Raw genomic sequence first — 144,179 nt, forward strand, 5'->3', positions numbered from 1 at the left:
ACACAGTGAACATGAACCAATAAGCAAGGTCAAACCCTAAATAACACTATTTACAACATCACAATACAACATTTCAATTACAAAACATAAGGCGCAAACCTGAACAATCTTAATAACATTTATTCCTTAATATAGTCCCTGACCCATGGCAAGAGATAGTCCTCCTTCCAATGGGGTCCCTTGTGGAGTGTCCAGAAAGCACCAGGGGCCCCTCCCCTTAGGGCCTTGACTAGGTGGGGTGCTTCTCACCCAGCCCCTTCTCTGGGTTTGCCCACTCCAAATGTCTATCCCTTGTGGGACACAAGGGCCCAATGACTCACGCTTCCTCAGGTGGCGGTGGTCAGGGCACAGCTCGATGGGGTCTCCTCTGCTGGAGTGCCTCTCCAGGCCTCTCCTGTGCTGCTGGGCTCCTCCCCACCCTGTGCCCCGCTCTGAGCACTGGGGGCTCAGCTCCTCTCAGCTGCTGCACTACTGTTGCTGGCTCCTGGGCCTCATGCTGCAGCATTACCATTTCCCCATGCCCTGGCTCAGCACTGAGGGCTCTCTTAGCACAGGCCAGGCCCTTCAGGCTCTGGCCAGCCGTCCTCACACTGGGTGGTTAACTCAAGCAGCCTCTGCTGCTCCCTGGCTCCCAAGGCTCGGGCCCGTGCACCACCCTTCACACTGTGGGACTTGGCTACTTGCCAGGAGATGGGGCCTGAAATTACTGCAGCGCATGTCCTTAGTCTCCAAGGTTGGGGAGACTGGTCCTCTTAAACAGATTTAACCTACTCCCTACTGGATGGATGATGCTATGTGTTTTTCAAGGTGGAGGGGTACCAGGTACAGGCAGGTCAGGATGCCTTGAGACTGGTCATAATATTTTTGGGGTACAGCCTTCATAACATGGTTGGGTGGTTATGGGCTTTCATTGGTAATTCTTGCAGAGGATGTCCTGTTAAAATTTTTTAAAAAATGACTGTTTAAAATGTTTAAAAGTGGCTGAACACCTCATGGGACCTTTCTTTTTCTCTTGTACACAGCAACCCCTACTACTGCAGCTGTGGTTCCTGGATCATCAAGAGCAGCTGTTAACATTCAATGCCAATGCAATTATAGAACAAATCAAAGAACAACTAAGAAAAATATTCTTCAGATAGTGGCAGAAGCATCCCAAAATGTAACTATGTTCACTAACCGAATGACATCTGAAATTCAGGATACCTTCAATAGGTTAATGGGGAGGGAGGAATCGAATTTCTATCTTATGAAAACCAGGACTAATAAAATGTTAGAATGTTTTAAGGAACTCAGTAAGAAGGTTGATCATAGTTTGTGGCTGGAGCAAAGGTTTAGACAGGAGCTTCTAATACAGTTGCACAATTGAAACAGTACTGAGAGAAGCACTGACAATAGGCCACCCCAAACAACTGTTCATTCTCTTCCAAAAGAGAGCCATGCCTCCTGTAGCCACAAGAGGAGAGGTCCAAGATAGTTCAGGAATGAAGGACAAGAGGATACTGAGCAGCCCCCGGGGGCAGTCCAAGAGGGGGGTATCTTGTGTGGCACCACGTTCTCATGCCTAAAACATGAGCGTACAAAAAGCTGGGTGACGTCCTACTAGAATTCCCATTCAACAGGTAGTCCTCAGTGATTAAGTTGTAACTAAGGAATGCATGTATTTTTTTCTCAATTTCAGTTAGGCTTTTAAGACACAAGAGGGGTGATGGGATGCTCTATTACCCTCTGTGGTGGTCTGCTTCTTAGGCAATGCCTCGTATCTGCCGATTGTGGGGGCACTCAGAGAAGGGCCGGCGGCACTTTGGGGTTTGCCACCGGCACTTCTGCTGGTGGCTGCGATTAGCCACTGGGGGGAAGCACTCCCAGTCAGCAATTGGCCGCTGGTGCCCCTGCAAATGCAGGAGTCACCAGGCGCCCATGAGGACAATTCCTTCGATCATTTGCTTTAATAAATGTGCTTTAACCAAAGCAGATGGGTTAAAGTAATTAAACAGCTGAGAAACACTCCCTAAATGGAGTACAGAGTAAATTCATTCCTAGTTGAACGCTGCTGAACTCAGTTTACTTAACTCAGAAAAAAGCAGTGTTAGCTAGGTTTCTCTAATCATTTGATAAAATCTTGAAATTAGAGTGCCCTTACGCCTGCAAACTTTAAAATGTTCATTTCAAGAATCTCAGTTTAAACAAAAATTGTAAACCATTAACTATAAGATAGTGAAATCTGGCAGCCCCGTTAGACTTTTGTACTTGCTTCAAAAGCACATCTTTAAAAGCTGAAAACAGATCTTTGTTTAGGATTGAAGTTCCAGCAGGAACATGGCACCTGTCCTTCTACTCCGCTCTCAGTATGCTGCACTGTTTCTCTTTATGATGGCTGGATTTTTAGAAGGTGGGAAGGTGCTGGTGGTGCCTGTGGATGGAAGCCACTGGCTCAGCATGAAGCAGCTAGTGGAAAATCTCAGCCAGAGAGGACACCAAGTGGTAGTTGTTATGCCAGAAGTAAGTTGGCAAATGGGAAAAGCATTGGGGTATACTGTGCAAATGTATCCAGTATCTTATACAAAGGAAGAGCTAGATGCTGCCTTTCAGGAATTTGTTGATAGTCATTTAATAGCACAACCTTTTCCATTGAATATAATATCCAAATATATAACTGGAGTATCCACTTTCAACTTGTTTTTTTCTCATTGCAAGAGTTTGTTCAGCAACAAGGAACTGATGCAGTATCTAAAACAGAGTGATTTTGATATTCTCCTCACGGATCCCGTAAGCGTGTGTGGAACAATAGTTGCTAATTATTTTTCAGTCCCGTTTGTGCTTTTCATGCGAGGATTGCCATGTAGTTTACACTACCGTGCATCTCAGTGTCCAAATCCCCAGTCTTATATTCCAAGACTTTTTACAGAGAACTCAGACTACATGTCATTTTCTCAGAAACTAAAAAATGTATGGGTTGACTTCTTAGAACTTTTTTACTGCGATAGTTTCTACGCAGAAGCTGTCAGCTTTGCCACTGAAATTCTTCAAAGAAAGGTGACAATATTGGACCTTCTGAATTCTGCATCCATTTTGCTACTGAGATTTGACTTTGTGTTAGAGTATCCTAGACCAGTGATGCCCAACATGGTCTTCATTGGAGGCATAAACTGTGCTGGAAGAAAAGCACTATCTGAGGTATGTTTTGTTTTTCTTTCTCCCCACATTAAACATTGAAATATGAAACCCTTAAGTCAAAATTCAATGGGTATAAATAGTTTATGACATTTAGTGTCATTGGGTGCTTTTTGAGTATTATTTAATTCAACTCATCTTGGGCACAATCTTTCCACAGACTGACATGGAATTCATATTTCTCTGGATGGCAGCATCTAACTGCCATTTCAATCAATGGGAATACTCTGTGTAGATTGGGGAGAAAGAAAACTCTGCCCATCTGCAAGCTCAAACACCAACTTACAGCCCTGATGTAAAAAGTTTATTAATTAACTGACAAAGCAAGATTAATAGCAAAGCATGATCTTACATGATGTGAATTGGCTACCACCCAGTGAAGCCTTTATAGGAGCACACCTGTACCCCACAACAATAACAGTTACCATATTTGAACAATCACTCTGTCCATGTTCCCCTGCCCCACTTCTATCAATAGTTGTCCATTCACTAGATCCACAATGGCATTTTATTCTTTAAGAGCACCCACTCCTAAAATCCCAGTTCCTCCTAGCTGGGTCAGGCCAAATGACAAATAGCAAACTGGAAATGCAGTAGACTTATGAACCCAAAATCTTAACTTCTTACTAGATGTACTCAACTTTCTTTTTTTATTAAAACCTTCTAAAATTGCACTCTTTTGGGAGTTTTCACTACTTAGTATTAAAAATGAAGTATCACTATCTATATGCATATTTTGTTGCTATGGTGTCCCTTTTACTGGTTCCTGAATGACAGTGGGTTTCTCAGCTGTCCCCATTTATCTTACATGATTGTTAGAGGGTGGATTGCTATTCTAAAGCACCCAACAGCACTGTTGGGGTGATAGTCCATTCTTATCTTCATGTTTAGCCAGTTGCCGCAATAACTCCACTGTGAGGAGACCACCTATCTCCTTTATCTTGTAGTTATGAATCTGTCTTTGGGACACAGCACATTTCGATCAGGCAAAGAAGGAACGTACCTTACTGACCAGTGGCGATGCGTACAAGATACACGGGGGTGCAGGTGCATCACCTGAGAGCGCCAGTGCCCCTCCTGCAAGCACCAGCTGATTGCTGCAGCTACTCCTGGAAGCAGCAGCAGCAGCGATTGGCTGCAGCAATCAGCCATTGTGTGATCAGCCACAGGGGGACACCCCTCCAGACAGCGAGATCGGCGGCAGAGGAATCCCCTGGTCAGTGGGACTGGTCTCAGGGGAGGGGGGGCATGTGCCCCCCCTGAGTGCCTCCCCTGACTAAGGCGGCACCAGTTGCCCATGCTTCTGACACTTTATCTTCTTAGATCTAAAAGCATGGATCTTTTGAAATTTTGGGTTTTTTGAAATTTTGGGGGTTTTTTTGTTGAATGACCCCAATCTGGACCTTTGAAAAGTTACAAATAAGCATTTTTAAGAAAGACTTCAACTTGACTCTCAGGGCACTTTTACATGTGCTCTTACGTGGTCCGATTAGAACATCCATGTTTTCTTGTGCAACACTCCATCACTGACTATTGTGCTTTACTCTAAAATCCCAATTCAAAGGATTTTTTACTCTGTTATATAAATACAACAGCAAACTAGAAAGCGCATTCTATTACAAACAACACTTAAATACCCTATACCTCTCTATCACCTTCTACTGCAACAATAATGTAGGTGATTCTGGGGCCTGATATCAGGGGCAGATACAGAGGGAGTGCAGCAGTGTGGCTGCACCCCCCTTTTGGGCAACTGTATGGGTACAGCAGCAGGGAACATTTATAAGTTCTGAATCAGGTAAGAACTTATCCCTGCCTTTCTCTTTCATGCACAGTGGCATGTCCCCTCCCCTCCCACATATATTTTTCATTATATTATTTTTGGAATCCTCTTCCAGAGTAAGAAATAGAGTACAGATTTCCTGATCTCTAACACATACCTGCATGGATTTTTGTCTTGGAGACATTCATTTATAAGATAGAGGACACATATTCTGTAGGCTCATGAACTTTGTAGGATCAGTTCAGTTAAGTTCATTAACTAACTATTTTAACTGAAATGAACTCTGCTGGATGTTTATGAATGACGAAAAGTTCAAAAACCAATTAACTTTACACAGCACGGGTTTGGCTTTAATCAAAGTTCTCTGCATTTTCAGTTTACAGAAAGTTAAAAAATAAACTTACAAAGATATTGCAAAATTTGGCCAGAGTAGACCATAAAACACCATTTTTCAGGAAGAATAAACGCCACATTTGCAAGGGGACAATACAGAAATCATATATTGCAAGTTAAGTAATACAAATTGGCTACATCCTCAGCTGGTACATTAGAATAGTTCCACTGAAGTCTACAGCAGTGGTTTCCAACCTTTATTATACTGTGGACTGGCAAACTCACTCAAAGAATTTTGGTGGATTGGGTATAGAAACAATCTAATTTACACATTTATGTGAGTGGTGCCTTAGGCAGAAGGCAAGAGAGCTACAGGAGGAGATGGCAAGGCTCTGAAGCATCCTCTGCCCTGAGGACTTCATTGATTCAGTGCTAAAGAAGACCTCGAGGACTGCAGAGGAAGGACTGCCAGAGGCAGTCTACTTTACTTGTCAGAACCAGTCATCTTAACTTTCTATGTTGGTAATGATCAGTATAATTAAACACTGAAGGATAACCACAAAAATTATTTTGAAGTTAAATATTTGTCAGAGAAGCCAATAAGATTCTTCCAAATAGCGGGGTCCAAAAAACAGAATTTTGTAAGACCCTCTAAAAATCGGAACTGGATTATTTCAGAGAAGATATTTTCATTGAAATGGCTCTACCTGTCCTGTATGTTATATCAATTCACCAGCATGTTTCTGTTCCTAGTAGCACTCTTAAATACTACTGAGGGAGGGAAGACAATAGTGATATCCCAGGTTGGAAGTCATTGGCTCAGTATGCACCCAGTAGTGGAGAAACTGAGTACTCTACATCAGGGAGGAATATACTTCCTCGTTAATTAGCCAGGGAGTAGAGGGGGGGCACTCTGAGGTGCTCTGGGTTAGAGTAAAAGGCAGTCCAGGGGAGAGAGACTTAACGGTGGGAGTCTACTATAGACCTCCCAACCAGGGAGAAGAGCTCGACCAGGAATTCTTAGGTCAGCTCACAGAGGCAGTGAGGGCTAAGGATGTGGTCATCATGGGGGACCTGAACTTCCCAGACATCTGCTGGGAGGAGCAGTCAGCCAAGTCTGATCGCTCACGTCGGTTCTTAGCCAGAGTGCAGGACCTCCATCTAACCCAGGAGGTGCACAGTCCCACCAGGGGAGACGCTTTGTTGGACCTGGTGCTGGCCACGGGTGATGACCTGGTGAGGGGGCTGCGGGTGATGGGACACCTGGGAGACAGTGATCATCGCTTGCTGGAATTCACCATCCAGCGTAAGGTGGCAAAGGGCTGCAGCAAGGCAACAGCCCTAGACTTTAGGAGGGCTGACTTCAACAAGCTAAGGAGGATCATTGGGGAAGCGCTGAGGACCCAGAGGGGAAGGGAATCAGATGTCGAAGGTGAGTGGTTGCTCCTTAAGGAGACGATCCTCCATGCCCAAAGGGAGGTAATCCCAACAAGGGTCAAAGGGAGCAGGAGGGCACATAAACCCCCATGGCTCACTAAGAGCATCCGGGAATGTCTCCTTGCTAAAAGGGAGGCATATACCCAATGGAGGGATGGGGTCATCACCAAGAAGGACTATGTTACAGTCGTCCGAGGATGTAGGGGGGCAGTCAGGAGGGCCAAGGCAGAGATGGAGATAGGACTAGCTTCCCGGATTAAGGACAATAAGAAGTCCTTCTTCAAATACATAGGGGGTAAAAAGAGGGTCCCGGGTAATGTGGGGCCCCTGCAGGACACGATGGGCAACTTAGTCATCACGCCAGATGACAAAGCTAACATATTTAACGATTTCTTTGCCTCTGTCTTCCTAAGTAGGGACCAGTTCAGCCACCTCCCTGCTGGGCCCCCCTCGGGCCCCGAGAGAGACACGCCTGGGCCAGGGGTTAGCGAGGAGTTAGTTAGGGTACTTCTGGAGAGGCTGGACGTGTTCAAGTCTGCTGGTCCGGACGATCTTCACCCTAGGGTTCTACAGGAACTGGCCGAGGTCATTGCGGGACCCCTGGCGCGGCTCTATGAGCACTCGTGGTGCTCTGGCGAGGTGCCGGAGGACTGGAAGAGGGCCAATGTGGTCCCTATCTTCAAAAAGGGAAAAAAAGAGGACCCGGGAAATTACAGGCCAGTTAGTCTTACCTCAATCCCGGGTAAGCTCTTTGAAAAAATTATCCTGGCACACATCCAGGAGGGCCTTGCGGGGGAATGCATGCTCAGGGGCAACCAACATGGGTTCATCAGTGGCAGGTCTTGTCAGACCAACCTGGTGGCCTTTTACGATCAGGTCACCAAATCATTAGACGCAGGGGTTGCTGTGGATGTAGTCTTTCTGGACTTCCGGAAGGCTTTCGACACTGTCTCTCACCCTGTCCTCATCAAAAAGCTGGGAGACTGCGGTGTCGATGCCCACACGGTCAAATGGGTCGCCAACTGGTTGGAGGGCCGCACCCAGAGGGTGGTAGTGGATGGGTTCTTCTCGACCTGGAAGGATGTGGGCAGTGGGGTTCCGCAGGGCTCGGTCCTCGGGCCCGCACTGTTCAACATCTTCATCAGTGACTTGGATGATGGGGTAGAAAGCACCCTGTTCAAGTTTGCTGATGACACTAAGATGTGGGAGGATGTGGGTGCACTAGAAGGGTGCAATAGGCTACAAGCTGACCTTGACAGGTTGCAACGGTGGGCGGATGAGAATAGGATGGGGTTTAACACTGATAAGTGCAAGGTGTTGCACATGGGGAGGAAGAACCGGCACCACACTTACAGGTTGGGGAACTCCCCTCTTGCCAGCACGGAGACGGAAAAGGATCTTGGAGTCGTCATTGACTTCACGATGAACATGGGCCGGCAGTGTGGGGAGGCAGTCAAGAAGGCCAACCGTACTCTGTCATGCATCCACAGATGCATCTCGAGCAGGTCCAGGGAGGTGATCCTCCCCCTCTATGCGGCACTGGTCAGGCCGCAGCTGGAGTACTGCGTCCAGTTCTGGGCGCCACACTTCAAGAGGGATGTGGACGATATGGAAAGAGTTCAGAGGAGGGCCACTCGTATGATCAAGGGTCAGCAGGGCAGGCCTTATGAGGAGAGGCTACGGGACCTGAACCTGTTTAGCCTCCACAAGAGAAGGTTAAGGGGGGGCCTTGTGGCCTGCTACAAACTGGTCAGGGGGGATCAGCAGGTAATGGGGGAGTCCCTGTTCCCCCGTGCGCTGCCAGGAGTGACCAGGAATAACGGTCACAAGCTGGCGGAGGGTAGGTTTAGATTAGATATTAGGAGGCGCTACTTCACAGTCAGGGCGGCTAGGGCCTGGAACCAGCTTCCAGGGGAAGTGGTGCAGGCTCCTAGTCTGGGGATTTTTAAAAGGAAGTTAGATGAGAACCTTGCCGGGGTCATCTGACCCCGGTGCTCTTTCCTGCTAAGGCAGGGGGTCGGACTAGATGATCTACCTAGGTCCCTTCCGACTCTAGCTACTATGAAACTATGAAACTATGAAACTGCAGCAGAATTGCACATGAAGCCCTCAGGGTCAGAGAATTATAGAATGAAAACGTATCCAATACCTTACAAGAATGAACATGTATTTTTATACCTTAAATCATTTGTAGGAGCTCACTTCATCGAACAATCTCTTTTTAATATTATCTCTAAGGATGCAAGAAATAGTGCACTTACATTTCGCCAGCTGTAAGAGCTTGTTGCACGAGACAGACATAATGAAATATTTTAAAGAGACAACGTTTGATATTGTCTTCACAGATTTAATAGATTTCACAGACATTAGGGCTGGAAGGACCTCGGAAGAGCTGGGGTAGCTGCTGGCAGCCACAGAGCCTGGGCTTTGGGTGGGGGGCAAGAGGCAGTGGGGGGCAAGGGGCAGTAGGGCTGGGGGGCAGGGGCTTTGGGTGGGGGCAAGGGGCAGTAGGGCTGTGGGGCAGGGGCTTTGGGTGGGGGCAAGGGGCAGTAGGGCTAGGGGGTAGGGGCTTTGGGTGGAGGCAGGGGGCACAAGCAGGGCATCCTGCCATGTACCCCTTGCCCTCATTTTGTTTTTCTGCTGTGCAGGCACTCTGGCACCTTCCGAGGTAGGCATTGTGGTGTTTTTTGGCACTCTGGCCAAAATACATTGCTTACCCCTGCTTTATAGGTTTTTCTTTTTAGACACAGGAGGCCCACAACTTCCCTGAAGAGCCAAGGGGGCTTCTGTGCTCTTTTGCTACTTTTCCTCCGAGATGGGATAAACATTGCTTGTGCTTCCAGGATTGCTCCCTTGAGGAGCAACCACTCATCCTTAACTCCCCTCCCCTTCAGGTCATGGTCCCTTAAGGCCATGCCAACAAGCTCCCTGAGCTTGTTAAAGTCAGCTTTCCTGAAGTTAAGGACTTCCGCGCTGCTGACTGACTTGTCAGCTTTACAGTGGATAGTGAAAGTGATCAGCTCATGGTCAGTCTCCCAGCTTCCCTTCAATCATTAGGTTGTTGACTAGATCATTCCCCTTTGCCAGTACCAAGTCGAGCAGCACTTTGCCTCTTGTCGGTCCAGAGAGTTCTTGAGTCAAGTAGAGCTTGTCCGCACATGTGAGGAAGCTTTGTGACCATTCAGATTTGGCTGAGTGCTCTTCCCATGAGATGCCTGGCTAGTTGAAGTCTCCCATGACAACCATGCATGGAGCGTGCAGCCTCAGGCACTGCCTTGGCAAATTCCTGGTTGAGTTCTTGACCCTGATTAGGAGGTCTCTAGTAGACTCCTACCATTGCATCTCCTGTGCCATATTCACCATGGATTTAACTCAGAGGGTCTCCAGTTGTGCACCTTGGGTGCCAATGTTGGCTTGCAGGGATGTGTAGCTTTCCTTGACATAGAGAGCTACATCCCTGCCCCTTTTATCTATACAGTCTCTCCTGTACAAGGAATAGCCATCTATACCTGTGGCCCAGTCATAGGTGGAGGCCCACCAGGTCTCAATTATCTCATGAGATCATAGTCATTCTTGTTTAGCAGGAGGACCAGGTCCTCCTGTTTGTTCGCCAAGCTCTTGGCATTGGTATACAGGCACGTAAGTGTCCCATTGGAGGCTCTAATCTTCAGTACACATCGTTCTGGGGCTGGGGTAGGGGTGGGTTCCCTTGAGTGCCTTAGCCTGCTGGATTTGCAAAAGTTGCGCAGTGGGCTTGCTGTGGCAGTAGTCCCCCTATCCTCCAGTGGGCTTAGTTTAAAGCCTGGTTGAGCAGGTCAGCCATTCTGGCTGAGAAGAGCTTTCTCCCCAGTGCAGTGAAGCAGAGGCCATCTTTTCCCAGCAGACCACTGCCTCTTTCACCAAAGAGCGTGGAAACTGAAGCCTTCACGATGACACCAGCGCCGTAATCTTTGGTTGACTACCTCAATCCTCCTCAGCCCATAACTCAAAACTGGGAGGATCGAAAAGCCACCCAGACCCCTAAGCCCTGCTCCCAAAGCCCTTTAGCCTCTCATGACCTAGCTGAGATTGTGCTGAGCTGTGTCATTCATGCCCACATGGATAAGGAGCATAGGGTAGTGGTTGGTGGGCTGGATGAGCTTTAGGATGCTTTCCACTACATCCTAGGTATGGGCTTCCGGGAGGCAGCAGACCTCCCAAGCTAAGGGGTCAGGGCAGCAGATTGTGCCCTCAGTCAGGGTCGACGCGTGTGCATCCCCTGCAAAAAGACACTGCCAACACTGTCGGTGGTGCCTGCAGGTGGTCGCCACTTGCCACGCCACTGCCAATACCACAGGCGGCATCTGCGGGTAGTCCATCCCTCTCCCGCCAACAGTGCTGGCAGCATCAGCAGGAGCTCACTGCTGCTGGGGTCCCACCAGTACAGTCATGCCCCCCCTGGCTACTGGGGGGACACGCCATTCATGCCCTCAGTCCCCCTCAGGAGGGATTCTTCCACAACGACCACTCTACATGTGGCCTTAGGGAGAGCAGGGATGGTAGCTGTGAGTGGTCCTCCCTTGCCTGCAGATCCAATTTTAGTTTTTGGAACAATACTTGCTGAGTACCTTTCACTTCCTTCTGTTTTCTTCCTGAGAGGATTTCCATATGGCATGCTGGGCCCCCCTCGGGCCCCGGGAGAGACACGCCTGGGCGAGGGGTTAGCGAGGAGTTAGTTAGGGTACTTCTGGAGAGGCTGGACGTGTTCAAGTCCGCTGGTCCGGACGATCTTCACCCTAGGGTTCTACAGGAACTGGCCGAGGTCATTGCGGGACCCCTGGCGCGGCTCTATGAGCACTCGTGGTGCTCTGGCGAGGTGCCGGAGGACTGGAAGAGGGCCAATGTGGTCCCTATCTTCAAAAAGGGAAAAAAAGAGGACCCGGGAAATTACAGGCCAGTTAGTCTTACCTCAATCCCGGGTAAGCTCTTTGAAAAAATTATCCTGGCACACATCCAGGAGGGCCTTGCGGGGGAATGCATGCTCAGGGGCAACCAACATGGGTTCATCAGTGGCAGGTCTTGTCAGACCAACCTGGTGGCCTTTTACGATCAGGTCACCAAATCATTAGACGCAGGGGTTGCTGTGGATGTAGTCTTTCTGGACTTCCGGAAGGCTTTCGACACTGTCTCTCACCCTGTCCTCATCAAAAAGCTGGGAGACTGTGGTATCGATGCCCACACAGTCAAATGGGTCGCTAACTGGTTGGAGGGCCGCACCCAGAGGGTGGTAGTGGATGGGTTCTTCTCGACCTGGAAGGACGTGGGCAGTGGGGTTCCGCAGGGCTCGGTCCTCGGGCCCGCACTGTTCAACATCTTCATCAGTGACTTGGATGAGGGGGTAGAAAGCACCCTGTTCAAGTTTGCTGATGACACTAAGATGTGGGGGGATGTGGGTGCACTAGAAGGGTGCAATAGGCTACAAGCTGACCTTGACAGGTTGCAACGGTGGGCGGATGAGAATAGGATGGAGTTTAACACTGATAAGTGCAAGGTGTTGCACATGGGGAGGAAGAACTGGCACCACACTTACAGGTTGGGGAACTCCCCTCTTGCCAGCACGGAGGCGGAAAAGGATCTTGGAGTCGTCATTGACTCCACGATGAACATGGGCCAGCAGTGTGGGGAGGCAGTCAAGAAGGCCAACCGTACCCTGTCATGCATCCACAGATGCATCTCGAGCAGGTCCAGGGAGGTGATCCTCCCCCTCTATGCGGCACTGGTCAGGCCGCAGCTGGAGTACTGCGTCCAGTTCTGGGCGCCACACTTCAAGAGGGACGTGGACGATATGGAAAGAGTCCAGAGGAGGGCCACTCGTATGATCAGGGGTCAGCAGGGCAGGCCTTATGAGGAGAGGCTACGGGACCTGAACCTGTTTAGCCTCCACAAGAGAAGGTTAAGGGGGGGCCTTGTGGCCTGCTACAAACTGGTCGGGGGGATCAGCAGGTATTGGGGGAGTCCCTGTTCCCCCGTGTGCTGCCAGGAGTGACCAGGAATAATGGTCACAAGCTGGCGGAGGGTAAGTTTAGATTAGATATTAGGAGGCGCTACTTCACAGTCAGGGCGGCTAGGGCCTGGAACCGGCTTCCAGGGGAGGTGGTGCAGGCTCCTAGCCTGGGGATTTTTAAAAGGAAGTTAGATGAGCACCTTGCCGGGGTCATCTGACCCCGGTGCTCTTTCCTGCCAAGGCAGGGGGTCGGACTAGATGATCTACCTAGGTCCCTTTCCACTCTAGCTACTATGAAACTATAAAACTATGGATTTTGGAGCTACTCAGTGTCCAAATCCTTCATCATATATTCCCAGACTGTTCACAGATAATTCAGACCAAATGACTTTACTCAGTGTGTGAAGAACCTATTGGTCAGTGCCTTGGAGCTCTTTTACTGTAAACTTTTACATTTTGAATATGACAAGCTTGCACAGGAGATTATTCCAAGAGATGTGACAGTTTCAGCACACCTAAGAGAAGGATCTGTCTGGCTGCTGAGATATGATTTTGTGTTTGAGTTTCCCAAGCCAGTTACGCCCAACATGTTTTTCATTGGAGGAATCAGCCGTAGGCAGAAGAAAAAGCTGTCTCATGTACAATATTTCATTTTATTTTTATTTAATAATATAAGTGCTAAAAGGACCTTACATAAAATCTTGTTACTTACATGCCAAAAGTATGGGAGACGCAAGAGATATTGGGTGATATCCTTTACTGGACCAAATGATAGCTCAGAGAAGTGCTAGTAAAGCTTTCAGGCAAAATAACAGATAAAACAATCGCTTATGTCACCGGGCAGGGACCCAGGAGCAGCCATGATCTCTCCTGGCGCCCCCTACCGTGCCAAGTTGTCTATCAAGCACCCTCTGTTATCTCACCCACCACGTCTTTGATGGTGAAAGTATTGTAAGGGAGGCTGCCTTTCCTTTACCCCTTGGCCATGGTGCTCTTATTTGTCCTGGCCATTGTCTCATGTAGGTCGATCGGGTGCACCCAGCCTTATGGGCTGTACGTGGCTCCTACCACCCCTTATACCACGCCCCAAGCCTCTCAGATGTACCAGATGTTGTTGCGTCTATTGTCTTCTCTTAGCGGCCCTCTCCGGGGCCTCTCCTCATACGCTTGCCCTCTTCGGGGCTTCTACCCATACACTCGCCCTCTCCGGGGCTCAACATGTTACTCTCGCCCTCCCTGGGGCTTTTATTCCTATATGCCCACACTGGGGTCTTGTTCGCGCTCACGCCTGCACTGGGGCCTTGCTCGCGACTCGTGCAATCAGGGCTCAGGTGGCCGTAGCCATGCCTGGCCCCCGGACCCCTTTCCGGATCCTACGCCCCACTGGGGCTTCCCACAATTGGGGCTCGGACGGCCTCGGCCTTACCTGGCCCCCAAGCCCCCTTTCCGGGTCCTACACCCCACTGGGGCTTCTTGCCTGCGCCCACACTGGGCCCCTCCCTATATTGCCCACACTGGGCTGGGGTTGAGACACACCAAAACACAGCACCACCTCCAGCACCAGGAACCCCCCCCACTACTGGGGAGCTCCCATGAGGCCTCCTCCAACCCCTACAGCCTCACTCGGTCCTCCAGTGTAATAACAAACAGGAAACTCCCACTCCTGGGCTACAACATAAACTCCATGCCAAACTGGCTAAAACACAATTTCTAAGCCCTCTGTCTAATCATCCTTCAAAACCCTACCAGGGCTTGCTCCTCCAGTCCTCAACCAAAGCTGGTCAGGCCATCTAGCTTCTACTACCACAGAGCTCTCTCTTTCTCAGCTGCCAGAGAGGAACTACCCACTTGGCCTCAGCCTAGGCTGTTTATATAGGCCAGGCCCTGCCCCCTTCCGGTCTGCTGACCCCTGTGGTTGCCCCAGCAACCCACACCTGTCCTTCTTTAGGAGCAGGCACTTCAGTGCCCTGCGACAGCTTGCTTTTAAGTCACATGTCAATTCAATCTGAATTAAATATCGGATTGACAATGGTGTGTGTTCAACTCAATATGCAAGAGAGAACAGGTACCCAGAGGAATGGAGAAGGGCTGAAACCAGAAGCAGAAGTTATCAGTGGTAGTGTCTAAGCAGGAAAAGTGTAGTAATAGATAACTTAATTACGTAAAAGAACAAGATGATTCAAATAGAAATGGATCATTATTTCCTATTGAGAGTACAAAAAGGTTAGAAGAGACACCTATTAGGTTATAATGAGCCATGAAATCATTGTCTACATTTAATCCCTGGTGCTTAGTGTTCAGTAAAGTTATGAATTTTTGTTCCCAAACCCATTTTGTGGAGGTGCTTTTTGTAGATGCCCCTTGAATGTATGGATTGTGAGATCAGAAATGGAGTGATTGTTCTGTGAAAAGTGTTCTCCCACAGGTGATTGGGTATCTTTGTCTTTTCTCTTTTTTTCCGTGAGAGTTCACTCTGGTGCCTAGTGGTTATTTAGTCTCACTCTCAGGATTTCCTTGAGGGTATTTATTACATTGGGTGAAGTATAACACATTCTGTGATAGACATGTGCATGGTGGTCAGTGGATTCAAATGGCCTCACTGCAGGGAGTGTTGATTGTGGTGGCAGTAGAGAGGTGTTGACAGGTTTTGCATTTATTCTTAGGGCAGCTTTGCCTACTGTTTACAACAGGGGCAGGCAATGACTTTGGACGGAGGGCCGCTTACTGAGTTTTGGCAAGCCATCAAGGGCCGCAGAACAGGCAGCCAGGGGCAGATAAATATTCTGCATTTTGTCCACCCCTGGTTTACAATGACAGGTTAAAACACACAAAACAAAGAATGAAATTGGCAAACAGCACACAGTTTCAAAAGCAAAACCAAATAACTTTTAAAACCTATCCTCCCCTTTGCCTGTTTGTTGCTGGGTTAGATTTTAGGTACATTGGGACTTTTAGCTTGTCTCTCATGTGCCTCACCCACCATTATATTGCCCTTTGTGTGACAAGGTAGTAATTCAGTATTAACTCAGATAATGAAGCAAGCCAAGATCCATTAATTTAAATTCACAATAAAACCACTGTATCCCTGGCTGGTTGTTGGCTCTAGTTCAAATAAGAGCTGCATGGGAATGCAGAAAACTGTGTAAAGGAAAGTATCACAACTGAAGCAGATTTTTGGGCATGTCTGCACATGCATTAACATGCTTTAGTTAATGTACATTAAATCTAGTACCACTGGGCATTTATACATATACATTTTCATGCCTGGAAGTGCCAGAAATTGAGCCAGATGCACCAGATTAATCAAGTCCGTTCCTCATGCGAGCTGACATGCACAGCTCTACATTGCTCATAGTTGTATAAGCAGCAAAAAGCACATCAGTGCACTTTTGAACTAAAACCACCTTCTATGTGTTTTAGTTCAAAAGTGGATGGTTGCTATTTTCTGTGCACTGACATGCATTTTGCCACTTATACAATTGTAAGTGATGCAATGCCGGGCACTTTGAAAAGCTCCTAGAGCTGTGGTGCTTGCATGTGTAAAAATGCCCTCCATTGTGAGGTACTAGGAAAATGCACATTAAAATCTGTCTTAATGCTCATTAACTAAAGAACATGGTTTTTAAAATGACACTTACTGGGCATTAGGCTATTCTAATGCACATTAATTAAACAGCACATTTTTAAGTTATGCTTTAATGCATATTAAAATAGGCTAATCTGCATTAAAGTGCATGTGTAGATATACCTTTTTTGTCCAGTGGAGGAGTAAACCATTTTGCTTTCTGTTACATCTGTTCAAGACTTTCATAAATAAATGACTCCACCCACAAGTGTGAGAAAGTGCTGCCAGACAGCATGCACAGAATACACCATAAACAAAATAAAACTATAAATGACTTGGCATTAGCAGATTCAACAGAAAGTAAATTTAGACTTATATGTGCAGATTCAACATATTAACATCCCGCACACTTCCCCTACCAGACATTCCTTAATTGGAGAATACCTCTGTCTGGAATACCTACTAGACTACCTACTTTGAATAGTTATTTAATCTCAAATAAGGATGTTCATAAAAAGCAAATGCTTCTCTGATTAAGTAGACTATATGCATTTTACAGGTTTTAATGATTTGGCCCACAAAGTTCATGAGCTGGAAATGTTCTGTTCATAATTATATCAGAGGTTCATTGAAGAACAATCACATGGTTCCTCTGTCTGTCCATGTAAAAGAAAACTATGAAAGGAATGTAGGGAGAAATTTTTTTTTAGGTAGAGCTGGCTGAAATTTTTTGCCCAAGTAGTTTTTTTATTATTTGTAAAAAAGCAGATTTGGCTTAACCAAAACATTTGATAAATTTGTGTGTGTATTTTGGAAAATGTATTTGGTTCTAGAAAACCCAAATAAAGTTCAGAAAAAAGAAAATATCTCATTTTGACATTTTAAAACCGCTTTAAAAAAAGTTATACATGTTTCATTTAGTGTGCTTTAGGGTATACTGGAGATTTGAATTTCTCTCTCAAGTGCCTAGCAAACTTTTAGGCAGTCAAGATTTTTTTGGTAAATGTGATATCTTTTATTAAGCCAAGGGCATGAGGGGGCAGATCAAAGTCCCCTACAGTGAGGGAGGGAGGGAGTGGGGCTGGGGTAGGGGCAGAGGCAGGTGCTGGCCAGCTGGGGCAGGGCGGGATGTGGGGCAGAGCCATGGCTCATCCAGGAGGATGTGGGTGGAGGTGGCTCCCGCCGCTGTTTGTATCCCAAGAGGTCACGGGGGAGGGGATGCAGGGTGGGGTGGGTGAGTTGCAGCTGCGGGCTGGAGCCGGGGCTACACCTGGCTCTTCTCGGAGGGGGCTGAGCTCAGGGTGGGTGGTGGAGGCACTGCAAGGGGGCGGGCTATGGCAAAATTTGAGGTGGCTGTAAGACACCCCACCCCGCATAGCTCCCTCCCAGGGCTGCCGCCACCCACCCTGAAGCCAGCCCCTGCTGAAAAGAGCCCGGTGCAGCCCCAGCTCCAGTTCACAGCTGCAGCCTGCCTGCCCCATCCCACACAGATCCAAGGCTGTATGCCCTCCGTGCCCTCGCAGGGTACGTGCAGCAGTGGGAGCTGCCCCCCCTACCCTGCAAGAGCCACGACTCCATCCTGCATCCCACCCCACCCCACCCCAGCTGGTCAGCATCTGTCCCTGCCCCTGCCCCACTCCCTCCATCCCTCCCTCCCTCCCTCCCTCCCTCTCTCCGTCACTGCAGGGGGCTTTAATTTGCCCCCCCAAACCGTTTCCCTACCTCCCCCGCTTCCACCACACCAGACTTACTAGCTGCACACAGCTTTTCAAGCTGCCAGGCTGCACTCCTTGCTGCCTGCATGCTGTGCTGAAGTTGCATGCATGCACGGGCATTTATCAGCCAAATTATCAGCTGCATTGGACCGATTTCCGATAAAGCCAATTTTCTTTATATTAGTGCCAATCTGATATAGGACCGATGTATCAGTGCACCTCTACCTATATTTAGTCCAGATAAGGTTCTTTGGGTAAATCCAATATCTTTCATTAGACCAACTCAAATAGTTGGAATATTTAGTCCATGATTTTTTATAATTGGTAGATTTATGAAGTGAAGTTTATAGGCTTATCTACGAAAGGTGTTTTGCAAATTCTCTTTGAGGATTAGAACTGAGAGATTGGAGAAAGAGTGGTTGTCTTGTAAGAAATGTGCATCCAATTTTTCCAACTATTTAGTTGGTTTAATAAAAGATATCACATTTACCCAAAGAACCTTGTCTGCCACAGGTAACTGGGTATTTTTGTCTTCGATTTTCCATGTGTTCATTCTCACACCAGTGGTCACCATCTAGTCAATCTTGATTGACTGGTCTATCATGAAGCCTCTGACAGTCAATCTCAGTAGATCCTGGGGTGTCCTTTACTTACAAAAAGTGATCTTCACCATACAAAGTTTGGAGACCACTGTGCTACACAGTTTTTGTTTGATTTCTCCTACATAATTTCCATCAAGGCATTCAGTGCTAGCAAACTTTTTGGGTGCTCTTCTAGTTCTCTGGATCAAAGACTATGTAAATAGATCTTTCTGAATGAGAGAATACTTGGAACAGATCTAACTATACTATCTCTGATCCAGAGACTTAAAAGAGCACCAGAGGTTTGCTAGGTACTTGAGAGACAAGTTAAAAATCCTGTTGTAACACAAAATATTTCTTTTGTCTCCAATTTTTTTTAAACATTTCAGTTTCCTAAAATTGTTTTTGGCTTTTTGGAACAGCTAGTCAGTTGAATAAATGATCTGCCCAGTTCTAGTTATATGAATGATCTTCCTAACTTTATTTATTAAATAAATTAGCAACTGACTGCATTGCAGATAAAAGATCATGTGGAAAAAAGATAGCTATTCATTACATTTATGAATACTTACATGAGATAAAAGTTCCTTCTTGCTGCCAATGAAAAAATAACATTGTTTGGAAAGACTTTCGTGAATGCTGTCATGCAATTAACAGGACAGTAAACACCAGCCTGACAAGCTACTGAAATTTAGAAGCAGTGACAGTAAATCAGACACAGAAACGGACTCTTCTTTTTACTTTTAATTCTTTGTCCTAAAGTTCTCCAGTGCAGAGTTTGTTGTTCTTGTTTTGCACATATTGCAGTGGATTTTAGGATTAGATCTTCTTTTCATCAGCCTGTGATGAAATTTCTTCCTCTGCTAATACTTTTGGGTTTTAGACAGTTTGGGTTTTGCTTACGGTGGGAAGCTATTGGTGATTCCCGCCAGTGGAAGTGCATGGCTGAGCATACATCTTGTACTGCAGAAGCTCCATCAGAATGGACATAAAATAGTGCTGGTTGCACCAGAAACAAGTTTGCTTTTGAAAATACCCAATAATTTCACAAAGAAACTATATCCAGTGGTCTACAATGAGGAATACTTGGAAGCATTAATGAAGCCTTTGGGACATGATTGCTTTCTTGACCAGGCTTTTTTAAATATTATCATTTCAACGTATGAAAGTCTAGCTGAAACCTTCCAAATGCTTTTCCAAGGGTGCAAGACTTTGTTCAACAACAAAGATCTAATACGGTACCTAAAAGAAAATCAATTTGATGCCATTTTCACAGATCCTACTTTTGTATGTGGGACCATAGTTGCTACATATCTGTTTCTCCCTTCTGTGTTTGTCGTGCGTGGATTTTTATCTGAATTGGTATTAAGGGCAACTCAGGGTCCAAGTCCATTTTCTTATGTCCCAAGAATGTTTACAAGATACACCGATCATATGACATTTTTCCAGCGAGTATACAACCTGTTACACAGTGTATTGCTACAGTTTGTTTGTTATACTTTCGTTTCACCATTTGAAAACCTGGCGTCTGAGGTTCTTCAGAAGGAAGTGACCGTTCAAAAGCTCTTAGATCAAGGCTCCATTCGGCTAATGAGAGATGACTTTGTATTTGATTATCCCAGGCCAGTTATGCCCAATGTTGTGTTTGTTGGAGGATAAAACTGTGCTGAGAAAAAGAAGCTGTCTCAGGTATGCATGTTTTTTGTCCTGTATCAATACTGAGCCAATCATGACATGGGCATGCAGGGGATGTGGGCTCCAGTCAAGCTTCCTGCACCCTGGGGTGGAAAGTTATTTCTTGTCAGCAGCTATGTACTGCAACAGTATCACCCAACATGCCTGGTTGAGCAGCAAGAACTTCCTGACTAAAAACCTTAAAAACGTAAGAAGTGCCATAGTGGGTCAGACCAAGGTCCATCTAGTGGAGCATCCTGTCTCTGACTGGCAGGAGTGGATACTTTAGAGCAGTAGTTCCCAACCTTTTCTTTCTGCACCCTGCTGCTGGGAGTGAATGCGGTGGTGGCGGTGGCCCGAGGGTGGGGGCAGTGGAGCTCCCAGCATGCAGCGCAGCTTGTCTTTCCTGTGTAGCACCACCAGCATTGCCCCCACGACCCTCATCTGGGTTGTGACCCAGGGTTGGGAACTGCTGCTTTACAGGGAAAGCATTGAACTGGACATATCTCAAGCAGGGGTGAGAAATGATTTTGGTTCGAGGGACACTTCAGGAATTTTGGTGAGCTGTTGTAGGCTGGTGTGGGGAGCAAGGTGCTGACCTGGTCCAGTACAGTGCAGTGTGTGTGGGGGGGGGTGCTGACCTGGCCCAGTGGGGTGAGGTGGGGTAGAGTGGGGGGAAGGGAACAATTGATCCTATCTGACCCAAGCTCATCCACCCCACACCCATCACCAGGGGTGCCAGTTGGAGGGGATGGCTAGGGTTTCTATGGAGACTGGCTGGGACCCCTGCAGGCAGGGCCCGCTTGGCTGGGCTGATGGGATTGGGCCGCAGGTGGGCGAAGAACAGTGTCTGGGAATGGGATGGGTGGGCAGGGCCAGGGCTGGGGCCAGGGTCTAAGGGAGGTGAGAGCATGGGGCTGGAGCCTGGGGCAGAGCTGCAATCCACTCCCCATACATCACTGCCCTGTGATCCCAGGTCCAGCCCCAGCCCTGGCCATCCCACTCCCAGACACCACTCCCTGCCCACCCATGGCCCCATCCCATCTGCCTGGCCAAGCGTGCCCTACCTGCGGAGGTTGCAGGCCAGTCTCCAGGAAGACCTGGCCTGCCCACTCACCTACTTTGTCTGGCACCCTTGGTGGTGGGTGCAGGGTGGACAGGCTGGGGTGCCCAGGCAGTGTGGCTGAGTCAAGTGGTGGTGGAGTCGCTGTTGGAGGGACTACCGGTAAGCAGAGTCCAGCCACGGTACCACCTGTGCCCCTCCGCGTGCCTTGGGGCAGACCCGGGTTGTCCCCCACACCTTGGCAGGTTGATTCTGGCCCGTGGGCCATATTTTTCCCAACCCTGATTTAGAGTGCCCTACATGTTACCCTGGCATCCATTGTTATTAGTTTAGAAATGCCAAAGGAAATATCTTCAGCTCTTCTGTCCAACAGTTAGTAATAGGTCTATCATCCATGAATTTTTCTAGTCCCTGTTTGAACCAGGCTATGCTATCTGCCTCGACCATCTCCTGTGGCAACAAATTCCCCAATTAACAAGGGAAAGTGCTTTCCTATGCATCATGTAGTTAATTTTAAACATATCTCTTTCTAATTGCATTGGTTGTCCCCTAGTTCAGTAATTCTGGGATTTGGTGAATAACAGTTCGTTTGCCATTTTTTTGCCCACTGTTGCAGGGCACTTCCACGTCCCGCTCCCAATAAGGCTCAAACTCGGGAGGGGGAGATGTGTAGCAGGCACTAGGGTGCTTGCTACTGGCAATGGTGATAGGGGCTTAGCTGCCAGTCAGCAGGGCAGCACAGGTAAGGGCAACCAATTTGGTCAGCTGGCCAGAAGGGGGCAGGGCCTGGCCTTTATAAGCAGTCAGACTGAGGCCAGAAGGCAGTTCCCCTCTGGCGGCCTGAGCAGTGGGAGCTCTGCTGCAGAGCAGCCTGACTGCCTGAGCATCTGCATGATGGTACAGGGTGGAGAGAACCCTGACAGGGAGGTATGAAGGAGAGCCATGGTGGTTTAGAGTTTACGTTATAGCCAGGAGGCTTATTTTGCATTGCAGCCAGTTGGCTCATGGCTTTGTATTTTCCGTTCGGTTGTGTGTGTAACACTGGAGGACCGGGAGAGGCTGTAGGGGTCGGAGGAGGCCTCAGGGGAGCTCCACAGTAGTGGTGGAGTTTCCTGGCACCGAAGAGAGTGCCGTGTTTTGGGGGTTGCATAGACCCTGGCCCCAGTGTGGGCGATGTCGGGATGTGCCCAGTGGGGCGTAGGCAGAAGCTCGAGTAGGGCGTAAGACCCATGAGGAAGGGGTCTGGGGCCAGGTAAGGCCGAGGCCACCTGAGCCCCGAGCATGAGAAGCGTGAGCAAGGCCCCAGTGCAGGTGGGGAGTGCGAGAAGCGTGAGCAAGGCCCCAGTGCAGGCGAGCGTGAGGCACGGGCCCCGGTTGTGGGGGCAAGAGAGTGAGATAGACCCCAGTGTGGACAGGAGCGCGAGTAGAGCCCTAGGGAGGGGCGTGCAAGTGAGAAGCCCAGTGAGGGTATAACATTCAGGGGAGCACTGCCCCCATTCCCACGAAAAGGGTCTTAAGGGCTAGGCCAGGCTGAGGCCGCCTAAGTCCAATCATGAGAAGCCCGAGTAGGGCGTAAGACCCATGAGGAGGGTCAGGGGGCCAGGCACGGCTATGGCCATCTGAGCCCCGACCGCGGGAAGCACGGGAGATGAAGCCCCAGTGTGGGTGACGTGAGCACAGGGAATACAAAACAGGCCCCTGTGTGGGTGGGAGCGCGGGACGGCCCTGATAGGGGCAAGTGCTCTGAAGTGAGCATATTAAGACACCCCAGTGAGGGCAAGCATAAGATTAGAGATGCCCGGTGAGGGCGAGCCTATCGAAGCCCCAGAAGGAGGTGAGCTTATTAAGGAGCCCCAGAAGGGGCGAGCCTATTGGGAAGCCCCTGGAGAGGGTGCGTACATCGAGAGGCCCCCGTGAGGGCAAGCACAGGAATTGGGAGCCCAGTGAGGGCAAGCGTATGAGTAGATGCCCGGTGAGGGTGAGCATGGGAGTAAGGAGCCTGGTGAGGGTGAACATACGAGTAGAGGCCTCGGACAGGGCCACTAAGGAAAGAGCGTAGACGAGATAATGTCCGGAACAACTGAGAGGCTTGGGGCGTGGTACTGGGGGTGGAAGGAGCCATGCAACGCCCATAGGGTTGGGTGCATCAGAATCTATCCATACAGAGCAGGGACCAGAAGGGTAAGAGCACCGGGTCCAAGGGGTCAAGTAAAGGCAGCCTCCCAGTAATATTATAGAACCATCAAAGTCATGGTGGGCGAGAACGAGGGTGCTAAACGGACAACTTGGCACGGTAGGGGCGCCGGGAGAGATCACAGCCGCTCCTGGGTCCCCGTCCCGTGACACCTGCTCACTTAGCTTGATGAGATTTACTTTGCAGCTCTTCTCCATCAGCTTGGGATCTCACTACCTGGAGAAATTTGGCATCATTTGAAAATTTGGAGATTTCACTGTGCACCTCCAGATCATGGTTGAAAATGTTGAACAAAATTAGGTGTAGCACAGATCTCTGCAAGACCCCACTTTTGATCTCCCTCAGTCCTGAGGAATGACCATTTAGCACGACAGGTTGCTTCCTATTTTGCAACCAGATCCCAGTCCCAGAAAAACCTTCCCTCCAATCCTATGACAACCCAGTTCTTTTAAAAGCCTTTGGTAAAAAACCTTGTTGAAAGCTTTTGGAAAGTCAAAATATATGATGTCAACTAGATTCCCCCTTGTCCATGTAGCACCCTCAATGAGCAGATTAATGAGGCAGAATTTCCATGCTGACCCTCCCCCGGCAGATCACGTTTGGGCATGTTACTTCTGATTTTATTCTTTATTAGAGATTCTACCAACTTGCCAGGGATGAAAGTGACTCGCATTGGTATGCAGTTCCTGAAACAGGGGTGGGCAATATATGGTCTGCAGGCTGGATCTGGCCTGACAACAGATTTTTTTCTGGTCCACGGCAGGTCCCTTGGCCCTGCCTGACCTAGGTGCAGGGGGCAGCCTGGGCCATGTCATGTGCAGCTGGTCCCACCATGCCTGGGCGTGCAGAGGGGCTAGGGCGTTGTGGCAGATGAACTTGCTTCCCAGCAGCCCCCACAGTGATGGCTCCTTCCAGCTGCTGCTGCTAGTCCCCCACTGCCAGCCCCAGCCTTGTTGCCTGGAAACCCTGACCCAACTGCCCCACACCCATTGCTGATCGGGATGCTGGACAGAGTGGTGGGCAGGGTTTCCATGGAGACTGGTCCAAGATCTGTACACAGCCAGGTGGATGGGATGGGGCCAGGGCTGGGGCTGGGATTGGGTTTGAGATTGCAGGGTGGTGACAGCATGGGGCCAGGCCCTAGGACAGAGCCACAATCTGCTGCCCACATGTCCTTGTGATGTGATAGGCACTGGTTCCAGCAATAGGCAGGGGCATGCCAGGAACAGGTCATGGCTTTGCCCCGGGCCCTAGCCCCATGCTCTTTTGGCCCCATGATCCCAAACCTTACCCACTCTCCTGCTCCCATATGCTACTCTGCACCACTCACGGCCATAGTCCACCTGCCTGGCCATATATGGGACAGAGCCACTCAGGGAGTTTTGGTGAACTGTTTTGTTTTGTTTTTTGAAGTGGGGGTGATAACCTGGCATAGTGGGGGGGGAGGGGGCTGCTGACCCCACCTGCAACAGCCCCCAAAATTCCTGAAGTGGAGCCCTTTTTGAAGATAGGCACAAAGGTCATCTATAACAATATGTTCTATTGTACTATTACCAACAGTTCTGAAAATTTAACTTTTGGGTTACTTCAGAACTCGTGGGTGAATGGCATCTGGCCCTGGTAACTTAGTAGTATTTAGTTAATTGATTTGTCCTAAAATGTCTTCTGTTGTCACTTAAATGAGGTCCATCTCATCAATTGAAGCATGCCAGGTATTGGCTGTGCTGGCTACAGCATGCACTGCTGGCTCATGTTCATACTGTGGTCAATTATTACCCCCAAGTCTTGGTGACAAGTGATGGGGGATCTTCAGTCCTGCTGCCTGATGAGAGGCAGCAGTTGCACAAGCACCCATGTCACAAGTTTTGCCTGTGAGCAGCTAGGTGTGCAGGGCTCCAGACCACCCCTGCACCTATCTCCTTAACAGCTGGCAGGCTTTGTGGCTACAGCAAGGCCTAGCAGCCTGCAGTGGTGTCCCCCTCCCCCCATTCTGCCCCAAGGCAGACACAGTTGCACAAGCACCCATAACACAAGTTTTGCCTGCCTGTGGCCACAGGTTCAGAAACCCAGAAGCCCTGCACCTATCTCCTTTACAGCTGGCAGGCTTCATGGCCTCAGCAGGGGCTAGTAGGCCTGTAGCTTTCACCCTGATGCGCCTTAACACGTACAGGTGACATGCATTTTGCTTTCATGATTTTGGGATACAGTTCCCCCAAGCCCCCTGCACCTATCTCCTTGAAACTTAACAGGTTTTGTGGCCTCCACAGGGGCTAGCATTCCTGCAGTTTTTACCCCGCTGTGGCTTAACACATACACATGACATAAGTTTTGCTTTCAGGATTTTGGGGTGCTGTTTCTCTGAACCCCCTATGCCTATCTCCTTGAAACTTGGCAGGTTTTGTGGTCTCAGCAGGGGCTACCACACCTGTAGTTTTGACCCCACTGTGGCTTAACACATACACATGACATGAGTTTTGCTCTCAAGACTTTGGGGTGCACGATCTCTGAACCCTCTGCACCTATCTTCTTGAAACATGGCGTGCCTCATGCCCTCAGAAGGGGCTATCATTACTGCATGTGTCATCCAAATCAGGCCAGAGATGACAAAGTTAAAGCCTGTTTCAACCTTCTCCATTATATCCTATGGGCAAAATGTTGAAACAGGGTCAAAACAGTAAAACGTTTCGACAGAATGGAACGGAACAGCCATTTCAGCTCGAAACAAAAGTCGATACAGAATGCTTCCGTTTCACACCTCCCTAATGGGTATTTCCCCATCTCTTCTGCAATAAGAACTGATGCAAAAAATTCATTCAGCTTTTCTTCTGTGGCCTTATCATCTCTATTTGCAACTTTTAGACTTTGGTCATCTCATGGACCCACTGATTCTGTCACTGGCTTCCTGCTTTTGATGTATTTAAAAAAGTTTTATTAGGTACTTTTCAAATTATTTTTTGGCCTGCCTTATTTCACTTTTGATCTTCCAGAGTTTTGAGCTTTCTTGTTTTCCGTATTTGGACATGCCTTCCATTTTCTGAAGGGCTTTTTGCCTTGAATGTCCTCCTTAACTCTGCTATTAAACTAGAAAGACTGAAGAGGAACCCAACATCTTCTTGCCACTCCTAGCGCTAAGTGAGGTGGTAGCTCTGATACAGAATTATCAGCTAGCAAAGCCGAGAATGCCGTGATTAAACTACCAGCATATGAAGGTAGACACTACGGTTCTAGGAGACTTAAACTGATCAGTGGACTCCACTCTTCCTCCAGGCAAACAGTTTTATTCGGCAACAACTTCCATATAATTCCACTGCGAGGATGAGAGGGAGCTGACTGGAGGTACAGAACCACAGGATCCCTGTACCAATGGGCTGACTTCCAATTGATCCCTTATGTCCTATCTGGATTCTTGGTGCTCTTTTAGGTGAGAAAGCTGGGCCTGTAGCTTATTTAAGGCCTATCACCCTGACTGACCTCTCAAAATAGCAGAGGTTATTCAGTGAGACTTCCTTCTCCTCAATTCTCCAAGAAAAAATATCAAATCACAGGTTCCAAGAACAGAGATGGAGCTAGGACAGTTTTAAAATCTGGGTTTCTTCTGGTCAAATTTGGACTGTTGCAAAGAATGATCATTTGAATGAATTTTTCAGCACTGGAAGCAGAATATAGGTAGGATGTGAGGAGAGGTACAGTAGGAAACATAAACAATGACCATATAAATAATTGTATTATTATTTAGGATATAGTCACAATCAATACTAGGGATCATTACTTGGGATCAAAATCAACATTCTCATTTTCCCTATTTATAAAGTAGTAGCAGAACCATTCTCACAGGGAGGTTTTAAGACTTGATCACTGCTTGTTAAACAATCTTTTGAGATTATCTGATTGTCAGAAACACTTAGATGAAGAGTACTGTCAGTTATTTTTTTAAATCAAAAGCTAGGATAGAGGAGAACACTTCTAGTATTATGATTTTTTGTGGGGGAGTTAAACATTATTTTTCTTTCAAATGCCTGTGGGATTCAAAGCAACTCTGACCTTCCTGGTTGCAAGGTGGAACAGAATGATGTAAATTGCATCTTCCTGTGCTCCAGGGGTGATTTGCCCTGAGAGTAAAACCCAGGCGGGGTTGCCTCTAAAATATCCTGCAAATTACAATGAATACATGTTTTGAACTTTCATTTTTTTTGCTTATAAGCCCTTGGAATTGCCAGCTCAGATCAAACCAATTGTTCTTCTAATCCAGTGGCAAGATGGGCCACAACAGACATCATTTTTGGTATTGTATCTCGTTGCCATGTTGTAGTGTTGGCCCAGGGTTGGAGGAACCTTTTGTTTGCGAGCAGATGCTTGTATTTTTGTGTTGAAGGGGGACCAGATTGTGGGTGTAGGGGTGGAGGAAGGTGCCAGAGGTACCCCAGGTCCTAAACCATTCTAGAAGGGGTGGCGGGAGCGCTGTGTCAGCAGAAGGACTGTGGTGTCAGACAGAAAACACTGGGGCTGAGGGCCTGGAAGCCTATGAAGGATGGGGCTGGGGCTGAGGAGCTCGGGAGCTGAGGGCCCTGGGACACTGGACCTTGAGTGGAGGAGCCCAGCCAAGTAAAGTGGGCCAAGGCTAGGTATCCTTAGTCCAGACAAGGACCAAAGACCTGAAGCAAGAACCTCCTGCCCTCTAGGGGCAGCCCCCCTGTCCAATTATAAAACCAAAGTGTGGCAAGTGAGACAACAGAGTGACTGTTGTCAAAAGTGTCTCCTTTAGTTTCCTTTCTGAAGTTTGCAGTTCTATCAGTCAAGCGTTCAGTTGGCAGCAGCACTTTTTCTGGTCGATGGATCTCTGTCTGTTCTGGAGAACGCTCTTTTCTCTTGTTTGTACTCCCTGATATCCAAAAGGAATGACCTTCGCTACTGTTTGCTCTTTTCCTCATCCTCCAGGTTGGAAAAGTTAGAGGGGTTATTTTTTTCTTTTTTTAAAACTGATTTTTCAGCTTCAAAGTCTTAAAATTTTTTCACAACTCTTGATGAAATCTTTCAATTACACTCCACATATGTACATAAAAGAAAGATGCCTCATCTTTCTGCTGCTTTCCTATGATGGAAATGGTGCTTTTCCCAAGGGGCATCATTACATAGGTGGCAATGTTGTAAACCCATTTGAAGGGCTTTGTTGAGCTGTTGACAGTCCTCTCTGTGCATGTACTCCAACCTAAGCATGTCCTGTCCCCTTCTAGAGTCTCTGGCAGTATAAGGATGTAAATTGTTCCTTGTATTAAGACTGAAACATAGGAGTTCTGCTCAGAAACTGGACTTGGATGTCCTGGCCTCAGCCATATGTTCTGGGTCATGGTAAAGATGAAGAATAATAACAGCTGTCAGGTGATGGGATGCAGTGTCTGCTGACTCGAGTAGTTATCATTTTATATATGGCATCTGTACAAGCTTGCCATATTGAAGCCATCCAGAAATTTCACCGGAAACAGCTCAGATTTGATGAATTTTTACTGAACCTAGTTTGTTGCAAGAAACCTTGTTTGAATAGCTGATGGGTCTTGTCCTGGAGTCAGGCCTCCAATAGCCAGCTGTGCATGCCATGCAGAACTGCCCCAGAATCAGGGCCAGATTAACATATAGGCAAACTTAGCACATGCCTGGGGCCCTGAGCTGTGGGGTGCCCAGTCGTTCCCCACTGTGGTGGTGGCGTGAATGGCCACATCTGCATCCCTTCTGTTCTCTTCCCCTCCCCTCCGCTGGCTTCACTGCTGAAGCAGCTGCTTCCTAGCAGTGGCTCTGAGCCCCACTCCCCACGGGTGGCAGTGCCAGGGTGGGGAGGGGCATCTTGCTCGACTGGCCTGGGGTCCACGAAGGAGTTAATCCAGCCCTGCCCAGAAATGGTAACACTGGGGCCTTTGGGACACCCTCTCTGATAAAGATGCCACTGGAAAATCTGCTTGGGGCCTGGGACTCTGGAAACTGTGAAGCGTTTTGTCCCACAAAGCTGCACGTTCCTTGGTACCAGAACAAGGCCCTGACAAATCTGCTCCAGAGCAAGAAGCACAGATTTCTCCCAACCCCACCAAACTGCCCAATGAAACCGACCCCTATGCGGCTATCCAGTAAAATAGACAAGGATGTCTGTTGTACCCTCCAGCTTCCCCTTCTCTGGAAAAATGTTCAAAATTTGATAATGGGTGCTGGGTGGGTCTGGACCAAAACCAAAAATAAAATTCCCTGAGAATGAAAATGTGGTTTCCAACCAGCTCTACTCTCAATCTTATCCTCATCATCTGCTCCACGCACTGGTGTACTGACCCAGGGTATTTACAGAAGCCAGGACACAATTTCTCCTTTGACCTCTGTGCTCAGTTTCTGTATCTGTAAAAGAGTGGTGTTCTTTCCCTGCTTTCTGAAGGTAGTGTGCAAAATAGTATTTGGATCTTAAAGAAGGGTTTGGATGTCAATTCAGTTCAGTTTCAGGGAATAGTTTGGGTCAATTCTCAGGTGCCACAAATTGATTTTTGTCTTTCCCTGCTATATATCTTCACCTTTACTTCTGTTAATGGTAAAAACAATTCCAAAAAGGTAAATCACTGCATGCTTTGCAAGTCTAATGATTAATTTATGTTGCAAGAACAGGAGGGTAATATTTTATGAAGTTCCACAAGTGCACCAATCAGCCCAACTGGTTGGTGGTGCTAACTACTTATAAAAGCTAGTTTCAAGCATTTGTACATTTAGCACAGTCTTATTCTATTCACTGCGATGGCTTTCCCAGTTCATCAACTTTACCTGTTTGGTGCTGGGCTTCTCCTTTTCTTACCTTTGCTCAAGCTTGCAGAAAGTGGGAAGCTGCTGGTGATACCTCAGGATGGAAGTCACTGGCTCAGCATGCGTGAAGTGGTCGTGAAGCTGAGTGAGAAGGGGCATGAGATAGTAGTCATTGCTCCAGAATCTAATTTGCTCTTGAAAGAATCAAAGCTATACACAAGGAAAACATATAAAGTGCCTTACAAACAAGAGGATCTTTTCCAGCGTTTCCATGGGTTTGCTAAAGGGATCTTTCGCGAAGTCCATTTTCCATATACGATTCTTCAAGAATACCAGAACAACATGTATATTATTAATATGTTTTTTTACAATTGTAACAGCCTCCTGAAGGACAGAGAACTCATACAGTATCTGAAAGAGAGTAAATTTGATGCACTCTTTACAGACCCAGCATTGCCTTGTGGGGTGATCCTTGCAGAGCATCTGTCCATTCCTTCTGTGTACTTCTTCCGTGGATTCCCGTGTAGCTTGGAGCATGCAATCTGTAAAAGTCCCAACCCTGTTTCTTACATCCCAAGGTGCTATACCAAGTACACAGACCACATGACTTTTCCCCAGCGAGTGCTGAATTTGCTTGTTACCTCCCTTGAGACACCACTTTTCCAAGATTTGTATACCAAATACCAAGACATTGCTTCCGAATTTCTCCAGAGAGATGTGCACTTACCAACGCTTTACAGAAATGGTTCAATCTGGCTACTGAGATATGACTTTGTGTTGGAGTATCCCAGGCCAGTGATGCCCAATATGGTCTTTATTGGTGGCATAAATTGTAACATGGGAAAAAAACTGCCTCAGGTATGTCAAATGAGTTTATTTCACATTTTCTTTCCAATCTAGACTTTTTCTTTCTCTGTGAAAAGGCTGCAAATGAGCACTGAGTGGTACAGCTTCATTGTGGTGTACTTCATTTATTCTACTTGGGGGACAACAGCCTAAGGTCCATGGGCCAATCTGGCTGATCCAGCACCAGGAGCTTCAGTGGCTTTTGGAAATGGCACTTTACACATGTTGCTGCGAGGTGATAAGGGCTTCACTTGTGCTGTATGGCCAGGTGGTGGTGGGAAATGGGGGCAGTGACAGGAGCTGGGTTGCAGTGCCAATCTACCTTTGACCTAAACTGGATCATTCTGGTCTGTCATTTGAAAAAGTTGCCAGCTGCTGCTCATCGCAGCTCCCTGCCTTTTCCTGCAGAATGCAAACTAAGAAATATTACCCAAAAACAAGAAGCAAAAGGAAGGCTTTACTTACAAGTAGGTGAGCCAAACATTGCTGTTTCACTAGTATAATTCTGGCACTAATCAAGAGTTAATTCAGATTTTCTCTGTTAAATTACACCCAAAGTTTGGCCAGTGTTTATAAGCTTCGGAAATAAATGAGCATGAAGACAACCAACTACCATAGCTCCATTCCCTGTTAATCCGTATAAAGGAGTGGTGCGACCTACACCTTTTCCCAGTGAGACTGTCTCTGTGGGAGGCACATCCCTTTTACTCCAGTTTTTATCCCTTTCACTTCCTTCTCAGTCCCTGACTTGGTTTGGATCAGCAGCTGATCCAGGATTTAAAAAAAATGAGTCAGAGCAGAGCTGGGGGTAGGGCACTGCTGCAAGAAGACACTTGCTTCCCAAAGCCAGGTTAACCCTTCCCTGGCTCTGCAGCCACTGCAGTTTTATGTGGTGACTGAAGATCAAAAGCTCTTCATTCAGCGGCTGCTGCAGAGCAGGAAAGTGACTCTTGGCAGTGACACGTTCTCTCACAACAGCAACTTGCCTGGGCTCCACTCTGCCCTGCGGTACCCCTCCTCCCTCCAGCCCATCCCTGGCTGCGGTTTCTTGTCTCACAATACAAGCTGCTTTGGCCTGTTCCATCAGAGTCTCTCACCATCAGAAATGTCACTCCCTGATGGACTCGTTAACCAAGCCACTTCCCCTTAGAAGCCAGGCCCACAGAAGCAGGACAGACAACAGGGGGGCTACAACAACCACCACCGTCTTCTTCCCAGGAACGTTCCTCATCATTAGATTAGGCAGTGACACCAATCCCCATTCTGAAGATCAATAACTTTAACGCTTCTTGTATCAAACTGCAGAAAAGCTGAACATTAAGACAGCAATCTTGAAAGAGAAAGCTCATACATTTCTGGATATTTTGAGTGTGAAAACTCCAGCCAAGATTGCTTAATGGACAGCCCCTGGAGAAAGCATTCTTCCTCCAATTTCAAAATGAGTAGGAAAAAAATGTCATGTGCTTCCAGTGTTGAGCAATTTTACATCCACTCAAACCCCTGGGGGGATTGGCTTCCTCATGAAGCCAACAAAAAGCAAGTCCACTGAAAGACAGAGATCCTGAAAAGTTAGACCTTTTCAGACATAAGGCCTATGTATATCTGACCTTTATGTATATCTGACCTGAAGTTTTATTTTCTTTCATTCCCCTGGTAAGAACTTTACCATCTCCTCTCTCTCTCAGGTCTGCAACCTGTCATTTCACATTAGCCCCTCTCATGCATCTAGGTCACATTCAAATCTTGCTGTTCTATGTTCAAAGTTACATAGAACTGTCTACACCTTGAAAAATCTCCTCTACCCCCTTAGGCTCTCTCCTCTACACTATTGTTACCTCCATCCTCCACTGTTCCTGATGCCAAACTCATGCTACCAGCCTACACAAGATACTCCTGCCCATCATTTTTTACATCATCCTACTCATCGAGTCCTTGCCCTGACGCTCTTTCTACCATATTAAATATCATATCCTCTAATAACACTACCTTTAAGGCCTTCATATTTTAGCCTTTTTCTTCCAATAATGCAAATCTCCACTGCTATATGTCCAATTCTTCTACAAGCACCTATATACTTTCTTCTATGACGTCCCTTGTGAATGAATCAGCAAACTAGTTAATAAATACTGATATTTGAGCTAATGACCTGGTTAATGAATCATGCAAGAAGGGGATGAGAAATGCTGGTTTGGCAAAATTTAAATAAATTTGGAACAGGAAAAAGTAAATGGGATTGACATGTAATTTAGGGTTAGGAAACGTAAGATAACGTAGATAGGAAAAAAGCATGAGAGGAGGGAAAATACAGGTAACACTCTAGGCTGCATAAGCAAGTACTGGGGGTATTTCAGGCACACAAAAGGGAACTTAAATCTTATGAGAAAAGTTAGTAGCCAGATATTATTATGAAAAACAAAGAAGACAGATGAACATCAAGATTACTATTGTTGGTTTCAAGCATCTGTTATGTAGAAAGAGAAAGGATGCAATATTGAGAAGGATGTATAGACAGTTTCAATCTTTCATTCTATTTGCCGAGAACAAGTGATGGTTTCTTCTATAGTTGCTCTGTGTATGAGTGACACTTCATAGTAGAAGTCGCTGGCCCAGAATGAACTCAGTCCTGGCAGGACTCAGTTGGAGTTAGCTCTTGTTATAGCAGGCTCCAGTTATCCCTGGGATAAATCTAAACGGTACACAAGGAAAATATGTCTACAGTGTTTTAAACAAAGGAATAATTTGTTCTGTATCCCTATGGCCTTGTTCCCTTCTCTTTGATGAAATGTCTTTTCCTATAGTAATGATACAAGCAGAGAAGATATCAGGATTATACTTGATGAGCCCAATTATCAGATGATATCCGATGCCCTCCCCGCCCCGCCCCTTCCCACCTTATGCCACTTAGTACAAAGGGATCAGGCTTTGCTGTAGCAGAACTTCCTGCTGGTAAAAAGTTGCTTTCATGGTCCTGCAGAAAGATGGTGGCAGGAGGGATATGCCATCTCTGCTTTACTCAGCCTCCACCTGAAAAATCAAGTTAAGTAGCAAAGTAAATTAGCCAGAGAAATAGTATCATACCTTGGAGACGGTAAATGTGAAGGGGTTTACAAATGCAGTATTACCCTGTAAAGTGATTCTTGCAGAGCCCCTCTACTACTACTTTATTTTGTAGATTTCCACGTGGTTTGAAACAGTCAGGGCATACCCTCTGGTCTCCATTCTCTTTTGCCATCCAGCGCATAGGCTCGTTTTGTCCTGGGCCTTAACTTGCCTCTGTGGCAGTTCTCTTCTCTCTGTTAAGCTATAACAAAACTCAATATAGCTCGGAAGTCATGAGATGTCAACATCAGCCATACACATATTATACTTACCGAGTGCAGTACTTCTTAGTCTGTTCCTAAACAAAAATTCTTCTTAAGGACTCATATGTGAAGCTTGAACAAATGGCTTCTGAAGAAGAGATTTAAGCAGGTTTCATGGTTATACTTAATTTAGGTTGTTGAAATCACTTTGTATCTACACTACCTTTGAACTTTGGGCACTCTGGTGAAGCTCTCTCTGTGTATGCTAAGCCTCATAACCAATGCAATGTCTTCGCATAGCACTAGGCACATACACATAAGCACACTTAAAACAGATGGCTTAGTTACATGTGCCCAGCACTGTGATGATAAGGAGCAAAATGTGATCACGTGAAAATCTTTCATATCATACTTTAAGCCTAGTGTCCATGAGCATACTACAGACCTGATGTAAATCTGCAATTACGTGTTCTTCAAGCTCATATTAAACATTTTAAGAATTAAAATATATATACGTTAAGGAAAAATCAGCTTTGAAACATCCTCCAACATAAATCTGATGTTAAATAAGATATCATACCTATCAAAGATTTATCTAACATCTTTCCCAACTGTTCAGTAGATAACAATGATATTTTTCATTATACTAGTCTCTGTGTCGCTTCTTGAAAGATAACCAGGAATTAAATCAGTGTATTTGGTCTGCAGCAATCAAAGTTATTGGTTTTTGATAGCTCTATCAGTGGTGCTTAACAAACAGTACGGGTATCGGGATCTTTGAAGTTTTGTCCCTGTTGGACATTGTACCTCTTTGCCTGGTGGGAAGAAGATGATAGGGGGACAGAGTGAACAAAGGGTATGTTTACACTGCATCTCCAGAGCTTGTGGGTATGCTACTATGGAGCATGCCTGCCCTATACATAATACCCAGGAATGCAACAGTGATGCTGCTGAGGGAATGTCCCCATGGCTGCTTTCAAGCATGCTGGAGATAGAGGCTTAGCAGGAAGCTGTGTGGGGGATCCCCAGAGAGGTTTTACCACTGCATATTCAGGTTTGGTCCATGGAAGCACGAGAAGGTGGGTGGGGTATGTTCAAAAGCAGTGCTTTCAAGAGTGTGGGGGATACAATAGAGACATACAGAGAGAGGGCTGCCAGATTTCTTAGAGATACATCCTCTGCAGCCCAGACAGGATGGGAAGACAGGGTCTTCGGAGAAGCAGATTACAACTCAGTGGCCAGAAGAGCAGGGGTATAATTGCTAGGTCACACCTAACTAAGATTATGCTTGCACTGGTACACACACGTAGACATGTCTGAGCTAGCTTTAAGTTAGCTACGCATCTCTGCAAGCTGATATTGGCGACCAAGGTGGATGACTGGAGACCCTCTAGGTTAAAATCTGTGGGGAACATGGCACAGGGGACACAACAGTGGGAGTCTACTACAGACCTCCCACCCAAAGACTTGAGCTTGAACAGGAGTTCGCCCAGGAACTCGCTGAGGCCACATGCTCCAGGAACATGGTTGTCATGGGTGACTTCAATTACCCGGATATCTTGTGGGAGGATCACTCAGCAAAATCTGAGCAGTCACAAAGCTTGCTCTCATTTGTGGATGACGTCTACCTGACTCAAGAAGCCTATGGGCCAACAAGAGGAACAGCGCTGCTCAACCTCGTACTGGCTACTGGGGATGACCTAATCAGCAACCTAGTGATCAATGGGAAGCTGGGTGACAGCGACCACAAGCTGCTTACCTTCACCATCCACCACAAAGCTGACAAGTCAGTCAGCAACACGGAAGTCTTAGACTTCAGGAAAGCCAACTTTGACAAGCTCAAGAGGCTTGTCAGTGAGGTCCTAAGGGACCATGACCCCAGTGAGAGGGGAGTTCAAGAAGAGTGGTTTCTCCTCAAGGGAGTGATCCTCAATGCACAAGCTAAGTCTATTCCATCTCAGAGGAAAGGCAGCAAGAGGGCACAGCAGCCCCCCTGGCTCTCCAGGGGCCTAGCAGACCTCCTGAGGCTAAAAAGAAAGGCCTACAGAGGATGGAGGGTGGGATTCACCTCCAAGGAGGATTATTCTGCACTGGTCCGGTCCTGCAGGGAGCAAACCAGGAAAGCCAAAGCTGCAACTGAACTCCAGCTAGCTTTGAGCATCAAGGACAATAAAAAGTCCTTTTTCAGATATGTGGGGAGCCGGAGGAAAAGCAAGGGCAACATTGGACCCCTGCTGAACCAGATGGGGCAACTGACAACTGACGCCCAGGAAAAAGCCAAACTATTAAAAGAGCACTTTGCGTCGGTCTTCCATCAGTCCAATGGGACGCCCATGCCTGCCACGGAACAGGGCAGTCCGGGTGAGGAAGATCCCCTGCCCTCCATTAATGCTGACCTCGTGAAGGAACACCTTGAGAGGCTGGATACCTTCAAGTCAGTCGGCCCTGACAATCTGCACCCCAGGCGAGCATCATAGCCCAGCCCCTGGCATGGATCTTTGAAAACTCCTGGCGCTCTGGTGTAGTGCCCAAAGACTGGAAGAAGGCCAATGTGGTGCCGATCTTCAAGAAAGGGAGGAAAGTGGATCCGGCTAACTACAGGCCCATCAGCCTGACTTCTATCCTGGGGAAGATCTTAGAAAAGTTTATTAAAGAGGCCATCCTTAATGGACTAGCCGAAGCCAACATCCTAAGGGATAGCCAGCACGGGTTTGTTGTGGGTAGGTCTTGCTTGACCAATCTCATTTCCTTCTACGACCAGGTGACCTATCACCTGGACAAGGGAGAAGAGTTTGTTGTCATGTATCTTGACTTCAAAAAAGCCTTTGATGTGGTATTCTACAATCACCTCTTGGTGAAACTGGCCAATTGTGGCCTTGGATCCACCATGATCCACTGGCTGGAAAATTGGCTCCGTGGTCAGACCCAGAGGGTGGTAATTGATGAAGTCAGTCATCATGGTGTCCTGTGACCAGTGGGGTCCCCCAAGGCTCTGTCCTTGGACCCATATTGTTCAACATCTTCATTGATGATGTGGACATTGGAGCCAGAAACAGACTGGCCAAGTTCACCAATGACACCAAACTTTGGGGCAAAGCATCCACACCAGAAGACAGGAGGGTGATCCAGGCTGACCTGGACAGGCTCAGCAAATGGGCGGACAAGAACCTGATGGTGTTTAACACCGAAAAATGCAAGGTTCGCCACCTTGGGAGGAAAAACCTGCAGCATCCTTATAGGCTCGGCAGTGCTACGCTGGCTAGCACTACGAAAGAAAGAGACTTGGGGGTCATCATTGACCACAAGATGAACATAAGCCTGCAATGCAATGCTGCAGCTAGTAAAGCAAGCAAAACACCGGCTTGCATCCATAGATGCTTCTCAAGCAAATCCCAGGACATCATTCTCCCCTTGTACTCGGCCTTGGTGAGGCCGCAGCTGGAGTACTGCATCCAGTTTTGGGCTCCACAATTGAAAAAGGATGTAGAGAAGCTTGAGAGAGTCCAGAGAAGAGCCACGCGCATGATCAGAGGTCAGGAAAACAGACCTTACAACGACAGACTTAGAGCCATGGGACTCTTTAGCCTGGAAAAGCATAGGCTCAGGGGTGATCTGATGGCCACCTATAAGTTTATCAGGGGTGACCACCAGGATCTGGGGGAACGTTTGTTCACCAGAGCGCCCCAAGGGATGACTAGATCGAACGGTCATAAACTACTACAAAACCGTTTCAGGCTGGACATAAGGAAGAATTTCTTTAATGTCCGAGCCCCCAAGGTCTGGAACAGTCTGCCAGCGGAGGTGGTTCAAGCACCTACATTGAACACCTTCAAGGGTAAATTGGATGCTTATCTTGCTGGGATCCTATGACCCCTGCTGACTTCCTGCCTTCGGGCAGGGGGCTGGACTTGATGAACTTCCGAGGTCCCTTCCAGGCCTAATATCTATGAAATCATGGGATAAGCACCCAAATATTTACTCTGCTTCTTAGGCAGGTTTTGCAGCTCATGCTGAGCTCTTTGCTGTTATAGCTGCACAGATATCAGTATCTGCACCTAGCCTGGTTTGGACAGGTCCACTAGCTACAGTGGCTGCTGTGTAGACATATCCAAAGTGCAGAAGCATGGGGGGCTCCCCAGCATGCTTGGCAGCAGAACTGGAAGTGGAGTAGAAGTACTTCTGGTGCACTTCCGAGTCTGGCAGGGAGCACGCGGGGGGCCCTCCCAGTCCCCCCATTCCAGCTAGTGACTGGTGCCTCCTGGGTTGGGGAGGATCCTGGGGTCCCCCTGTGACCAACAGCTGAGCTGGGGGGCTGTGGGAGAGCCCCCAGTGTGCTCCTCAGCAGACCCAGAAGTGGACTGCAAGTACTTCTGGTCTACTTTTGGGCTCGCTACTGAGCATGTGGGCGGGGGCTTTCCACGCTCCTGTGGGACACTCCATGCACCCCAGCATCGCAGCGTTCACAAGCCGTGCCTGCTACCACAGCGTATGTAGAAAAAACTTTTAAAGCTGTCTCTATGGCCGAATCACTGATTCTCTGAATCAGCATCCAATCTTCAAATTTGAATTTGGCCAAATTGAATCAGGGACAGTGATCCGAATCAACAAATCACTTTCCCTGACTCGGGCCGAATCCAAATCTAAATCGAATAGGGCCCACTTCCCACCCCCCTAACCCATATGCTCCCAGATGCTTGCTCCAAACTCAGAAATATGCCTGGGCTCCAGGGTCATGCCTAACAGCCACTTTGAAGTATGCCACAACGGAGAGCTCAACAGCCACAAGGGATTTGCTTAAACATGAAGTGTACTGACTCAGAATGAATTGGAGCAGGGGTGACCATTGGCTTACAGAATTCAAAAAAGAAATCCTCATGAAGTTAATGAATAATGTCTGTCTCTTGAAGACTGTCTGCATATCCAAGGACAGTACACAACCATTGGATTAGCAGTTCAATTGTATCAATTTAGCAGTTTGGAAATGCAGAAGAAAACAAAATCAAGGTGCAGTATTAGTTTAGCTGTAGAAAATAGACGCATCCCATTGGGACCTTAGCTAGGATCAGTATAGATACTAACCCAATAACTGTTTGAGCTGACCTAGTAAATGGGTACCTGGAAGGGTTGAATGTATTAAAGTCAACAGGTCCTGATGATTTTCATCATAGAGTGCTTAGAGAGTTAGCTGGAGCCGTAACAGAGCCGCTGGCACAACTGTTTGAGCACTCGTGGTGCTCAGGACAGGTCCCAGAGAATTGGAAAAAGGACTATTGTGGTCCCTATTTTCAAGAAGGGGAGGAAGGAGGAACTGGGTAACTATAGGTTGGTTAGTCTCACCTCTGTCCTTGGCAAGACTTTTGAAAACATTGTTAAGGATCACATTTGTGGGGGACCAGCAGGTAAAATGATGCTAAGGGGCAATCGGCATGGGTTCATAGCAGGCAGATCCCCTTTAGACTTTTGAATGCAAGTGTGGCCTCCTTTGAACTGTAAATGTGGGTGTTCTTTTGATTGATCATAGTAATCTTTCACAGATCCCTTAGACATGGTCAGGATACCCAGGGGTGTGCAGTCCACAGGTTGAAAACCACTGCCCTAGTGCATTAGTAAAGCTTCTAGTCTCTTTTAAACTAGAGAACAGTATGTGTTGTTTTACATTTGATGATGCATCTCACCACCTGTACCCCCTTTTCAAAATTCTCGTCCCCCCTGTAGGCACCTACAACTATTCTTCCAAAGAACTGAACAGGGCTCATTCATTTTCTTAAACAGCCCTCCTGCAGTTTAGAAGCGGATCCTGATGTGTTAGCAATAAGGGACACACATTTGTTTGTAATAAGGGACAGGCATTTGTTTGTAATAAGGGACACTTTGAAAATGTGGATGAGTTATTTGCTGTGGTAACTTGAATGTGGATCCAAGCAGATGCTTCTGCATGCATTTCTGAATCTGTAACACACAAGATTGAAGTGAGTGATGTGTGGGTGAGTAAGCAGTGCAATAAGAATGGGAGTGCATACTATGAAGGCCCTGGGTGCTCTGAGATTATTCCAAATCTGTTAGCATTAGAGCACAAATATCATTCACATTTTTACTCGGTATGGATTCATATGCAAAAAGCAGTGGCTGTAAATTCCCTTGGAACATAACATATGATGAGATGAAGTACTGGGTTCTTTTATCTCAGCAATCGTGTTCATTATGAATGGATGTAAAGGTTATGCTACCTTTTGTTTTTGAGTCACTGGAGCATAGTTCAAAAGAAAAGATATACATTAAGCAAGAAACACTGTTGTCAAATTGTAAGACACTAGAGTAATCCACGAGTAAAGTTAACACACAAAAATCACTAGTAACCTTAACCTAGGAATGTCCTTGATCTCCTCCCCTGAACTGTGTTGCATGCAAACTAGTAACTGTCAACACTTGAAAAGCCAACAAAGTCTAAAGTAGAAAGCAGGCCAAATGGATCATTCCAAAGGGCGTGTTAGTATATGTATAACTTGATTTCAGATGTGAGCACATACTAAGTTTGTCAAGGAAAGAAGACTCATTTGTTTCAGCTTTGTGATTTGCTTACTGCAGTTTACTGCAATGGTGCTGCTTTTCTTGTCCTTATTGGGTTTTGCTGCCGGTGGGAAGCTGCTTGTGGTGCCAATGGATGGAAGTCATTGGCTTAGCATGAAGCCGGTGGTAAATGAGCTGCAGCACAGAGGACATGAAATAATTGTTGTTGTGCCAGAAATAAGCATGCACATGGGAACAGCAGAGTCATTTACTATAAAAACGTATCCTGTACCTTTCACCAAGGAAGAGCTGGAAAGACTTTTTGTCTCATTTGTTAAGGATCTTTTTCAGGAACAGCATTTTATATTAAGGGTTCTAACAATAATTGAACATCTTAAAGAAACCAATGCATTGTTCTATAGCACCTGCACACACTTGCTGTACAACAAAGAGCTGATGGACTTCCTGGAAAGGAGCAACTTCGATGCTGTCTTTACGGAGCCTTTGTTACCCTGTGGGCAGATAATTGCTTTGCATCTGTCTATTCCCTCTATTTTCTTCTTGCGGGAAATCCCATGTGCAATAGACTCTATGGCTACTCAATGTCCAAGTCCACCTTCTTATGTCCCAAGAACACTTTTAGCATATACAGACCATATGACATTCATCCAGCGAGTGAAAAATCAGTTACACATCTTGGCAGAGTCTTTTCTTTGTAATTTTGTTTATTCATCATTTGAAAAGCTGGCTTCTGAGTTTCTGGAAAGACCAATGACAATGAAGGAGCTTTTAAGTCATGGATCTATTTGGCTGAAAAAAATTGATTTTGCTTTTGAGTATGCCAGGCCAGTGATGCCAAGTATGGTCTTTATTGGAGGGATAAACTGTGTACAGAATAAGCCACTCTCTCAGGTTAGTGATTGGTTTGGTAAGACACTCTAGAGTTACAAGGGGAAATGTTACTGGCAATTATTCTATTACATGTTCAACAGTGTTTAGTTGAATTTTGATACAGACTAATTCATTGTCTACATAAAGAATTGGTCCGGATATACAGATAGTCTTATTCTAGAATGAGAACATTTGATCCTGAATAATTGAATAAGCATTGGAAGTAGCATAAAATAAATCCACTTTTAGTTGTATTAAGATAATCTACAAAGGAACTAACTCTGGAATAGTTATACTGCTTTAAATTCGCACCCTATCTTAATCTGAATTCACTTCCTACTTAAATAGGCCTTTCGCTGTAAATGTTGTCTTGATGAAATGTTAATTCCAAGGACAAAAATTAACATAAGGAAAAGATCTCTTTCCTAGTCCCTATGCTTTCTCCTGGGACAGCTGTACATAGCAATTTTGCTTTGTGGGAGTTCATAAATATTTATTTTCAATTTGTGCATCTGGGTTTACAAAACCCACTCTCTTTACCAAGGAATCTCACTGCCCAAAGGAAAATCCAGCAGAAATGACCAAAGATGTCTTGGCATTGAGCTAACCTCTTGCCCTTGCACCCAGATTTTGAAGCAACCTGCGTATTCTGTCTTTTTGATGCGACTGCAGGTGGTAGCTGTTATTTCTCCGTACTTTTTTCTCTCTCTGACTTTGGAGGATCTAAAGTACCAATGCCAGCCCAACCCATAAGTGCATAGGTACAGCTGTATAAGTACCATCTTGATAAAATCTTTGAAAGTACATAAGAGATAAAGGAAATATTATTATCATTATTAATAATAATAACAATTTTATTTCACAGCACTAATTAAGGAGTCATAGCAATAAGAGCTGAAATCCTGCAGTACATTAATATGCCTTGTTGGAAATTCCCCAGAAAGATCATGCAACAGATTTTAATATTAATCCAAATACTATTCCAGCACCTTCTCTGCCATACTCAAATGCCTCTGGGGGTTCTTAAATCTTACATTTCCTAATTGATTATTGCCTATGACTATAACTCTTGCATGATGGAAGTGTCCATTGGCCCTGCATTTCATGCCTGGAGGGTCATCTTTTTGGGGAAACAGGACCCCACTCTGCTAGGGACAGCCACACTGCCACAAATAGGAAATCTTTTCTTGTTTTCATTAAATACTACACACTACATTTGAGAGCTTGTAGAGAATTATTCCTTGGTATGAGTACGTATCAATTTAGCAGTTTGCAAGAAAAGAAAATCCAGGAGCAGTATTAGTTGAGCTGTACAAAATAGTTTAAAATAGTTTAATCAGTAGAGTTTATGGTCTTCTGGCTTTGAGTGCCTTTATTTTCGCCCAGACTTTATCAGTTTGTTGCAAGCTACTTTCCTTACATCGGGTGTAGACACATGACATATTTCCTGTGGAGTTGTGTGTGATTATTCCAGTGTACACATAGTGTACCGTCTTAGGGCCTTGTTACACATGGCACTTTGAGCTGCTCAGGTGATGGTCAGTGGTAGTGCTAGCTCACATTTGGAACAGTCACACCTTAAGGTTAAACACTTTTTCCATCTGTCCCTCACCTGCACAGCTGTGAGTTGCCACTACACGGCTGGTGAGCCATGAGGGGCTTCTATCCCAGCTGTAGGTGTGGGTGGGTGACAAATAGGTTGCAGGGGACAGGAACAGCAGTGGAGAGTTAATGGGACAGAGGTGGATAATGAAATAGGAAAGGGAAAGTATATGGGGATGGGGGATAAGTGGTGAAATGAAGTCAGACAGCCAGTGAAGGATAAAAAAAAAAGGGGATGGAAGGGAATTAAAAAGAAATAAAGAGGAAGTATATTAAAGAACGTCTTATGCTTTAAATTGAGATTGGGACTGGGGTGTGGGAGGTGCTCCTGGGGTGGCTAGGAGCAGTGAGAAAAGGCACTTTCAAGGGAGTTACTGCCTGTGCCTCAGGAAGGAAGCCTCAGCTCATGGGGACAACATGATCTGGTCCCCTAACTTGTTCCCTCCACCCCCTCTAGACCCTAGTCTTGGACCTGTGTGTTCCCTATGGCCTGGCTTGATGGCATCTGCTCTGCAGGCTATTTACACAGGGTTGCACCCCTGGGGATCAGAAGGGAGGGGGAGTTGGTTTGGTGCCAGAATCACCCCCTGGGGAACAGAGCTCATGGGCTGGAAAGTTTGTCCACACAGAACAGAAGGATGGGGGAAGAGACATGGCATCCTGGGATGCTAGAAAACTGCAACGTAGGCAGCTCATCTGTGGCGAGTGGCCACCCATTAATGGAACACAAGTTGGGTAACATGGGTCAGATATAAATCTGCCCTGAAGTGGTGAAACTTCAAGCCACCTAAAGAGAGCTTAAAACTGGTTTCAGGGGTTAATGGGTGGACAATCCACGGATTACAAACTCCAGGAGGTGCCTACGTGTTAATGTGTAACAAGGCCCTTGCACCAGATAATGTCACACAAATTCAAGAGTAAAGTTAGCACACAAAAATCAATAGTAAACTTAACTGGGATAAGTTGCAAGAGAGTCAGTGTGCATACAGAGCATGCATCAATTTCAACTTGAGATAGCCATTTGTTCAATGCAGTCAAGCTGATACCCATTCCTGGTCTTTTAGGACCATATAAAATGATTCTGGCAAGACATATTTCTGGTTCTTCTGAGTATTGCTTTATAGATTCCCATACAACTTAGTGCATTCCAGCAAAACTATGTTTCTTACATTCCATATTATATTTATTCAGTAGTTTACCAAATGACAAAAAACTGCTTCACAGCTTCTACAGGGTTGCACACTTTTCAATATTTTACAGAAATCACTCTATTTGGCTGATAAGATATGGCCTTGTGTTTGCATACCCTAGGTCAGCAATGTCCAAACACAGTCCTTATTGAAGGCAAAAGCAGTAATTAAGGGGAGAAACTAACATACCTTGGTTCACTGTAGGGGGGGACAACCTTTGTGGTAGGTGTGCCACCTGTCAAAAATTAGCCCCACAACCTCCCTGAGTGCTACTCTCATCCCCTTGCCCTGCCCAAGCAGAGGCTCTGCTTTCTACTCCCTGCCCTATCTGGTACTTTTGCCTGTCCCCTCCCTGGTCTGCCATATACATAGCATGCACATGCCACTTGTAGCACATGTGCTGCAGGTTGGCTACCTCTGTCTTCATATGTGACTACACTGTTTAGGTTTTCAGTGCTATGTTTTTTACTCCATATTTGGGAACAGTCCTGTAACTCTGAAAACTGGAGTTCCACAAATATTCTATGTGACCCTGGACAAGTCACTTCGGACTTTATCATCTTTTTCTTTTGTATGAGATTTTAGGATTACACAACATTCATAGATTAATATCTAAATTTGAAAGCCATTTGATTGCTTCAGGCGTAGCTGCATGGATTGATTTTAGAGTGCCATTAAATGATTTAATTGGGCAATCATTCACAATATGTTGCACTGTCTGAAAAATTGCACCACAATTGCAACCCGGACTCTCTTTCATTCTTCACTTAAGGAGTAGGTGTCGACATCTTCCATGAAGTGTCCAGCTGCAATTCAGGGAGGACCAAATCTTTCTCAGTAGGTCAAATCCTGGCTGGGGGATTGTAGAGTTGCTGTCTATGTATTTCTGTGCCAGATTGTTATATGCCCAGGTTTCCTTCCATTGTTCTTCGGTGGATATTCAATGGGACATAGGTGCCTACAAGCTGATAATCTAAACCCCACAGGTTTTGGCTTCTGGTAAAGTAAAATTAAAGAGTTAAGTTATTCTGAGAACGTGCATACTGAGTGAGGAAGAGGGGGGAGCTGTTCAGTTATGTGCCAGATATAGGAATGTGCTTGAACTCCTCCAAAGCTTAGGTACCCTACAAAGGCTTTGGACACCTCTATATACCTGGAATCTAGAATCTGGAATCTTCTTCTCAGCATAGGCACCCAGGGGTGGATTCAGGAGGGGTACATTGGTGTGTTTTCACCCCCTCACTTTCATTCCTGCTCCATCCAAAGTTTAAAAACAACTACCTGGCAGTGGCAGCAGCACTTTTAGTCAGGCAGTGCTGAGGGAGTCTACAGACTTCAAGTGTTATTACAAACTACGTGATCTCTTCTAAATTCTTCATTCCACAGGTGTTAACAACCCTCTCTTCTTTTTAACGGTCTTGAATCAAGTACCAAGGGCCCTGCTAAGCATCAGAATGGAGAAGTAGCAAGGGCACCAGTAGTGGGGCTTATAATTCTAGGAGCTTGAGGAATAAACAGGAGGAACTTGCACTCCTGCTTGCAAATAAAGACTTGGACCTGGTTGGGCTAACAGAAATTTGGTGGGATCCTACCCACGACTGGGCAGTGGATGGACACTGAGGGCTACAGGCTGTACGGACAGGACAGAGTGGGGAAAAAGGCGTGGGGCGTTGCTCTCTATATTAAGGAGCAATATACATCTTCCGTAGTTAATTTGGGCCAGGAAGAAGGGCAAACTGAGGTACTATGGGTTAGGTTACAGGGCGTCGGGGGAAAAGGGACTTGATAGTGGGGGTCGACTACAGACCCCCACACCAGGGGGACGGGTTAGACCTAGCATTCTCGAGACAGCTCTCAGAGGCAGCACGCTCAAAGGACCTGGTTGTCATGGGTGACTTTAACTTCCCAGACATCTGCTGGGAGAAACAGGCAGCCACGTCTGGCTGTTCACAAAGGTTTCTAACCTCCTTTCAGGACCTTCACCTATCCCAGGAAGTATGCATTCACACTAGGGGAAATGCCTTATGAGACTTAGTACTGGCCACTGGGGATGACTTGGTGGGGGATCGGCAGGTGCAAGGTCACCTAGGGGATAGTGACCACCTATTGATAGGGTTCACTACATGGAGAAAGGTGGAGACGATAACTAGTAGGGCGGAAGTGCTAGACTTCAGGAAGGCCTACTTCAACAAGCTCAGGAGATTAGTGAGAGAGAGACTGACAATAAAAGCCTTGGAGAGTTCAGAGTACAGGAAGGGTGGGCATTTCTCAAGGGACTAATCCTGCAAGCACAGAAAAGCACCATCCCAGTACACATAAAAGGGGGCAAAAAAGGCAAAGAAACCCTCTTGGTGGAGCAGGGAAATCCAGGAGAGCTTGGAGTTAAAAAAAGAGGCCTACAGGCTGTGGAAGCAAGGGGCTGCCACCAAGGAAGAGTATAGCTGCTTGGCTTGAGCTTGCAGGGAAGCAGTGAGGAAAGCCAAAGCGGAAATGGAGCTTCGGCTGGCACCAAAAGTTAAGGATAACAAAAAGTCATTCTTTACGGACATAGGACGCAAAAAGAAGGTTCCGGGTAACTTAAAGCCCCTGAAGACTTTTGAATGCAAGTGTGGCCTCCTTTGAACTGTAAATGTGGGTGTTCTTTTGATTGATCATAGTAATCTTTCACAGATCCCTTAGACATGGTCAGGACACCCAGGGGTGTGCAGTCCACAGGTTGAAAACCACTGCCCTAGTGCATTAGTAAAGCTTCTAGTCTCTTTTAAACTAGAGAACAGTATGTGTTGTTTTACATTTGATGATGCATCTCACCACCTGTACCCCCTTTTCAAAATTCTCGTCCCCCCTGTAGGCACCTACAACTATTCTTCCAAAGAACTGAACAGGGCTCACTCATTTTCTTAAACAGCCCTCCTGCAGTTTAGAAGCGGATCCTGATGTGTTAGCAATAAGGGACACACATTTGTTTGTAATAAGGGACACTTTGAAAATGTGGATGAGTTATTTGCTGTGGTAACTTGAATGTGGATCCAAGCAGATGCTTCTGCATGCATTTCTGAATCTGTAACACACAAGATTGAAGTGAGTGATGTGTGGGTGAGTAAGCAGTGCAATAAGAATGGGAGTGCATACTATGAAGGCCCTGGGTGCTCTGAGATTATTCCAAATCTGTTAGCATTAGAGCACAAATATCATTCACATTTTTACTCGGTATGGATTCATATGCAAAAAGCAGTGGCTGTAAATTCCCTTGGAACATAACATGATGAGATGAAGTACTGGGTTCTTTTATCTCAGCAATCGTGTTCATTATGAATGGATGTAAAGGTTATGCTACCTTTTGTTTTTGAGTCACTGGAGCATAGTTCAAAAGAAAAGATATACATTAAGCAAGAAACACTGTTGTCAAATTGTAAGACACTGGAGTAATCCACGAGTAAAGTTAACACACAAAAATCACTAGTAACCTTAACCTAGGAATGTCCTTGATCTCCTCCCCTGAACTGTGTTGCGTGCAAACTAGTAACTGTCAACACTTGAAAAGCCAACAAAGTCTAAAGTAGAAAGCAGGCCAAATGGATCATTCCAAAGGGCGTGTTAGTATATGTATAACTTGATTTCAGATGTGAGCACATACTAAGTTTGTCAAGGAAAGAAGACTCATTTGTTTCAGCTTTGTGATTTGCTTACTGCGGTTTACTGCAATGGTGCTGCTTTTCTTGTCCTTATTGGGTTTTGCTGCCGGTGGGAAGCTGCTTGTGGTGCCAATGGATGGAAGTCATTGGCTCAGCATGAAGCCGGTGGTAAATGAGCTGCAGCACAGAGGACACGAAATAATTGTTGTAGTGCCAGAAATAAGCATGCACATGGGAACAGCAGAGTCATTTACTATAAAAATGTATCCTGTACCTTTCACCAAGGAAGAGCTGGAAAGACTTTTTGTCTCATTTGTTAAGGATCTTTTTCAGGAACAGCATTTTGTATTCAGGTTTCTAACAATAATTGAACATCTTAAAGAAACTTCTGCATTGTTCTATAGCACCTGCACACACTTGCTGTACAACAAAGAGCTGATGGACTTCCTGGAAAGGAGCAACTTTGATGCTGTCTTTACGGATCCTATGTTACCCTGTGGGCAGATAATTGCTTTGCATCTGTCTATTCCCTCTATTTTCTTCTTGCGGGAAGTCCCATGTGGAATAGACTCTAGGGCTACTCAATGTCCAAGTCCACCTTCTTATGTCCCAAGAACACTTTTAGCGTATACAGACCATATGACATTCATCCAGCGAGTGAAAAATCAGTTACTTATTTTGGCAGAGTCTTTTCTTTGTAATTTTGTTTATTCACCATTTGAAAAGCTGGCTTCTGAGTTTCTGGAAAGACCAATGACAATGAAGGAGCTTTTAAGTCATGGATCTATTTGGCTGAAAAGAATTGATTTTGCTTTTGAGTATGCCAGGCCAGTGATGCCAAGTATGGTCTTTATTGGAGGGATAAACTGTGTACAGAATAAGCCACTCTCTCAGGTTAGTGATTGGTTTGGTAAGACACTCTAGAGTTACAAGGGGAAATGTTACTGACAATTATTTTATTACATGTTCAATGGTTTAGTTGACTATTGATAAAGACTAATGCATTGTGTACGTAAAGAATTAGTCCTGATATACGGATAGTCTTATTCTAGAATGAGAACATTTGATCCTGAATAATTGAATAAGCGTTGGAAGTAGCATAAAATAAATCCACTTTTAGTTGTATTAAGATAATCTACAAAGGAACTAACTCTGGAATAGCTATACTGCTTTAAATTTGCACCCTATCTTAATCTGAATTCACTTCCTACTTAAATAGGCCTTTCGCTGTAAATGTTGTCTTGATGAAATGTTAATTCCAAGGACAAAAATTAACATAAGGAAAAGATCTCTTTCCTAGTCCCTATGCTTTCTCCTGGGACAGCTGTACATAGCAATTTTGCTTTGTGGGAGTTCATAAATATTTATTTTCAATTTGTGCATCTGGGTTTACAAAACCCACTCTCTTTACCAAGAAATCTCACTGCCCAAAGGAAAATCCAGCAGAAATGACCAAAGATGTCTTGGCATTGAGCTAACCTCTTGCCCTTGCACCCAGATTTTGAAGCAACCTGCGTATTCTGTCTTTTTGATGCGACTGCAGGTGGTAGCTGTTATTTCTCCGTACTTTTTTCTCTCTCTGACTTTGGAGGATTTAAAGTACCAATGCCAGCCCAACCCATAAGTGCATAGGTACAGCTGTATAAGTACCATCTTGATAAAATCTTTGAAAGTACATAAGAGATAAAGGAAATATTATTATCATTATTAATAATAATAACAATTTTTTTTCACAGCACTAATTAAGCAATATGAGCTGAAATCCTGCAGTACATTAATATGCCTTGTTGGAAATTCCCCAGAGGATTATGCGACATATTTTAATATTAATCCATATACTATTCCAGCACCTTCTCTGCCAGACTCAAATGCCTCTGGGGGTTCTTAAATCTTACATTTCCTAATTGATTATTGCCTATGACTATAACTCTTGTATGACAGAAGTGTCCATTGGCCCTGCATTTCACTCCTGGAAGGTCATCTTTTTGGGAAACAGGACCCCACTCTGCCAGGGACAGCCACACTGCCACAAATAGGAAATCTTTTCCTCTTTTTTCATTAAATACTACACACTAGATTTGAGAACTTCTAGAGAATTATTCTTTGGTATGAGAGATATTCTTTCTACTACTCACTTAAACAAGAGAGATTAATAGCAGGATCCCATTTAGTGAAGGAAAGAAATATCCTTACATAGTAACTGGATTTTTTCCTAACAGGAACTCTGATAAGCTGCCTTTTCTAGTTTTCTACCCTGTTTCACCACTAAGTTTTGTTGGGACTTTTAACATTATTAGCTGACTGTGTGTTAGTGATGGGGCTTATGCAGCCTGTTACTTCATGCCCAAATATTAACTGGAGAAGCATAGAGAGTGGGGCACCAGAAACTGTAATAGTTGATGTATCGATTTATTTGAAAAGGGAGTAGTGACACAGGTTGTTTTCTCACTTTACTAGTAAGGACAATATATTATTTTGTAAAAACTGTTTAGAAATACATCCGACTCTTCTGCAGCTGTCCCCCTTGAACTTTCTACCTACTTTGAATCTGGGGCATGTGACTTCCTGTAGTATCCCACAGCCTGCAGCAACACCATTACTGCATTTGTACAACTCCTACCCAAAACCTGCAGCTGTGGCTCAGTGGTGTCTGTGGCAAACTCAGGTTCAATTCCTGGGCACACATGTAACATGGAGGCACTGAATATCTGGCCTTTGGATTTGTTTTCAATGGTCTAAAGAGTGGATGGAAGTTTTGGACAGCCTCCAAGCCTCCATACTCCTGCCTAGGTGTATGTGTCAAAGGTCTGGGTGACCTCTCGGGCATATACCATGATCCAGAAGGATAGATGGCTGCCTACCAAATCTATCCAAGGCACTCGGAGGCTTTTGCAAACAATGTATGAAAGCTTTCCAACAAACATGCTTGGCAAGTATTACTGTCACGTGGTTTTAAAAAGCAGTGGGTCTTTGTCAGAGGTAGGCTCAGCCACCCTCAGGGGTTACTTTCCCTCCTGTTCAGTTCTTGATCTCGTGACTCCTACCATAAAAATACAGCTTCCAGCTCCATAATTAACACTGGTCCTGTTTAGTTAATAAGCACTCTCTTTCAAATTTCAGTCAGTGGCTTGCTACATGACCAGTCTTGCAGGGTGAGCAGCATGTTTGGCCAAACCGTGCGAGGCATCCTCTGTCATCTATCATACTGATCATAGCTGCCTAATGGCTATATTCAAGGCAAATGCTGGCAGATCTTGTGCAAGTGTGGAGAAGGGGTTCAACCAGTTCTGCTTGCCTGACCAGTTACATTTCAGATTTAGATTAAAATATTCTGTGGGTCTAAACGCACTTCAGCAGACATTTGATTCATACTAATGTCATGTCATCGTGATGCACAAAATGATAGTGAAGTAGAAGGTGTTTAGTAGAAAAAAATTACAGATTCTTGGCACAAATAACAGTTCTCCACCCAGGCTGACTTCCAGCTCACCCCTTCCTTATGTAGGACCACATGCTTCCTCAGTCTACAGCATGCACAGCCATCTAGTGGCCAAATCAGATATTCCAAGACCATTCCAATCATCTTTTCACACTCTTAAGAGATTTTTTCAAAGCACAAGTATGAACTACAATCAGACCTAGACAGGTTACAGGGGTGGGCGGATGAGAATAGGATGGGATTCAACACTGACAAGTGCAAAGTGATGCACCTGGGGAGGGAAAACCAGCACCATACCTACAGGTTGGGGAACTCCTTTCTCGTCAATGCAGAGACAGAAAAGGATCTTGGGGTCATCACTGATGCCAAGATGAACATGGGCCGGCAGTGTGGGGATGCAGTCAGGAAGGCCAACCGCACCTTGTCATGCATCCACAGATGCATCTCAGGCAGGTCCAAGGAGGTGATCCTCCCCCTCTATGCGGTACTGGTCAGGCCGCAGTTGGAGTACTGCGTCCAGTTCTGGGCGCCGCACTTCAAGAGAGATGTGGACAGCATGGAGAGGGTCCAGAGGAGGGCCACTGGCATGATCAGGGGGCAGCAGGGCAGGCCCTACGAGGAGAGGCTACAGGACCTGAACCTGTTCAGCCTCCACAAGAGAAGGCTGAGGGGGGATCTAGTGGCCTGTTACAAACTAGTCAGAGGGGACCAGCAGGCACTGGGGAAGTCACTGTTTCCCCAAGCACTGCCAGGAGTGACCAGGAATAACGATCACAAGCTGGCAGAGGGTAGCTTTAGGCTAGATATCAGGAGGCGCTACTTCACTCTCAGGGCGGCTAGGATCAGCTTCCAAGAGAAGTGGTGCTGGCTCCTACCCTGGGGGTGTTTAAGAGGAGGCTGGATGAACACCTTGCTGGGGTTGTTTGATTCCAGTACTCTTTCCTGCCATGGCAGGGGGTTGGACTAGATGATCTACTCAGGTCCCTTCCGACCCTAGAAACTATGAAATTATAGATAATATCATTTCCTATCCTAACACTGTAGTCTACTTGCCTCTTTTGCTTTACTTGGTCTTCAGTGAAACAGCCACATAGAGAGTGAAGCCTGGCTTGTTTTTGAGGCAAAGGGATTATTCCTTAAGCAGGGAGAGGTGGAATGGGAATTGGAGGGGAGTAGCCTGCAGCATCCTTCCTAAAGGGGCAGAATCTATACTTCTCATGTGTGTAAGGGAACGCCAGCTAGGCATATACTTCCAAGTTTCTATCTCGCTCACACCTTCCAAGGCTTTTGCAATTACAACTGCCTCTTTAATCCTACATCCTTTTAACGGTAAGCAGAAACCTCTAGAGGAGACCACCCTATGAGACAATCACCTGCCCAAAATATGCCAAGTGCAGCTTGACTCCGGTCTTTTAAAATCATTACCTCACTTCTGTTTCTGTTGATCCCCTGAGAGATTGTCTGAGACTGGTTTCACCGGAGAGACTTGATCATTAAGTAGGAATGCAAGTCTGCCAGGGGGCTGGAGTTATGTATAAAACCTGAAATACTTCAGGTTTGTGTGGCAGACAATGGATTTTTAGAAACATGGCCCCTGTGAGTAAATACCATCATCCAGTTTGTGTAGAGTTTCTGTTTCTCCTGTCCTCGTTTCTTTTGGCTGATGGTGGAAAGTTGCTTGTGGTGCCAATGGATGGAAGTCACTGGCTCAGCATGAGGACAGTAGTGGAGAAACTTTCTCAGAAAGGTCATGAAATTGTTGTTGTTGCACCAGAAACAAATTTGAATGTGAGAGGAGCATCAGAATATTATACTCTGAAAACATACCCAGTGCCTTTAACACGGGAAGAGTTGGACGCACGAATGTATTCATTTGCTCATGAGCTTTTTGAGAAACAACCTTTTCTTGAAACAATTGTGAGGCTATATGAAAAAGTAAGAATCATCTCTGCTGCATATTTTTCCTCCTGCATGCATTTATTGTATAACAAAAAGCTTATCAGATACCTTGAAGAGAAGAGATTTGATGCTGTTTTTACAGATCCCATTGTGCCCTGTGGACAGATAATAGCTTTGCATCTTTCTATTCCTTCAGTTTTCTTTTTACGAGGGCTTCCCTGCAGTTTTGATCTGCAGGCTGCTCACTGTCCAGACCCACCTTCTTATGTCCCAAGGACACTTTCAGGCAATACAGACCATATGACATTTATCCAGAAAGTGAAAAACTTATTACTCAGTTTATCAGAATTCTTTCTCTGTGATTTTGCCTATTCACCATTTGAAAGTCTGGCCTCTGACTTTCTGCAAAGATCAATGACAATGAAGGAACTTTTAAGCCATGGATCCATCTGGCTGAAGAGAATTGATTTTGTCTTTGAGTACCCTATGCCAATGATGCCCAACATGGTCTTTATTGGAGGGATAAACTGTGGACAAAAGAAGCCATTGTCTCAGGTTAGTGCTTTGTTTGGTAGGTTGTATTAAAGTTTTGATGGAAAATACTTCACTTTATTATATGCTGTGTGCATATGCAGTTTGGTCTATCTCTTACAGATAGTCATTAGAAGTCACATTTTGTCCAAGGTGTCTACTCAAGAAAATGAGAATATATATGTGCTGTCTCTTTTTGCTCTGACTGCATTTCTAAAAATTCAGTGCTTCTGGTTCTACTAGGGCTTGTACAAATATTTTCTTTGGTTTCAGCAGAATTGGATGTATGCCCTCCATTTTCACTAACAAATCTAAATACATTCAGTGGTTTCTAATGCATTTAGAGACTATCATCTGGCAGTGATCTCTTTGATTCAAATAGGAGTTGCACATCCTCAGTCCAGGCCCAGGCAGTACCTCTGAAATACAGCTTTTGAGTCTATAGCAAAATTACACAATTCTTTATTGCAGTACTTCTTTCCAGTTTCTAAAAAGCTTTAGTTTATTTAGAATCTGTTTAGAAGCGTTCCACTTTGCTTGGCAAGGGGGTGGGGGGAGAGAGGGAATTGTTTCATGTTTTCAATGATTACATTTCACTGGGAGGGTTTAATTTTTATCTTATGTTTATTAGTATTATTTTTATCCATGGAGGCATGGAATTATGGAAGTCATGGAGTGTGACTAGTCGATTCCTCTGTCTAATCTTACAGCCCTTAAGTCCTCATCATGCATGCATTCTAATTGCTGGTAATTGGAACTCCTTGAAAAAAAAAATCTACTGAAATACAAGCTTATTTGGGAAATTACAGCAAAATATACATTACTTGACAATATTCTGAATCAGTCAGGAACTGAAGGTGTCTGATATTCTCTCACGACTTAAACTGCAATTCCTTCTTTAAAAAAAAAAGCTAAAAAAAAGTACTTTTCCTGTTACCCTAGTTATCTGCAATTTGGCGCATTGTGTGTAAAGTGTGCGTGCTTTGAGTCCAAGTTCACACTCTAACAGAAATGATTTAGAATGACATTTTCTAACAGCACTGTTTTGGTCAGACTGCTGCCAGCAGACAGGCATTCACCACACCTCACTGCAATTTGCTCAACTGGAAAATAACACTGCCTTGTAAATACTTTCGCTGCACTTGGCTAGATGGAAAACTAATGTAACTGAAGGTTGTTCTGTTAAAATAAATTGAGCTATGCCACTGGTGTCAGTCAGGATATTTTTGTTAAATAAAGATTGCTAGAGTTGTATTTGTCCACATCTTGTGTTAGAGCTGTATTTCACAGCTTGTTTTAGGCAGTAGCATAATGTGGGCTGGGCAACCAGGGCACCAGCCCCAGGCACTCACTTGGAAGGGGCACAAGAATGGCACTACCATCACTCTTTGCCCAGCTGCTGCCACTGCTGTAGCCAGCTCAGACCCCTGCCATCATTGCTGCTGCCCAGGGTACAGACCCTGGTAATTACACCTCTGGTCTTAGATGCTAATATAATTTTATGCTCAGTCTATACTTTGAGGCATCCTTGCCAAAATGCTTTCCCCTACACCACGTGAGAGGGGTTTACTTGCTACAGATCCTGTTTTGGGTAGAACTGGCAGAAAATTTGACATCTCCAATTTTTATTTTACTTTTTTCAATCCAAATTGCCTTTTTCAACAAGAGAGAAATTTCCACTGAAAAGTTTATATTTCATGGAAATTGTTTAAGTTTTTTGGTTAAACTGAAAAATCAAAAAAAGGGCCCAACTTAAATATTATTCAGGTTTTTTATAGTTTTTTTTTTTTTTTTTACTTTAACTTGAAAATATCAGGTTTTTGTGTTTACCATTATTCCATAAAAATTTGACCTTTTCAATATATTTTTTTGGGTGACGGTGGTGGAATAATTTGCCAGCTCTACTTTGGACCAAAGACAGATCTCTTGCTCAGGATCCCTCACCTCCTTTTCTGAAGCCCTGTATGGAGATCAAAAGGTCAAAGGTCCACTCAGACCTAACAGTCCCCTGTGCTACAAGGGTTAAGGCACATACCGGTTTCTGTAGCCAAAGGCACACAAGGTGGTGGTGTGGCACTTGGTTGCCTTTGACTCCCCAGCCCAAATGACTAAGTATCTACTTTCCCATGACTGGGGGAGAGGGAAGGGGGGCTTTAGCCCAAGTTGGGAGTGAAGCCTGAATTCATATATCTGAAGCCGTAGCAGGACATCTTAATCATTCTTGCTCCTCCTGAACAGAGCTGGGGGAGCAAATGGAGGAGTCCTCTTTATTCTACAAACTTCTATACTGGAACAGAGGAAACCCATTCTTCCATCTTCAGAACCCTACAGTAGAGTTGGAGGTGGCTGAAACCTGAACAAGGAATCATGGAGTCCTTCCTTATCTTTGCCTCCTACTAAAGAAACCAGCGGTAACATAACTAAGCGGGAGGGGTGACCAGGACAGCATCGTGGGGTGCCCACGTAGGGCACAAAAATAGCAGCCACTGTACTTGCCAGTGAGCTACACTGCCACCGTAAGCAGCCCAGCAGCTGCTACTGTCCTATGTGCCACCACTAACCTATTAAGCTTCTGTGGATCAGCTGTCATGGGAACCTGGAAGAGGAAGGAGGACCAGAAGCACAGGGAGATTTGGACTCCTCCACAGGTTTTGGGGAAGAATTTCAAAAGTGGGTGGTTTTACTGTAACTGTAAGAACAGTTGTGGTAAAGCTGTTTAGAGAAGTTACGGAATCTCTGTGATTGAAGTGTTTCAAGATACTAGGTAGACATTGGTCTGGGATGCAGAGATTTGGACTAGATGCCTACCAAAGCTCCTTAAAAGCCCTGTGATTTTATTTCAGTGACATGGCTAGAGAGGCCAGCATGTGTAGGAGTGTGCCCGGGATAAAGATGTTAAGTGTGCCTGTAACTATAAGCTTAAGTATTGACTTGAAAATGTAACAGGAGTCAGAGCCTGCTCTGATGTCAGGAAGGAAGACCTACTTTGCACATCTTCCTGTGGAGATGTATCGCCGCAAAAGGGTTTCAGAGCTCTCTGTAGAAGAACACCAAGTAGTGGGTTCATTTGTAATGGAACATTATGACTTTTCCTTGTTCCTAATAGTCAACAGGAGAACTCTTTTATGCCCCCTCTCTATGTACCATCTTGCATTGAAATGACTCATGACAGATGAGATTTGAACAAAAGAACGCTAGAAATTGTGGTGTAAAAGATTTGTTAAATCTGATGCTACAGCTATGCTTTTTTATTCACCATGGCATTCACTAAGCAACAACAAACAGAAGTGCTTGGGGCTGTTTTAAAAAAAAAAATGGAATTGTTACCTCTTAAAAATACACAGATGAGTGCTTCTTATCCTGTGACATTCTTTAACTCGCAGATAAACCCACATGTGAATAGGATTCTTTTATACTTCTGTATTAGCAGTTCTTTGGCAGCAGTGAACTACATGCATTTTTCTAAATCTGGTTTTACAAGTATATGGGAACCTGTTATATGTGAATTGCCATTGTGTTCCCATGACACTGAAGTTTTTCCACCAGCTTTCCTATGCAACATCTATATGAGCCTGCTAGGAGAAAGAGTGAGGTGGTCTCACCTGTAAAGTCATCTACCTGCTAAATGACCTCAGCTCTAAGGGTATGTCTCAACAGTGACTGTAGTATAGTGTAGGGCAGTGGTTCTCAACTGTTTTAGACTTAAGGCACTCTTTAAGAGACTCAAGACACCTCCCTGATTTCACTCATGTTTTGACTGTAGAAAAATATTCTTCCGCAATTCTTCTGTTGCAAAGAATTCAGAAAGACCATAACATGTTATATGATTTTTTGACATTATGGATTCCCTTCTGAAATCTCTAGATTTATGCTGTGAATCATATTGGCATACCTAATAATGCATAGTACCCCATGGCACCCTTGAAAGGATCAAGACACCTCAGTATGCCATAGCACCCAAGTTGAGAGTCACTCGTGTGGGCATTCCCGAAATAATTTACACTACCTAATTTGGGTACCAGAAGAAGTCTGGTTTAAGCAACACAGAGCTCAGCACAGGATAATTTACTTTGCTTCATGGGCAGTATAGGAATATCTAAGCTTCCTTAAACCACAAAGCTATGCGTATTGTGTTTGGGGTTTTTTTTCAAATAATAAATTTAATACATCTCCAGCAGTTCACCAAACAAGCTAAAAAACCTCAAACAAGAAAAAAATCAATGAAAATCAAAAATGCAATGCACACAGGCTTTTGGATTCTTATGAGCAGCTGCTTAAGTGGTGTGTGGTTTTTTTTGCCTCATTCTGCAGCTTCAGGAGAAAAATATATATTATTGGTAGTGAAAAAGAATCACTGCTTAGCAGCATTATTAAGAAAGTTCAAATGCAAATTTGTAATTGAAACTGATGCTTTGATCTTGTCTGTCAAAAAGGGTGTTTTGGTTATGCAAACTATTTAGTTCTTGCCCTTGCTTTAACTGACTGTCAATTTTGATTCCCAGTCCCAGTATTTTTACAGGTATTTGTACAGCATCTAGTATGCAATCTGAGTTTGAGCCCTATATGGCTCATTGTCTGTCACTGATGGCTCTGAAACACAGCCATAGTCCAAGGAGCAGTAAGTGGAACCTCTTCTTCGTTATGATCAGAAGCCATATGGAGGGTATTAGACACCCATGCTTCCCCAAGGACAGGTAGGAGTTCATCCCTACCTTTTCTCTCTACTCATAAGGAGCAACATGGGAGATTGTTACACACATCTGGCAGTACCTGCATGGTAGTTGGCAGCTGGGAGGAAAGGACTAAGCTCTGAAGAGTACTATTTGTAGGGATGAAGAACTCATCTGAATGAACCCCACAGCTTCACAAAAGATGAAATTTTCCAGATCACTCAGTACTGGATTAAATCACTGCTACAGGGGTGGCTATTTTTGCATCCCTAATCTCCTCAAAAGCAGTGCCCTGGGCTGCTGCCCTGGTTGCCCTCCTCCCCCCAGTTCTGCTACTATCCTCTGAAATAATTGGTAGTTTTACTAAGGTGCATCTGAAATCCTACAATAGACAAGGAAGTGACTGAAACTTGGAGAAGGAGTCATGGAACCCTCATCTTTGCCTCCTAGTAAAGGGACCAGCAGTAGATGGGCAGTGGATGCTTTAATCTTTCCTGGACTCCATCTTCCTTACTTACCATGTTAATCAATCCATTCACCTAGAGTGAAGCTACATGTTACACTTAGACCATAATCCATCTGTGGTACGTTAAACAGTGTTAAAAGTTAAAACATGCTGTGGGCAGTTGCATGTTAAGGGTTAATACCATTTCTTTCTTGCACAGCTCCGACTCTCCACTAGAGGGCTGGTGAGCAAAGGTGTGGCTAGAAGCCAGGACACCTGGGCTCTATTGCTTTATCCCTGCTCTGGAGGAGTGTGGGAGTGGCACTTCTCTGGATGCTGGAGGATTGCAAATTGCTTATTTTATCTCCATGGAGCAGATTAAAGTTACCCTAACATGGGCTAGATAGAATAGCCCAGTTAACTCTTGCCTGAAGTGGTGCAACTTTGAGATGCTCAGAGGGCACTCAGCATGAGTTAACAAGCTTTAACATGTGGATGCTCACATTTTAAGTGCCCTTAATATAGTGGGCGTGTAATGTGTAACCCTAACCCTTAGCCAGAGCAGAGATGCTTTAAGCAACTGTATGGAGTTCATGCATCCCAGAATAAAGATTTAGCTGAGAATCATTTCAGCTGAAAAAGATCTAGTTTATTCAAGCTTATTATGGAGAGTCTGCTGCCAAACTTTTAAACCTTTACTTTTGTTTCACCTCATAATGTACATTTATTTAGCAATAAAACATTTAATTCAATGGCAAATAAGACTGAAAGTCTCAAGAAAGAGACAGGCATAACTAAAAGAAGATTGTTTACCATATGCACCAGAGTCCTACATAGACAGCTTGCAGAACTGTATGGGATTTATGTATCCTGTATGGCCTCATAAAGCAGGGTTAGAGTGTCATAAGTATCAGAAACCCTTCAGTAGGAAAGGACGTGTTCATTAAGTTTATTAATGCTCTAGACCAAAGTGTTTTCAAATCTTTATCACCTCTTAACATGCATTTCATTTCACTGCATTCATTTACTTGGCTATTACACATTTACTTGATAGCAAATAGGACCGAAGGTCAAAAGATACCAGGCTTTTTAAAACTGATGTGAAAGCTCATCTGTGCAATACTCACCAGATGTCTGTAGAGATGGCAGACTTTTTCTTTCATTTCTGCATCCAAATTACGGGAGTGCTGTTTCTCTTCCTGTCTCTGCTGAGCTTTGCTGATGGTGGAAGACTGCTTGTGGTGCCAATGGGTGGAAGTCATTGGCTGAGCATGCGGGCAGTGCTGGATAAGCTCAGACAGAGAGGGCATGAAATAGTCATTGTTGCACCTGAAATAAATGTGCACATAGAAGTATCAGAGAATTATATTATGAAAATGTATCCTGTTCCTTTCACACAGGAAGAGATGGATGAATATTTTCGAACAATTTCATATGAGGGTTTTGAGGAACTTCCTTTTCTATTAAGATTTACCAGAACACACGAGAAAATGAAGAAGACCGCATCTCTACTTTTATCCACTTGTACATATTTATTGCACAACAAAGAGTTGATCAGATACCTTGAAAGAAATAAATTTGATGTTGTTTTTACAGATCCCCTCGTCCCTTGTGGGCAGATAATAGCCGAGTATCTTGCTATCCCTTCGGTGTTTTTGTTGCGTGGAATTCCGTGTGGTTTAGACTATGAGGCCACTCAGTGTCCAAATCCCCCTTCGTATATCCCAAGGCTATTTACAACAAATACAGACCATATGACTTTTACCCAGCGTGTGAAGAATATATTGTTTGGCTTGTCAGAGAATTTCCTCTGCTATTTTTTCTACTCCCCAGAATTTGCAATTCTGGCCTCTGACTATCTTCAACGAGAGGTGACTATATCAAAGCTGTTAAGCAATGCATCTGTTTAGCTAACGAGATTAGACTTTGTGCTTGATTATCCCAGGCCGCTGATGCCCAATCTTGTTGTCATTGGAGGTATAAACTGTGCTCAGAAGAAACCATTATCTCAGGTTAGTAAAGCTTTTATTTTTGTTGCAGTTCCGATCAAATTCTAAGTTCACTAGAGAACTGGCGTACATCATGTTAAAGACTTCTAGTTTTACCAAGAACTTTATCTTGGTACTTTCCATAGTATGTGGGCAGATGATCATAACAAGTTTCAAATGACCTTTCTGTTTAATCAACGAAAACTTTTTACTACTAGTTAGAATCATGGCTGAGATCCTGAGCTTTCAGTGTGGCTCTGCTGAAATCGGTTTACACCAATGTAGGATCTAGACTAAGCCCCTCACTTTGAAACTTCCCAGAAAGGACTTCAGTTATCAGCCAGAGAACTAAACTGACTAAACTGGCACATGTCAGGGACTGGTCCCTGAGCCAGCACTTACACATGAGGTAGATCATTTGTATCTCTGCCAGGATGTCACCCATGCATGCTCCTCTGTAGCTTCTTCTTTCACATCAGGCTCTTGATACCATATGTTTCACAATGCTCTCTTACTGGCTGTTGGCAGGAAGATAATCTATTTTATACCTGATAGTGCATCAAGGAAACAAACTGAATCCTCTGAAATCCTCTGAAATGTCTGTTTATTTTATTTATAAATCTTTTCCTCCTTGTCTTTACCGAAACAGTAATGCTTTCAACCCCATTCCAACCGTTTGCGAATACTTACTATTTTAAATCTAATTCTTAGGAATTTAGTAGCAAATCCTACTGCAACATCTAATCAAATTAACTTATTCATTTAAACTGCCTAATTCTAACTAGATACTGCTAGTGCTCAATTGCTGATTAATAATTTTTTTAATGATTTCTAACCCCTAGTTAATCTTGCCATTGTATGAATATAAGTCAGTATTTATTTCAGAATCAACAAATGTTCATGGCAATAGCTCTCCCAGAAAATCAGTGTTCAATTCTCATATAGCAGAAGGTGCTTTTTTCCCTGGTGCTCAGCAGTGGCTCCCTTCTTGTAGTCTTAGCACCCAGTCATTTTAGGATTTCTGTTTTATCTGGCTTTCTGCAGCCTTGCTGAAGGGAAGAAACTATTGGCTATGCCTGTTTGCAGAGGTCATTGGCTCAGCATGTGTCATGTAGTAAAGAAACTCAGCCTGAAGGGACTTGGAATAGTAGCTATTGTGCCAGAAACCAATTTGCTTATGAGAATATCATCAGATTACACAGTAAAAACCCAGCTAGTAAAATACACACACAAAGATTTGGATGCACACTTCCAGTTATGTGGCCATCATATATTTTTGATGATGGGCCTTTTCTGAAGAGACTTATAGCAGTACACTAAAAGTTACTTACCTTTCTTGCTATGATATTTGCTACCTGCAAACACTTTTTGCAAAATGAACAATTGGTGAAATACATTGAAGAGACTCATTTTGTTACCTTGAGGATCAATAGTTTCTGAAAACCTTGCTATCCCCTCTGTCAACTTTTTGTGAGGGATTCCTTGCAGTTTGGAATATTACAAAGCTATTCAGTACCCAGATCCTCCTTCTTACATCCTACACAGACCAAATATCATTATGTCGGTAAAAAACATGGTTTTCAGATCATTGGAGTTCTCAATTTGCAAGTTTGCGCATTCTCAGTTTAATAATCTAGCCTCTGAGTTTCTCCAAAGAGAATCAACAGTCCTAGAGGTTTTAAGTCATTCCTCTGTTTGGCTGATGAGATATCACTTTGTTTTTTGGATATCCCAGGCTAGTGATGCCCAACATGGTCTTCACTGGAAGCATCAATTATGGTTAGAAGAAAAGCATGGTCTCGGGGGATTTATTTTGACAGGGAAAAATTGATTTATTTTAAACAACTGCGTATGTTTTTCATGTTAATTATACAGTTTATGCTATTGGGAAAAAACATACAGCTTGCATTTTTTAAATTAACTTATTTTGGGTCTTTGATTTTTGCACGTCTAATCTGTGACACTTACAGAGTCCTGATTTTCAGAAAATATTTATCACCCACCTCTAAAAAGCTGACTAATTTGAGCACATGCAGGGTTGGCACTCCAGAATTAAAGCACCCAAACCACTTGTCACTCTTCTAAATCAAAACCATGTATTTGCTATATGAAGACTAATTAAAAAGGTTCCCTAAAATAGCTTTCGTTCTGATTGAAAATGCTATCAAGAGAATGTAAGAGGCTTATGGAATAGTGATGACTACTACTTAAAAAACATAATGGTCTTAACCTTGACTGATTTTTTGGTGATATTTTCAGAATATGCCTGGCATATTTTCAGGGGGCTGATGCCCAGAGTGTCCATGAATTTCAGTGGGAGTTGCAGATTCTCAGTATCTCTGTGACTGTTTATAATCCCATAATCCATGGTAACTTGTTTAAAAGATATTATAGTGATTTATCTTTGCTCACAAGCTTAATGCTGAGACATGTGCTTTGCTAGTTTATACATTTTTTATTCTTTTGCTCAAGGAGAACAACGTGATTGATTAACTTGCTGGATGATAAGCTGTCATTCTTGATTCTCCTTTTTAAGACTTACTTGGACTAAAAATCCCTTCTGTCATCTATTTCACCAGTTAAAGACTGCCTTTTTCCCCATGCTTAAAGAAAGTAAAGGGTTTATTTGGTTTACTAGATTTGTGCATGTGATATTTTTCGGGTAATATATGTGTTTGTGGAAGTTAGGGAATTCTGACACCAGTGAAGACTATATAAAAACCTAGATAGATACAGTACACTCCTCATTTTAGCTGAGAGAGACTTCGTGGCATTTTTCTTCTTGATTTAGCAAAACAGGTTGCAATGTCCAGAATGCTGAAATCCAGTTAGTCGTCAATGACACTAACTATGCAAGGTCATAACACTATGATTACTTACACAACATGTGTCCTTTGAACAGACTTGTCAAACCTTGTCCAACCGTTGCTTTGCTTTCTCCTGACAGAGAGATATTTTTGATGTACCTTGGGAGAAACATAAAAGAGCTGAATTTCATCATGCCACATAATGACCTTTAATCTGCTGAGTCACACTACACAAGTGAAATAGTTAGAATTGTTGTTACTATATTACTTAAACTCCAAGGACACCATTTTAAAACTCTAGGGTAAGGAAATTTATCAGTTAGTTATTATTTGGCCTTCTCCCTTTTATCCAAATTGATGACATTATTAAGTAAATTAATCCAAGTAAAATTTTAACTAGAATGTCTATAGAGATTAGACATTTATAGAGATTTAGAGATATTACTAGAATCCTAGCAATTTCTGATATAAAACACAGCTACTGCCTTTTCTTCCGTAAACTTATATTCCCTTCTGGTCCTTCAGGTTCTGTTCATTGTACCCACCAGAAATGTAGTTTTGCATGGAAAAAACCATTTGGCAGAGAATTGCTTTAGTTTGTGCCTTTCTGACCAAGAACCCAAGTGGAAACGGAGTCTGACAAGTTCTTCATTTCCTGAGGTGCTGAGGGCTTTTACTGTCTGCAGAGTAGGCCATGCAAATTTATCCAATAAAAACTACAAGCTATGACTTTTCTGATCTTATTAACATAAGACATTTTAAATATAGAGAGCAAATCATGGTAAAGGAAGCTTTGTAGAACATATCCAGGAGTAAACTGGATAAACTGATCAAAGCCCGGTGCCTTTCCCTTAGTTACTTATTTCCTACATAAATTCTCTCCCTGCTCTCCTTCCTCCCCATCTGTCCCAAAAGTCAGTTCCTTCAGAGCCCTGTTCCATGTGGGGTTTATAATTAACATGAGGGTAGAATTTATGTTAACATTTTCCGAAAATGCTATTTTATCAGGAGCATTGCCTTGGGAAATCAAATAGCCTTTCTTCTCCATGCAATGGTTATTCACCTCTGAAATGTTCAGCCAACATTTTCATGCCTAGTTCTAGATGGGCCACCAAACTTTGTCAGGATTTTGAGGCTCATTTTTATCTTCCCAGTTTCTTATCCATTCTTACAAGTCAAAGGGGCTGAATATCAGCTAGGATGTCCATTTTTCTTGCTTGTTAAAGTTTCCTATGCTTGTTAAAGCTAGTTGCAACAACCAGGCTACTCTGTCTTGAGTCATGTAAGTACTTCACAGTTTTCTATGTATGTGTCCTCTGATATTGTCTCCTTCAAAACCTACTCCTGGGAAGGCAGCACCACTTAGCAGTGGCTTTAGTAGCTTGCTCTGTACATTTTACATCTTTTGGATGTAGTGGTTCACTCTGCCCTACCATAGACATGATAGCAATTATCATGTGTAGTCCTGGTGAAATAAGCTACGAGTACATAGGGCAGGAAACTGTGCTGTGAGCATCTTCAAATAAATCTGAGCCACAGCTATCCTGCTATGATCTTCCATGACCCTGTTCAGCAAAGACCTCTGTGTACTGTGTCTTTTTACACAGATGAAAAGTTGCTGAAGGAGCTTGGTTAATAAGTTATTTAAACTCCAATGACACCAATGTTATCCGTTCCATAATATTTAATATTCCCAACTCTTGTCACAGCTTATACCTTAACACATGAACTCCAGCAACCTTTCTTCGGAGTATTGCATTGAGAACAGTCATGCATAAAGGTCTGCTTTCTGACCTTTGCTCCTTTGCTTTTAAATACTGTTCGGAAAGTTTACTAGAGAGCTGGCTCTTACCCCTGCTAGAATGACAGCATCCATGTCAGGGTTTCAAATAACTGAAGGCAACAGCAGAACTGGAGAGAGAGGAAGGGGCTGGGGGGCCAGGCATCCAGGGCAGGGGGCCTGACCACTGCTTTTGTTGAGGGGGTGAGGAACACAAAAATAGCCATGACAGTAATGGTGGCCAACTGCAGTGCTGGAATCAATGCCGCAGCAACTGGTACATTTTGCTGCTATATCTCTGACAGCTGGCATAGGTCTTTCCGTCTCTCCTCTCCGTCTCTTTATGGGGTTTTGCTGAAGGCAGCAAGCTGATGGTTGTGTCTCAGTAAGGACATCACCGGGTGGGCAAAGGAAATATGCCATGGGAACATTGGATTATTATACCGTATGAATGTATCCAGTGCCATACACACAGGAAACTTTGGATAAATATTACATTCCAAAGTGCAGTGTGGGGTTTTTCCAACCCTCTTCTTATAGAATAAAATTGTGATGATACATGGAAACATGTCAGAAGTTATTACCATATTTTTTCTACCTGTCAGCAATTGTTGTTAAACAGTTACTTTGAGGAAAGCAAGTTTGATACCATCCTAATGGATCCTGTGTTACCCTGTGGACCAATAATAGCTGAATATCTGCACCCCCCGTCCCCTTTCTATTTACTTCCTGCGTGGACTTCCATGTGGTTTAGACTTCAAAGCTACTCGGTGTCCAAATCCTCTTTCTTATATCTCTGCAAACCTTTCATACCCAATTCAGGTCACATTATTTACCCAGTGTGTGAAGCCTGCAAAGTTGTTATTTTTTCACCCGTTATATTTGAAATATAGGGAGTTAGCTTCTGAGTTTCTTCGAAGACAGGTAACAGTCCTTTTCAACAACATTCCCCTTTGGCTGATATAGCTATGTATATCCCAGACCACTCATGCCAAATATGGTCTTCATTTGAAGCATAAACTTTGAAGAGAAGGAACTGTTATCAGGCCTTGGTATGTTTAACCTTAAAAAAATACGGCATGGTTTCCCAGGGGTTATTTAAAGATTTTTTTGCTTTTTTTTGGACTTTAGATCGTGCAGATCTTAATATTGGATCAGATCCTCAGCCTCTGTACACTGATCTAGTCTCATTGAGTGTGTTCACACACATCTTAACTAATGACTCAAAAACGATATCTGCCATGTTTTAAAAAAAAACCCAAACCAACAAAAAAACAATAAAGGAACTTCTATCCAGACATTAAAACTAGTTTGGCCCTTCGATACCAAGCTTGGGATCCACAACAAATTCAAGCACATGAACCTGTGAGAGTTTAAGTAACCTTTTCCTTGGGGAGCAAACTTTGGAGCTTTCTGGAGAGGGCAAGGGTTGGTATCTCCAAATTGCATGACCCTATGGACTTTGGGAGGGACACAATACCCCTGCAGATCTAAGGCCTCAGAAAAAGTCCATCCTGGCAGCATTCTCATGAGGCACACTGCCACCGCGTGTGTGTGTGTGTGTGTGTGTGTGTGTGTGTGTGTGTGTGTGTGTGAATGCACACGCTAAGTACACATTACCTGTGTTCCTTTTTTACGGGGAGAGGACAGTGCAGAAAATGTTTTGCTGCTGCTTTCTGACCTATATCTGGGAAATGCAATAAAGCCCTGATAAAGCCCTGTCAGGTGTGCCTTACTGCACCTTTTTAATAGAATTTCTATGGAGAAATTTGGGAAAGAATTGTACCTAGGCACTGTTTAGTCAACATTATCATGAACACTGTGAAGAGCTGAATGGTTTTAAGAATTCTAAAGATGTTTCAGGGAGAGGAAATCTTTTTTTAAAAAAAGAAGTCTGTATTTTTTATTTTAATCGACTATACTGGCAAATCCAGTGCCAGTGAGAAGCAGAAAGTATTGCTCTATACTCAGTTCAAGCCAGGAGTAATCAAGAGCAATATGAACTTCAAACAACCCTGACCCAGAGCTATGAACTTCTGTGACTCGTCTCCATTAAAGAACTACGGTTATCCTGCTGAATCTCTGTAAATAGAGTATGTGGAAGTGCTTATTAGTTAGTCCTGCAACATTAACTGATATTGATTCAGTATTAACAGTCTCACTTTTATCACAGTTTCTAACAATAAATATGAACTCTGCCAACTCTAATAAATATTTTACTTTAGAATCAGTAAGGATTAAAGGTCACATAGGTGCACGGTTTTAAATGCTGCTCAGAACGCTTACTAGAAGAAAGTTAATTTTTTAAACCTATTGGCATGATGGCAGCTGTATCAAGATTCCAGGTAACTGCTAGGTTAGCTCTTTTTTTTTCTCTGTGGAGTTTTGTGGAGGGTGGGAAGCTGTTGGTTGTGCCTCAGGATGGAAGTCACTGGCTCAGCATGCGTGTAGCAGTAGAAAAACTTGGACAGCGGGGACATGACATCGTTGTTCTAATACCAGAAGCCACGCTGCTCATGGGAACATCAGAATATTATACGATACGAACGCATCCAGTGCCTTACACACAGGAAATATTAGATAAATATTACCAGTCCATAGGTGAAAATGTTTTTCTTCAACTTCCACTTCTAGAAAAAATTGCAACACTATACAGAAACATATCAAGAGTTACCACCATGTTCTCTTCTGCCTGTCAGCAATTGTTGTATAACAAAGAATTAATCAAATACCTTGAGGACAGCAAGTTTGATGCCATCCTAATGGATCCTGTGTTACCCTGCGGACCCATAATAGCTGAATATTTGTCCCTCCCTTCTGTTTACTTCATGCGTGGTCTTCCATGTGGTTTAGACTTCAAAGCTACTCAATGTCCAAATCCTCTTTCTTACATCCCAAGAATTTTTACAACTTATTCAGACCACATGACATTTACCCAGCGTATAAAGAACCTATTAATTGATTCTTCAGAAAATGTAATGTGTTACCTGTTGTATTCAAAATATGAGGAGCTGGCTTCTGGGTTTCTTCAAAGAGAGGTAACGGTCCTGGAACTGTTCAGCAAGGCATCAGTTTGGCTGATGAGATACGATTTTGTGTTTGAGTATCCCAGACCACTCATGCCAAATATGATCTTCATTGGAGGCATAAACTGTGAGCAGAAGAAACCATTATCAGAGGTGCGTATTTTTTACTTAAAGTTTAAAAAATGCAGGTTTTACTAAAGATTGTTTAAAGGATCTGTATTATTATTATTTGTTGCCATACTATATTTGTTCTTGAGAGCTTACCTGGCTCAAGATTATCCCAGATGCCCAGTCTCTGTATCTCAACCTATTTCCAATGACTGTTCAGATGAGTCTGGTCTATGGACTCACACTGTTTATGTCTACATGTTGCAGTGCACTACATTTTACTCAAAGTATTAATATTATAACGCTGAAAATTCTATGGCATTTACCATTCAGTGGATCTTTGGTAGGTTTTATTACTGTATTTTATGTGTTCTTGATATCTTACGTGGTCCAGTAGAAGTGTAAATTTTATGCAAGTTTTTCTACATGTGCAAAGGTCTTGATGACATCACAAACATCAGATGCAAGTAAAAGTATTGGGTGATGTATGAAAAGTTTGGGATAGTATTCGTTTTTAAATAAGCTTCTGGTGCAGTGGGGATTTATATTGTCCAGATGACAGTTTCTACAGAATGGCAGAGGCCCTCTTGGGTCATGCTTGAAAAATTGCTATATCCAACCCACATTTCTTAAATCTTGTATTTTGCCTTTATTGTTCTGTTCTATATAGCATCTGGTTTGAGTGAAACAGAGTCTACTCAAGTGACATGCTTCAGGTAGCATGGTATGAGTTTCATAGATTTCATAGACATTAGGGATGGAAGGGATCTCGGAATATCATTGAGTCCAGCCCCCTGCCCCAGAGGCAGGAAGTCAGCTGGGCTCAAAGGATCCCAGCAAGATAAATGCCCAATTGACTCTTAAAGGAGTCCAGAGTAGGTGCTTGCACCCCCTTTGGTGGCAGTCTGTTCCAGGTCTTGGGGGCTCGGACTATAAAGAAGTTCTTCCTTATGTCCAGCCTGAAACAGTCTTAGAGAAGTTTGTGACCATTTGACCTTGTGGCGCTCTCATAAACAGGCATTCCCCGAGATGCTGATGCCCACCCCTTATATACTTATAGGCAGCCACTGAGCCTGCACTTTTCCAGGCTGAAGAATCCCGTAGCTCTCAGCCTTTCATTATAAGGTCTGTTTTCCTGCCCTCTGATCATGCATGTGGCTCTCCTCTGGACTCTCTCAAGCTTCTCCACAACCTTTTTGAATTGTGGAGCCCAGAATTGGATACAGTACTCCAGCTGCAGTGGGAGGATGACATCCTGGGATTTACTAGCGAAGCATCTATGGATGCAAGCCAGAGTTTTGCTTGCTTTGCCAGCTGCAACACCACATTGGTGGCTCGTATTTATCTTGTGGTTAGTCATGACCCCCAAGTCCCTTTTGGCCGTGGTGCAAGCAATCGTAGCACTGCCAAGTCTATAAGCATGCTGTGGGTTTTTCTTCCCAAGGTGGAGTACCTTGCATTTTTCGGAGTTGAAGGCCATCAGGCTTTTGTCCATCCATTCTCTGAGCCTGTCAGGGTTGGCCTGGATCACCATCCTGTCCTTGAGTGCGGACGCTTTGCCCCAAAGTTTGGTGTCATCGGCAAACTTGGCCATTTCACTCCTGACACCATCATTAATGGACATGTTGAAAAGGATAGGCCCAAGGACAGAGCCTAGTGGGACCCCACTGGTCACAGTGCACCACAATGATTGACTTCCATCAGCTACCACTCTCTGGGTCTGACCTTGAAGTCAGTTCCCCAGCCAGCAGACTGTGATGTAGCAGAGGCTACAGTTGGCCAATTTTTCTATAAGATGATTGTGGGATACCAGATCGAAAGCTTTTTTAAAGTTGAGATATATTACGTCAATCTCTTCCCCCCATCCAGGTGATATGTCACCTGGTCGTAGAAGGAGATGAGATTGGTCAGGCAAGACCTACCCATAACAAACCCATGCTGGCTATCCCTCAAGAAGTTGCCTTCAGCCAGTTTGTCAAGAACGGTCTCTTTGATGATTTTCTCCAAGACTTTCCTGGTGAGGTCAGGCTGATAGGCCTGTAGTTCCCCAGATCTACTTTCCTTCCTTTCTTGAAGATAGGCACCACATTGACCTTGTTTCAATCCTCAGGCACTTCGCCTGAGCGCCACGAGTTCTCGAAGATCTGTGTCAGTGTCCGAGCTATGATGCTTGCCAGCTCTTAAGTACCCTGGGGCCAGCTGACTTGAAGGTGTCCAACCTCTCTAGAGATTCCTTCACATGGTCAACATTGATGTGGGGTAATAGTTCTCCCTTGCCCTGGTCGTCCCATACCATACTGGGCAGGGCCGTCCCTTGGGGCTGGTGAAAAACTGACACAAAATACCTGTTGAACAGGTTGCTTTTTCCTCAGTGTCGGTTGTCCGTTGAGCCATATGGTTTAGCAGGAGTCCAATGTTACCTTTGCTTTTCCTCCAGCTCCCCACATATCTAAAAAGGACTTTTTATTGTCCTTGATACATGTAGCCAGTTAGAGTTCAGTCACACCCTTGGCTTTCCTGGTTCCTGGTTCCCTACAGGTCTGGACCAGTGCATAATACCTCCTTTGGGGTGGATCCAGCCTTCTATCCATTTTAGGCCTTTCTTTTTAAATGCAGGAGGTCCGTTAGTTCCCTGCAGAGCCAAGGGGGCTGCTGTGCTGTTTTGTTTCCTTTCCTCCGAGATGGGATAGACATTGCTTGTGCTTTCAGGATCACTCCCTTGAGGAGCAACCACTCTTCCCAAACACCCCTCCCCTTAGGGCCTTGCCAACGAGCCTCCTGAGCTTGTCAAAGTCAGCTTTCCTGAGGTTGAGGGCTTCTGCTTTGCTGACTGACTTGACAGCTTTACAGCAGATGGTGAAGGTGATCAGCTCATGGTCACTGTCTCCCAGCTTCCCTTTGATCCTTAGGTTGCTGATTAAGTCATCCCCCGTTGCCAGTACCAGGTTGAATAGCACTTAACTACTTGTCGGTCCACAGACTTCGTGACTCCACACACGAGGAAGCTTTGCGACTGTTCAGATGTGGCTAAGTGCTTTTCCCACAAGATGTCAGGGTAGTTGAAATCTCCCATGATGACCATGCACCAGGAGCATGCAGATTCAGCTGGTTTCCTGGTGAATTCGTGAGCAAGCTCTTGATCCTGGCTAGGAAGTCTGTAGTAGGCCCCCACCATTGTGTCCCCTGTGCACCACGGATATTGACCCAGAGAGTCTCCAGTCGTCTCCCCTGGGTACCAAGGTCAGCTTGCAGGGACGTGTAGCTCTCCTTGACATAGAGAGCTACCCCCCACCCCTTTTGCCCTCAGGATCTCTCCTGTACAAGGTATAGCCATCTATACATGTGGCCCACTCATTGGTGGAGTCCCACCAGGTCTCCGTTATCCCTATGAGATCGTAATCCTTTTGGTTTAGCAGGAGGACCAGTTCTTTCTGTTTGCTCCCCAGGCTCCTGGCATTGGTGTACAGGCAAGTAAGTGTCCCACTGGGGGCCCTTGCCTTTCCTACAGATTGCTCTGGGGCTGGGATAGGGGTGGATTCCCTTGAGTGCCTTAGCCTGCTGGGTTTATAAAAACTGCCCAGTGGGCTTGCAGTGGTGGTACTCCCCCAATTCCCGGCGGGCTCAGTTTAAAGCCTGGTCGAGCAGATCAGCAAGTCTGGCTGAGAAGAGCCTCTTCCCCAATGCAGTGAGGTGGAGGCTGTCTCTTCCCAGGAGCCCACTGCCTCCCTCACCAAAGAGCGGGCTGTGATCATGGAAGCCGAAGCCTTTATAATGACACCAGCACCACGGTCTCTGGATGACTACCTCAACCCATCTCTCCCTCCTCAGCCCATGACCCACAACCAGGAGGAGCGAGGAAAAGACCACCTGCACCCCCAACCCCCTAAGCTCTGCTCCCAGAGCCCTGTCGTCTCTCATGACCCGGCTGGGATTGTTCACAGCCATGTCATTTGTGCAACGATTTGGGCTATTTTGACAAGTTGCTCCAACAGCCAGGTGTGTTGGAGATGCCTTGAACATACTGTACTCTGAGCCTGCAAAACATAAGTTACAGCAATCCTGTGGATGCTCTGATTTATGGTAGGGGCCAGTCCAGACTGAGGAATTTAAAGGGAACACTGGAAAGTAGCAAAATGCTGAGTGTATCACAAGTGCACTGGAAAATCCAATCAAGTAAATATAGTTAACTAGCACAATAGAATCATCATTCCAGAAAAGAGATGTTTTTTATGAACTTCTGATTACAGCTATGGCCACAGAGCTGGACAGTTATTGGGGATGAATGGAAGTCACCAGATCTTGACTATAGAGGAAATCTAGTTCAGTTTTCACTAAAACAAAACTAGGATTATTCTATACTGAAAATATGTGATAATACTGGAACTCTCCCTAGCAATAGTGCAGTTGTCTTATTAAAACAATATGGAGAAGGAAGCATATTACAAGCATAATATGTTAATACCACAGCTGGTAAAATCCAGACAATTCAAAGTCCAACAGATAACACTCTTACCTCTAGTTCCAGTGTTACCAAAGTACTTCATGAAGAGTTGAGTCTGACAGTTACTTATGATCGCAGTCCTCAATGATTTTCAGTATCAAACAAATGAACAAATGAATCTCAATGATTTTCAGTATCTTTTTATTTAAAGTAGGGACTGAAAGCATCAGATCAATACTTTGGTCATCACTGTAGGTTTTTTGTGCCTCCACTGTACAATGAGCTTACAAAATCAACTCAATCAGTTCATTTTTAATCATAGGTTTATAAGTACATATATTGTTGATAAGGTACGATTTTTCATATTCAATTCCATTAGATCTTGAAATGAAACATAACTTCCACACCTCCCATGAACCGTGTGGCATCTATGTGTTAAAGCTAGTTGAATAATAGTAACTGGAACCAGTTAGGAAACAGTTAACTGAATCATTTGCCACTACCCAATCAAGATACAAGCCTTGCCAGGACTGCAGATGAAAGAGGTGGAGAAACGATCAGGATTTGTTAGGATGGGAGCCAGCCAGACTGGAACATGTGGTAGCTGGAGGGATTAGCTGAAGGTGGCTGAAATGTGGCTAGAGTTCTGAGTTTCCTGTGGATTTAGGACTGACAGTCTGAGGATGAACTTAAATCAGCTGGACAGAAACTGGGAGGACACATGCTGACAGACAAAGGGCTGACACGAGTCAGAGTCTTTTTGCAGAATTGACTGATCCATTCAACTTCAAACAGACTCAAGGGCGACAGTACTGGGAAGTACTGAGAAGAGGAAAGGGAGTAAGTAATGACGCTCTGAGGAGGTACACATTCAGGAAACAGACATTTTGTGCATTGCCAGTTTCATAAATCCCATTTTAAGTCAGATTTTAGAATCAATCTTTAACCAGCTGAAGTTAAAAAATAGCTTGTTTAAGACCATGTAAACATTGGAAATTAAATATTTACTTGAGGATTGAAGGAACGAAAGGGGCAAAGTCACACAGCAAAATAATTCCAGCGTTCCCTGCAATGGTTTAGTGTGCATCTAAAACCTGGCTGAGTGATTCTGTGGCACAAGGCTTCTTGGTTAATGATATGGCTTCTCTTCTACAAGGGATTTATCATCTAGCTGCATGGCTCTTATTTTTCCTGCCCATCTGGACACTCTCTGAAGGGGGGAAGTTACTGGTGATACCTATTGATGGCAGTCACTGGCTCAGCATGCAACCAGTTTTGGAGCGACTTAACCAGAGAGGACAGGAAATAGTAGTTGTTGCACCAGAAACAAATTTGTGGATAACTCCATCAGCACATTACACAATGAAAACATACTCTGTACCCTACACGAAGGAATTTTTGGAAGAACAGCATAAGACAATGGGCCATAAAGTTTTTTCACAACAGCCTTTCCTGGTAAAAATCACTTCATCATTCTCAAAAATGAGAAACATTACAATGATATTATTTCATTCCTGCGAACAGTTTCTAGCCAACAAAGAGCTGATCAAATACCTTGAAGAAAGTAAATTTGATGCTGTCTTTATGGATCCTCTGTTTCCATGTGGGCAAATAGTAGCTGAACATTTGTCCCTACCCTCCATTTACTTCGTACGGGGAATCCCATGTGGTGTAGAATTTCATGCTACCATGTGTCCAAATCCTCCTTCTTACATCCCAAGATTCTTCACAGGCTATACAGACCACATGACATTTATCCAACATGTGAGAAACCTCTTGGTCAGCTCCACTGAATTCTTGGTTTGCTATCTTTTTTACTCGCCATATGAACACTTGATCAAGGAGTTCCTTCATCAAGATATGACAGTGCCCGACCTGTTTAGTCATGCATCTATTTGGCTGATGAAATATGACTTTGTTTTCGAGTATCCTAGGCCTATGATGCCGAACATGGTCTCCATTGGAGGTACAATCTGTGGCCAACAAAAACCATTATCTCAGGTTAGTTTTATTTATTGGGCAAGTAAAGTTTAACTATGCAATAAGACCAAGTTTACATCAGTTAAAAATTCAAAGTAAGGCAAGGACATCATAGAAATCCTTGGGGAAAAATGTTGCACCTATTTTTCTTATCATCTATAAGTAGGTGTTTATGCAGTCAGAAAGCCTCAGTTATCTACAAAAACCCAACCCATGAAACCTTATGTTTTAGTTCATAGAATAATTTCATTTCATAGCACTGCTTATAAGACTTGTGGGATAATCCAAATAACAATGCCAAATGCTAATATTTTGCATGTGTACCTGCACCACATCTTTCATAATGGAATTCCAAACATGATAATTAAATGACTGCACAGTCATTTAATAGATATATATCAGAGTTATTTTTACAGAGCAGCAACTTGAAATTCAGAGAGATGAAGTGCCTGATGAAATTAATTTGGATACAGGATTTAGAGGTTCCTACTGCGAACTTTTGTCTTGTTATGTCACGAAGTACTACAGATCTCCTGATCATAATCTTGATTGTAGTATCAACATCATTTAAATATGTAACAAAAAGATATCATGGCAATGAATTGCATTGCTAGGCCCCATGTGGCATTTGTGGTACAGACAAGGTTCTTTGGGTAAATCTGACATCTTTTATTAGACCAACTCTAATAGTTGGAAAAATTCTTTTTAGCAAGGTGGTTTTGGGCACAACACCCTTCATCAGGCAGAGGAAGTGTGTACAGGTGGTCTGTGCTCTTCCTGGATGGAGTAGTAAAGCAGCCAGAGGCCAGTACATATGCAAGAAAGCCAGTCAGTCAGGACGTAAATTGAGGTGGTCAGTAGGTGAGAGACAGGTAGGGGTGGGGAAGGGAGTAAGAATAGCTTGTAAAAAGTGGAGTGTTTACCTGGGGAATCAGATGTCAGGCAGGTTATAATGTGTCATAAATCTAATGTCTATATTTAGTCCATGATTTTTTGTATCCAGTAGATTTATAAAGGGAAGTTCATAGGCTCATCTGTGAAAGGTGGTTTGTAAATTCCCTTTGAGGATTAGAACAGAGAGATTGGAGAGAGTTTTTCTTATGAAAAATGGGCCCCCACAGGTAGTTGGATATTCTTGTCTTTGATAGATTTTCACTGTGTGTTCATTCTGGTGCACAACTGTTGTTTGGTTTCTCCTACATATTTTCCATCTTTTTTTGGTATTAGGTCATCCTGACCTAATCTTTGCTGATTCCTCTTGACGTACTGGGAAAAAACTTTCTTTAAAAGATTGGCTGAGAAGTCCCCTATTGAAGGTGGTCTTGGTTTCCAGGAAGACAAATTCTGACCAAGGTTTACGTAGGCACTCGAGTGTCCTGGGTGGCATCTGTGCACAGTGCAGTATCATTGGCTGTACTGCTGCTGGCATGGCAGTGCTTTTAGTGCTCCACCATAGTTAGTACACAGAGCTGGTGGCCTGGGCAGCCCCACTTGGTTACACTACTGGACCCTGATTCACCTAAGGACTTAAACAGGGAAGTAGCATTAGTGTGTGATGTCTCAGTGAAATAAATGGGACCATGCAATTGCCTAGAAAAGTGACTGTGTGTATAGACCAGTGTCCCCGACGGGCCTTCGTAAATCTCTACTAGTAGTCTGGCTCTCCATTTTGATGACCACCCTCTTCACCGAGTGTTGGTGTTACTGGGTTTGGTTGTATTCCCACTTCAACAGCCCCGCCTCTCGCCTGCCTTGACTTTGCTGTTATCCCAGTGGGGCGGGGCTAGTTCACAGGTCCCTCAGTGTCCCAGGTTGGCCTCGTCGGTTACATACAGGGCTCCTGTCCCCCTACACCCCAGCCTCACGCCACCTGTGGCCTCCACTTCCCTGCGCCTGCTCAGTGAAGTTCCTGCAGACTTCTATAATGGCCTTCCCTGCCTGTGTAGGTGTCCCAGCCCCACTGCAATAGATAATCTCCATCACCAATCCATCACCCTACACCATGAGCTGTGTACTTCCTCAAAGTGACCCTTCTATATGGACTACCTCCCTGACTTATCACAAGCACCCTCTGATAGTGTCCGGGAGTAACGCCTCCTGGATGGATATTTCGCGCTGTCCCCTTATTCTTCGATTGACACCTTCTATTCTTGGCGGCAATCCTGCCCTGATCTTTCTCTCCCGCCAGGTGATCCTTCAGCCTCACACCCCTCTTTGGTGCTTCCTGCACCCACTGCCTCGGCACTTACTTCCTGTGGCTTGGAATCCTCCTGGGTGGTCTTGATCCTTTGTTGCTTACCTGATCTGGCGCCTCAGGCTCTATCCGCTGGTGATCCAGCCGTTCCGCCTCTTCTCCGGGCCGCCGGACTCTCCAGCACTCCGGCTCTGCAGCATCCATCCCGCTGGGCTAACGGCGGGGACGGCTCTGACAGCCGTTTGCTCCCCTCTCCATCCGCTGCCTCTGGAGCAGCAGCTGCCATTTTTAAATCCCCCGGCCGGTGTCTGACATCACCGTCAGTTGCCGGCCGCAGCTGTACATAGATGCAGCTAACGAGCCACGCGGGCTCTCCCTCCATCACGGCGTCCCTCTTGTCCCACTCTTTCGGTAAGTCTTCTTGGCTTCCTCGGGTCCTGGGACAACCAGATTGGCAAAGACTACTAAGTTTTCTTTTATTTCCTCTGTATGTTGGGCAGGGTCCATTTCTTACCATCATCTGGACATATTTAATCTAACCAATTCCCAACCATATTTTAGTGGGCTAGGCACTGGTGGTACTATTGTGTTTTCTGCTGATATACTGAGGATTGTTTATGCTGTGTGGCTATGTTGTGCAGAAGGGGATGGAGTAGATATCACATGAGACGTTATCCACTCATGTTGCAGTTTAGTCAAACATTTTTCTGGGATATTTAAAACAGCTACAATCTCACCTTTAGCAGGGAATTGGACTACATGATTCTGAAAATCTAAATTTGGACTTTCATCCCTTGGATTAAATTTGGACTTTATATGGTTGGCTGCAAATGCAGGACAATGAACTCTGCAACCCAAAAGGACCTGTCCAATCCTATGTTCGTATTTGTATAGTAAAGTGTATCTGTACTTTTTGAGGGAATTTGGGCTTATTCCAAAGGGCATTGATCTAATCAAATAGTTAAACATGTGCTTTGGAGTTTATACCATTGGCTGGCTCTCATGTGGATGTATCATGTTTTGAAATAAGAGAGCTATTTCACCTTGTTTGCTCCCACAAAAAATCAATTCAGTGGTTGAACTGCTGCTCTCAGCAGGCTTTGGGTCATCCCATTCATGAACTATTTTTTAAGAAGGGTCACAGTTGTCTCACCAGTGAACAAAATGTATAATAGCCATGTTAGACAAGAATAAAAAAGAGTCAATCAGAGTTGTGCCTTAGAAAACAAAAGATAATTTTGTCAAGTTCATAATTTACAGGGATATATGAACTAGGCATATTTAACAAGTTTACTTGCTAAATCCTGTCCCGTCTATATTATTTCCTATTTTCTCTTTCCACCATAATTTATTGATATTGCTTGTATGACATAAGTTCTTTGTTCCTTATCAATTTACTTGCCCTTAATGCTGTTTTTGTTTGCTCCAAAATCTTTGGGTTGTTGGGTCCTAGTCACATGTGTTTTATAGGCCTTTTCATGCAATACGAGTCTCAATATTTTCTGCTTCCTGTGGCTATGGCAATTTTGAAAGATGCATAACTTTTCTTTACTAAAAAAAAAAAAAAAAAAAAAACCAAGAAGAAAATTGCAAACATTTCAGTAAATATTCTAGTACCTGATTTGCTTCAAAGCAAGATAATGCTGGTTTGGTGCCTTGAAACAGCTGATCTTTTCATAGATGTACTTGATTTGTACTGTGTTATTCTTTACTGCATATATTGTGATTTCCTTCACCTACCTCATTTAATACACTGAAGTGGTTACAATTTCCGTATTGAGTCTTGATTTAGACCTTAGTCCTGGCAACTTCGGCATACATGAATAACTTTTTTTTTTGGCAGGGGGAGGGGCAGGGAGGTAATAATCCAATTGGCTTAAATGGGACAGTTTTTAATCGCTACAAATGTTTGCACAATAAGATCAGCAGTTTAATTATTTTGCCTGTTTGTTTGATTTCCTTTGCAGGTATTTTTCATTGTGGGTTCCCATTGACTGCAAAGTACTAGCAATTATGGATCTGTAATGTATGTTTTATGAAAAAATATTGACTGGCAGTTTCTTTGCATTTGCAGGAATTTGAAGCCATTGTGAACGCCTCTGGGGAACATGGCATTATTGTCTTTTCTTTGGGCTCAATGATCTCAGAGATTCCAATGAAGAAAGCCATGGAAATTGCCGAAGCCTTGGGGAAAGTACCTCAAACAGTAAGGAACAACTCTTTCTAGACCAGCCATTAAATACTATCTTAAAATAGACTATTTGATTATTACTTGATTAGTTTTGGTTTATAAACAAGTGTCATGAATCATGCCACATCTGAGGGGAAGCTCTGCTTTAGGACTCCCCAAAAGCAAGACTCATTTGGTCTCCCTCTCCTGAAGGACCCCCTAAAACCAGCCCTGGCCTCTGGGTTTGAGACCCTCACTCTTCTCTCTCCCTGGCTGCCCTAGCAAACCATAGCACCCGTTAGAGAGTTTCTTTCTGGTCAGCTCCCAGGAAGGGCAGTGTTTTCATCTTCAAAGTGGAAAGGCCAGAGCGGCAACACCCCAAACGGCACAGCTGACTGCGCAGCTCCAAACAAAGAGTCTTTATTGTGCCACTATAGTTCCCTGTGTCCTTCCTGGGACTCCATTCTTTTCTCTCCACTCCATCCTCCCTAGGCATCCTTCCTTTCTCTCTACCCTGTCCTTCCTGGGACTGCCCCTTCTCTTTCCAACCCCCAGAGCCTCACTCTTTCTCCATGGCCAGTCGGCCACATTCCCAACCAAACTGTTACAAAACTGTAGTAATTAACACAGGGACTAACAGTCACCCAATAAAATGAAACAATGTCAGGGAGAAATAATCAAGGAGCAGTCTCTGCAGCTGCAGCCAGGCCCAGACTACCATTTTCTCTTAGGGAGAAAAGGTGTGCTGCTTATGTAACTAATTATAAGAACTATTTCCAGCAAAGCCTGCTACTGGGTCCCCCCCCAAAATATCCCCAACCAGAACTGCAGGCTAGAAATCAGCCATATTTTTAGCTCCTTGGGTCACAACATGCCTCATCACAAAAAGTTACATTCAACATTTAACACAACAAATACCTTTAAAAACCTGCCCCTCGTTTCCTTTATGGAAAAACAAAACTCATCATCATGGCTCTCCAGAAATCCTGATGAACTGCATTTGTCCATTATGAGTTCTGGTGCACAACACATTTTATAGCAGGATACAATAGCAGGAACGGTGCAGGTTCTTGATGCTGTATTAATGTTTCCTTTATTTATTCCAAAAGGTTATCTGGAGGTACACTGGAGAAGCACCACCCAACCTTTCAAAGAACACAAAGCTAGTCAAGTGGCTGCCACAGAATGACCTACTTGGTATGCCTGGGCAAGGGGGGGTAGGGGGTACTACTGTCAATTGTTAAATATATTTCTTTTCATTTGAAAATGCTTTATGATAACAGTTATAAACACTGACCTGTAAGGCCAGAAAGGACTGCTACAATGCTTCAAGCTTCAGTTTGCTGGAGATCCTAGCATTTCCCTGAATAAGTTTTTAGTTGAACTAGAGCACATCAGCAGCAGCTCCAGGAACAGGGCAGGAGGGGCATGCCCTACCCCTGCACTTTGGCTGTGTAGGAGGCTTGTTTTTTGGAGCTTAGGTTGAGTCCCAGGCTTGACATCTTGCTGTTTTGATTGGTGGAGCTCATCCCCCAATCAGGAGGCAGCAGGAGGAGTTCAGTCACGCCCCTTTCCTGAGGGGAGGGGGAGAGGAGTTCCCCCTGCCCCCTGTGGACCCGAGTGAAGACTGCAACACTCAGGTCCCAAAGACTTCAGGGGTGGAGCCCCGGAGCGTATAAAAGGAGCCGTGTGCCCAGCATGAGGGGACACATCTGGGACAGAGAAGAGAGAAGCGCGGGGCTTAGAAGAGCTGAGGAGAGCAGCTCAGCAGTAGCCCAGAAATGCCCCTGAAGACTTCCAACAGTGGGGAACGGCGGACTGCTCCAGCAACTAGGCTCTTGGTGTGCAGCACGGCGCACGGCGTCCAGACCCTGGGAGCTGAGTGAGGTGGGTCTGGTCTGCAACCTCTGGTGTGCGGCCAGAGTCAGTGCACAGGCTGGTGCATGGAGAAGGACGTTTGGAGTGCCTGGGCAGCTCAGGTCTCAACCCCAGCAGTGAGGCTGGGAGCTCGGTGCAGGAGACGCTGCATGGAGGGTCCGGGAGCGGACCAAGCTTGGTGCTGCACAAGGCAGCCCAGGCCTCGGACTCATAGCAAAAGGTTGAGTCCAGAAAACCAGACTTGTGATAAGTTAATGTAAATAAATGTGTATATAGTTAAGTTCCCTGACTGTCCTGGCCTGGATCTACAGGGACAGAGGGAAACTGAGCGGTCTGTACACCTGCCAGCTAACAATCCTCTTTGATTGGAGAAGGGGAGTATATACCCAAGTTACCTGGGCTACAAATGTGTTGCCTAATGCCTATGTGCAGTGAGCTTTGAGCTCGCCTGCTGATCAGGGGAGGATCTGGTCAGAAGCCCTGCTTTTGCATGGCTCTGGAGCTGAGAGGGTGAAGAGGAGAAGCCTTCACTCCTTCTCCCCCTTGCCCTCCCTACTGAATGCAGCAGCAGGGAAAAGAGAGGACAAGTGGTGGTGACAGCACCCACCTCCCAGTTTTTGAAGCACAGTGAAAACAGGCTCTGGCTAGACCCTCCCTGAGAGTTTACAGGCAAAGAGGCAACCAACTATGCTGACACAGCCCATCTGGATCTGCCCCTGAAGAACATCTTTTAGAAAAACTTTGAGTCTTGATTTTTAAAAGATCCTGCGGTAAGGAATTCACCACAGCTCTTGAAGAGTTAGTGCAATTGTTAATTGCACTCTCCATCAAATTTTGTGCCATTATTTAGTTGAATAAGTCTAGCTTCACTTTGTTAACTAGGGCAAAACTCACATTGGGTGGCCAGGATATTACCCCAAGATCTCAGAAAGCTTCAGAGGAGAATCTAGGTTTTTTCAGATCTTATTTAAACCAGGCTGAGTTCTGAAATCTTCATGGTTCAATCTGTCATGAGTAGTTTCATTTTAATTATAATCATGAAGACGCCAAGAAATAATGTCCACATGACCTACACTTCCATGTCATGGTGTACCTTTATAATTAGCACTGTCATGTTGGTTTAAAACCTTCTCTTATAATGTGCCCACTGCAATTTAAAGAATTAAATGCCTGAGCAAGCAGTTGACTATATAGTATTATATCTGTTTTATCTCCACAGCTCATCCGAAAGCCCGTGCCTTTATCACTCATGGAGGCTCACACGGGGTCTATGAGGGAATATGTAATGGCGTGCCAATGGTGCTAATGCCCCTGTTTGGTGACCAGATGGATAATGCTATGCGGGTGGAATCACGGGGTGCAGGAGTGACACTGAATATTCTTGAAATGACTTCTAAAGACATAGCTGATGCACTGAATACAGTAATTAATGATAAAAGGTTAGTAACAGCAGATACAAATATTTCATCTTCATTTCAGGACTACTACGACAAAAATGCTGGCACACTGGATTCTACATGAATTGAACACTAATTACGATCCTTGTCATATTACCAATGTTACATCACTCATAAATCAGGAATAACAGACTCTAAATTAGCATTTCAATACTGAAGGAGGTCTGGCCTTCTTGCTGTCTGCAGTAATAGGCATCAGCTAACTAGGACTGATTTTGCTATGATAGTGTGGGTGTGGCATAAATATGACAGACAAAAATGTTTTTTTAAAGTTATGTCACATAGTTAAGGTCAAGTGCCCAGCTTTTAGAGGGTGGCAAGACAGTGATAAAGATGCTGTTCTACATACAGTACAGGTAGCCCTCCTCCAAACCCTTTCCAGTTATCCACATCTCTCTTGAAGTGCAGTGCCCAAAACTGGACGCAGTACTCCAGCTACAGCCTCCCTAATGCCACACACACAGGAAAAGCTCTCTAAACCCGCTCGTGATGCACCTACTAATGCAAGAAAGAGTGCAGCTAGCCTTACTTACTACCTCATCACATTAGCAACTCATGTTCATTTTTGCATCAACTATGATCCGAGATCCTTTTTGGCTGCTGTGCTACTTAGAATGGTACTTCCTGGTCTGTAGGTGTATTGGTGATTCTTTCTCCCCAGGTGCAGCACTTTGCACTTATCTTTGTTGAATTGCATCCTATTCTGATCTGTCCACTTCCCCAGTCTGTCCAAATCCACCTGAATTTGATCTCTACCCTCTAGTGTGTTTACTATACCCCATAGTTTGGTGTAGTCTTAGAATTTGGACAGAGTGCTTCCTACACCCTCATCCAAATCACTGGTGAAGATATTGAACAGTACTGGTCCAAGGACAGAGCCTTGGGGGACACCACTGCCCACATTTCTCCAGGTAGAAACTGACCCATCCACTACCACTCTATGGGTGCTTCCCATAAGCCAGTTTTCCACTCACCTGCCTGTGAAAAAATCCACACCACAGCTACTTAGTTTAGTTATAACAACCGGGTGTGACACTGCATTGAAAGCCTCTTTAAAATCCAAGAAAATAACATCTACCTCTACAACTGCATCTAAGCACTTTGTGACCTGGTCATAAAAAGAGACCAGGTTAGCCAGGCAGGATCTGCCTGCTATAAACGCATGCTGGTTGTCCCTTAGCATTGTGTTACCTGCTGGTGCACCCACAAATGTGATCCTTAATGATTTTTTCTAAGGTCTGGCCAAGAATAATGGTAAGGTTAACCAGCCTATAATACCAGGGGTCCTCCTTCCTCCCCTTCTTGAAAATAGGGACCACATTGGCCCTTTTCCAGTCCTCTGGGACCTGTCCTGAGTGCCACGAGTGCTCAAACAGTTGCACCAATGGTTTCGCTATGACACCAGCCAATTCCTTTAGTACCTCTGAGTGAAGATCATTGGGGTCTGCCGACTTAAATATGCCCAACCCCTCCAAGTGCCCCTTCACTAGGTCAGTGCTAACTGCTGGTGGACTGGTATCTCTCTCATGCCAAACTAAAGTCTTATTGGAAAGCATGTTTGTATCCGTGTCCAGGAACACAGATGCAAAGAAATTGTTTAAGAGATCAGCTTTGTCCATCCTATCTGTTACGAGTTGCCCTAGTCCATCTTGTAGTGGCCCTATGTTACCCTGTGCCTTCTTCTTGCTCCCTATGTACTTTAAGAAGGACTTTTTACTACCTTTAATCTTTGTTGCCAGCCTGAGTTCTATATCTGCTTTGGCCCTCCTCACTGCTTCCCTGCAAATACTCTTCCTTGGTGGCTGCCCCCTGCTTCTACAGCCTGTAAGCCCCTCTTTTCCCCTCTAGGCTCTCCTGAATTTCCCTGCTCAGCCAAGAGGGTTTCTTGGCTCTTTTGCCTCCTTTTATGTGTACTGGGATGGTGTTCCTCTGTGCCTGCAGGATCAGTCCCTTGAGGAACTCCCACCCTTCCTGGACTCCTAACTCACCGATGCTATTACTCCTCAGTCCCACTCTAATCTCCTGAGCTTGTTGAAGTTGGCTTTCTGGAAGTCTAGCACTTCTACCCTACTAGATATCTTTCCCATCTTTTGCCAGATACTGAATCCTATCAACAGGTGGTCACTATCCCCTAGGTTATGTTGTACCTGCAGATCCCCCACCCAGTTTTCCCCTGTGGCCAGCACCAAGTCAAGTAAGGCATTTCCCCTAGTGGGACTGCATACCTCCTGTGTTGGACGCAAGTTCTGTATGCAGGTTAGGAACCCATGGGAACGGGCAGACCTGGCTGACTGCTCCTCCCAGCTGATGTCCGGGTAATTTAGGTCACCCATGACGACCAGGTCCTTTAAGAACTGTCTCAAGAATTCCTGATCTAACTCAGTAGACCCCCACTACCAAGTACCTTTCACCTCTACCCCCTTGTAATCTGGTCCATAGGTCTTCAATCTGCCCTTCTTCTGTCCCCAACTTTATTACAGAAGATGTATAAGGTTCCTTAACATATAAAGCAACACCCACCCCCCCGCCACCTTTTTCTCCCAATCTATCTTGCCTGTATAACCTGTAGCCCTCAATGCCCACTGCCAAATCGTGGATAGGGTCTCACCAGGTTTCTGTTAGCACAACCAGGTCAAAATCTTTGTCTGGAAGCAGGAGTACAAGTTCCTCCTGCTTATTTCCCATACTCCTAGCATTAGTTTAGACACACCCAAGCCCCCCGATAGGTGCCCTTAGTACTCCCCTATCCTGATACTTAGTACTTACCTGGTCTATTCCAGCATGCAGTTCATGGCTTGCCTTTCCTGGTTTCACCCCGTCTTGGACATCCCCATCCCCCAACAAACCTAGTTTAAACCTCTACATAGGAAGTCTGCCAAACTGTAGGAGGACATATAAAACAGTTGTTTCTATCTGTTTGTAGAAAGCTGCAGCAGCACAATCTAAAGCCACCTGGCTCAGCATTACTTGCCTCATACTAACACAAAGACAGATCAGGTCACTGATATCTCTTCACACATGGCTGCAGAAATGGAAGATTCCTCATGATTTTCTGTTGTTCTACTAAAATAGGCTGTCCCTTTCTGCTTGTTGCATTGCCCTAATTTGGCTTTTTTGGTTCTGTTCTCTCTTGACCAAGTGCATCGTATTTGTTTGTGCTGCCATTGCACCCCAGAGGTCTCCCTATGGACTATGCATTGTACAGCACAAAAGCTGGCCTCTTACCACAGAAAGCTAAAGATAAGAGACAAGACAGCAGCTAGATGCTGGCATGGGGTGCACAGGGAAATACTGAAGTGATACTGGTCACCATGAAACACAGTGCCCTAATTAGCCATTTTCAAGTGTGATTTAGGTATTACAGCAAAGGAGAGTTTTAAGGAGACTCTCTCAGTGTCTCCTTCCATTTCCTTCAGTCTCTATGAACACCTCTAGAGCATAATTCATGGCCTTCTCTTTCACATCCTCTCTCTAGGTAACCTCATCTGATTGCATCATTTCAGCTACCAGCTAGAAAGCTTTGGGAAGACCCTGATGGATCTTCCGCAACCCAAACTTGAATTCCAGTCTGGTTCTTTCATTTCCTTTCTGAGACAGCTAAATGACAAGTTAATCCTAACAAAGCCCAAGCTCAACTCTTTATTTATCCTTGTATCTTTTCTACTTTCTTTGCTGTTGATATCCCCGATCATCCTAGGCTTATAACATTGCTGTTACTTAAGACATCTCTTTTTGTTTTGAACATTTAAAATGAACATGAGAAAGATCTTCAGTGTCTATTTGAATGGAGAGTCATGTAATTTATTTCTACAAACATGCATTTTTTAGCTTTCTAAATATAAAATTATAAAAATACTAGCAAATTGCCTGTCAAGAATGATGGGTAGGCAGGAACACAGGCCCGTGTCTGGTCCCCCCCCCTTCGGGTCTGGGTCTGCGTCTGGGTCCATCCGTCCCCTCCCCTCTTTGGGTCTGGGCCCATTCCCCCTCCCTCCCCCTGCCAGTTTGGGTCCGGGCCCACTCCCTCTCTCCCTCTTGCTGTTTCCAGTCCAGGCCCACTCCCCTCCTCTGGTTTGGGTCTGGACCTGCACCCCTCTTGCCCCTGGGTCCAGACCCATTCCCCGCCCCACACACACACCTCTGAAGGCTCTGACTGTCCCACAACCTGCCCCGCCAGGGCCCAGTCACTGTGAATGGGGCCCTGGCTGGGCCAGGTCATGGGCCAATCAGAGCCCCACGGCTCATCCAGGGGCATGGCCTGTGTCCCCCTGGTCTGTGCATGGGACAAGGGTAGGCTGCAGCTGTGGGCTGTGTTCAGCCTCTGCTCTGTGCCTTCCTGCTGCTGTTTTGACAGCGGCGCTACGTTCCTTGTTACCTGACCCCCCAGCAGTGGGACTCACATGGCGCTGCGCCGCTATCAATGCAGTGGCAACGAGGCACAGAGCAGAGGTTGAGCACAGTCTGCAGCTTCAGCCTGCCTTTCTCCCATGCACAGACCAGAGGGCCATGGCCCTCCGCTTTGGCTCCCTGGCACCATGCCTCCGGAAGAGCTGCCAGGCTCCACTTGTCCCATGACCCAGCCTGGCCAGGGCCCCAGTCACCAGATCATGGGGCAATCAGAGCCCTGTAGCTCGTCCAGGGGAGCGGTGCAGGGGGAGCCAAAAGCAGGGCACGTACCCCTCTCCCCCGGCTCCTCCTGCATCTAGCCCTGCGTGGCCCCCCCACCACTTTCTGCTGCTTCACCTCACACTGCCTCCCAAGATGGGGGGGGGAAGCTTGCACACAGCAACCATAGCTGCCACCCTGTGACCCACGCTTCCCCCGCTCACTTTCCAGCCACATGCAACCACCCCACCAGCATCCCTCCTTGCTCCCCCTGCCTGGGTGGAGGTGGTTGGGGCCAGGGAGCTGTGTGTTGGGGTGGGGTTTGAGGCTGTGTGGTACAGAGCTGCACAGTGTGTTGTGCCCACTCCCCTCCTCTCCTTCCCCACTGCCTCCCACACCCTGCTGGCTGTGGTCTGGGGGCATGCTGCGCCGTGTGTCCCAACAACAGGTGGCAGGGAGTGGAAGGCAGTGTGGAGGGGAGCAGGCACCATGGCAAGCAGCATGTCACGTGGTCACAGCTCACGGCAGGTAGCGCCCTGTGGCAGGCTGTGCCTTGTGCCCCTGGCTGACTGACCCCTGACTGCCTCTGCCTTCTCCTGTCTGTCTGTCTATCTGTAATGCTCTGGGCCAGCCAACTGCCACTTGCCCTGTGGGTGGCACATGCACAGCTGGCCTGAAGCATTACAGACAGACAAAAAGACAGACAGGCAGGCTAAGGCTTTTATCATATTAGAATGCTTAGGAAGTTTAAATGATGTAATCCATTTAACCATGTAACCATCTAATCTGTTTTTCTTTGCAGATACAAGGAAAATATCATGCGTCTTTCTGCCCTTCATCTAGACAGGCCTGTGCACCCTCTTGACTTGGCAGTGCACTGGGTTGAATTTGTGATGAGACACAAGGGGGCACCACATTTACGGCCTGCAGCCCACGACCTCAACTGGATTCAATACCACTCTCTGGATGTTATTGCTTTCCTCCTGGCAGTGGTGTTTATTACCATAGTCATATCTTTCAAATGTTGCCAATTCTGCTGTAGGAAATGTTTCTGTAAAAAAGGAAGAGACAAGTCAAGCAAATCAAAGACGCAGTAATACATGAGGTCAGCAGCAGAGGATGGGGTCTGCTCCAGAGCTTAGAGACTGGAAGGCATCCTATATCTCATTCTCAGGATATCCATTTCTGACTACCAGCTCAGTGATAGTTTGGCACATCAGTGTTTAAATCAGCCACAATGTTTGTTGTTTACTCTTGTCTCAATTAATTCAGATTTGTTTTAAAGCATTGAACGTATCGTTAAAGATAATGCATACAATAATGTTCTTGTTTAGTGGGTAGGTTATTAAGGGGAAGACAGAACTTCTGAGCTCCATTTCCTACTATGCTGATGACTAACTAGGTGACTTTGGGCAAGTGTCTGCTTTGTGCCTCAGTTTTCTCATCTGGGCAATGGACACAAACAGGGAAAGTGCAACTTCTACCAATCACTTTCCAGTGTGGGTATCTGAGCCCATATATTAACCAAACAAACATGATTTTTGGATTAAAGTTATTACATATGAATGCCAAGTGTACGTCAGTGATATATTTAATTCAAACTCAGCTGGCAGCTCTAGTTCTTGGAGGAAGGGAATGGCATCGATTCCCAAACAATCACTATGTGAATAATATTTACAATATTCTGAGCATGAACAAAGCTTCCATTTGAAAGTGCTATTGAGCCCCCACTGTCCCAGTGAAGCTTCACATGACATGAAGCACCCTATCTGGAGTGTTGATGTCAGCTGATTTGCTCTTTGTAAATGATATTCTGTTAAAGGTGAAAAATGACAAATAAATCCCAAATAACAGTAATAAGTATTGACTTGTTTTTTTCTCATGGGAGAAGTACAAGCATGCTCATTGTCTCCTTTGGACTACCTGTTGGGCCAGAGAACTAAAATGACAGAAACATGCTCAGATGTGAAATATAACAGACCCACATTCTCAAACTCATCTAAACATATAAAAGTACCGTGATAGATGTTAAATGTGCGCACATCTACCAGAAACAAACACACATTTGTAACATGGATACAGAGTTCAGTCTGCCCTTTCTTGGCAGCACAGCTATATCCATCAACATGACCCTCTAGTCCTCATATGCTCCCCTGCTTTGCATGTGGCCCCTGTACAGATAATTTAACTAGAGTAGTTTAGGGCTTTGTTCACCCAGAAACACTTCATTTGAATTAACTTTTAAAGTGGATTATTCAATTAGTCCATTTTCAAGCTTTCCTGTGTAAAGAATCTCAAAATGAATTAGGCTGAAACCAATTAAGTCTCTTTAATTCTGAATAAGAGTGCTCAAACAATGATTAATTATAGTTTGTCTTATCCAGTTTACACTCACACCTTTAGTTTGTTTGAATTATTTTTTTCAAGAATACCCAGAAAGCCAAGAAACGTCTCCTTTCCCCTGTGTTTATCCATTTCTCCTATGTCAAAAACACATTCCTCAAAACATCACAAATCTCTTCTTTTTGCAAAGACATGTCAATGCCTCGGGCATCACCACCTGCTGACGCATCGCATGTCTTCATTATTATCGAGTCATTTAATTGATTTTACTCACAAGCTGGAAGTTAGAACACCTTTTTTTCTGATTTCCAGAGCAGCGGTGCTAAGACCTACTATTTGTGAACCAACCCGTATTCTTTCACCTGATCAGGCCTGCTTTGAAGGGTCCCCAGAGAATGGCTATGTGCTGGAGCTGACATTTTAGAGAAGCAGGAATCTGTAGAGTCTGCAGGAAGGTGCATCAAAGCTTAGGAAAAGTAGGTCAGTTCTTGTGCACCAGAAGGGCTTTTCCCATCACTATAGTACAGATATTTTTGGACATTTACCAGGGAAGCAGAGAAAAGACAGATGATCAAAGCCTTTGAACACTGACACTTTCCAGCCTGCTCACCACACGCTTGCTGAAAAGGAGTAGATAAACCACATATCTACCAGTGTCTCTAGGGAGAAAAACAGAACCAGCAATTGTGGGCCTACATGTTGTCCCTTCCTCTGCAGGTAGTCTCACTAAAACCAGCAGGACTACTTGCAGTGAGAGACTTTCAAAGTGAGTAAGAGTGGCAAATGAATGCATATTACAAATCTGCACCTTCTGCCAGAACAATTTATGAATTTCAGCCTTGAATGACCCCTTGCCTACTCAGATTCAAAGGCTGAGCCACATTTTATTTGAGAAGCAACAGGAATTGCAGTAATGGGTTTGAGTTGACATGAGTAGGTCAATGGGCTTTGATTTGACCTTCACAGCATAAGCTGGACCTACATATGATACCCATCACAGATACTGCGCCTTTTTATGAGGGAGAAGGTTAGACCTAATTATTATGTATTTTTTCACACTGGAGAATGCTATAAATATGGGCTGAAAATACCACTTCTAAAAAATGACTTTAACCAAACTCCTCAAATAACAGAACTCTGGAGGCATCTGCAGGCACTCAAGAGCAGGAGCAAAATCCATTAAATATATTGTTTTTGCTTGAATATAAGACGATGTTTCCCCCCTCCCCTGCCCCCCATCCCTTGCCAATTAGCATGAGGGGAGAAGAAAATCCTTGTCCTACATTTGCATACAAGGAAACCTCATTAAACATATTTGCCTATCATTAAACTGCTGCCAAAAGCAGCATGTCTCAGCAATGGAAACCAGCTATGAAGCTGATTAAAATTCACCTGACACTGAGCATGACTATAAAACACATGGCTCAGAGTGGGCAAACATACTGATGGGAACTTTATATTTTATTTGATTAAAAACACACTCATCACTGTACACTGACAAAACTACACATATTGTGCATCCTTGTTTTATCAAAAACTCAAAATTGCAGCAGTGAAAAATCAGGTGATACATGCTATTTTCCCCTCTTCCTTTGTCACCGTTTTGCTTACCGCACTTATATATTTTGCATAGGCAAAAAATCCCAAGTCTGGCAGCCCCCATCCCCCATCTCTCTTGCTTTACACAGTTCAGCTCTTGCCATCCTTTCTCCTTTGGTATTCCAGAAGAACATACATATTTCCCTCTGTACTTTTGCTATCCTTTGGGGGAGGGGAGGAGGGAGAAGGGTATCTAGAGTAAACCCACATACTGAACAGGGCTAATCTGTGGCATCACCAAGGCTTGAAATGCTGTTGAATCTCCTGGGACCCAGCCAGGTGAACACTACAGTAAATCATAAGTCTTTTGGCTTTGGACTAATATCGCTTATGGTTTGTACTCTATATAAGTACGTACAAAAGTGTAGCTTAAAAGTCTGTTTGTGGAGTACATGTGCTAAAACTTGCATCAGTTAAAAATAAAAAAAAATGAAATGCATCAATTCATCCACCAGTGTTTTTAAATTTGTCCCTCACTTCCATCTGCTAAGGGAAAGCAGGGTCTGACAGTAGGAGGGAGGGGAAAGGGCCAGCAGGGGGATAGACATTGGGGTGGGGGAGGCAAGGGTGCCACCAGACCACCCTCCAGATTTATTTCCCTGCTGAAGCTGTAGGAGGGGGACAAAATCAAGACAAATCTCCAATAATTAGATTCTATACCTGGAAAATTATATCAAATTTATACATTTTCCATATATACAGCCTAATTGTTGGGGGGTCAAAAAGACTTGCAGGATAGATTTAGCACTGCCCGGTGCCTTATGTAATCCTTTACTTGGGTACAGTGAGTGCAATACACAACCATGCTGATTTGACAGCATTATGCTAATGTAAAGTAACATGCCTCAGGCAAGGCAAGGGGACCAGACCCTTCTTCTAAAACAATGAAAGAACTTTAATTGGCTAAGTAGGAAATTCAATTTGCACCTCTTACAACTGCACTGCAAGGAATGAGGTGTGCAGAGATGCAGGTGTTCACACAGGTTGGTGATGATCAATTTGAAAAATAGACATGTCAGTTAAATGATCCCAATCCTGAAGTTGAGCACATTGAGATGAAGGCAGTGGGGCTCCACGTACACCCAGGACACCCACCTGTAGAGATCCATCTGGTACCTGTCAAGGACCTATATAATTGACTCAGATAGCTTGAATTTTCTTCTTTTTTTTTTTTAACCTGCTATCAGTGGAATTCATCAGGCAGAGATCACAAATACACCAAAATAATAAAATCTATTATTCACACCGATAAGGCAAAGAAGGGTGGAAATCAAAGAGAAAAAAATTCACCACTAGTGGAATCGGTGAATCCCACACAGAGCATATTAGATGGAATAAACCAAAGGTGTGTGAAGGCGTGACATTAGTCTGGTAAAGAAATTGCAATGATTCACGTACGTCCAGTCGAGGGCAGTATTGTCATTGCAAATACCTTTCAGTGAGCAAGGAAAGTAGGATGTGCTTTGGAAATATTAGACCTTTTCCTCAAAATAAAGACAACAGTACTGGAAATCAAAGGGTAGCTCTAGCTCTATGGATTGAAAATGATAAAGCTGGCAAAAGGGATTGTAACCAAGAGCTGGCATGCACAGAGAAGTTAATTTGGTTTAGGTAAGAAGTGCTATAGCTATTCCTGATTAACTTCCCTGGTGGGCACTCTAATTCCAGAATAAAAATGCCTTATTCCAAATTAGCTTAATCTGCTTACAACAATAAAAGACTCATTCCAGAAGGAAGTCTGTTACCCCACATAGGATAGTTCTTCTATCTACACTGTATAGACAACCCCTTCACCTTGTAACTGGCTGCAATTAAGCATAGAGTTTTTATAAAGAAAGGAAATGTCTAATTATTACTAGAGCTAACTATGTAGGCAAAGTATACCAGTAACATGTCTGAGACTGAGATTCCCCCCTGTGCCTGAGTTCTGTACAGTGCTGACAGGCCTGTAAGGTGACCCTGTGCCTCATCCATTTTGGGGCTGGTAGGAATCATTTCAGCCTCTTGTGCAGATGAGAGAAGCTCTAGCTTACACCTAGCTGCCAACATCACCTATGGGCACTTCAGGCAAGTAGAAACACTCAGGTATAGAAGTGCTCCAGCTATAAAACCTCATTCCTTTGACATAACTGGCAAGGCCACATGTTCTGGAATTGCATACAGCTAAATTCTTGGCAGAGTCTGCTGCAGGGTCAGACTGCTGTAACCTGGGAAGAATTCAGCCCTGAACTGAGCAGAGAAAGGCAAAGTTCAAGGCACAACTGCATTGTTGCTTGCTTTTGCAGTTTCACTGCAACTCCTGTGATGGGGAAAAAAAGCTAGGGAATCTGCTTTCTTTTCTAAGGGCTCAGAAACTAGAAGGCAAGGAAAATAGTTAAAGGCATAAGATTTTAAAGTCAATCTTACAATATTTCAAGACTGATTCTGTATTTTCAAACACTGGGTGATGGGCATCAGCCATCTTGGGGCACGCATGCTCAGCAGACCACAAGGCAGTAGCAGAAACCTTATTCCATTTCTGATGAACGGATCAAATCTGTTGGCGGAAGAGGAGGGTTCTGCCACCTTAGACAAGCTCTGGTTGTCTTGACCTTATATCCACTGGACTCTAAAGCCAAGGCCTGTCTAAGCTTTCAAATGTACTGATGTAGTTATTTGATGTCCTCCCTCATTTTTGCTGTTCTGATTCTTGACTATGCATAAGAGCTTATAAAATAATTATTTCTGAAAAATGAATCCAGAACAGCTGGATTAGAGAAGCCCTGAAGCTCTGACTGGGCTTTGAAGGTGTGGGGTGGAAGGAGAGCGTTCTAGCCTGCTGCTGACTATGCACCAGTGGAGTGACTGCAGTGTCCACAGGACCATTAAGTTAAATCCCAAGGCTTTGAGAGTCAAACTCTTATCTCCCAAATAATTCATTGCATATGCACTGTTTATATGAGGGAGGAGAAATGGCACAACTTTGTACAAACATCAGAGAAGCCTGGGCCTGCTTGCTTTTGCAGCTCAAACAAAGGAGACACAATCCATTAACAGAATAAACCTAATGACTTGAGAAATACCGATACTCCCCTTCCCTCCTGCATTGGGCATGGCCTCCAGACACTGAGTGGTGCAGTAAAAGTTTGCTCATATATACTACGGCTAGGGACAGAAGTTACACATAAACAGGTTTAATTAATCAAAAACTGGTTTACACATGTAACAGAACATAAGTTCAGTGCACTCAAACCAGTTTCAAAATGGCCAAAACTAGTTAAAGATAAACCTGGTTGGATGTAGTATCAGACTTAAACTGATTTGGGTCAAACCGGTTTATGCAACTTCTGTCCCAGTCCCCTTCCTGGTTTAAGTTAAACCAGAGTCCCCCAGCATGCTTTCTGGCCCTGGGCTGGGCTGTGCTGTCTGCTCCAAAGAGAAGGGCTGGTCCCACCTCTCTGCTTTCTAGCTGGAGCAGGGGCAGGGGCATGGACAGACATGGGCCTGGCATGGCCCCAGAGGTGAAGTGGGCAGAAAGGGGGTTTATTCTCTCTACTCCCTCTCCCACCAGGGGACTGCAGTCGGGGTCTTCCTGGCCAGAGTTAGTAGCCCCTCTGGCATTCCCCCCCTCTCTGCTTGAGCGGTAGTAGGGGGGCATGGCCAGCCCCCTCTCTCCACAGCCTGAAGTAAACTGGGATGGGGGCAGAGATTTAATCTCCCCTCCATCCCCGGGTCCCCCTGGCTGAGGCAAAGCAGCCTCCGTCAGCCATTCCCCACCTCCCCACTCCAGCAGCAGGGGAGGGAGTGTAACCAGAGCCCACCAGCATGGCTGCACCACCTGCCTGCCTTGCCCGCAGCTGGGGCGGGGTGGTGGGGTTGAGCTGGGCCAGCCTGCGGGTGTGCTGCCGAAGGTGGACACAGAAGGGCCAGCCCGAGCTGGGCCATGGGGACTGAGCCCTTCCCAGTGGGCTATGGCTCAGGCTGGGGCTGTGGGGGCTACAGGGCTAGATTGGTCCTGTCACTCCCTGTCCAGGCTGGATGGAGCCCCAGCCGGGCTAGGAAGGGCCAACCCAGGTCCAGCTGCAGAGGAAGGGCCCTTCCCAGCCAGCTGTGGCACCATGACAACCCAGCCTGGCAGCATGGGTGGGGGCTGGCTGGGGAGTGGGCTGCTCCAGCTGGCTCACAGGCACTGGTGGGCCTCGAGTCCCGCAGCTGCAGCTGTACCACAAGCTGTGAGCTGGCCAGAGCAAGGCAGGCTGTTCTGCCCCTCTCACCTCCAGCTGCTGTTGCTGCTGTGGTCACTGCTGCTGATGCCCCTGACCCTGCCACATCACTCTGGGTGGGTGGGTGAGTGGGAAGCTTCAACCCCGCAGCTGCTGCCCAGTGCATGGTGCCCTGACTCCAGCTCCCAGACCCCTTCCACCCGCTCTGCTTGCAGGGGTTCCTCAGTGCACCAGGTGGAGGGAGTGGGAGGGGCAGCTGGAGCTGGAGCCAGAGCTCCACACACTGGGCTGAAACTTCTACCCACCCTGGGTGGTGCTGCATGGTGCAGCAGGAGCTACAGCTGGAGGTGAAGGGAGCAGAACAGCTCTCAGATGCCTTCCACCCACTCTGCCCACCTGCAGGGGCTGCTTATTGCATCAGGTGGGTGGAAGGCATCTGGAGCTGGAGGCAGAGCTCCCTGCGCTGGGCAGAAGCTGCCGGGCTGAAGCTCCTTCCACCACCCCCACTTGGAGCAGAGCAGCAAGGGCAGGAGTGGTAGGGGGAGTAGCTTCTGGAGGCAAGGGGAAGTTGGCTTGGTCCAGGAGGGCTGTTGTGCTCCCCTCACCTCCAGCTGTGGCTCCTCCTGCACTGTGCAGCACCGCTCAGGGCGGGTGGATGCTTCAGCACGGTGGCTTCAGCCCAGAGCATGGAGCTCTGGCTCCACCTCCGACAGCCTTCCATCTGCTTCACCCGCCTGGTGCGATGAGCAGCCATTGAGGGCAGAGTGGATGAAAAGCATCTGGGAGCTGGAGCCTGAGCCCCATACATTGGGCAGAAGCCATGGGGCTGAAGCTTCCCGCCTGCCCACCCCGAGTGGTATGGCATGGCATGGCAGGGCCAGGGTGGCAGCAGCAGCAGCTGGAGGAAACAGCGGAAGAATACCCTGCCCAGCCCTAGCCAGCCCACAGCATGTGGTGTGGCTGCAGTCACGAGGTGCTGCACAGGACAGGGGGCGGCAGCAGCTGCAGTGGGCGACTGCTGGGCTTGAGGCCTGCTGGCATCTCTGAGCTGGCCCAGGCAGCCTGCTCCCCAGCCAGCCCCACCCCTGCTGCCAGGCTGGGCTGTCACAGAGCCACAGCTGGCTGGGAAGGGACCTGCCCTGACTGGCATCACTGGGCCCTTCCCAATTGGCTCTGGCTCCATGACAGCTCCACCTGACCTGGGCTGGGGGAGCCAGGAGCAATCTGGCAATGCAGCCTCCATGGCCCCAGCCCAAGCCACAGCCTTCTGGGAAGGGCCCAGCCCCTTCCCGCAAGCCTGGGATGACCCCTCTCCATCCACCTTCAGCACCACCTGCAGGCTGGCCCAGCTCAGCCCCACTGCTCCAGCCCCACAGCCCTAGCTGCAGCCGCAGCCCTAGCCCTGGGCAGATAGCAGGGCCATGCCGGTCAGCTGTGGCTAGGCCCCTGCTGCCCGAGCAGGTGCAGGGGGGAAAGCTGGGCAGACCCGGCCTGGGGTCCCATGCCCGCCCAGAGACAGGGGAGTTTAATCTCCCCCCACCCCTTCACCTGATGCACTCCCTGGCTGGTGTCTGGCCTCGGGACAAGCCTAACGAGGGCTGCTTCCCCCCTCCTCCTCCAGGCACACCCTGGCTGGACTCCCTACAGGCCAGGGTGGGGGTTGAAACCCCTCTGCAACCATACTTAGCCCCTGTCCGGGGCCTGGCCACACCCCCCAGGTCTGCTTCCCTCCAGCCTTGCAGCAGCTGAGAAAAGGAAGGGAGGACTGCTCTAGCACCCCCCAGCCTCTGGCCTTAGTCACTGCAGGCATGTGGCCGCATTTCCGGAATCAAAAGTGGATGTCTATTTACTTGAAAATTGGTTCAAATTGATTCCCTCTAAGCAGCGTGATATGTGCAGCCATGCGGGACACCTGGCAGTGCGCCATGAGCGTGCCTGTGTGGCCGTGCCTGCCACGCAGCTTAGTTGGAATGCTGCCTGCAAAGACTGAATCAATTCAGGCTCGCGTTTTTTGAACGTCTGTCCCTAGCCTACACGGTAACTGAATATCGTTCATTTATAGCAGGAGGAACATGGACCATGACTCCATTTTCCATTCTCTGTCCTTTCCTTGATTAACAGTCTTTAAAAGGTTAATTTCTCTGGGCCATGGACCTACTTTAGTGGATAGCTGACTGCTTTTTACAGCCCAGAGCCTAAAGTGAGACCCTAGCCCTGTTCTGTCAGGCAATGCCCTCTGCTAATATCCTGACTCCACTCATGTCAATTGGATTGTCCATTAATCTCACTGGGGCTGGAATTTCAACCATTGCGTAAGATTATCAGAAATGAGACCAACAAAAGGTGGGAGGAATGTGAGAGACACCAGCAAGTCTCCTTCTCCCCAACAAACCTTAAACTCAATCAGCTTAGCCCTTGCTAAATTACAATAGGTTTGTCTTGACTGGAGTCTTAGGGCTGTTAATGACATCACACTCAGGTAGATCTGATCCCAGGCTATCAGATCCTAGGCCTGAGCTGCACTTAGGGTATTCCCAGCATCCTTAGATGAGTTACTGTGATCTGTTTCTTTATCTTTCACCAACATAGGCAGTAAAAGCCGTACACTAGATATGGTTACACTAGCAGAAAAGTCCTTTTGCCACTAAGCAAAACTTCCATTTATTGCCAAAAGCTGCATCTGCACTAGGTGGGTTTGCTGGTATAGCTCTGCTGTAGACTTATATGTGAAAACTTTTGTGAGTGCAGATAAGGCACTTATTTTGATCCTCTACCGCAACTACTTAGACTAAGTCTGTGCTACAGACTACTGTTAACATGGGCTTTGTCAGTCAGAGAGATGAAATATGTGGTCCCTGACTGGCCTGGCTTTCACCTACGAAGCTTTTGTATGCATTAATATTGGCAAAATGGTGCTTTTATCAGTGTAGCTTTGTTTCAGCAATGGAAGGGGGTGATCCTACCAATAGGAAGACCAGCTTTGCCAGGAAAGCTGTTTCTACAGTAGGAAAGTTTTGCAAGTACCAGTAATCCTGTATTTGTAGTCATCCCTAGTATAGACACAGATTTAGCTAAAACTTAGAGGAAATCCCAGCCTGTTCAGCTTGCCAGCCCTGTAACTCAGTTGGGGCTCAAAACTGGGTCTTCCCTTCATTTTGGTCATCATGATGGAGGAAGTATAAGACATGGGTTCAAGCCCCTGCTTTGCCATATATTTCCTGTGAGACCTTGGGCAATTTGTTTTATGCTTCAATTCTCTATGTGTTATAATAGCTCTGTCTTATCTCAGAGGGGATATTATAAGGATAAACATCATAAAGACTGTAAGGTGCTCAGACCCCAGAATAATCAGGACCAGATTAAGTGTATCAGCTAGATAACCATAAATAGGACTGTAGGTCAAATTCTCTCTTCGGCTACAACTGTACACCCCTTGAAGCTGCAATATGAGGACACTGAAGCTATAGCTCACGCAGTGACTGAGGAAAAGTGGGAAGTGCCTGGCAAGTTGGGAAGTGCAGGGAGAGTTTCTGAATTAACTTCCTGATTTCTCATTTTTCCAGTGCCCAGCATTCAACACATACTATAAAATGCAGCCTTACTTTTCTACAGCTACTTACTGATAGGGGGTTTGTTTTATGTCCCATTTGGAAGACAGAGGCCACAGCTGCATCAAGTCTCCTAATAACAGGCGGGGACAAAGGTCTGGTTCCGACTCCAAAGAGAGTGCCTCCTACTGTGCCATCATCTCTTCCTGAAACAGCTTTCTTTTCTCCTTCCATCTTCCATCTAGTTCCTGACCAGCTGACACACCTTGACCTTGAGTAGCCACTGGATCAAATGAGATCACTAACCAGATTGTGGTGACAGGGACACTGCATTTGTAGAAAGAGGATCTCCCTGGAGGGAAGAGAACTTCAATAAAGACTGCTTAAAGAAGAAATCCACCACCCCAGCAATTTCCTTCCCAAACCATGGAGAATACTTGAAATCCTACAGAAATCAGCCAGATCAGTCTTATTATTTGAAAGTCCCTCAGGACCATGATGTGGATTATCTCAGGGTGAAGCTTTCATAATAAGAGAAACTTGGAAGAGATTCAGCAAGCCCATATTACTTGCTATATTACTTGTGCCACTAGTGATCACCTCTGTGTTTTAATAAATACTTCCTCTCCCACACCAGACTCTCTCGCAGCTTGCTATTACATTAATGTTTATTTCTCTGATCCTGATCTCCGGCTGAAATACCTAGCAGTAAATAGTGATTTTAGGGTACAGCTGTTGCCTGATTTGTGGAAGGCAGGTGCTCAGTCTTCTATGACTGTTGGCTTCCTTACTGTCTCTCACAAGCAGGGCTTCCAAAATTTAGACAAATGAATAGAACAAGTCATTTTGGAAAATGTAGATTTTAGTCTTTAGCCACAGAAAGGACATTGAGCTAACAACATTCAGTGATATAACATCAACAGCAAGGGATGGAAGAAGGAAAGATAGGGAGGAGCAACATGACGATAGGGAGGAGCAAACATGATGGAAAAGTTATATCAAATTAACTAAAGAAATGGATTTATATTGAAATTTGACATTAAGAAATTCTCAGATCCAGCAATCTCTTTTTTCCTGTGATGTGTAACCCTCTGGGAGCCAGGGTAAAAGAAGATGCACGATGTTTTCATCCAGCACTACTGAAGATACTAAACAAATATTGGCCCAAGCAACTCCCCATTCAATCACTCTGTTTCCTGTCAAATAAGGTTTCTAATCCTTTTCTCCCATTCTTAGTCTGTCTCATCTATTTAGATGCAAGATCTTCTGGAGAATGACCATCTTTTGCTGTGTGTATGTAAGATGTCTATTACAATGGGGCCATGATCCTGGCTGAGACCTCCTGGCTCTACTAAAAAATAAATAGCATTGTGCTAGTACAGGGATTCTCAACCTTTTTTGGATTTGAGACACTCCCCATTAGACTCGAGTCACCGCTCCATAGCTTTTTTGAATTGAGTGGCACCCAGTTTCAAAAACTAATTTATATGTGACAGTGCTTACTTCCTTGTGAAAGTACTGGGTAGTGGGGGAGGGGAATCACCCAGGCAGAGGAAATTCTGAACCTGTGTTTATCTGTTTAATTTGTCTTCTTATCTCCTCACACCTTGTATCTTGGTTGAGAAAGGGGCACCCTGGTTGAGAAACCCTGTTCTAATGTAAGTCTTTAGAAACTTTTCACTGACTATGGAAAAAATCACTAATCAAAAGCAGCTCTTCACTTCTGAACTTAGAGAGATTTTCAGAACATGATGGCTAGGGACAAACATTACACATAAATTGGTTTAAGTGATCAGAAACTGGTTTAAACCTGTAACAGAACAGATGCTTAGTGCACATAAACAGTTTGAGAATGGCTGAAACTGGTTTGAGATAAACCTGGTTGAATGTAGTACCAGACTTAACCGATTTGGCTCAAAATGGTTTATGCAATGTCTGTCCTAGACCCCTCCTGGCTCAAGATAAACCAGACTCCCTGTAACAGGGAACTCTAACCCTATTGCTAAGAGACAAGGTGGCCCCTTTATGTCCAGAACCTTCCAGTCATGGCCGACCGGTCAAGTAGGGGTCAAGGCTCCAGCCCTGCCAGCCAGTCAGCTGACAGGAAGAGGAAGGCTAGGACCCTACAAATGGCAAGTGGAGAAGGCCAGAGGGGCAGCAGGGAGGCAGACTCCCAAAGACTACGCTGCTGTGGCTGCAGTCTCTGTTGGAAGACTACACCATGCCTGGAGCCATCCTCACGATCATCTAAAGTAAGCAGCCATGTTGCCTCCCTTGTTTAATGTTAACACCAGTGGTTTGGGTGAAGCTATTTGGGGAAGGAGGCGGCCTCATTGGGGGCCCACTGCAGTGTGGGGACCCCAGCACCAGAGGGGGCACAGTATTCAGGGGTGAGCTGGCCCCAGTGCCAGAGAGGGCACAAAATTTGGGGGTGAGCTGACCCCAGTGCCAGAGAGGACACAGTATTCAGGGGTGAGTAGACCCCAGTACCACAGAAAGGCAGGAGCCCGAGTGAGGGGTTTTTTTTTTTTTTGAGAGCTAGAGCCTGGGAGTCAAACCCTGATTAGCTGGGGGTGGGGGGTTGACTGACAGGTCTGGCTAGAGAGAAAAAAGGGGTAGGCCCACAGTGGCTTAGACCCCAACATAAAGAAGAATTTACAAATACCACCTGTGTGGCTTGGGCTGCGGTGTAGGGGAGGAACGGAGCCACAGATAGCACCCCCTGGCATTGCAGCAGGAAACAGGCAGCCTCCTGCTTAATTACATCATTAACTAATTACCAACAAGGCATGGCAGGAAAGAAGGTGGGTGGTTGGCCCATAACAGGTGGGCAGGGTCACCAGTAGACAGACCCCAAAGAGGCCCCTCCTGTTACACTCCCCCAGCATCCCAGCATGCTCTCTGGGCTGGATGGGACTCTGCTTCACAGCACAGGTGGTCCCTCCCCTCTGCTCCCTGGCTGAAGCTCGGCAGACACTTGCAGGCACAGAGTGTCTGCCTGCCTTCTCCCTGCTAAGGAGGGGTTTTTCCCTCTGCCCCTCTGCCTTATACAGACCCCTCAGCATAATATAGCAGACTACATGGTGGCTACAATTCCTGCTGTGGCAGATGAGACAAAGGCAAACAGGCACTTTGGAGCTAATCAACAGGTAGCTTAATGTCCTTCCTTGGAAGAGCTGTCTAAGAGCTCTCCATTGAAGAGCTCCATTAGTTAATGGAGAGAGGCTTTGTTTTCTTAATGGGCTGATAAACACTGAGTTAGGGCTAATAAACATTCCCTGCTGGGTAGCTTAGGAGGGAGGGTAGGGGAATAATCAGAGCATCCTGCCAGGGCCTGGCCACACCTCCCCCTCAGCTTAGTACTGTCGAAGGGAAGGGAGGGCTGTTCTAGTGCTCCCAGGCTTCTAGCCTCAGCCACTGCAGGCATATGCCAAATTTTTTCAGTCCAGAGGGGATGTCGGTGCAGCTACAATGTGATTTAGCCTAGCCAGGTTTGACTAACCTGCAAAGATTGAATCTATTCAGGCTCAGACTTTTTGAATGTCTGCCCCTAGCCGACAGGACACAAACCTGACTCTTACTATGATTCTGCTGGGGTCATTCTGCTTTTCTCCCTTCAGGACAATATAAAGCTTTCAGCTTGGCTATCTGTTGCTGATTCAGTCACTCAGGCATCTGATAGTTTTGATGCACATTCCAGTGTGGTAGAATACTGCTGGAATCTAAGCAGGTTTAGTCAATTCAGGTTCAAAGAGGATGTCTACAGAAACCAGACTGAATCTGATATCAGCAACCAGTGTGAAGGAGGCAGAGGAGAGAAGAAATAGGATGATTCATTTTCTCTCACAACTAGGTACGTAAATAGGATAAGTAGAATTTGAAACCAGTCACATGCAGGCAATACTGGTGATAGAAACTGCTGCTATAAGTCCTTGGTGGGTTTACAGGAAACTGACTCCAAGATACAGCAGATGCATCTGCAATTTACTATTTTTGCATTGCAGCCATGCACAGCACCTCTTTCCTCCTGTCTGAGATGTGTGACACCTTACAAACAATGTGACTCAGAATTAAAAACCAATGGGAAGCTGCCGGACTCCTGGTATTTCTTAAAGGGTCATTCAGATAGGTGCCTATATATAGAACTAAGAGCTTAACATTAGGCTTCCATGTTTCTAAGTACTGATCTAAGCACATTGTGATTAGGGGGTAGATCCCTTGGGCGACTCCTGGAAAAGCCCAGAAAAGGTGTAGGGATTTGCTAGCCCAGGCAAACCAATTTCTAGGGATAGACCTATAGTCTGAAATCCAACAATTGTATCTCTTGACTCTGTTCAGACTGTCCAGGCAAACTTTGTTGAAATATTTTAGTTGGAAGCATAATAGTTATTGTTAGTAGTATTTATTTGATATTTGGCCACTCTTTATCTTAAGGATCCATGGACAATGAATTGATATATGTTTGAATGCATGATTAAGCAATTATTGGAATATATAACAAATTACATATTACAACACCTAACACCTTCTGCAGCCATGCATGTTTCTAAACATCTCTGCACATACTGCTTATGTTTATGACCTGCTTATATCATCGATTACTAATCCTTACTACCCAGTCATAAGTGGAACCTTAATATAAAGTGCTTGTTATGCGTATTGTGGTAGCAGCTGGGGAGTGGAGAAGGAGATTTCTTGAACAATACAATCCCATTGTAAAGGGAGGTTAAGATTTTCAAAAGGGCTTACACTGCCTGAGCTCCACTACGAAGTTTTGCTGACATAACTATGTCAGCTGGGGGTGTGAAAAGATCCTTGCCATAGTTTATGTTGTTATCATAGCAAATCTTGTGTGTGGATGTCAATAGAAGAGGTGTTGTGCAGAAAGGTGGGGTGAGTGTGGCAGCAGAAAACCCCTTCTGTTAACGTAAGTTGTGTCTGTGCCAGGGGCTCTGCCAGCTTGGCTAGGCCAGCACAGCTCTGGAGCAGACATAAGAACGTAACATAAGAGCATAAGAACTGCCAATTACTGATTTATGTAACCTTACATAGTGGCAGAGAGTGGATGCTGCAGGGGACAATAAACAGTATTTTCTACCTTTTGCTCCTCTCCCACTGCAGATTCCAGCATTAGACAATTCCTAAGTGACTCAAGAACCACATTTTCATCTTAAAAGGTGCTTAGCTGCTTCAGAATTTCAGTCTCATTGAAAACATGTACGCCCCTAAATCATTTATTCAAAATGGGACTTAGCCTATGTGTATACTAGGAAAACTATATAGGTATAAGAATACAACTGCCCTAGCAAAGGGATTTGTCTCTTGGCACAGTGTGGGTACAGCAATCCCTAAGAATGTCTGTATGGCACAATGCAGTGCTGCATAAATATATGCAAGTCCACCCAGCTGCCTCTACACAGGATTGGGCAGTGGGGACATATCCCTTAATTGGCATAGATATACCAGCCAAATTAAATGTAATGTCATGTCTGACTCAGACCCAACCTGAACCTTCAAAGTCATTTGGGAAATCTTGAAAATTTTGCCCAGGGCCCCATACAGTCATTTCATCACCTTGCTTCCACCCTGTCCCAAGCACAGTGCTGCTTAGAGATATACAAATACACTGGAGTGCAAAAGAAGTTAAAACAATATGGTTAGACTCACATTAAAAGCCTCAGGCCTGATGAAGAAGACCTTGCCTTTGACAGCTTGTCTAACTTTATTCCAGTCAAGCAGTTGGTCTGATAAAAGATATCGCCACCCCCAAAGAATCCTTGCCTCTCAGATTCAAAGAGTACTCAATGCTTCCATTTCCTCAGCCAGGTTACAGGAAATTTCTGGCATATTTCTGAAATACCGGTGACTGCACTGCAGTTCTCCTAGGTGCAGTAACCCATCTGTCCCTAAGTATCAGCAGAATTACAAATGGAAGCATTAGGAAACACCCAGGGGAGAGAATCTCACTTTAAAATTCTTGCAAACAGCAAAACAAAAAAACCACTATAAAACGCAGGAAGATAACATTCAGTCCCTACCAGAACAGGAAGCTGAAACAGCAAGACTCTTTCACATGAGCAACTGACATTTATAAGGTGACTCCTTGCAAAGAGAAAAGGACTACAATACTCAAAGGAGAAAGCCTGCATTATCCCAAGAGTCAGCACCTTTCCAGTCCACCCCGACTATAAAGCAGTATGGAGCTGCTCTGCACCAGAAGCAGAGCATAGACTGAACCGGGACTCAGAGCAATGTTTCACTCCTTGCTTTCTCTTCGCAACACTAGGAAAGGGTATCACTACCTTTTCCTGGCACATATAGCTTGCAGGCTAGTATACCGCTCCCTCCTCCCACACTGTGTGGAGGAGAGTAATAACAATAATAAGCATCATCATCATCTATTGCTGTGTATCAGTAGATCTTAGGGTGTTTTAATGGGGAGATTGTCAAACAGGGGTAATGCTACCTAAGAAGGAAAACTGAGGCTCAAAGTAGGAATATGACTTGCTCAAGGTCACCCAGAAAATGGTGGGAAAGGTGGTCACAGAACCTAGATCCTGAGTCACAGTTTGGTGCCCACAGGGGAACTCTGCCTAGTGACAATGAGTCTCCTTCCTGTTTCCTACACCTGCAGCAGCAGTGCAGGTAAGCCTGGGAAAAAGAAGATAGTTCCTAACTTCCAGCTCCTTCCCTCCCTCCCCCATCAACCCTTGGCCCTCAGTTCAAGGAATCAGGCTGATTTTTGTGTTTTTTTTAATTTGGTTTCTTGCAAAAGTGCTGCAGTTAATATTTTAAAAATGAGATCCTTGCTCTCCAGGCTGGTCTCTGAGGGGGAAGACTGCAAAAGCAAACTTCGCTGACCTGCCAGGATCTCCATTCTGCATTCTGTTTCCTGGTAACAATTAATAACATGACAAACATCTGAAACAAGCACTTCCCACTTGCAGTGTCATCTGCTGTTGCTGCAGAAACCCGGAACCCTGGATTCAGGCCTTGGCAGGAATAGGAGGAAAAAACAAGATTTCAGTTCTTGAACTCAAACTGCATGGATTTTGGAACAGAACCTTCTTTTCTCCTTTAAAGCAATGCTTCCCAATCATTCACCTCCAGGAAAGTAAACTCTCAGGTAACAGAAGAGGAACAATTTCACACCAAATGCCAAAATGATGACACCCAAGGAAGAAAGGAAGGGAAGTGATGACACCTATAATTATGCTTTATTATGCCCAGGCCTGATCTTGCACTGCAAGACTATAACAGTGTTAAAAGCCATTTCTACTCCTCTACTTTGGCTTTAATCCATGCCCCTGGCCTGTTAATGAGTTCTGTGGGAACTTCAGAATAAATACTTCTAAACACTGGCAGCAAACCTCCTGGGACTTAGTTGCTAGAGAATGGGGGGGAGGGGGGATGATAGCTACGTGATTTCTGTGCACCTTAATGAGCTCTTTACTGCTAAAATTCCATCACAACCGTCAGAAAATTTACAGGTTCAAATATTTTTCACTCAAAATAGACCTAAACTTTGCGAAACTCTCACCATTTCCATCACATATTTAACACTTCTCTAAACTTGTTCTTCCTTTATTTAAGAAGGTTCTTTAAAAAAAACCAAAACAGAACAAAACAACCAGTCATAATTATAAAGATAAAAAGCAGAAGTACCAAGAGTTTTGGAAGGATTGTAAGCCTGGTGTGGGCAAAATATGGCCTGCCAGGTCATTCTCTCTGGCCTGCAGGGTCCATAAAAAAATTAATAAATTAATATTTATCTGCCCCTGGCTGGCTGTCAGATGACAGGAGCGTGGGGCAGTAGGACCCAGCGGGAGCCAGTGGCAGGACTAAACAGCTGCAGTAGCAAGTCCAGCCCAGCCCCACATCCCCCCCACACCTCCAGCCCTCATCAACCCGAGCCCCAGCCAGAACAGGGGCTGCCAGAGGCTTCTGGTCTGGGACTGTTCCTGTCTTCTTATACAGATAAAAAGGAGCAGGGGAGGGAGGCAGGGGAGGACCATGGTGATTGCCCCAGTCCTCAGGGCTCGCTGGGCCAGCTCCTGCAGTCCCAGTACTGCAGCTGGGAACCATGTGGTACCGAAGCACTGCAGGTGAGGGGGTGAGCAGGAAAATGGCTGCAGCAGGCGGGGGGAAGGGGCAGCAAGTAGACACACGGAGCACAGTCACGGTCAGGAGGAAGAAAGTGCAGGGCCAGCATCAATGCACTGGGGCCAGTGCTGGGAGGGCCCAGAGCTTATTCCACTCCACATTGTGCTTGTCTCCTATTACTACCTGATGTCATGGTTAAAGAGTTAAGCCTTTTCTTTGTACAATAATCATAGCCTTGCAGCTCTCTGTCTGATGTTACCAGGACAAACACCCCTTGCCATCCACAAAAGATGTCCTCAGTCCAGTGATAATCATCTTTCACTGGCGACAAGTTTGCTCTTTTGTTCCTCTGAGTACATATAGTAGTGGCAGCCATTAGGGCCATTGGCACCTATACACGTGCAGCAAGGCTGCTCTGATACACTGTAATTAATCAAGTCTGCAATTAATCAAGTCTGCTGGAGCGTGGTAATTTCTATGCTCCAGCATCACATGGGTCAGCATCCCCATGCTGAAAAATGGTAGTGAGGATGCTTTAACTAAATCTCATTCAATAAGCTTTAGTTAAAGTGTCCCGGTGCCATTTAGTGCGGGAATGCTGATACACGTGACACTCTGGGTACTTTAATTAAAGTGGCTCCAAGAGCCACTCTAAATAAAGCACCCCCCTCTCCGCCCCACTCCTGGAACACATCTATAATTTTTTCTTCCTTTCTAGGACACCTGCTAGGAATATGGCTGGAGGAAGATGGAAGCCCTGATTTCTCTGCAATAGCTTTTGCCATCCCAGGGTAGCGCTTGCTGGCAAGTTTGCCACATTGCCAGATACCTCTTGCATTGTACCAACTATATTAGTAATCACAATACTGGTGATAATAGGATGAACTGCGTGGGAGGAAAGTGTGACACTGATCAGGACACATTTCAAATTGCGAGTTATAGTTTCACTTTGGAGGATGGCAGGAGCTGAAGAAGAAAACCTCATGCATGTCTCAGCTGTGCCTATGCTCACAGCCCCATCAGAGGGGAAGAAAGAGCTACCTGCTGTTTCCTGCATTACCTTCACCAGGCCAGAAGAAATGGGAGGAATTGCCAGCATTGCCAAAATGCTGGGCTCTGGGTGACCAAACAGATTCTTACTCCGTTTATTTCTGTTTAAATGCCTATAGGGACAGCATTGGGTATTTTTCACCTCTGCTGTAAGATCAGGAGCACCTTGCTCACAGCTCTCTTCAAAGCACCATCAGAACATGTGCCCAGAGCTTTCAACTCCTTCCCAGAGTACAGACAAACTCCACTGCCCTGCCTGTATCTGCTTCTCAGGACAAGTGGTTTTATCAGGCAGAGTTACACATGGAGGGGTTCAGAAGTCAGGCTGCTGTTTAGGAACAAGCTGTATGAAGAAGGCAGCTAGGTGTCTCATTCTGATCAAATACTGTATTCAGAGGGGCTTTGCACATCCGTTGCAAGCTTCCACTCATTCCTGAAATCTGTCTAAGCCTAGGTTTAGATACTTGCATTTCAATTTGATTTGATATCAAAAGCTGTGTTAGAACCTATCAAGGTTGCCAAATGAAGGAACTTCACCTTGGAAGTGTCCTGGTCCTTAAAACCTTCATAACCTTACTTTTCCCCTACATACATATTTAGTTCCATACAGCCTAATGACATCAATATCAGATGCTGTTTTTAACACAGGAGCCCTTTCCCCCAGACAGGATAATTTATTTCAGATTGGAAGTCCCTGGGGTTCAAATACAGTCCCAGTGCTAAGGGCTCAAGCACTGCACTGTCGTGCGCACACACCCTCTACACCAAGAGAAACAAAGCCCTGAGTGAGACAAGCTGAAGAAAGCACAATGAAAGAAGCAGCCATCCAGTATTTCTTTTTATCCTCGCTGATTACTGTGTGACCCCACTGTCTGCTATCCCACGCCTACTCTCAGTGAGGCAGGAGTCAGATGGTAAAAATAGCATGTGATCACATAATTACAAACTGAATGTACACCCAAGACACAGCTTCTGCCTGGAATAAAGAAAGGGTCCTCAAGAAAAAAAGTAGCCTGGGCTGTAGAACAAAAGAGAGGCTGTGATACACGTGGACTCTCACAAAACCCCTCACTACCAAACCCTGGAGCCCACACAGAGCTCCACTGCAATCAGTGCAGGAGCTGACCACACACAGATCAAGGCAGAGGCTATGCTCCTGAATCTCAGCTTCTGCTCCAAATGACTGAAATGATAGAATAGCTCAAAATCAGACTGACTTCTTCACAAAATGGCAAGAATGTATTCCCCCTTCCTCCCTGCTGTTACCAAAACAGCTGTATCCTCTCTGTTCAGCTGTTCCATACTTACCGTTGTGCTGAGAACAAGCGTAGGGAATTTCAGTTGGACGGAGTTACATGCATCTGGAAATGGTCTTTATAAGGCAACTTTTTCTATGAGGATTACTATAATACTCTCTTCGGAAACTAGCACCAAGTATTTCATTACCCAAAAGAGTGCAATGCAGGTCTCTAGGGAATGCAGGAAATGCAGGTTGTTTTCAGTCAGCCAGTACTTGCATGGAAATCTCTGCGCAAGGGGTCACCGGTCACTGTACAATCCTTTGCGAGGCGGTGGGGGGAACATCAAACTGTGCCATTAAAAAATAAAGAAAAACTCTTTTATTAAAGGAAACAAATTGCCTTGGATTAGATAGATCTAAACCCCTTCATGGTGGTAATGACTGAAGTCTGGATCAAAGCATCCTTGCCAGACAGGCCCTCCAGCTCAGCTGTGGAGAATGGATGCAGAGGGGGACAGGTTTGCTAGAACAGAGAATATACTGAGCAATCCCTCTGAGCTGGCTGAACTTATCTGAGGGTTTTTTTGTAGCGAGGAAAACTAAAATCAAAGCACATTTTAACTTCTGTATAGCATCAAAAATAAAACATCACTATACAGCAATCTATTTCAGAGGCATACATCACTGCCCAGCAGGGTCTGCAGCTCTGGCTGTGACATTTCCTACAAACATCAGCAGTTTTTATCTGTAAAAGGAAGGAAGTCAGAGCCTAACATTCCTACTGCAGACAGCAGGGCTGGTTTTGTGACAGCTTGCAACTGGGAGAGATTGGGATCTGAGCATCTGGCCCAGACCCAAACCAACTCCTTCCCAGCAAAATTTACATGATCCCAAAGGTATCAGCTTTGCCGGCAGGAGAGGTTTTCCTACCAACAAAGAGATGTGAAAGGCCTTTTGTTGAGTGGGTATTCTGAGGTCTGTCAGGTTCTCAACACCTCTGTGCACAAGTTGGAGGGAGATTTTGTGGAGCTCCTCTCCACAGCGGCTTGATCCAAGGGCCACTGAAATTGGTGAAAGTCTTTCCACCTTTTCCAAAGGGCTTTAAACCAAGCCCTCTGCTTGGGCCTTATCACACTGACCTCAGTCTCCGAGAAGGAGACATCACCAATATAGTAATTCAGTTCCACCAGGGTGTCTGGGTTTGATGGGATATGATCTCCACAGCTTACACAAAAGACTGAGCTTCATGTCCCAGGGTGGCTCCCTGAGGATAACACTGACAAAGGGAGAAGACTTATAATCAGTCTATTGTAACTTATATTGCTGCATAGTTACTTTGCACTTTGAGGAGTAAGTTTACCTTACAGTGGAGTAACTTACGCTGGTATGAGGCTTCGTGCATATGTCCCCTCCACTTTCCCCTAAGACAAATTACCCCAGAATAGACATGTTGTATGTCCCTCAAGGACCAGCCAGTCTCCAGTGTGCATTAATACTGTCCAGCTATCACTCCATGCACTGGTCTGGTGAGGAAAGCATTACACTGCTTGACATCAAGGTGGTGCAAGTGAGCCTGTTCTGGCACTTCTTTAGACCCCCTGAGAAAGCAGTGTGGAAGCAGGGATAGATTAAAAATTCTTGGGGTCCTGAGCCCAAACAGCATGGGGTCTAAAGGTGACCAATACCCACAAGAGACAATTGCCAATATTAACCATATAACCAAATAGGAAATAGGTACAAATATATGGGAAAGAAAAGAGTTAGGGGCACAATCCTACAGGTTTGTGGCCATGGAGGCACATCTCCTCTGCAACCAGTGTAGTAAGTGTCACAGCTGCCTGCTCTTGAGCTGCGCCTGTGGAAAACAGCAACAGCAAGAGCTTCCCAATTGGTTGGGTCTGCCTTTTTAAAGGGGCCCTGGGCCTGGATCCTGTGGGCCTGTTCATTAATCCACCCCGAGTAGAGGGTGTGTTTTTTGTGGGTTCAGCAGTCAGCTTTCGGGAACAGAATTTATTAATACAATAAAGTAAAGGAGAGGGAAATAACTGGGAGATGATTCTCTCTCACAGCTGCTTGTAGCTCATGCTTCTAACCAATCGCCCACAGCCAGCTCTGTACTACCAACATGGTTACATTAGCAAAGAGCCTCTTAAATGGGCAGTCTCCTTACAGACGGGCGACATCCAGCTCTGGATTTCTGGACCGTCTTTTGTCTGGGGAGGCAGAAAGAGAATGGTATGAACCTAATACATTTCTGAAGCTTATGCAGCATTTAAAAAGCATAAAATCAGACTAATTTGTCACATTTTGGGAAGGGGGAGGTGGAGTGATGGGTAGAAATCACTGCAAATGAGAAACCTCTCTCTCCTATCCCTGTATAGAAATGTACTCTCCAGGGAAAGCCAGAGGCAGGACAATGTTCTAGACTGAGGCACTGTCACAAACCGCTTGCATCTCAGTTCATTTGGATGCTCCATTTTTCACTTCTGGGGTCTTTAAAAAAACCCAATAGCAATGGCTTTTAATACCACTGGACAGGAACGAGACCCTGATGCAATAATGAAAATCAAGAGGTGCTCACGTTTTCTTGTGCCAAGATTGCTGCAAAATTAGGGCCTGGAAGACTGTAGTTGAAAAATACATGCGGTTTATGTGCAATTCCTTAATGAGATCCAAAGGGAGAAGAGAAAAGTGAGGGGAGAAAGCCACAGATGAATCACAGGCAGTATGATACCATGAGAGGTATGTGACTTCTCAGAGCTCTGGCACATGGTTTCTGTACGTGGGACCTAACCAGCATTGCTTGAATTGTGCTGAGAACACAACCACTTGGAGCAAGCTGAGAATCCTCTGCTGTGCAGCTGCATGGGGGCAGCTCTAAACCTCCCCTCTTCAATTGAAAGACCTGGGCTTCTGTAGGGGGAAAGAATGTCCCCTACAAACTCGTGTCTTTTTCTTACTCCCCACATACCTAGAAGCCCCAACTGTTTCAGCACCATTGTAAAATGGTGTATTTGCCTGTACTATGAAAATCCATGCAGCCTCCTGCTGAACAAGTATAACAAAAATATTAATTTTGATTAAAAAGAGCACAGCTGTTTGCTTGACTCTGTGCAAATTTAAAAATCTGAGCCCTGATGAGTGATGACATACACATCAGCATAATTACTGGCTCTAGGCAAATCATTTATTTGCTGAATTTTGCCTATTTTCTATGTGAATTATCAAAGCAGAGAACTGGCTTCACTCAGATATATCCATTATTCAAAATCACGTACCCAGGAACTTCAGAGAATAAGGCTGGCCCTGTAGCCTGTCCTCAAATGGCTTGCTTGTATTGTGAAGAGTCAACACTTGAAATCCCCAGGGAGCAGGTAGGCGGTTCTGGCTGAACAAAGATGTCACACAGTGGTGTTCCGACGAGTATAACAGTCTACCAGCACCATATACGTCATCACCTGCTTTACAGTGCTCCCCTGCTGCCTAGATTTGACAGACAGGGTGATCCCTATGGAACAAGAAATCATCCGCAGACTGGACTGCGTTAAGTATGGTCTAAACCAAGACTATGGACTCTTATCCCATTACTTGGATTAACTTTTATAAATCCTATGTCTCTCTGTGGGTTAACTGCTTTTTTTTTTCTCTCCTGCTCACCTTGCCTCCCTCAGCATCACTCCCTCTTTTTTCCTCCCTGCTTTCCTACCCTTTGTATTCCCATCACGGCTTTCTATTTAGCAGATCTGCTTCCTGCAGTCCCTCCACAGCATCTGATGAAGTGAGCCCTCTGCTTACAAAAGCTTGTGCTATATATCTGATATAATTAGTCTATAGGATGCAAATGTTCCCTGTCTTCTATAACACTTATAATCAGTTTCTCAGCATTTGTGCTAGTGAATGGTGAAATTCACCTTCTGCAGATGTTCATGGTTTCCACCAGACTGGATCACCTGGATAAGACCCTGGATCCTGTAAGGACTGGCATATGCTTAGCTGCTTGTATTGTGAGCAACACCATTGACACCAAACTGAAATGTTAACTTCTTTTCTACCAAAGAACATGGGCCTACCAATCCATCCACCAGTGGAGAACATGCCTTTGTTTTGCATTTTTAAACCTTCTACAATAATAACACATACTCGGCATTTCCAACATTACTGGGGCCCTCTGTTTCCTCCCAGAACTATTTGCAACATTTGCAGTCAAACATCTGGATCTCAGCCATCTCTGGACTCACTGATGACTCCCTTGTTTACTGGGGCTAAGTACAGACATTCAGAAAGCCCAAGCCTGGATTGATTATATCTTTGCAGGTTAGTCTAACCTCCATAGATTGAACCAGCAAGCAAGTGAATAGACATTCACTTCTGATTCTGGAAATGGAGCCACAGACCTGCAGTGGCTCAGGCTAGAAGCTGAAGGGCGCTAGAAAGAGCCTTCCCCCCTTCTGCAGTGGCCGGAAAGCTGGGGGGGGGCATGTGGCCAAGCCTTGGCAGGCTGAGTATGCTTGGGGAGGGGTTTAAACCCCCACCCTGGCCTGCAGGGCCCCCAGCCCAGGTGTGCCTGGAGGAGGAAGGGAGAAGCAGCCCTTGCCAGGCTTCTCCCTGAGTGGCGGGGTGTGTGGCCAGCCAGTGGCCCAGGCAGCACCTCAGGGGAAGTTGGGGGAAACAAAGGGGATTAAACCCCTCTGCTTCCCCTCTTCTACCAGCACAGGACCCCAGATGGGGTCTGCCCAGCTTTTCCTCCCTGTTGGCAGCCTGGCACCCCTAGAAGCACCCTCCCAACTAGAGGGCAATTCTGCTGTGCCTTCCCCACTGCCAGGGTGGGGGTTTCACTTGGAACAGCCCAGGAGCAAAGGCCAGATTCAGGGGTGGGAGGAGAGAGAAACTGGCCCCAAGCCCAGGTGAGGACACACACACAGCAGAGCACAGAGGAATCATGGCAGCTCCATCCTGGATGTAAGCCCAGCTGAGCAGAGGGACCCAGGCTGGGGTGGGGGGAGAATGGAGAAGGGACTCGAGCATGTGTCCGTGCTAGCCGGCGGCAGAGCTGAGCCAAGCCAAGCCAAGCATGCAGCTGGGGAAGCAGCTCCTACCTGGCGGCTCCTTCTACATGCTGGAAAGTAGCACCTAGCTTGGCCCTGGCCCTGGCCCCGGCCCCCGCAGCAGCACACACAGAGCGGGCTTGTCCCAGCAGCACCTGTAGCTGGGCAAGGGTACCAAGAAGCTGGGGGACACGATGCTGGAGGCCGAGCTGGGGCAGGCACTGGGCTCCAAGACAGATTGGCAGCCAGCCCTCACTGAAAGCAGAGGGGCAGGGCCAACCCTGCTCCGCTTAAGCGGACAGCCCAGCCCAGCCCAGGGCTGGAAGCATGCTGGGAGACTGTGATTTCACTTGGACCAGGAAGGGGTCTGGGACAGAAGTTCCATAAACTGGTCTGACCTAAGTCAGTTAAGTCTGATACTATATTCAACCAGGTTTATCTTAAACCAGTCTTGGTCATTTTGAAACTGGTTTATGTGCACTGAACTTTTGTTCTGTTACAGGTTTAAACCTGTTTCTGATCACTTAAACCTGTTTATGTGCAACTGCTGTCCCTAGCCTGGAAAACTGTCATCCTTGTATTGAGGGACTGCTGCTGCTGCTGCTGACAATTTCTGTAGCACTGTACACATTGCATTCAAAGCCTTGAGCAGTCATTAACTCAATCTTCAAATAATATGCCTCCAACAAAGGTAGGTAAATATCATAATCCCCGTTTTACAAACAGGGAAATAAAAGACTTATTTAAGGCCACACAGTGACTCAGTGGCACCTGACTCCAATCACAGATCCAGTCCTCCACACCACACTGACTTTTCACAACCACAGTGGTACCTGGTTTAATTTTAGGGCAACATTAGCACATCAGATAGGACAACATCAACATAAAACCTTTATGTAACTTGCACCAAAGTCTAAAATACAAGCCCAGCTGGTGTCATGCAAATCACCCACAAAGGCTTCCACTGATAGCAATTAAAGTTTTCCATGGCGTTTTTCATGTGTTGTGATTTCCAACTGCAGAACCTGCACCTGCCATCTCATCAAACTCTTGATCACAAGTACAAAACCAAAGCTAGAGGTGTTGGGAAAGTGGACTTTAAATCTCTTTAATGGACATGCCACAGAATAGCTCTTCGAGACTACAGCTATGACTCACTGCCTGGAAGGGTGACAAGGTGTCTGACAGTAAGAGTGAGATACTCTTAACCAGAGTTACTGCTACAGGACTTAGAACAGGAGATTAATTATCACCTGCAGATGCATTTTTAGACATGAAAGTTATTTATGGTTGCATGAGGGAAGCTGGAGAAACCAATGGTCTGAAATGAGTCATGCACAAAGTTGTTTTTCCAAGGAAAAGTAATACCAAAATGCAAGTGTAGTGAGCACAGAAAAGGCTCAGGAGTTTCAGAGATTGTACGCACCCATCCTCACCTTCAGGATGTTGGTGTGCATGCAACTTAGGCTGCAACATCAGAGTTAACAGAGGGCTGTTTGAGAATTAACTGAACAAAGTTAGGATTGCTAGCTGACAAGACTTTTTCTGCACTTGAAATCAAAGTCTTTGTTTTCCTACTGTATCAAAACCAGCAATAGCATAGGGAATCAGAAATTCAACTCCTATTGACTTTGAAAGAATAAGCATAGGCAAGAGTTGGGTGTGGGGATTACCAGAATAGCTTTTATAATATGGTGGCAAAAATGGCTGAGAGTCCAGTTCATATTTGTGCTTGGTATTATTTTTGGACCCTGTGAATTCATATCACCACATCACTTTTTCATGCATAGCTGTTTTCCAATTCTCTTCCTTGCACACGCCATTACGTTCAGCGTCCTCACAAGAACCAAAAGCCTTTGGAAAAGTCTTACCTCTGCAGGTCATCTCCATAGGTCACCTCTGAGGCATACTGGCAGAGTAGTGAAGTAACAGTGAAGACTGCTGTGGTTTGTGCTGCATCAGGCACACGGCTAAAGCTTCAGGCCTCTAGATCATAAAGCACTGACAGGCAGGACACTTGGCTTCTACTCCTGGCTCTGCCTTGTTTTCCTCATCTGTAAAACAGGAATACTGATAGTGACCTTCTTTGTAAAATTATTGGAGATCTGACAATGAAAGGGCTACGTAATACCCAGGCATTATGCTCACCAGTCTAGTGCCATTCAGAAGCTCTAATACTGGTTTTGCACAATGAAAAAAAGGTATATTTTACAAGAAGAAAAATCTACGGGTGCCTATACACAAGCAGCAAGGCTGCTCCAATAAGCTGCAATTGCAGCATGTCTGAGTAGACTCAATTAATCGAGTTGACTGGAGCCTGGTAATTACCGCGCGCCAGCAGCCTCCTCTGTCTCATGTATCAGTGTCCCCACACTTCAAAAAGGCGGCGGGGCGCTTTATCTGAAGATCGTTTGACACACTTCAGATAAATCACCCCACTGCCATTTTGAAGTGCAGGGATGCTGATACATGTGACTCTCCGGGCACTTTAATTAGAGCAGCTCTTGGAGCCGCTCTAATTAAGGTGCACCCCCTCACTCGAGGAGCGCATGTAAAAATGCCCTATGAGCTGTATGGGAAATAAAATCTATGGGTTTCATTTCTTTTTTTTTTTTAAACCTTGTTTGGAGTATTTTATATGGTATTTTACACAGCGTGGTCAAGCCTGGGATGTTTTGCACAGCACTCTAATGTAGATCTTCAAGAAAGAAACTACCTGGTGTTTCCAGGGTGAAGGGGTGGGGCAGTAGAAAAAATAAAGAACGTCTCACACAGATTCTCCTAGCAGACACAAATCCTGCTGCCAGGCAAGGAGGTGGGGGAGGTACATGGTGGTGTGAGCACAGGCCTAATTCAGGGAGGCTGGATGCTGACCAGAATGTCCAGCCTGACGTCATGTTCTTGTATTAGTGTTAGATGGTAACAGGTATTCACTGGACACTGAAATACATCTGAGAAATCCATAAGTGCAGGGGCAGGAGCCTTGCAGAGAACGACCTCTGAGCAGTAGCAGCCTTGGGGCGGGGGGCAAACAGGGTGGGCCGCCTGGGGCCCCACACTTTAGGGGGGCCCAATATTTTGAACCACAATGACCCTAGAATATAGCTCAATGTTAAAAAAAACCTCTTTCTTTGTATTATTGACTATATTAAGATACTTTCATTGCAGTTTCACGGATAGAGCACAGTGAAATTAAAATTGAAAATGTCCGACTTGCTTATAAGGTCATCAAAACTAAGCCTCTTCGGGGCCCCAGATGCCTCTCTTGTCCAGAGCCCCAATAACCCTAAGGCCACCAATGCTCTGAGCCATACCCTTTGCATTGCATCTAGCTGGACTCAGCAACATCATTTCTTGACTGCTTTGCAGTGGCTAGGTAAAAGCCATAAGGGGCATGTAGAGGCTGGGGGAAAGAATGGAGCAGGGCAATAGCCTTTCAGGTCTAGTAGGTCAAAGGCCCATGAGAGTTCACTGACCCATCAGACTATGATTGGCTGCTTTAGATGGCCCCAGCCAAACCTTGGATATAAACACTGCCTTCACCATCAAGGGAAAATGAGTTTAGCATGTTTTCTCCTGTTGCAAGCCCAACACTCAATCTAGATGGCAAGACTGGCTGTGTGTGCATAAACTACATGAGGCTTGAAACTGGTCAGGGCTGAAGAGCATCAGCAAACCTACAGAGCTGAATGCAAAACTCTCCCATGGCCAGCCTGGTCCAGACTCGACTCCCACATTTCCTTGTATAGGTTAAGGAGTGGAAATGGGTAAGAAACTGGGGGCCTGCTGAGAACATGCTTACCTCTGCAGGACAAGCTCAGAGAAAATAAATAACTACTGACCAGTGCAACCAATGAATATTTTACTTTATATTTTTAGCACAGGAATGAAGATTGCAAACAGTCCTTCAAAGTCAATTTATAAACCCATTGCATTAACATTAGTTATCAGAGGCAGCTACTGAGCTGATGCACCGTGCACTAAGGAAAGCCCAGTGGCATGCACAGGTTAAAGAAAGCAGCATCTATTGCTAAGCAACCGTCTATGGTTCATTTATTTTACCCAGCAAGGGGCCAGAATGTGTCCCGGTGACTTAGTTTGTACCAGACACTACTTCACAAAGCAGTTGCGGGAAGCTTTAATTAATGTTCAGCAGGGAGTAATCCAAATGGGGCAGAAACCCAAGGTTAATTATACTTTAGATGCTGCAGAAAAGAAGATGGATATGCTCTTTCAGTGTAGCAGGTTCTTGCCATAAATGATCAGTCATTGCTATTTGGATGGGTCAGTTCAAGGCAATCTTATTTCCCCATGTTTTAGACTCGCACAGAACAAGATCAATTTAAGAATGGGAGACAGACTGAAAAGGAGACAGACCAGTGGCTTGTTGCTTCAAACTAGTTCCAATTCTGGCAAAGTGTAAATGGCTTTATGGAAAATCTTATTCATATGAAACACTGAAAAATGTTTTCCTACAGTTTGCTCTTTGGCTTCTTTTCCTTCAACATGCTGAGTCTAAAATACAATCAGCCAATTTATTCCTTTCTTTGTCTTTTTCTCCATTGCCTTTCTGGGTAACATTAAAACTGTAAGACCTATTTATTACCGTTACATATTATAATTTACTTATAATTATTGTATCATTAACCACTCGTAGCTAATTCTTCCTTATAGTGGTGCAACTTTAAGGGCTTCCTGCTTTTCTGTGCCTCAAAGAGCATATATAATTATGTTCTCCCCCATTTACAGTTTATAACTCCCTGATTCTCTCACTGAACTGCACAGGCAGATTAAATCAGGCACTGCAAAGATGCCGGACATCAGAAACCTTCATATAAAACCTGTTATCAAAGAAGATTCTTTGATGACTCAAAATATAAAATGGAAGGTAGCCATTTTTATGCTGTGTGGTTTGTACTTCAAAAGAAGGTGACTGTCTGTTAATTGATAGTCACCAGGGACCGTATTTTATAAAGGATCAGGACTGATTATGTTGATTTAGGTCACAAGGAGCCAGAAAAAAAAAAATGGGATTCCCTGAACCAGAGATGACAGGACTGCTTGAGAAGTAGGGGGCTGGATGGTCCATTAATTACCTGCCATCTGTGCCATGCTGCAGTCAGGAATGAAAAACAATTAGATAGCTGGAGATATTCTGTGCAATCACTTCAGTTATGTGAGCACTGGCTGCAGCATTCATAGCGTGTGGGGGTTTTAAGCACTTGTGTTACTTTGGTGTAACAATCCAAGTGAGTGGTCTCATGCTTCTAAGTCACTTAGATCTGTGAAGGTATATATGCATCTAACTCCTATTTAGGTATCTAACTTCCTATAGAAATTAACGGAGAGACAGATAGCTAGATATGTTTATAGACCTGGGTTTTAGTGCCATAAACATACACAGCACTCTGTTTCTTGCTTAACTACGTCTCTCCTGTAGCTGGGAAAATTGGGTAGATCTACCCCTGCTCATATTTCTGTGGATGCTGTTGCTCACACACTTCAGAACAGAGCAATGTGGTGGCAGCAATAGTGCAGTGTCTTATATCATGAATTGCTTTTCATCCAGAGGGATACTAAAGTGCTTTTCATGAAGCACAATTAAATACAGACAGAACTATAGTACAAAGTTAAAATTCCTGTTCCTTCACTAAGCAGCCAAAGGCCCAAAGAGCTCCAGAAAAAGCTACCATGTCTACCAAGAACAGATGGGAATGGGATTTGGTACATCACCCACTCCTCCACACATGCTCAGCTACCTTATGAAAGGGTTCTTGTTTGGGACCCACCAGTCTTCCCATGGTCTCCAAGTACACTTTGAAGACAGCGCCAGGCATAGGCTCCTATGGGGTGAGCCAAAAAGATTTTACAATACGTTACCATATCCCACCACAGCTGGACAGATGAAAGGCTGATTGGTCTGTGCTGGTTCCAGTATGCTGTTTAGACCCCTTGCAGTATCCCACTTACTTATATTAAGCTAAAAAGCACCCAGATCAGTAGCCCATCTCTGACCTTTATTAAATCACACAGGTGCAAATTTAGTTCGGCTAAGACCTCTCCAATCAGGACCTTGTAAATTCCATCCCTTTGGTTATAGAAAATCAATTTTTCCGGCCTTTTGTAGCTCTGCCACCCCACCCACACACCAACAGCAATGTGAATGAAGGGCAAAACCAGTTTCCTCCAAAGTTGGTGATAATATGCCACAGCATGAACCGTCTGTCAGAAGCACTTCCATGAATAGCAGCCAAAAACGCTCTCTCTCTGAGAGCTCTTGGACACCACTTAGATAACCCGCAGGGAACCAACAGGAGCTTGGCTTAATACAAAACTATACAAGCAACCTGTGCTGCCTTCTCATTTGTTGGTGTTCTATCCTTTCTCCCCATGCTGGAATATTAAGGGTGAGAACCAAGTCCTTTCAAGGTAAGCGCAGCATCCAGCTTTCTTGTGCTGCCTCAGAAAACACAACCTTTATATGTTTGGCCCCACTTCCAGATGATGACGCCAGTTCAGCATCAGAGGAGCTAATGGGATAGATTATCAACTGGTGCAAAACACCATGGGGTTATTATTTATCTCAGCCAGGGATCTGAAACCTGGTCCTTTAGGTCTGACTGAGCAAACCTTGTCAAGCAGGTGACTTGTGAGGAAAGGCTGAAAGAACGAGGGTTATTTAGTCTAGAGAAGAGAAGACTGAGGAGGGGATTTGATAACAGTCTTCAAATACCTGAAAGGTGAAGTGGATAGAGATAGACTAATCTCTGTGGCTATAGGAGAGGACAGGACTAGGAGCAATGGCCTCAAACTGCAGCAGAGAAAATTTAGGTTGGAGGTTAGAAGGAACTTGCTGACCATGTGGGTGGTCAAGCACTGTAATGGGTTACCTAGAAAAATCATTGAATCTTCATCCCTGGACATTATGAAGAGCAGGTTAGACAGGCATTTGGTTGGGGTGGTTTAATCTTGAGCAGGGGGTTGGAATAGATGACCCCACAAGGTCCCTTCTAGCTCTACTTCCCTGTGATCCTATGGACAGATGTGTAAGGGCCAATTCACATTTATTTATCTAAAGTCTTTTGCTCAGTCACTTACAAAATAGGATTATGTTTCAATTTACAGTCCCCAAGGGAATCATGCTCTGACGAGGTTGGGGACAACCTTGAAACCAAGTCCCTCAGTTCATTGATACAGGAATGACAAACCAAACTCACATAAAGTCCAAGTCAGCTGGTTGGGCTGGGAGGAATAACAGATGCTGTGTTTTGAAGTGACCTGCAAGAGAAAAAATATACTTCAATCCTTTTTCTGCTTCTGTGTGATGTTTCATCTCCTCCTCCCCTCTGGCTTTTACCTAACATTGGAGCTATAAAGAAGTTTGTGATCTCAGTCTTGTCTGCTGGAGGGTCTGGTGAATGAAAGGTAGAAACAGTAGAAGGATGAGGTCACAAGAAAATGAACACAAAGCAGCTGAGAGGAAAAAGGTGTTGTATTTAAAACACCATGCCTTGTTCACAATGCAAGCTTTTCACTTGTGTAAGTGCTTGAATTAATAAATCAATCAATCAACAAATAAAGCATAGATTGCTCAGCAAAACAAGGAAAGCAAGACTGGATATTCAATGCTGGACAAAGTACAGTCACAGCAAGGGCCAGCTGAATCAAATGGTACAAGGGGTAAGGAGAGAAAACACGATTGATCTGCAAGTTATAACAAACAGCAGTAACTGCAGAGTTGGAAACACACACCCAAGGATGGACTCCTGTGATTTTTTTCTGCCCGTTATTTCAGAGCTTCATTTAAAATTGTAATGGGAATCTAGACATTTAGAGGGCAGGGCAGAGCAAATCAAGGTTTTCAAACAGCGAGGCTGTTCTGAGCATATCCTGATAACCTAATAGGGACCATTTTTTCTCCCTGATGTATATTTCTACTGTCATTTGGCAGAGAGCTATAACGATGCAAGAAGATCATTTGATTTTTGATAGTTTAAGTACAGGGTAGAATTGTGAGAATGCATTTCCAAGGTGACCTTAACCGTAGCATTTCATTCCTCGGACTGGTCTAGAGAAAGAAAAAAACAGAACCACATAATTTCTTTGAAGTTAAGATGTTAGCTTGAAGATCAGTTGCAGCCAGTAACAGAACCAAAGAAAATGCACCAAAACCAGGAGGAATTAACACTCTTCTCCCCACTAGTTTTGGGTCAACTGTGAGACCTGCTTCTGAATGGACCATATTACAATGCTCCCCTGTTATAATGTATTCAGCTTAGAAAGGACGCGGCCATCGGAGACAAGGATCACCTCTGATTCCCATGATGCGTTGGTGCCAGTTTCAACTCCTGGACAAGCTGTAAATGAGTTTGGTACAGGCTTGGCCTCAAACCAACACTCCTGTATGCCGTAATGGGGAAGAGCAGTTAATGCAGGAGACACCAGCACAGACCAATCAGCCTCTCACACCAGGGGAGAGGCTCCCCTATGCCATAGGAAAACTCCCACCTGATTGAATACCCACATGCCAAGTGGTCAGCCCAGGAGAAGAGGCGTTGGAATAGCGTTTTCAGCATCCTAGAAAGTAAAACTGCCTTGCTTTTCTTAGCTGCTTGTTTATTCATGGATTATAAGACTGCAAAGAAGCCTTGCAATTATCTTGTCTGGTCTCCTGTGCATCACAGCTCAGAGAATTGTACCCAGCAATTCCTGCATCAGGACAGGTGATTTGGCAAAATCATGTTTTTCAGGAAGACCAGCTCAAATGGGTTTCCATCAACGGCCACATTAAAAAGGTGTTTTTAAAGAACTCCTCTCACCTTTACATACCTATCCAGCATGCATGTGCTTGTACATACACACACAGAGTTCCCTGGGTCTTTCTGTCACAGAGACAGGTGCCCATCTTCAGTCCTGTGTTCCCCATGCACTTGCTTTTGCTTTTCTATTTGAACCACTACAGGCTTTTCTAATGGCACAGCTGGTCACCCACTGACTGAGATGATCCCCTTAAGAAAAGGGGGATATGTCTATTATACATTGTTACTCTTCAATAAACTCAGTCTCCTTTGTGTAGCTGCCTCCTAATACATGATTACATATGCACACAGAACTATGCACACACGTACACAATTCCCACTCAAATTGCCCTTGTAGCTCCTTGACTCTATAACATTTCCCTTTTACTACTCTCTACAGGTAATGCTGTTAGCATTTCTCTTTCTTCATCCAAGCTAGTTGTTGGGTTAGTTGCTAAATGCCTCAAGTGATGAAAGGTACCTAATTAGGATCATAGAAAATCAGGGTTGGAAGGGACCTCAGGAAGTCATCTAGTCCAACCTCCTGCTCAAAGCAAGACCATCCCCAACTAGATCATCGCAGCCAAGGTTTTGTCTAGCCGGGTCTTAAAAACCTCTGAGGATGGAGAGTCCACCGCCTCTGTTCCAGGGTTTTACTACCCTCCTAGTGAGAAAATTGTTCCTAATATCCAACCTAAACCTCCCTTGCTGCAACTTGAGACTGCTGCTCCTTGCTCTGTCATCTGTCACCGGGGTGATGTGTAAGGGGTGCACATGGCTGCTTATGCACCCCCTGAGCGTGGTGGTGAACCCCCTACAAAAAGGTACCTGCTGGCTGCTGCCGATGCTGCTGGCAGCATCTGCAGGTGGTTGCCAACCCCTGGTCAGCACTTGCTGTCCCTCCTGACAGTGCTGGCGGCAACTGCAGGAGCTCCCACTTACTCCCACCATGGCTGTGCCCCGCCAGCCACTGGGGGCACATGTTGTTCATGTCTGTCACTACTGGGTCTAGCTCCATCCTCTTTCTAACCTCCCTTCAGGTAGTTGAATGTTGCTATTAAATCCTTTCTCAGTCTCCTCTTTTCTAAATTAAATAAGCCCAGTTCCTTCAGTCTTTCCTCCTAAGTCATGTGCTCCAGCCCCCTCACCATTTTGCCCTCTGCTGGGCTCTCCAATTTTTCCACATCCTTTCTGTACTGGGGGGGCTCAAAACTGAACAGTTCTCCACATGTGGCCTCACCAGTGCTGAACAGAGGGGAAGAATCACTTCCCTTAGCCTGCTGCCAAAACTCCTACCAATGCAGCCCAGTATGCTGTTAGCCTTCATTGTAACAAAGGCACACTGCTGGCTCATATTCAACTTACTGTCCACTGTAACCACCAGGTCCTTTTCTGCAGGGCTGCTGTTCAGCCAGTCAGCCCCCAGCCTGTACCAGGGCATGGGATTGTTCCATCCTAAGTGCAGGACTTTGCACTTGCCCTTGTTGGACCACATGAGATTCCTTTTGTCCCAATCCTCCAATGTATCTAGGTCCCTCTGAATCCTAGCCCTACCCTCCAAGGTATCTACTACTGCCCCCAGCTTGGTGTCATCTGCAAACTTGCTGAGGGTGCACTCTGTGCCAACTTCCAGGTTGCTGATGAAAATGTTGAACAAAACCAGCCACAGAAATTTCCCCTGGGGCACTCCACATGATACTGGCTGCCAACTAGGCATCAAGCCATTGATCACTACTCCCTGAGCCCAGTGCTCCAGCCAGTTCTCTCCACCTTACAGTCCACTCATCCTGCCTGTATTTCCTTAGCTTGCCTGTGAGAATGTTGTGGAAGATGGTATCAAAAGCCTTGCTAAAATCAAGGTAATACCACATCCACTGGTCTCTCCACATCCACAGAGCCAGTCACCTCATCATAGAAGCCAATCAGGTTGGTCAGGCATGACTTGCCCCTGGTGAATCCTTGCTGACTGTTCCTATCACCTTCTTCTCCAAGTGCTTTGAAATGGATTCCTTGAGGATCTGCTCCGTGATTTTTCCAGGGACTGAGGTGAGGCTGACTGATCTGTAGTTCCCTGGATCCTCCTCTTTCTCTTTCTTATATATGGGCACTATATTTGCCCTTTTCCAGTCACCCAGGACCTCTCCTGATCACCATGAGTTTTCAAAGATGATGGCCAGTGGCTCTGCAATTTCATCCGCCAGCTCCCTCAGCACCCATCTGGCCCCATGGACTTGTATATATCCAGCTGTTCTAAATAGTCCCTAAACTTTTCTTTCACCATTGTTGGCTGCTCACCTCCTCCCCAAACTGTGCTGCCAGATACAGTAGTCTGAGAGCTGTTTTTGCCTGTGAAAACTGAGGTGAAGAAGGCATTGAGCACTTCAGCCTTTTCTGCATTCATTGCCATGAAATTGCCTCCCCCATTCAGTAAGGGTCTCACACTTTCCCTGATTCTCCTTTTCCTACCAACATATTTGTAGAAACCCTTCTTGTTACCCTTGACATCCCTTGCTAGCAGCAACTCCAATTGCGCTTTGGCCTTCATCCCTGCATGCCTGCTGAGCAATGCACTTATACTCTTCCCTAGTTATTTGTCCAAATTTCCACTCCTTATAAGCTTCCTTTTTCTGATGTAGTTTACTGAAGAGTTCCCTGCTAAGCCAAGCTGGTCTTCTTCCATACTTGCACATTGGGAAGGTTTGTTCCTGCACTCTCAGTAAGACTTCTTTGAAGTACAGCCAGCTCTCCTGGACTCCTTTTTCCTTCATACTGGCTTACCAGGGGATCCTGCCCATGAGTTTTCTGAGGTGAGTTGAAGTCTGCTTTTTTGAAGTCCAGAGTCTTTACTCTGCTGCTCTCCATCCTTCCTTCCCTCGGGATCCTGGACTCAATGATCTTGTGGTCACTGCTACCCAAGTTGCCATCCACTACTACCTTCCCCACCAATTTTCCCCTGCTTGAGCAGCAGGTCAAGAAGAGCATGGCCCCTAGTTGCCCGCTCCAGCACCTGCACCAGGAAGTTGTCCTCAATACTCTCTAAAAGCTTCCTGGATCGTCTGTGCACTGCCGTATTGCCCTCCCAGCAGATGTCAAGGTGATTGAAGTCCCCCATGAGAACCAGGGCTTGTGACTGGGAAACTTCTGGTAGCTGTTGGAAGAAAGCCTCCTCCACCTCTTCCTCCTGGTTTGGTGGTCTATAGCAGGTACCCACTACATCATCCTGGTTGCTCTCACCTCTTATCCAATCCAAAGACTTTCAACAGGCATATCTCCAGTTTCATAGTGGAGCCCTGAGCATAAAGTGCAACTCCTCCTCCTCTTTAGACAATATGTATGAACCTCAGGGGCAGACAGAAACCCATGCGCAATCTGTTTCCACCACTTCAGGGGAATGTTGCATTCACACTCCTGGCCTCTCCTTTAACTAAGCAACAAGGTCAACATTTCAAGCTTACTCAAATAGGTGGCACTTGGAACACTGAAATGTTCTGCCTGGAGGTCGGTAACATTTTCACAGAATCAAAATGGGGAATATGAATGCCACTTCCAGCCATGTAGTGTCCTTTGGATCATCCAGTTTGAAAAGACAGACCTGAAAATGCTCATGCGCACTTATTGAAGGAGCTCATGGCACACTTTGGGAAACTGCTCTGCAGTAACTTGGCAAGTCTCCGATTTAACTGGAATTACATGGTGCCCGGTTATGGAAAATAGAACGCAGAATAAGTACCGCTCTACCCATTTCCAGACTGACCCATATGGTGGTATTTATGCTGGACACACTGACTAGATTCCTCCTAGATGCTACATTCCTGCAAAGACTTTGGCACCCAGAAGCTGGGATGCATCAGGGTTGCCAAGCAGACCTCATTCAGCAGTGCTTGTGCTATCCTAACATATGGAGTGCTATTACGCATGTGCCAGGGTGTTTTGATTGAGAAGCACAGAAAAGAGCAGAAAGCAGAAATGGGAGACAGACACAGAATTCAGAGTAAATGGAAAGAGCAGGAAAGCCAAGACATGGAGGATGAAGAAAGGAAGCTAAATCAAGGGAGAAAGGAAAGCCTCATGGTTAAGAGAATTAGCCTGTGACACTGGCAAACCACAGGTCAATTCCTTGCTCTGCCGAAGTTCTTAAGTGACCATAGGTAAGATGCTTAACTTATGTACCTCAGCTGCCCATCTACAGATAAGGGAAACCGGTGTTCCCTTGAACTTGCAGCGGTGTTATGCGGATAAAAAACTTTAAAGACTGTGAGGTGCTAATTGGGTCCCAGATGTATTAGAGATGGCGGAGCATGAACACATTAGTGAGGAAAACACAGCTTGGAAAATATTCACATTTTAGGAACACATGAATCCTGAAAGAAAACTAAAAATCAATTAACCAAACCCCGAGACAGTTCTTCAGTGGAAGATTTTCCTGCAATCTCTTCTCTGTTCATTACTAAGGTTATTTGCATGAAAATTTCTCCTTCACTCGGTGCTTATTTCCCTAGCTCAGAACACCTTCTCTCTCTTACATCAATTATTGTCACAGCCAGCAATTGTAGCCACAGACGATTTTAATTTCAGAAGGGGGTGGTGGAAACAGGAGCAAATTAATTCAAGGATCCCATTTTTAAATGCAAAGTTTCTTAGAAATTATGAATCAGAAGAAAGAAGTTAAGGTGATATAATAAAAGCTATAAGCATCTTTTAAAAGAAACACTCCAATTTATTATTGCTATAATAGCAGAGAGCTTTGTGTTGTGAAAGATCTAATCTCATGTCATTATTTCATGTTTTCTCTTTTCCACTGGCACACATCTTGAAGTGATCACATCTGCATGAAAGCCAGCTCCAGAGGGGATTCTGGGTAGGGAACAATCATAAAGAATCTCGACAGTGAAAAAGAGAAGCTACCCATCCCAGCATGACGCTGGATAGCGTGTGTCACGTTCTCTTCTGAGCTTCATCCAGAGGACATGGATATTATACCTGTTCATTCAAGAGACTGGCTCATTGGCTCAGTGATAATTTATACTTCAGCTCAGGAGGGGTCCCCATTTCAGTCCCAAGCATTGGTCGAAATTGTAGCCAGCATACAAGTTAAGGATCGATGCATTAGAGAGAGCAGTGATGCTCAACCAGGGTGTCATGAGATTCTTTTAAGGATGCCACGGGGTGACACTCAATATTAGCATGGTTAGGTATGCAGACACCTACATGATTCACAAGATAAACCCTAAGAATTCAAACAGGAATCTATGGGCACTTTTACACATGCTTCTGTGTGTTCTGATTAGAATAAACTGATTAATCGAGTTTGCTGCAATAAACTGAGTCAGCTGAAATGCTCCAGTGTGCTGCAGCATTTCATTGATTCAGCATCCCGCATTTCAAAATGGCAGTGGGGGCACTTTAACTAAAACTTGTTCAACAAGCTGTAGTTGATCAAGCTTTAGTTAAAGTGCCCCCACTGTCATTTTAAAATGCAGGACATTGAATACACGAGATGCTGCAGGAGTTTTAATTAGAGCAATTCCTGAGAGCCACTCTAATTAAACTGCTCCCGCCCTGGAACATGTGTATACGTACCCCATAACGTTAAAAACATTCTGATCTGTTGTGGCCTTTCTGAATTCTTTGCAACAGAAGAATTACTCCATTATTTTTCTGTGGTCAGAAAGAAACGAAAACTAAGACTGGTATTTTCCAAAGGGTGCCTTGAGCCCAACGAGGTTGACAGTCACTGTGTAAAAGCTATAACAGCGCTGCTGCATTCATAATTAGGATTTACACCATCAAGTGTTCTACCATTCAGGTTATTCTTTAGTGTTTGTAATGAACAATTCACCTTTACACACTCAGAAATCCAGATTTTTTTTTGGTAACTAGGGATTGGGGATTCTAGGAGACCAGGAGCCAGTATGGTTGCATGAACAGCACAGGCATGCTTACCACAGTTCTCCAAATACTCTGCCTTCCACCATCGAGATTAGTGGAGTAGTTCTCTGTCTGGAAAGACCATTAATACCAAACAGCATCAGAAGCCCTAGAGAAACAACATCATTAGAGACCTATCAAAAGCAATCCGTCGCCTTTCAGAATTAGCGAACTAGCCACTCAGGTTACTATAACAAAGCCAAACTTAACAACACAGAAAAGAAAGGGGAAAGTTCATCCCAAATCCTATTGTGATGTATACTGTGATAGCGCTTAGAAGTCCAAATCAGTCTCTAGTAAAACAGCAAAACACGGAACAAAGAAGCTGTCTTGGCCCCAGTGTTTATGACTTTAAGAGTATATATAACAGATGGATGTTTTCCTGACTCCCGAATCACCTGATTCAGGAATTTAAGATTCCATTGGGAAGAACCCACACCAAAGATGTAATGTATATACACGGTACCTTTTATCCTGGTCCCAGAGGCAAACAATCTTTTGGAATGAAAGACTAGGAAATCTCCTTTCCATCATCTTGGATATGACACTTTTTTTAGAACAGGTCCCAAAGATGCAGATAATATGATTAGAAAAGGAAGGAAACACCCCCAAAACCAGAAACCTGGTTCCTGAAACATTGGCCTGCTACAGATTCAAGGAATCGAGGCAACACATGAACTCATGGTTCTACTCTCACTCTTTGACAGCACATATAGTCCCCACCTTAGTTAGCTGCCACTGTGGTAGACGGTCTTGCATGCTGGTGAGTTGGTTTCAGTCCTTTCTCCCTTTTTGTTAATCTTCATATCTTAGTTTCATTCTTGTTTTTGCAGAGAAACCTCCCAAGCCTCTCACACAAAACTAATGGACAGAGATCTGGACCTCTTGGAGTACTTGCTGAAATCGGCATCTCAACACAAGCGACTAGCTGAGGTCAGTAGGGATGTTTAGGAAGCTGGTGACCATGATGAGTGACAGGAAAGCAAGGATACAGAACTGACAGGAGACTTGTCCATCCAAGCTGCAGGTTCCAGATGCAGGTGGCACAGCGGGGCTTGTTCCCATCTGTTGTGGTCAGTTTATGAAGGTGAAATGCAACATTTTGAGACATTTAAGACATGAAGAAGTACATAACCTCCCCTGTCCCAAGTCATAAACAAAGCCATCATTCTGCATTCACAGTAGCTGAGAAATTCCAGCACTCCTCCCAACTGTGAAGGACTGTCCTTTGACAATAGAGGTGAAATGGTAATGAAAGGAAGCACTGTAAACAGATCTGACAGCCATCATCTGAACAGAGTAGCCTTCCCCTAGGACTTTCAGAGGGGACAGCAAACAAACAGTTCCAAGGGGGAAGTAATAACCCCGAGCCAGATTCTGATCTCGGACACAAAACATGCAGCACCCTATACCTTAGAAGTGCACTTCTTTGTGTCAGCACTCAGCACAAGCAGCAGCCATTACAAAGTATGCGGCAATAGATGTGGGTGGTCTAACGCTAGCTGCTTGAAAGCACAAGTTCCTTTTCTGTCCAACCTTGACATAGCGCTCTCAACCCACTAGGACATTAAAAAGGCATTACTGACAATTAAAGTGCCACTAGGCTCAGGAAAGCAGCTTTGGAGCTGTGGGGAAGTGAGCATCTCACATTTATACCAAATATGCTCAAGTTTAGACAATGTAGGCTGAGGTCCAAGAATCAAGCCAGTTGCTTCTCTCTTCATATCACCACTATGATACATTATAGCCTCTGCAACATCTTTACAATTGCATGGCCTTCAGAGTGCACCATCACTAACATCTGTGCAAGAGCTTGGCCTTCCCTAAGTTTCCAGCAATAAGTGACTGAACTCAGCAAACACTTCTGTGTAGGCAAATGGAGAAAATAATTTTAGCTCTCTCTGCTAGTTGTCCAGCCTTTGCAAGGAGACAGCCAGTAAAACCAGGGGCTACAAATATGTCTGTCTAATGCAAATCAACAGATTTGGTGAACGAGGTCTGTTGAATCACGCATCTCTTTTCCAAGTAGATCTGAACACTACCTATCTAACCACTACATAGCATCAGGCTACGGAGCCTGGTCAGTGTATTTATCGAAGGTGGTGCTTGATTTCCCAAGCTCTTACTTCCCCAGATCTCACCAAAGCTCAGAAATGATGTGCCTTTTAGAACAAGCTCAGACATAGATTCAGAAAAGCAGGGCTAGTCACAACAGGCACAATTTTAATCAGACATGTCCGCTGGTTCCTGGCTTTGTAAAACCTCGTATTTGAAGCATCTGTTAGGGTAACAGCATGACCCTGACAGATTAAGGTCACCATCTCTATTGCAAAATCCAACTATCCTCCAATCATGAGGTAGGGCTGTGCCCAGCCCCTATAATTTATGAAGCTTAAATATTAACAAAAGTGGGGAGTTCTTTATTTGCTGTCTGCTTTGCGAATATGCAGGGACTGTGGTTTCAGGCTGGTCTTCACAATCAGAAGAGATAGATACTTGCATTTAGAAAATTAAACTTACTTCCTGGCCTCAACAGACACACAACAACTGATCATCACTTTCTTGGTACTCATTTTAAAGTACTGGGACCAGATGTCCTTCTCAGTCTTCTCTACACCAAATAACTGCACTTTGTCCAACCTTTCCTCCTATACCATTTCCTGGACCTCTAATCAATATTGTTGCTCTCCTCTGGACTTTTTCCAGTTTTTCTACATTTTTCCTGAAGTGCAGTGTCCAGAGTGGACACTTTATTCCAGGTGGGTCTCCAGTGCTGAAGAGAAGAACAACCCTTTCTTGTATTTTGCATCCAGCATACCTGTTAACACTATGCTACTGTCTTTTATTATTAAGTTTTAAAAGAACCATTGTTGACTCCTATTGCAGTTGCGAGCCATTAAAATCCCAGGTCCTTTTTCTACAGTAGAGTGACCTAGCCAGTTATTCCTTATTTCATTTCTGGGCATTTGATCATAGTTCTTTGCATGCCTCATTGAATTTCATCTCATTTATTTCAGTCCATTTTTCTAAATTATAAAGGATGGTTTGAATCCTAATCCTGTCCACTAAAGTAAATAGGGAAGCACTAAATACGGCATAATAATAACAATCATAATACGGATGGGAAGCCAATTAAAGCTTAAAACTTAGAAGTAAGTTTACTAACCACTGATCCGTGTAGGAAAGGCTTGAGTGTCAACAGTTGCAGTAAGAAAAGACCATTGGATAGAAATGCACAAAAAGGCTTTCACACATCCAACTTTTTCTATGATTGAGAAGAAACTTCCCAGGAAATAAGATGAGCTTCAGACTGTTCAGGAGTGTTCAAACAACAGCTTTAATTGTAATATTTTTTTTCTCCATATAATTTTTTTTTAAAAAAGGAACATTAAAACACTGTTAAGTACAATAACCAGTTACTGTACATACTGTAGTAACGCAAGTCCAGACCAAGGTTCCATAGCAGGGCCTGACATTTCTTGGGCGAAAGGCATTTGAAGGGACACACACCCAGATTGTGTGGTGAATGAAAAGACACTGAATTTCTAATGGAGGGAGGGAGGGAGGCTGGCTGAATCATGTAGTGATTGCACCCACTAATCCAGAAACTTGACAGTTGTGCTCAAAGGATTTTCAAGAATAGAAGAGTCTGGTTTAGCAAGGTGGTTTTAGGCTTCCATTGAAATGTGTTAAGCTGGGTGTACAGTTCCTGAGGTAGTTAGGAAAACTGGGAAAAAACAACTCCAAAACTATCCAGTTATTTCCCATCTTGTAAGCAGCCCAGGAAGCTAAACATGTTTGCCCTCTAGGCTAAACATTGCTTGTAAGATCACTAAGGCCACTACTGCCTCCACTGTCTTGATCCAAACCATGCTCATTGCTTGCCATGTGCTATATTGATGCTTCTTGCAGACCCTCAGCCTTTGACTGGATCTCTGCACCAAACCCTAAAGAAGCTACTCAACAGACCTCTGCACTGACGGAAGGGTCTGCTTACAGAGATCCTTTGGCAGGATCATGGATTTAAATAGAAGTTATTAGAAACAGAGAAACCAATGTTCAGATAAAGCACAAAACCTGTCCATTTAACAGCTGCTTAAGACAACTCTGCTGCTGTACGTGGCATTTTGAAGAGCTGCTCCTTTAACAAACTTGCTCTCTGCTGTGTTAGATGCTTTTAATTAGTGTGCTGAGCTTCAGCTTCCCTCTCACGTAAGATATTCCTGTTTCCAAGTCAGTTTTGGTTCAGAGCATGAAGAGCTGATGCTTATAAGGTGGTTGCTTCTTTAAAAAGAAAAAAGTATTTGTGGGGTTTAATGGATTTTAATTCTGTGCTATGATACATTGCATAGGACACTCCTTAAGGCCCCTGAGGACAAAATCCATGGTTAAGGTGCTGTTCATTCCTGTGAGGACAGGCAAGAGAGAGAAAGAAAGATGCTATTACTAATAACATTTTGGGGATGAACTTTGGAAGGGCTAGCAGAGAATGTGACTACATCCAGCAATCCAAACAGGGATGTAGTTGCAATAAGCCGTATATGTCTAGCTACTCACACTAGCTTGGCAGTATTTGCATTAACAGGTGAACTTCTGGGATAGCAAAAGTGTCAAATGTTAGTGTAACAGAAGGCTCAGGCAGACTGTATATAAGTTGTAATTTTAGACAACAGTGAAGGGGCCCTGTGATGGAAGCCAGCTGAACTTTTCAGAGCAAACCTACAGTCAGATGGTTGAAACCATTTGTAACCTCCTACACTATCAACTTTACAATGGTGGTGGCAGTAGTGGTATGGGAGAAAGTGTCACGCTCTTCCTGCAACTTTCAATCAAAAAAATCAGTCAATAAAAAACAGCCTTCTATACAGCATGGTCAGGTGAATCCTTACAGCTGAAAAAAAAAATGAAAGAAAAAAAGAAAAGAAAAAAAATGATACAAATATATTTCTAAAACCCTTCTAAATCAGCTTGAAAGATACTGCTTTAATAGACCATGTTTTCCCCAGCTTTTCATTGTATGTGGCATCATTGCTATGTTATAAATGGGACTTTACACTCAAAATGAACTTCACTTTGTGCAAAAATATTTTTCCCCACACTGTTTCAAAAGGAGGGAAGGAGAAGGTAATTTAAAAGAGGCAGCTATTAAAAAAAGGGTAGCATATGTGGCACATGATGCTACAGAGGTGTTTCAGGTTTAGCTCTGTGGCACCCCTTATATGGCAGAGGACTCTTTAAATGATAGACTGGAGATCAGTAACCTTGAAAAGCCCAGTCCAAAAGCCAGTGAAGTCAAAGACCATTTAATTCCAGGTAACAGCTTCCACTGACTCCAATGTCCTTTGGATCAGATCCAAACAGATCCTAAATCAGTAAAAACTGATTTTTTAAAGGTTTTTATAATACAGCTGTTCTGTCCTCTTCTGAGCACTTTCATCAAGTATAAATTTTAGAGAAGAGTTTACTGCAGAGGCAAAGCATGAAATAGTTAGGCAAGGTGCTACCATAAAGAAGACTGGCATCTTTTTAGTGAATGTCCATAGGGGGGCAGGAAGGGGGAGGAAAAGGGAGAGCAATCCATTGAATCAGAAATCATTTCAGCTTCTTTCCCAATGTTTCTTGTAGCAGCAGGCTGGTATGAAGCACTCCTGTGCCTGATGCTAATGATAGCATTAACTTTTCCAGTTAAACACTTGTCCTTGCACATTTGAAAACAGGCATAATGTATTTCTCCATGTAGAATTAAGAAAATGTATATAACAAAAAGGGAAACAGGGAATTATGAACAAGGAAGTGTTTTTCTGTAACACTCTCAGGGTTGTTTTTTGTAACACTCTCAGGGTTGCAGGCCATTTCATCTTAATGCAAGAGTTTATAAACATAGTCACACACTGTAGAAAGTTAAAAACTTTGTAAAGGGTGTGGCAACAGGGGAGATGAGAGGCACATTGTGCTCTGTCCTAAACACATTATTTACATGGTTCCAGGCTAATTTCAAAGTGATATTTTAAAAGAGAAGTTTCTACACAACATAAAAAATGGCAACAACTCCCCTAAAGTGGTTTCAACCTTTAGTCTTCATTAAAAAAGTTAGATATTTATTTGTAAATGCCTAAAAATAGCAGTCTCTTCCACCTTCCCCACCCCAATTTAATCTTAACAAGTAAAAGTGGTTTAATTGATATCAACCAGATCACATAGAAAATAAAAACTTTTCTGGACTTTTTCCACAGGGAGAAGAGAGCTGAAGGAGGTCCAGCTTTAGTGCTGAACTGCCTTCCTAGAGAGGACTTCCAAACTTTGGCCTTTCAGAACTGTGCAAGGAGCCTTCCTTTTTGGAGACATCTGCTAAAAATACAAGGAATTAAGCAGGCCAAGATTTTCCACTGTTAGATGGCAAAATCTTCATGGTCTTGAGGACTGAAGGCCGCTGCACGAAGTATGTCCAAGGAATTGACTAGGATCAAGGTTCCTGTGAGATGTTTCCAGCGTTTGGTGATGGGGCTTTTCATCTTGTCCAGCCCTGTGTGAAGTTCCTGGATAACATCACGATAGCTGTCCCCAATTTGGTTGCTCCAGGTTAGCAGGAAATCATATGCTGGTTTCCACATGGCCTATGTCCACACCAGAGAGAAAAAGGAGGAAAGAAAATCATTAACACACAGAATTTAAGGATCTGTCCCTGTGTCTTAGATCGGTCTTTTTTCACTTTTTAGAAACCATTAGCAATTGGTTAGTAAACTGTGAAGCTGCTGAGGGGCACAGGACTTGCAAGATCAAATCATGCCACAGTGCACTGGAATGCCCTGAAGAACATCCCAAACTGGATCAAGCCCATTCACACAAGTTCAACAAGGCACTTTACTAAATTGCAATCCCTATTCAGCAAGGCATGCCAGCACCTGCTCATGTGCTTTCCTGATTTGGGATCCACAGCAAGGTAAACCTATATGTGTCCACCTGTCTAAACCTGAACACTGAGCAATGCTGTGAATATGGGGGGGGAACTTAATTGGCTATTTCTCCTTGAAATATAAATTTTCTTTAAATGTGATAAAAATGGAAGCAATGCATGCCACCGTAGTTACTGGTTTGGAAATAATAATACAAAGTGAGTTGACAGTGTCAGAAGGTGATCTTAAACCAAATTTATGCCATGTGGAAATGCTCCAGAATAGTATTCCCTGCATTGGAGTCCCATTTCATTTTCAAAAGTTACAGCAAAGAGGGGGGTTAACCACTGCTGCATTGTCTATCCCAACTCCAGACAAAAAGCAAGAAAGACAGAGTGATCTTCCAACTGCAGACATCTTATTTTCGTATTCCTGTAAGGCAATGCATGTGACGCAGGGTCCACTGAGAAAGAGGTGCAACATTAGCCATCAGATGAACACATGCTGTCTTCAAACCACTGTACCAGGAATTATTTACTCACCTGAAAGAAAAGAAAGGTCTGAGGATGCTGCTAGCTTCTTCAGTAAAATACAGCTGGTGACAAGACTGTTCCAGCCCCACTAATATTTCTGTGTTGGTACAGTAGTTCTCAGTACATAAATGGTCACCAAGAAAGAAATCCAACTCCCTAGGCTCAGGGATGAACACCTGAACTAAGGCTAGTTCATCCACTTAGCACTGCAGTGATCAGAACAAAACACAGCCACAGCTTGAATCTCAGAATAAGCACTATTCATTTGTGGATGTACCCAAAACTAAAAGGCAGCCAAAGCCTATGCTTGAGCATCTGTATGCCAGCCCATTGTAAAAAGCCACTTGTCCAACACCCACTGACTTCATCATCTGATCCAGTCTCACCTCATTGTCCACCACTCCATTCTTGTCCCGGTGGGGAGCTTCATAGGCATCCATCTGTTGCTTGGAGACTTTGGCTAACTTCTCTGCCAGTTCCCTCCAGCGCTGAGCCACTTCCACTGCTGTGGTGAGGAGCACAAAGTCCTGAATGAGCCTGACAACAAGTCCTTGGCAGTCCATCTTCAGCAAGGCCTGAGAGAGGGCAGAGCAAACCAAGCCAACATCAGACTTAGTTGTAGGTTTTTTACTTTCTAGAGGCCATCAGTCATTTCCTGCCTAGTCAAACTGTGCAGCTGAGGGCACATTATTACAGTGACAACAAAACTTCACTACTTTTGAATGTGATAGAAACGAATGAAGCTGTGGAAGAAGAAAGTCAAGTCCTCAATGTCAAAAATGCGGTTCAATCTCCCTGCTTTTGAAAAAGGCCACTCAAAACACACGAGGAAAGCACACACAGATAGATAACCATCCCTATGTGCACAGGAAAGTCTCTCCAGGCAATCTTTATCAACCCCCCTATGCAGCAGGTAGCAAAATAAAGTCAGAGCCATAGAAAGAATAATCCCATTAACCAAATAAAGCATTCTACCCCTGTTTTGTACTGGTTTATAGGGCTAGGGAACTAGCAGCTTTCCAAGATACTTAACAGTTGAAGCCTATCAAGACTGGACTAATAACAGTGTATAATAAAAACCAATTAATTCAACTTGGTCAATATACCTCTGTGCATTAATGACCAGGGAAGAACAGTACTTTTGCTACAGAAAGCAAGATGACATCAGAAAGAAACACAAACTGCTTCTAGGGTACTCATTAGTTTAAAAACATTGTGCAAGTACAGAGCAGTAGGCCAGGTATAGTGTTGGGCCTGCTTTTAGTGAAACTCAGCTGAGTTCAGAGCACTAGGCAGCATGAATGAAGCAATTATTCTGGTAGTGGCTTTGATTTGTATACTACTTTTATACCGTAGATTATAGCCACAGGACAACAGGAAATCTGAAGATCATTATAATCGTTTTTAACTGGATGTTTTACTGATCTCAAAACGGCAATTTTTTTTTTCCAAAGCACTTCATGAAGGACATCAACCAGGGAATCTGGAGCATAAATTAAGTATCTGCCACACATCTACCTAGTCATTCTTTGGCCAACAAAATCAGACAGAGATAATTTAGAAAAAACAGATGAAAAGGGAAGACTCATCTCTGTAAACCACAACCAGTTTAGGGCCTTGGCAAAAATAACTCAGTTAACAGAATCTGAATGATAGGTGTGAGGTGAGAAAAAAACCAACCTATTTTATCACATATAACCCCCTCTATCCACCCCCATAACATACACCTTATTTGGAGAATGCAGAATGAAGAAAGATTTTTCCTTGAAAACACCAATAAGTAATTTAACCAAACAAATGATAAAATGCAATACACCTCATAAAGAACAAGTTACAAAATTCAAAAATCCACCGGAGAGGTTTGCAGGTGCCTCACATCCCACATTGCAATATTGCGGCAGGTAGCCAGCAATGAAACACCAGCACCTGCAAACCAGTCGGGGAGCCTGTTCCTGCCCCATTAGCCCCTGGCTACTGCTACTCGCTCAGCAGCAAGAGTAGCAATATAAGTGAAAGGACAGGGGATGGGGGTGGGACTGAATCAGAGGCAATCTCTTCTAGTGCCCTGAGCAGACTGGGAGGAAGGAGGTGAAGGGGGAATACATATTATGTGACTGCTTGAGGGAGGCAAGGGACACAGTCTTCTCACCTGCGTTAGCCTGGGCTCCCTGCTCTCTGACCACAGGTGCCATGAGAGAGAAGCAAGTTGGCTAGGGACAGGGTGCCCAGCTGGGGACAGACCTGCAATGAATGTAGGCTTGCCAGGGAGTACCCTGGGCTAGTTCCTTGCTTGCTGCTCTCTGCCTTGGATGGCATACCACATATACCAGGGGTGGTCAACCAGGGGTACCCAAACCCCTGGTGTATGTGGTATGCCATCCAAGCAGAGCGGAGAAGTGGGAGCACTTTCTGGTTTCACCAGTGGCACTTCTGGTTTCACCACTGCACACGGGGGACCCCTCCCCGCTTGTCGACTGGCCATGGGACTCCCTGCTTTGACCAGCTGCCAGGGGTACACCAACCAAAAAAGGTTGAAAACCCCTGACAAACGATAAAATGAGGAATCAGATTTCCAGCAGCTTGTTTTTGGAAACAAAAGTGCGAGTTATATACAAGAAAATGCGGTATAAAAATTCTCAAGTGGATTATTAGGACCTACACAGCCACTACTATGGGAGCAGCCAGCAACCTGCAGAGCCTTTGGATCTGGCGGAGGAGCTGTGGCTTTGGTGGCATTTAGGTGCAGGGTGCTTTGTCAGCACCATGCTGCAATGGGATGGTAGGGGCTTGACTGCAAAGGGGAAGAGGTTTTACTTACACTGGGCTGCAGCCAGGTCATGGGAGGAAGCAATGGTTGGGTGTAAATGCTGGCTTGCCTCAGATCCAGGCTGGGTTATTCTGGCCCACAGCCAAATAGCTATTGAGCCTGGGAGTTAGGGATACAGCCTCTGAATTAGAGCTTCCTAGACCTAGACCTTAAATGCTGGAGGCTGCAAATGAAAAAGATATGGTAGAAAAAATACTGCTTATAGTCAATTCACTCTGCCACTGTGCAACACAAGAGCAATTAAGCAGGGGAGTGAGAGGGATGGCCTTTGAATCGGGCCCTCCAGATGCTCGATTAGAGGAGCCTACGGTCTGAACCAGTAAGTAACAGTTCTTATGCTCTTATGTTCTACTGTTGCTAACCCCTGTACTATCAACACCCCCCCCCCCCATCTTAAACACTGGCTGGGCTCTGGAAGCTAATGCAGGAAACCTACTAACGGATAACGACTGATTTACGGGAAAAGTTTTTTTTCCTAGTTGCAAGTAGCTAACTCATCGATTTGTTCTCCAAAACATGAGACAAGCATTCTTCTTATTTTTTAATCTTATGCAAACAGTAAATATCATCCCCTAAATGTCTAATCATTCTTTAGCTCCTTCCCAGCCATGTGCCTCCTGAATATCCTGTGGCAATGCCTTCCATTAGGTAACTAAGTGCTGCATAGAACTTGTTTCCATTAAAACTTTTAAAGTTGTTTCAAAATGGACTGCCTTTCACTTTAACTGGGGTCCATTTTGCTTTTGCATTACAGAAAACTGGTAGTTCTCAAGGGATCCAGAGTTATGGTGGCACTTCCAGATATGCCAAAGGATATGAAGAATGTGACAGAGAATTTTTATAAGGCATTTCACTTCAACCAGGAATACGCACATGCTGTGCACAGGGTGAACTGGTGTGGTGGGGACAATATCACAAAGCATTTTCACATTAACATGCTTGGATGTGAATTCATTGGGAGTCATAAAGACTGCCCAATGGCCTAAAACATCTGTTCACATGGAAAAATACCACCACCATAGCTTCCTCAGGAGGAGAACGTTATATGGTTTACATGAAAAGACTCTTTTCTCTAGTGTCACTATGGCGCACTGTGTACTTGCAAAACAGGGTTTTCAGCAAAAAGAGAAGTTTGTTAAAACTGACATTGTAGTTTTAACTACCTGGAGTTAAACTTCACTTTAGAAGACAAGAAACCACACTTCACTTTTTTTTTTGAACAAGCCCCATGCGAGATACAAATATAAAGAGCAAGTCAAACAAAGGCGGGCAATGTCTTCAAACTAATAATATGAAATCTTTAGCTCCTCTAAAAATGGTTTCCAATTAGGAGATTCTAAGATTATGAGCAAGTCTTATCTTCCCTGTTTTTGCTGGGTTCCCAGGAGACCCAGAGTAGAGGAGCAGGAGAAAAAAGCAGCAGGGGTTTTAATCTTTAATAGACACCTTTCTCCCAGCTTCAGGCACAGTGGCAGAACAGCTAAGACACCATACCACAGAGGCATAAGTTTAAAGCCTTATTCCAGACTTGCAAAGGCCACTCTCAGTCAATCCAGCAGTAAACAGGTCCCTGGTCATTCAGGATGTGGAGTCCATGGCAACAGGTCAGGATGCTACTCACACATCACTCCCTTATGTGCCCGGGCTGCAGAAACTATTGAGCCTGATAGGCTATTAAGAATTGGAACAGGTATGGGATCCTGACTTTCCAGGTATTTAACTCTCCATCCATACTATATTGCCCAAACTGCGGCAAATTGACACAACTGAGTTGGATACCCTTTGTTATAAAAAAAAAGGTGGCAGCTGGCAGGATGTTTCACTCAGAGGGCTCTAGGATGCGGGAACTTCCTGCTCTTCCCCTTCAAAATGAGTGGAATTGGGAAATAGATGACCGCTGGAAAGGCCCCCTCACAGGAGGTTTCTTAAAAATGCAAAGAAGGTGCTTCCCAAGGGAGACATTTTTGCCTGAGCTGCTGGCATTTTATCACATCAGTAATTCTGGGGGGTACCTACTGTCACATCTTTGATCATTTAAATATAAAACCAGTATTGCCAAGCATTTTAAAGCAGATCTATTGTACCTTTCAACTTCCCTGTTTTCAGCACTTCCTGCTAGCTCTCCAGCTTTCCACACAGTCTTCCAAGGAGACTAGATCAGATTAAATTTCTAAAGCAAAAAATCTGAGCACACAGACCTGCCCCTTTAGGCTCTCCTTATGCATACAGAGAAGCGACCAAAAAAACAGAGTACCCGTTTTTTCCAATCTGCAGGTAACTTTTAAGGATGGGCATCACAGATTTCCTGGGTTTTACGCATTTATATTACTTCTCATTATTTAAGTTTGAAATACCCTTGAAATATACAAATATACAAAACTGGCTCTAGGCCTGACCTGTGGGGCACTCCACTTGATATCGGCTGCCAACTAGACAGCGAGTCATTAATCAGTATCTGTTGAGCCCAACAATCCAGCCAGCTTTCTATCTACCTTACAGTCCATTCATCCAACCTCAGCTTTCTTGCAAGAATGCTGTGGGAGTCCATAGACACAGAATTTGATGGTAAAAAGGTAAGTATGTCTAGTTTAGAACCTGCTAAAAATAGTTTAAAAAAGAAATACTGCAAAAAGCAGAAAACTTCAACCCAGACCTTTCCTAGTCTACGGTGTGCCCTTCTTTATTAAACTTTCTCTTTCTAGATCTGTGGGCAGAGAGCTGTTTATAAAAAAGTTGTCAACCACCTCCATTAAAATAAAACGTGAGACTTTGATCCTGAAAAATGGAAACAGGTGAAGATAGGAAAGAAAAAAATAAAACCCAGTAGGTTGGGTGGGGGCGGGGGATAAATCACAGAGGATGCTGTTGCCATAGCAGCTGTCTACAATACAATCACAGACAAGGAAGAAGAGAGATGCCCAAAGCGCATCTGGCTTCCTTAATTTTGGAAAGACAAGTTGGAAGTGGAAGATGGATTTATAGCTTAATTACAAGCAGGAAGAGCAGTGTTCTAAAAACAAGGTTATGTCTTGCTTGGGACAGCACTTCTATTTAAACTATATTGTGGATATTATAGATGTAGGTAACTTGTTGCAAAAACCATATAAAAAATCTGAGGCCAAAGGCTATGATGCCTATTACTCACTGTAGGAGGAGCTGTCAGCCCCTCCTTTCCTTCAGCTCCTCAAGTCGCTGGCAGGTGAGGGGATGTGCTGATGGGATGAGGCACATATTCTAAATCTGTTTCCCTGAGTTTTATAGCTGCTGCTGCAAGAACACCCACATTGTGACCCCCCTACCCAATGCCAGTCTCAGAGCCACATGGTGCACTTCATGCTGAGCGGATTAACAAGTGTGCTCAGCTTCTATGTTTTTGGGAGGGCTTTGGAAACATGCGTTTGCCAGCTTTCCATCATACAACTAGCTTCTGTCTGCGTTTGCTGTAACAATGAGCTGGTCTAAGCAGGTTAGGGAGGGTCAGTAGCTTGATGCATACCCGAAACTCAGGAGACTTGCTATTCAGAAAAGCATGGGGGGTTCTTTCCACTGACCTGCTACTTACCGGTTTTAGTCTGGGCAATGCGGTGTTAATGAGAAATAGGGTTTATCCTTTAGAGGATCCAAAGGCTGTTCAGAACCAGGGGACTGCTCAAGACCCTCCGTGCTCATCCATGCTGTGCATCAACCAGAAGACAGAAACGCAGACTGCTTTGTTGAAGCAAGGCTGTGTCCCTGATTGCACTCCACTGCAAACATTTTGCAGCGTTCTACAGACAGACAATCTCAGTTAATTGCTTCTGTACAAACACAGAAACTACCCAGTAGTTAACAAATCCTACAGCAAGCCATTCTTATCTCTGCCATAAAGCACGTAGGGGCTGGTAAGGAGAAAACACGCCCAGAGGAGGTACTGCCTCTGTGTATTTTGGTAATTTGAATGGGTTGTTAAATCATAGTACCAAGCAAGCAGTGTAAGTTAAGTGGAGGAGTGACTCAGGAAGATGCTGAAAATTACCTGAGGATTAGTTTACAGAGGAACTGTATTAAAAGAAATGTTTGTGAACTTTAAATTTTTTATAAAGCTCTGAAAGAAAATGGCTCCTTAATACATTACCATACCTGTAGGTCAGTGGCTTTCACTCTTTTTAGATTCAAGATACCCCTCCATAACTTGTGAATCAAGCAGCAGCCCATTTAAAAAAACTAACTTATTAATTACAGTACTCATTTCCTTGAGGAGGGTCAGGTAGGATGGGCAGGTGAACAGCCAGGCAGGAATTGAGCCTGACTTTACCTGCTTATTTCCTCACATCTCGAGGCACCCTACAAAGGATCTTGCAGCACCCCTGGGTGCCCTGACACCCTGGTTAGGGAAAAAAAAAAATCACTGCTGTAGGAAATAACGGTAAGCTCAG

General features: G+C 44.9%; 3 protein-coding genes, 1 long non-coding RNA gene and 5 pseudogenes across 10 annotated transcripts in view; 7 read left to right on the forward strand and 2 right to left on the reverse strand.

The window, feature by feature from the left end:
• The first annotated feature begins 2,308 nt into the window (after positions 1–2,308).
• LOC149867211 (UDP-glucuronosyltransferase 1A6-like) lies at positions 2,309–89,515 on the forward strand. 3 transcript variants are annotated; one of them, XM_090044981.1, is made up of 5 exons: positions 2,309–3,174; positions 79,620–79,751; positions 80,825–80,912; positions 82,813–83,032; positions 88,458–89,515. In XM_090044981.1, exons 1-5 carry the CDS (start codon positions 2,317–2,319, stop codon positions 88,750–88,752), a joined length of 1,593 nt encoding a protein of 530 aa, XP_089901107.1. In that variant the 5' UTR covers positions 2,309–2,316; the 3' UTR covers positions 88,753–89,515. The 3 variants fall into 3 exon arrangements, with proteins under 3 accessions (XP_089901107.1, XP_089901106.1, XP_089901105.1); XM_090044980.1 differs by lacking the exon at positions 2,309–3,174 and adding an exon at positions 68,115–68,975; XM_090044979.1 differs by lacking the exon at positions 2,309–3,174 and adding an exon at positions 73,591–75,372.
• Positions 30,253–34,577, forward strand: LOC149867212 (UDP-glucuronosyltransferase 1A6-like). The gene is made up of 2 exons (XM_090046293.1): positions 30,253–31,122; positions 34,530–34,577. The coding sequence occupies exons 1-2, from the start codon at positions 30,259–30,261 to the stop codon at positions 34,575–34,577; spliced, it is 912 nt and encodes a 303-aa protein (XP_089902419.1). The 5' UTR covers positions 30,253–30,258.
• On the forward strand, positions 40,948–41,861 carry LOC149867213 (UDP-glucuronosyltransferase 1A5 pseudogene; annotated as a pseudogene).
• Positions 48,222–49,161, forward strand: LOC149867214 (UDP-glucuronosyltransferase 1A5 pseudogene; annotated as a pseudogene).
• LOC149867215 (UDP-glucuronosyltransferase 1A1 pseudogene) lies at positions 53,263–54,160 on the forward strand (annotated as a pseudogene).
• Positions 60,360–61,278, forward strand: LOC149867216 (UDP-glucuronosyltransferase 1A1 pseudogene; annotated as a pseudogene).
• On the forward strand, positions 61,614–67,046 carry LOC149867217 (UDP-glucuronosyltransferase 1A1-like; annotated as a pseudogene).
• LOC149867218 (uncharacterized) lies at positions 75,216–79,583 on the reverse strand. The gene is made up of 3 exons (XR_016441994.1): positions 77,651–79,583; positions 76,275–76,877; positions 75,216–75,344 (listed from the first exon to the last, which is right to left on the reverse strand). It is a non-coding gene; the product is annotated as an uncharacterized LOC149867218 (long non-coding RNA).
• A 43,314-nt stretch (positions 89,516–132,829) lies between the features above and the next one.
• SH3BP4 (SH3 domain binding protein 4) overlaps positions 132,830–144,179 on the reverse strand; it is a 121,502-nt gene continuing 110,152 nt past the window's right edge. For all 5 annotated transcript variants that reach the window (XM_090044991.1, XM_090044987.1, XM_090044988.1 and 2 more), the window contains 2 exons: positions 137,324–137,512; positions 132,830–136,125 (listed from right to left, as the gene is read on the reverse strand). In XM_090044991.1, coding sequence (XP_089901117.1) covers positions 135,901–136,125; positions 137,324–137,512 — 414 coding nt within the window. In that variant the 3' untranslated portion in view covers positions 132,830–135,900. The remainder of the gene's footprint in view (positions 136,126–137,323; positions 137,513–144,179) is intronic.

This window comes from Crocodylus siamensis, chromosome 4 (assembly GCF_052110815.1).
Source record: "Crocodylus siamensis isolate JL-2025a chromosome 4, ASM5211081v1, whole genome shotgun sequence".
Classification (NCBI taxonomy): domain Eukaryota; kingdom Metazoa; phylum Chordata; order Crocodylia; family Crocodylidae; genus Crocodylus; species Crocodylus siamensis.

Excerpts from the sequence above, each read along its gene's own strand:
- LOC149867212 (XM_090046293.1), top strand. The coding sequence starts at position 30,259 with ATGGCTTTCCCAGTTCATCAACTTTACCTGTTTGGTGCTGGGCTTCTC. Across the intron at positions 31,123-34,529 it reads TGGGAAAAAAACTGCCTCAG|GACTCATATGTGAAGCTTGA; the intron begins GTATGTCAAATG and ends ATTCTTCTTAAG.
- LOC149867211 (XM_090044979.1), top strand. The coding sequence starts at position 74,509 with ATGGCTTCTCTTCTACAAGGGATTTATCATCTAGCTGCATGGCTCTTA. Across the intron at positions 75,373-79,619 it reads AACAAAAACCATTATCTCAG|GAATTTGAAGCCATTGTGAA; the intron begins GTTAGTTTTATT and ends TTGCATTTGCAG. Across the intron at positions 80,913-82,812 it reads GCCACAGAATGACCTACTTG|CTCATCCGAAAGCCCGTGCC; the intron begins GTATGCCTGGGC and ends TTATCTCCACAG.